Source organism: Akebia trifoliata, chromosome 3, assembly GCF_017979445.1.
Source record: "Akebia trifoliata isolate Shusen 1 chromosome 3, ASM1797944v1, whole genome shotgun sequence".
Classification (NCBI taxonomy): domain Eukaryota; kingdom Viridiplantae; phylum Streptophyta; class Magnoliopsida; order Ranunculales; family Lardizabalaceae; genus Akebia; species Akebia trifoliata.
In genome coordinates this window covers 22,097,217-22,241,395 of record NC_141377.1, presented here as the reverse complement: position 1 = coordinate 22,241,395, position 144,179 = coordinate 22,097,217, and the positions used below count along the sequence as shown (strand labels likewise).

At 35.9% G+C, this 144,179-nt stretch overlaps 2 protein-coding genes and 1 long non-coding RNA gene across 14 annotated transcripts; 1 reads left to right on the top strand and 2 right to left on the bottom strand.

The window, feature by feature from the left end:
* Positions 1-54,175: 54,175 nt before the first annotated feature.
* Positions 54,176-57,509, bottom strand: LOC147406146 (glycosyltransferase BC10-like). Its single transcript, XM_086432759.1, has 2 exons — positions 56,821-57,509; positions 54,176-54,987 (listed from the first exon to the last, which is right to left on the bottom strand). Exons 1-2 carry the CDS (start codon positions 57,370-57,372, stop codon positions 54,340-54,342), a joined length of 1,200 nt encoding a protein of 399 aa, XP_086288885.1. The 5' UTR covers positions 57,373-57,509; the 3' UTR covers positions 54,176-54,339.
* A 13,436-nt stretch (positions 57,510-70,945) lies between these two features.
* LOC147406144 (Metallo-hydrolase/oxidoreductase superfamily protein) lies at positions 70,946-128,263 on the bottom strand. Of its 11 annotated transcripts, none has more exons than XR_015176326.1 (14): positions 127,874-128,256; positions 127,627-127,774; positions 119,500-119,654; positions 118,914-119,096; positions 104,926-104,987; positions 99,737-99,834; positions 97,200-97,277; positions 95,892-95,977; positions 91,952-92,025; positions 88,962-89,007; positions 84,410-84,519; positions 82,355-82,529; positions 71,933-72,063; positions 71,198-71,336 (listed from the first exon to the last, which is right to left on the bottom strand). XR_015176326.1 is itself a non-coding variant. In XM_086434053.1 (14 exons), exons 1-14 carry the CDS (start codon positions 128,138-128,140, stop codon positions 81,134-81,136), a joined length of 1,800 nt encoding a protein of 599 aa, XP_086290179.1. In that variant the 5' UTR covers positions 128,141-128,259; the 3' UTR covers positions 81,008-81,133. The 11 variants fall into 11 exon arrangements, 10 of the variants coding, with proteins under 10 accessions (XP_086290186.1, XP_086290187.1, XP_086290179.1 ...); XM_086434053.1 differs by lacking the exons at positions 71,198-71,336; positions 71,933-72,063 and adding exons at positions 81,008-81,141; positions 81,255-81,564 and having other exon boundaries at positions 127,874-128,259; XM_086434060.1 differs by lacking the exon at positions 71,933-72,063 and having other exon boundaries at positions 70,946-71,336; positions 127,874-128,257.
* On the top strand, positions 93,488-99,888 carry LOC147406145 (uncharacterized). 2 transcript variants are annotated; one of them, XR_015176328.1, is made up of 2 exons: positions 93,488-93,625; positions 98,211-99,888. It is a non-coding gene; the product is annotated as an uncharacterized LOC147406145 (long non-coding RNA). The 2 variants fall into 2 exon arrangements; XR_015176327.1 differs by having other exon boundaries at positions 93,492-93,630.
* Positions 128,264-144,179: the final 15,916 nt, after the last annotated feature.

The following is a 144,179-nucleotide window of genomic DNA, read 5'->3' as shown; positions in this document are numbered from 1 at the left end:
CTAATCATCTTCGTCTATGCCTATCAGGCGTGCATGTGATTTCCAAAATAACACTCCACTCATATACGACCACCTTTACAATACACGTTCACCGTTAAAGATAAGAAAGGAATGGACCCGGATTCCAGTTGTGACTTCACTCTCATACGTGTCCCATTCCCATATCACGTATGAGCTTGGTGGTCCCTACCGTACATCCCAGGATAGTACATCCCCATGGATGATGTGACGCACTATCCCTTCAGGCATTCACAGACCCTTTAACAGCTCACAAAATAGCTACATATATATATATATATATATATATATATTTCCATTTAAAACAAATGAGAAATTAACATAACAGGGTTGAGAATGGATATCCAGTTCCTACCATGCAATTGTGGCCACCCGGCCTAAAATAAACAACAGTACTCGGAGCCTCTGTGCCAACATAAATTTAAATAAACATGCAACCCTTTCATTAATAACTTGAATATCCTTTCACCAACCTACATACAATATACAATGTAAAATGCAGACATCACCCCTCCGTATGATTCTGACATTTTACCGATTCATCCCTTTCCCATTCTACCGTGTTTTTACTTCTCAACTTTTCGAACAAAATATTTTTTTTCTAAGCTTGCAAAATCACTTTTATCATTCGATCGAAAACTATCCAATTTTTGTTAAAACGGGATCCCAATAACTATGCGAAGGCAAACTACCAAAATTGAGAAAATCTGATAAAATTTGGCAAAGTGTAGGAAACTCGATTTTTCAAAGTTATCGAAATTGAAAATGGGTTTTTTTAAATGAAGGCCCTTGACAACATGAGAAGAGCCATGTAGTTTTGTAACCTAATTCAAATAAATGCAAAAGATATCACGCGAATACTTAAAACATTCTCGTCGTGATGAAAATTTGTTTATTTTTTTTCCGCTTCGTTTGAAGGAGTTATGGGGGCCATAAGTAGTCGATTTGGTATGTTAAAAGCATGAGGAATCCAAAAATAATATTAGAAAAAAATTTCGGTCACTTTTTGGTTTTCATGGTAGCACTGTGAATAGTGCACGGTGGCACCGTCAAAATGCTGGAATTTCGCGAATTTTTCAATTGTTTTCATCTTTTTTTCTAGTTTTTCACTCTTTTTCAATTCTAATAACCCACCCACGAATTAAATATCTAAAATACGATAAAACACATCAAATATAACTATTTCTAGCATGAATTTTGAAGTAAATTAAGCGACATTCAATAAATTTAAAACATACAAAAGTTTCGAAAGATCTCTACATGTAATTTTTCGAAATCTACGATTATTAATAAGAATCGAGAGTCCCTTACTTGGTTATGATTGTTGGACACAATAAGCTAGCTTAGAAATGAAAGAGTGGCGGTCCGGAACATCGAATTTGGTGGAACTTGAATGTCAAACGAATCAGTTTGATTACAAAACCCTCAATAGAAGTGTTCTTCCCCTTTCTAATGACAAACAAAGACTCTTCTATGATTTGGATGAGGATCCAAGTGGATATAAACAAACCCACTTGCTGATTTTTATGGGAGAACAAGAGAAAGAAAGGAATTAAAGGTTAAACGGGTTGAAGGCGTGGAGTTCGTCGATGCCGACAACTTTCTCTCCTTCGTCGATGATCAAGTTGGGCTCGCTTGCGATAGATCTTGATGGGAAGGGTTGAAACCCTAGGATTAGAGAATGGGCTAATTCTTTGTGAGTTGGAGATGAGAAAATGAATAAAATAATAAGTTGGTTCTTTTTATAATAAAAGCTAAGGGCATTTTTGTATTTTTCCTTCGTTTACATTTTCGACAAAATCTTTACCATTCGAACTCGAAAATTGACATATGAGTACTTCATTTTGAATAATTTTTCGTTATGGACTTAACGGTGATGTCGTTTTTTCCTGATTCTCACTTTAACAAAATTTCATTATTTTGAGTCCCACTTAACGCGAAATTCGAGGATCTTATAACTTTTTCATCCGAACTCGAATTCGAACTTGCTTACAGTTCCTCAAAATATCACCATTTGGCTTCTTCGAGAAATGAGTTAAAAATCTGGGGTATTACAATTTGCATGCAAAGAATAGACTGAATCCCTGTGTTGTACGGGCCTGAAAGCTTTGTTGAAAACACGATTTTAAAACACCGAGTGGATTGAAGATTTTTTTGTTATTGTAGAAAGTAGCTATCCAAGCACGGGATTTAACAGGGTTGGCCTTATAATTCCTCGATCTCGTGGCATGAAGCTCGTTTGAGATCTCAGATTTGATAATGAATTTTATTCTATTTGAACAAATTGTGATTGAATGTAGCTAAAAAAAGATTTTTTTGATTTTTCTAACCGAGATATGTTCAAATAATAACAACTTTTTTGGAGGAACTAAGGTGCTTGTGATAATCCTTTAACAGGTCTACACGAAAAAATCTTTCAAATTAACCGTAACACTCTTTGATTGCAGTGGTTGAAAAAAAGAAAACATGATCCTCCCGAGCTTTGAATCTGACAGGGATGGAATTTTTTATAAATAAGATGGTTTCCCAGGCTAGGAGTTTGACAAGGATTAAACCGATTGTGAAAAGTGGAGATGAGATTTGCAATCTAAGTGTGTTTCGACAAATATTATTTAACATCTTTTGATTTGAGTGACGAGCCTGTGAAATCTAAAGGAGATCAAAAAAAAAAATTTGCTTGATTTTTTATTTTTTTGTTAAAAAGATTAAGAATATCATATAGTTTATACTCATGCGACAATGAGTAATACGTAGCTTAAGCTCTTACTGAAGAGCACCGGGTAGTTTAGGCTCATACTAGGGGCATCATACAGTTTAGGCTCTTGCTAAGGAGCATTAGGTAGTTTAGGCTTGTATTGGGGAGTATCATACAGTTTAGACTCTTGTTAAGGAGCAATACAGAGTTTAGGCTCTTATTAAGGAGCAAATGTTAAAAAATTGTTTATGCAAAATAGTTTTGAAAATTATTGACTTTAGGTAATTCGATATCTTGATATTCAAGGAATAAATTGAACTTTTCATCACAGGCCCAAAATACTAGTTTAGCATGATGCATGCAAAAAACTCTTTATTTTTTTGTTTGTTTTAAAGATCATCTTTTTAGTATGAGCAAAATGACTAGACGAGGAATCTGACATTGTTAAATACTAACCAAGGTGTGTCTGTCAAATAGATAGTAGTTTTCCTCAATTTTCTTTGAGGTCCTTTAGAGTCATCCCCACTATCGAATATCAACAAAATGATAGAAAATGATTGTATAGTGTTTGATGATGAGATAAAGGATTGTGTGATGATTAGTGATTAGTGGTAAACTTCAAAATTTGTCCGAGATATTTATAGATCGATGGTTACTCAGGCTTCAAACATTTTCGAGGTAGAGATGATTAGTGAATAAAGATGATCTTTTTTTTTCTATTTTTTGCCATTTATGCCCTTAATGCCAATTACGATTTTCACCAAGTCCGGTTCCATAATTTTTGCACATCGATGCCCTTTCAGCTTTCATCGTGCCTATGATATTTAATCTTGCCATAATTTGATTTTTTATTTCTTTTTCACAACGCCTTTGTAGGTTTTCACTATGCCCTTTCAAGTCACGATACACTTCTTGTAAACTCCTCTTAGATAGTTATTCCTTCATCGTCAACGAACATTTGTGGTAAAAGTATTCTTTTCAAACCATTTCTCGATTTGAGAGGACTTGATTTTAGGATGTAATGTGGATAGGGTAGAGGTTTGTAAATAAATGGTATAAGCTTGAATATGGAATTTGATATAATGGATAGGTTGAACCGAGGGTTTGCCTTTTATTATTATTATTATTTTTTTTTTTGTAAAAATAAAACTACATCTCATTTGTGTAAGTCAGAAAGAACTCATTTACGCACATTCAAAGCATCAAATGGGATGGTAGATTCAGAAGATGACTGTCCAAGCACGGGGTCTGACAGGGTTTAGTCTTTTTGAATTCCTTAATTTCGTGATATAGGACTCGTTTGAAATCTTGAATTTGATGAAATTAGATGATTAATGGAAAATGGCTATCCAAGCACGGGGTCTGACAGGGTTTGTCTTATTAATTATATTCATGGTGCGTAGCTCGTTTAAAATCTTGGGATTGATGGATTTTGGAATGGTTGATGCTTTTAACTATATTTCATTAAGTTTGATCCGAGTCACTTTGACCGAGATCTCTTTTTTTTTTTTTTCATTTTTTTTTTGCGATGATATTCTTCTTTTTTTTCAAAATTGCCCCAGTGTAAAGTGGCATGCCCCAGTTATAGGTAATTGAAGGATAATGAAGGCTCGAGTGAGTTGACTAGCGGTAGATATATTAGGATAGTAGAAGGAAGACCTCTCATCATTTCGAGATTTGATTTTTCAAGAACATATTTGGATGTCACTTAATGTTTGTCAACTTAAGAGATAATTTTTGCAGATTCGAATCCTTAATAATGGTTGATCCTTCGTAATTGGACTAGATCTTCTCCTTTCACAAGGATCGAACTATTTTGCTAGACTTTCATTGATCTGTTCTTCTTTTCAACATTCTTTTGACATTCTTCTTCATTTGTTCATCATCTTGAATATGCTTCCCAGGGATCTTTAGGATCATTCCTTTAGGCTTGTCCTTGAATCGACACATATATTCGTCATTTTCTTATTTGATAAGTCTTGTAAGAAAGATCTCCAAGGAATGACAAATTAGTACATCGTTGACATGAACTTCTTTCCAAGTTGCAAGGTCTATTTGAGAATTGAACATTAAAGTAGAAGTGGTTGGTGGAATCGGATTTGATGCTTTTAAAATGAAGGCTTTTAGTGGATGAATGTGATTTTGATCGACTTAGGCTAAGAAATATGGGATGTGCCCCAGTTTAAATAAAATGATTTTATTGTTTTGCCGTTCACACTTTATACTTATGCAGGCCAGGAGTAATCAAAATGGGTCAAAAAAGTATGACGATAATCTTTAGGTTTTTGAGTCATCTTCAGTCCTCTAGTCGAATTGAGTTTGACTCTTCAAAATTTGACAGGCCATTCATGTCATTTGTTTATTCCAAATTCTTTCTAGTCATGAAGCTCATAATTGAAAAATGTTTTTGATATATATTTTTTTTAAATATATATATTTTTTGTTTTCTTTAGGTAGGTAATAATAATTTTTTGTTGTTTTTTTTTTTTAAATGGATCCTCTAAATTAATACATTTCCTAAGGATGAAGGTCCGATAAATATTTCTAAGAACGGAATACTGTAGACACCCCATTTTTGCACTCTCCTGATTAATCAACTCGTCAACCCGATCGCAAAGGTTCCCAATGATGGATGTTTATTCCAATGCTTCATTTTGTTACCAGATATGTTTCAGAAATCCGGATGAGGTATCTCGAACTGACAAAACTTAGAAATCACGCTACGCTAGGTAAATACGACCCCAGAAACATAGAAATCATCATCTTGCAAACCAAAAAGAAGCTTCACGATAAAAATCACTAAAAATGACCAAATTACCAAAATACCCCTAACATTAAAATAACCCTAGAGCCTACATTACGCTTAGGAAAACCCATTCAAACACATAAAACAACAAATCGAAACCAAATAAATCATTTCACCAATTTTCACAAAATTCGACAAAATTACTAAAATACCCCTCATAAAATTCACGATCATTTCACACAAAAAATTTCATAAATGATAAAAATCAACTTTTTCATTGAATTCCTTACGAGAAACTGATTCCAAAACATCCTGGAACATTGAAAAACGACTTAAAACGTAAAAAATCCTCTCCGAGGGCAAAACGGTAATTTCACAATTTTAATAATTAAAAATTTTGAAATTAATAAATAAATCATTAAATAATGTAAAGTGAAACATTAATAAAATTAATTATAAAATTAAAACCAAAAAATTGATCAATCAGGCTTTCAAGATAAATTGTTGATGGTTCACAAGATATTTCTTTAAGGACCCCTCCATTTGGGGGTCCAAAGAATCAAAGATATAATAGAGGGGGGTTCTCCAAAAATTTAAAGTCAATCAAGAAAGACTAAAGTCAAGATATTAAAGTCAATCAAATAAGGCTAAAGTCAAAATTAAAGTCAATTAAGTAAGACTAGAGTCAAGTATTAACGTCAATCTCATAAGACTAAGGTCAAAACCCTAATCTAAACTAATCAAGTCAATCTCATAAGACTAAGGTCAAAACCCTAAATCAAAACCCTAATTTAAACTAATCAAGTCAATCTCATAAGACTAAAGTCAAAACCCTAAAACCCTAAAGACTAAGTCAAAACCCTAATTGAAACCCTAAAAGAAATCCTAATCAAACCCTAATGTTTCTAAAAACTTTATAAATAGGAGCCTCCACACCCTATTTTCGTATCAAAGAAAAAACCCTAGAAAAAGTAGGTGAAGAAGCCTCCACAACCTCCCCAAAACCCTAATTTTGGAGCCCCAACTCCTTCCCTAACGCCCCAACTCCTTCCCTAACACCCTTACTCCGATTTTAGCCTAAAAAACACCTAGAAACCTTTCAAAAACACCCCAAAAATCCACAACAAATTCAAAGCATCCAGATCCAAGAAGGAGATACCTTGCCTCGGAGATCAGAAATCAGATCCGGAGACAGAACAAAGTAAGGAGTACGGTACAAGGAGCTGTTTTCACCAGATCTGAGGGAATAGTACTTTTGCAGATCGAAGGTAAGGTTTTTCATTATTTTTTAATCTAGGTTTTGTCATTAGCGATGTAGTTATATTTGGAATAAGTAGAGACCGGCATTGGCCGGGTGGGGTTGGTGCCTAACACCTTCCAACCCCGTAACATGATCCCCGGATTCAGATTTTCTGTGGTAGATTAGTGTTTATCCATTTTAGAGTCAGTTTGGTTCCTAGACCATAATAACTAAGTGGCGACTCCCAAACCTCAAGGGTCAAAAGCGGATCCGCGCACCCCGCGGATCGAGGGCGCTTTCAAATACATTTTTTTTTTAAATTTTTGAATTTCTTTTTTGAATTTTTTTTAAAGATGGACATTCTAAATTAATAGCCTTCTTGAGGACGAATGTCCGATAAATATTTTCAAAAAGGACATGCATATATTTTGAAAATTTGAAATTTTTTGATTTTTTTAATTTTTTTACCTTCTGATTTTGTCTGAGTAGATCAGCATTCTCGTGCTTCAAAGTTTGTAAAATCAAAGATCAAGGCAATTCGAATCCCATTCTCGACCGATGAGCCACTTGCACTAAATTTGATAAGGTGCTCGTAGTGTGTCCCACCAAGTGAGTGTAAAATGTGTGCCCTAATGTCGAGATAAACGTGGTGTTCATCTTTTGTTCAATCATTACTGGCCTCACTTGTGAAGTTGACTTTTGTCATCTTTGAGCATACTTCTTCACTGTCTCTTTAGGTTTTTGTGTCATTTTTTTCATGTCCTTCTGATCCAATCCCACGTCTGTATTGAACTTATAGTTGTGCCAGAACATTTCAACCAGGTCTGGCCAGCCTTTGATGAATGTATGGTCCAGTCCCAAGAACCATTTACGGGCTAGCCCAGTTAGGCTTCTTTAAAACAACAGCACCAGTAATCTATCATCTTCCCTGTATTGGCACGTTGATTCGTAGTATAGTTTCAGATGTGAGATAAGACACTCTACCCCATTATACTTCTTGAATTTCGGGCATTTAAATTTTGTTGGTAGCTGCGCGTTGGGTTAAAAACAGAGGTCCTTGAACCTAGTTCCCCCTAAGGTGTTGGTGACCTTGATTCTCCTCATTTCTTCTTTGAGAGACTCAATTTGTTGTACCATCTTCTCGTCTATTGTGCTTTTGGCTTCCATGGCCCTATAATCACACTGGTCATCGTGAATGACCATAAGATGTGGTCGATTATGTGGAATGTATAGCAGGGGCCCTTGATGTCCCAGAATTGTGGGTGACAGGGTGGTCTATTGCCCTTGTGGTGGTTGCTCTAGGGGATCATGATTTCATCCCGATGCTTGGTGTTGTACTATCTAGGCTTGTATGAAACTGACATGGGCCAACACGGCTCGTAGCATCTTTTCTTGTCTCTTTGTAGTTTTTAACAATACAACTATTTTTTTGTCGATGTTTGTTGTCTCTACTACTATTGGTTGCAGTGCCTCAGAAGTACTCATTGTCGATGAAGATTAAAAAAAATACAGAGACTTCTGAAAGCGCCCTCGATCCGCGGGGTGCGCAGATCCACTTTTGACCCTTGAGGTTTGGGAGTCGCCACCTAGTTATTACGGTCTAGGAACCGATCAATGACTCTAAACAGATAAAGAACTAATCTAGAACAGAAAAAACTGAATTCGGGGATCATGTTACGGGGTTGGAAGGTGTTAGGCACCAACCCCGCCGGGCCAAAGCCGGTCTCTACTAATTTTCCAAATAAGTTACATTGCTAAAAAAAAAAAAACCTAAATAATAATAAAATAAAAAGTAAGAAGTTATACATTTTCGATAGCAAAGACTTTGTTCCCTCAGATCCGACAAAAATTGCTCCTTGTACCGTACTTCTTGTTTCGTTCTGTCTCTGAATTTGATTTTCGATCTCCGAGGCAAGGTATCTCTTCTTTCTTGGATCTGGATTCTTCGAGTTTGTTATGGATTTTGGGGTATTCTTGAAGGGCTTTTAGGTATTTTTAAGGCTAAAATCAAAGAAGGGATGTTAAGTAAGGAGTTGGGACTCCAAAACTAGGGTTTATGGGAGGCTAGGGGGGCTTTTAGACCTTCTTTTCTTAGGGTTTATGATTTGATACGAAAATAGGGTGTGAGGACCTCTATTTATAGATTTTTTTTAAGAGTTGATTTAGATAGCATTAGTGTTTGATTGTAATTCCTTTAGTTAGAGTTGTGTTTTAGTTAGACTTATTTTAGGTAGAGTTGTGTTTTAATTAGAATTATTTTAGGTGGAGTTGTATTTTAGTTAGAACTCTATTAGATAGAGTTATTATTTAATTAGAACTCTATTATGATTTTAACTTTTGGTCTTATTTGATTGACTTTTAGATTTTGACTTTAGTCTTATTTGATTGACTTTAAGATTTTGACTTCAGTCTTGCTTAATTGACTTTAATTTTGACTTTAGTCTCACTTGATTGACTTTAATACCTTGACCTTAGTCTTTCTTGATTGACTTTAATTTTTTGGAGAACCCTCCTCTATTATATCTTTAATTCTTTGGACCCCCAAATGGAGGGGTCCTTAAATAAATATCTTGCGAACCCTCAACAATTTTACTTGAGAGTCCGATTGATCGATTTTTTTAATTCAAAATTTTAAATTAATTTCATTAATGTTTCACTTTAATTATTTAATATTTTATTTATTAATTTCAAAAATTTTAATTATGAACATTGTGAAATTACCGTTTTACCCCCAAAGAGGACTTTTCACGTTTCAAATCGGTTTTTAATGTTCTAGAATGTTTTAGAATTGATTTTTCATAAGGAATTCAATGAAAATATTGGTTTGTGTCATTTATTAAGTTTTTTGTGTGAAATGATTGTGAACTTTATGAAGGGCATTTTCGTAATTTTGTCGAATTCTGTGAAAATTGGCGAAATGATTTATTTGGTTTCGATTTGTTGTTTTATGTGTTTAAATTAATTTTCTTAATCGTAATGTAGGCTCTAGGGTTGTTTTGATGTTAGGGGTATTTTGATAATTTGATCAATTTTTAGTGATTTTTATCGTGAAATTTCTTTTTGTTTGAAAAATGATGATTTCTATGTTTCTTGAGTCGTGTTTTCCTAGCGTAGCGTGGTTTCTACAGTTTTGTCAGTTCGAAATACCTCATCCGGATTTCTGAAACATATTATTTAATTTTTTTTAAATAATTACATCAGCATGAGACTGGTATCAACACAGAGTTGGCATTAACACAGTGTTGGCATCAGCACGGAGTTTGATTGTGCAATTTTTTAGATGATTTTATCGACACAGAGTTGGCATCAACAAAGAGTTGAATTGCATATTTTTAAAAAATAATTAAATTAGCATGAGGCTGGCATCAACACGGAGTTGGATTGTGCATTTTTTTAGATGATTTCATCAACACGGAGTTGGTATCAACACGTAGCTGGATTGCATATCTTTTAAAAATAATCACATCAGCATGAAACTGGCATCAACACGGAGTTGGAATAGTTTTGAAAAAGACGATTACATCAGCACGAAGCTAGCAAAGACATGGAGTTGGTAAAATATTTTGAAAAAGAAGATTACATCAACAAGGATCTAGCATCGACACGGAGTAGGTAAAACATTTTGAAAAAAAAATTACATTAGCATGGAGCTAGCATCAACACGGACTCGATAGTCGGTATAATATTTTGAAAAAAAAGATTACATAAGCACATAATTGGTATTGACACGGAGTCGATATAACATTTTGAAAAAGAAGATTATATCAGTGTAGACACCCCAATTTGAATGGCCCCATACTCGAAAGGGCCCCAAAATATCAATTTTCCAATAAGATTTGCCAACGGGTCTCGAAAGCCTGAATCACTAAAAATTAGCATTTTTATCCAATTAAAGGTCCCTATACCCCCCTAAGGGTCTAAGGGACCCACCAAAAGAACTTGATGTACCCCTACCTTCCCTACTCTTCACTGCTCCCCTCCCAAATTCGAAATTACCCCAAACCTACTCAAAGCCCACGAACCCTCAACTCACAAAAATGCATTTCTCACCTCATTCAATCTAACCTAAACTTAATCCAACCTCACCAAAACTCTAAAACATACCCACCCTCAAAAACTCATTCCAAAATAATCCTAACCAAACCCAAACAACTTACAACCTTCCTAAAACCGAAGCCCAATACACCAAAGCCCACAAATCATTATCCATATCAAACCTTACCCATAATCTATAACCCTAACCCACAAACCATTATCTATATCAACCAATTACCCTTTTTATCATTAAAAGGGACACATGTCATCACCCCATCTCACCTCACTCATCCAATTACGTACCACCATTACCTTTCTCTAACAATCCATCTACCCACATCATCTCTCTCTAAAAATCATCTCAACCCATACCCTTCCCTAATCTACCACATCATCCTTTCTCTAATGAAGTCATCTACTCCTATCTCAACCCATACCCTTCTCTAACTGAAAGCGTCCTCGATCCGCGGGGTGCGTGGATCCGCTTTTAACCCTTGAGGTTCGGGAGTCGCCACCTAGTTATTACGGTCTAGGAACCAAACTGACTCTAAAAAAGGTAAATATTACTAATCTACGAAAGAAAAAAAAAAGGTCCGGGGATCATGTTATGGGGTTGGAAAGTGTTAGGCACCAACCCCGCCCGAAAAATGCCGATCTCTACTAATTCCCAAATAACCTACATCGCAAAAAGACCTAAGTAATAATAAAAAAGTTAAGAAATCTATACCTTTCCGAAGACAATGTTCTCGTTCCCTCAGATCTGACAGAGTAACTCCTTGTACAGTATTCCTTATTTCGGTCTGTCTCCGAATCTGATTTTTGATCTCCGAGGCGAGGTATCCTTTCCTTAGATCTGGATTCTTCAGATTTGTTTCTGATTTTGGGGTGTTTTTGAAGGGTTTTTAGGTGTTTTTTAGGGTAAAATCGAAGTATGGGTGTTAGGTAAGGAGTTGGGACTTCAAAACTAGGGTTTATGGGAGGCTAGGGGGACTTTTTGACCTACTTCTCTTAGGGTTTATGATTTGATACGAAAATAGGGTGTAAGGACCCCTATTTATAGATTTTTTTAAGGGTTAATTTAGATAGAATTAGTGTTTAGTTAGAATTCTTTTAGTTAGAGTTGTATTTTAGTTAAAATTATTTTAGGTAGAGTTATATTTTAGTTAGAACTCTATTAAATAGAGTTATTATTTAATTAGAACTCTATTATTGTTTTGACTTTTGGTCTTATTTGATTGACTTTAAGATTTTGACTTTAGTCTTGACTTTAATATCTTGACTTTAGTCTTACTTAATTGACTTTAATTTTGACTTTAGTATTATTTGATTGACTTTAATATCTTGACTTTAGTCTTGCTTGATTGACTTTAATTTTTTGGAGAACCTCTCTCTATTATATCTTTAATTCTTTGGACCCCCAAATAGAGGGGTCCTTAAAGAAATATCTTGCGAACCCTCAACAATTTTGCCTAAGAGCCTGATTGATCAATTTTTTTAGTTCAAAATTTTAAATTAATTTCATTAATGTTTCACTTTAATTATTTAATATTTTATTTATTAATTTCGAAGTTATAAAAATTATGAAATTACCGTTTTGCCCCCGAAAAGGACTTTTCGCGTTTTAGGTCGATTTTTGATGTTCTAGGATGTTTTAGAAACAATTTTTCATAAGGAATTCAATGGTAATGTTGGTTTTTATCATTTATGAAATTTTTTGTGTGAAATGATCGTGAACTTTATGAAGGGCATTCTCGTAATTTTGTCAAATTCTGTTAAAATTGGCGAAATGATTTATTTGGTTTCGATTTGTTATTTTAGGTATTTGAATGGGTTTTCCTAAGCGTAATGTAGGCTATAGGGATATTTTGATGTTAGGGGTATTTTGGTAATTTGATCATTTTTTAGTGATTTTTATCGTGAAACTTCTTTTTGTCTGCAAGATGATGATTTCTAAGTTTTTGGGGTTATATTTTCCTAACGTAGCGTGATTTCTATAGTTTTGTCAATTCGAGATACCTCATCTGGATTTCTGAAACATTTCTGATAACAAAATAAAGCAATGGAAATAATATCCATCATTGGGAATCATTGCGATCGGGTTGACGAGTTGATTAATCAGGCGAGTGCAAAAATGGGGTGTCTATACTAACCTACACTCATCATTACTTACAAACCTATTTCTACAAACCAAACCCACACCCCTCGTCTCCAATCAAACACTCATTCTCTCCAATCAACTCATTTAATCACCTCACCTCTCCATCCTTTTTAACACATGCCATCATCTCCTTAACCTTCCCAAAATCCAATCAACCAATCCCTTACACAACCCATTCTCCTAACCTAAACACCTTACCTCTTCAACCCACCTAACACTCAATCAACAAACCATTCCCTTACACCCCCATTTTCTTAGACCAAACACTCATCATCTCACCTTACAAAATACTCCACCCAAATGGATTGGGTAGGATCAAGCCATTTGGATAAAAAATACCTATTTACCCTCATTACACAACTACCCTTATCTCAACTCTAAATTTCACACCCCCACCTTCAAATTCTATGCCATTCTCTACTCTACCATTACTTCACCCCATTATATCCCTAAAGTAATCTCCAAACACCTATAAATACCCATTTCCCCTTCCAAAATAGGTGACCTAAGTTTTACACAAAAAATCCTATACTCAACTCGATTCTCTACTCATCTCTTTTCTACTTCATCAATTTATATAAAAAAGTGTTAAATTCTCAAAAATTACTAAGGACTCAAGAAGACATAAAAGAAGAAGAAGAAAAGCTAAGACTTCAACGTGGGTCAAAAGGAACACACCCCCCTCTCTCTACCCTCTCCATATCCCTCTTCTACTATCCCCTTCCTCTTTTGAATTTTTTTACTAAAAAAATTCTAAGATGTAATTTTCTCCCTTCCCTATCTCCGGTAGATCGGACCTCTGTTCGGTTGAAAGCATAGGTGTTGTAATCACTTTCAAAACAAAACCGGTTTAATCCTTTAAATTATTTTGAGGCACTCGACATTCGGGTTCTTCTCGACTCATGAGAATGGACCCATAATCGAAGCCAACAGTTTTCAAAATATGTTATTTTCAAGGTTAATGCCCATTCGGATCATCTTCATCGATGATATGATCCTTATAAGCCAAAGCCGATAGTAAATCCCTACTTAGGATACAAGTTATCGACGCGTGGCACTTGTTTTATCTTTTATTTTCATCCAAAAATAATCGAGTTGAGTTGAGGTAACCACCACTTGGTAGGGAGAAAGGGGCGCCTAACACCTTCATTTTTCTCTAATTGAACCATTTATCCCGATCTCAAGATTGATTGGTACCTTATCCAAACGAAAGTCACTAAACATCATAAATGGTAATTTTTTTAAAAATGCACATCGAGTGACCATTCACACCCTCTTACAATATGAATGGTGGTGACTCCTTAGTAGAAGTGATCTTGAAAATTCAATAATCATGCATCTACAATCAGCATAGTCATTTGAGAAAAAAAGAATGACATCAGCATGGAGCTGTTACAGCACAGACCTGGTATCAACATAGAGTTGGTACAATTTTTGAAAAAAGAGGATTACATCAGCATGGAGTTGGCATCAACATAGAGTCGGTATGATTAAAAAAATGATTACATCAGCACGGAGCTGGTAAAACATTTTGAAAAAGAGAATTAAACTAGTATGGAACTGGCATCGATCTAGAGTCGGTATAATTTAAAAAATAATTACATCGGCAGGGAGCTAGTAAAACATTTTAAAAAAGAAGAATACATCAGCACAGAGCTAGCATCGACACCAAATCGATAAAATATTTTCAAAAAGAGAATTATATTAGTACAGAGTTGGCATCAACATGAAGTTGATATCATTTGAGAAAAAAAATTACATCAATGCGGAGCTAGCATCAATATGGAACTAGTACAATTTTTGAAAAAGATGATTACATCAGCACGGAACTAACATCGACACGGAGTCGGTATAATTTAGAAAATGATTGCATTAGCACAGATCTGGCATCAACACGAAATTGGTATAATTTTTGAAAAAGAGGATTACATCAATATAGAATTGGCATCGACACAGAGTCGGTATAACATTTTGTAAGAGTAGATTGCTGCAAACAAGTCGAGTTGGAAAAACACATTTTCTATTAGCTCCCAATCCAATTCTCTAAAATCGAGCTCAACTAGTTATATGCCCAGGGAAGTGGTGGTGCACAATGCTTTAGCAAGGACATTCTTAAATCACTCATTTTCTTGAATATATATAGTCTATCCCCCTCATATCAATAGGACACGATTGATCTTAGACACCGACTTTGATCAAGAATTGTAATTAATGCTTTAAATTTCTTTTTTCAAATCTAATTTGTTGGAAAAATAAATAGATTCATTTGAATTGATCTGTAGACACCCTATTTTTGCACTCACCTGATTAATCAACTCGTCAACCCAATTGCAACGGTTCCCAATGATAGATGATTATTCAAATGCTGTATTTTGTTGCTAGATATGTTTCAGAAATTCGGATGAGGTATCTCAAACTAACAAAACTATAGAAACCACACTACGCTAAGAAAATATAACCCCAAAAACATAGAAATCATCATTTCACAGACAAAAAAAAGTTTTACGGTAAAAATCACTAAAAAATGATCAAATTACCAAAATACTCCTAACAAAAAATATCCCTAGAGCTTACAGTACGCTTAGGAAAACCCTTTCAAGCGCATAAAACAACAAATAGAAATCAAATAAATCATTTCGCCAGTTTTCACAAAATTTGACAAAATTACGAAAGTGCCCCTCATAAAATTCGTGATCATTTCGCACAAAAAAATTCATAAATTACACAAATTAATATTTCCATCGAATTCCTTACGAAAAATTGATTCCAAAACATCCTAGAACATCGAAAATCGATTTAAAACGTAAAAAGTCTTCTCCGAGGGTAAAACGATAATTTCACAATTTTAATAATTAAAAATTCTGAAATTTAAAATATTAATTGATGTAAAGTGAAATTCTAATTAAAATTAAAGTCAATCAAGTAAGACTCAAGTCAAAATCCTAAAGTCAAGTCAATCAAGTGAGACTAAAAGTCAAAATCCTAAAATAATTCTAATTAAACTATAACTCTATTTAAAATAATTCTAATAAAATTATAACTCTATTTAAACAATTCTAATTAAATTATAACTCTATTTAAAATAATTCTAATTAAACTCTAACACTAATTCTATAATTATAATTAAACACTAACTTTATTTTAAAACAATTCTAATATAATATTAAATCTATCTAAAAAGCATCCAAAAATTCTATAAATAGGGGTCTCTACAACCTATTTTCGTAGGAAAAGGAAATTCCTAAAAAAAGTGGGTCAAGAAGTCTCTCCAACCTTCCCAAAACCCTAATTTTGAAGTCTTAACTCCTTACATAATATCCATACCCCAACTTTAGCTCAAAAAAACACCTAGAAACCCTTCAAAAACACCTAGAAATCTATAAACAAATTAGAAAAATTTAGATCTAAGAAGGAGGTACTTCGTCTTGGAGATCTGAAGTGAATCCGGCGACAAAACGAAGCAAGGAATATTAATCAAGGGATCTCTCCGCCAGATCTGAGGGAGAAAAACCATTACGTTCGTAAAGGTAAATATTTTTTATTTTTTTTTTTATTTTTTTTATTGTTTAGGTCTTTTTAGTAATGTAGTATTCTTGGAAAATAGTAGAGACTAGCGTTTGTCAGGCGGGGTTGGTGTCTAACACCTTCCAACCCCATAACGTGATCCCCGGACCCGTATTTTCTTTCATAGATTAGTGTTATTTGCCTTTTAGAGTCAATGTTCAGTTTCTAGACCGTAATAACTAGGTGGCGACTCTCAAACCTCAAAGGTCAAAAGTGGATCCGCACATCCCGCGGATTGAGGGCGCTTTCAGTGGCGACTCCACTAGGGATTATTGAGGATCAGATTTGAAAAGCCCCAAGTGTAGGATGCATGGCCAGTAGGACCTTTATTTTATTTTATTTTTAGTTATTTATTTATTTGTTTATTTTATTTTTATTCATCATTCTTTTTGGCTTAATTATGAATCATTTGTTTGGATTTCGAATACTTTGTTTTGTCACATTTTCATGGTTCAATCTAGGATCATTCAGAATGACACAAAATAATGCAGGATGTCAAGAGGATAATAGTGTGAAAAAAATGATTGTTGAACCATTCTCATTATTTGGTTTATTTTATATTTTTGGGTTGTATTATCTTTTCTTAGCATTATTTGGATTGATTTTGGGTATGTCATTTTGGAATATCGCTTTTTATGATTCAATCTAGGGTCATTTTGGGATGACCCTAAATAATGAAAGATTCAAATTGATATAAATTGAGGACGGAATGATGGTGGTTGGGATGAGAGTTATGATTTTTTTTTTTTTTTAAGAAAAAATCTTGGATGAATTTTTTTTAGTGCGTTACTAGCCATATGCGACGTGTTGTGAAAATAAATTATTTGTGAGTAATGCGTTAAGAAAAAAAAATTCCTTTTTTTTAATGTTGTTTGTGATGAGGAGAGAATTCCAAGAAAAAAAAATAAAAAAAAATCGTAAAAAAAAAAAAAAAATTTTACGCATGGTGTGCCATTAGCAGAAATCCGTTTATGCTATTTTTTATCTCCTTCCCCAATAGAAAAAAAACAAAAATCAGCAGAGAGAGAGAGAGAAAGATGTCTCTCTTGCTCTCTCTCTTTACAAGTTCCCCATTGTTTCTACAATAGATGTAAGACCGATTTCAAATCTTCATCCCCCTCTTAAATCGAATGAATCCTTCTTTGATTGATTTGCTGAAACTAAGAGATATATTGAGAACGAACTCGATCGATGTTGCCCAGCCTCAGATCCAAAGATGAAATTCATTTAAGATATGATTTTTTTTTAGTGTAGATCGTCCTCTCTGAATTTGAGAAGCTGCAGCGAGATTTTTTTGAAAATCGTTTACAACGAAATCATCAATTTCTTGTTTTTCATCTTGATCATGGAACGATGTTTCTCAAACTCTGAATTTAAGAAGCTGCAACACTCTTTTCTTGTCTTCCTTCTCTGTGTTGTCCCATTTCATTTCTTGTTTTTTTCTTCCTCTAATTTTGCCACTTTCTGGTTTCACTTTATCTTGATGGATGCATACGGTTCCCTGCTTCTCCTTATAGATCTGCGAAACTTAAAAAAAGTGTTATTGTTTTTGCTTTGGAAAGTTGAAAATGTATAGTGATTTCTGGTTGTCCCATCCCCCTGATTTAATTCAAGAAGCAGAAGTTGCTAAGAAAATAGCAAGAAATCTTTCTTGTGCTGGCCTCGTAATTATTCCATTTACTTTTGCTGATTCTGATGCATTGATTGATGAACCTCTCTTGTATTAAGATCTCTTTGAAACAGATCGAGTTTTAGACGAAATCACAATTAAGATTGTGGAAAGTTTGCAGAAAGATATATTTGGTGGGAAGCTCAAATTAGGAAGTGAGATAAAGAATGCTTTGAAGAAGTTTGTGCTTGATTTGTTGACTAACAAAGAAAATAAATAATAATGATTGTTTAGTGTGAATGGAGGCAGGAAAATGACTTTTCTATGAAAGCTTCCTTATAGACTAAAAAAAAAGGGAAAGGCTAGCATCAGCAACCCAGTGAGATTTAATTCTTACTAAGGATCTTTGAGCTCACCACGTGACACCCCAAACCAAGTTTCAATGCCACAGGCTCATGGAGGACGAAATTCTTAGTGATTTAAAAAAAAAAAAAAAAGGAGAATTTTTTTTATTGTAATTATGATGCATAGGTATTGTGTGTGCTGGTAACCATACTTTTAAAGAAAAAATAATTAAAAATCGAGAGTAGTGCGAGTGTTGCCGGTAAACAAATTTTGGGAATTGCTTTCCTCACAAAGTTAATAAGATTTAAAATCTTGCTAACAGTCTTTGACCTCATCAAGTGGCAATATAAGAAGAAAAGAGAATTCATAATTAACAACTATCATCAATTCAATATTCATTGAAACTTCGATTTGTTTTGGGTCATCCAAAGCGATCCTCGATTTGGACCATAATAATAATAATATAAAAAAACAAGTCTTTGTTCTAGTTCATTTTTTTTAATAAAAAAGTAGGGTGAATTTTTTTTAGGTGAGTCAACTTAGGTGAACTCATCCTCTATCACGAGAGGAGCTAATTGTATGCTACTTATTTGAGTGATTTTTACCATAATGTGTTGCTATAATACCTCAATTCTCAGTGTAATGAGTCGAATTGACTCATTTAAAGTTATTGGTTTCATATAATTTATTTGTTCTCATATATTCTCTCGATATGATATAATGATGCTCCATGTGATTTTTTTTTCAATGTTAGATGATGTTGAATATTATGAGGTGAGTTAACTCAATAAATTCACATTTGAATAGGTCACGTGCTACATTAGGGTGCATGGTTTCCTTTTGATACCCTATTGATGTGATCATATCCCTTGGATATATTGATTGATTGAACCATTGAGTCTAACATGTCGATTGCTTAATTCTAATTAATTGATTGGCTTGGATTGATTGATTGATTGATTTTAATTTCTTCTGATTTGCATGCTATGACTTTTGATAATCTTTTGATATTTGCATTTGTTATGATTATGGCCCATTGATGATCTGATCTGGCCCACGGGCCCATGTATCTGAAAAATGCCTCGGGCACACCTCACCCTGTTTTGCACACACCACTAACACTTTTACTGTTTTGCACACTTGCATGTCCCAATATAGCCAATGTGGTACTAGCACGTTTATTCCAGTCATGTACCTTTGGGTATATTAAACTGGGGCATCAGTACTGTCTGATCAGGTGATTCTGAAATGTATATCGATGCACCCAGGCTGGACCGACCTGAGCTTTTTTGACCTATTGTAAGCCGCATAGTCACATGTCTCGTTTGTCAACGTAGTACTAGTACTTGGTTGGTCCCCTCGTGGGATGCCAAACCATTTATGAAAGCTACAACTCTTGACTCGTACCCATAGGTATATAAAAGATAATATAAGTACATCAACTACATTTCTTGGTTAAAATCAGTGCCTAAGCGAGATCCCACTCTAATATTCTACGGTACTAGGTGGATAGACTACGTCTATTCTAGAAAAGAGGTGATTTAAGAGTGTCTTTACTCAAGCATCGCGCGCCACTTCTGATCTGAGGATTAAATTGACTGCTTTTGACTTCAAAGAAGTGGGTTGAAGTTTTAGATTATCACCTATACGGTATATCAAACCAAGTCACCACGTACCGTCTGATTGAGTACGCTCAAGAGGTATATAAGTGCACTTGGGCAAGGGTGGCCAGATAAATTGCATTACAAATAGTAAACCTAGAGTTTAAAAGCCTTCCTATAGGTCACGACCTAAACTGACTATGGGTGTTCCCGGGTCGCTATATTTAATCCAACCAACAGGTAAGTGGGTGGATTGATCCAGACTGTTCAAACTAAACCTACTATATCGGTCCGACCCAATCGGTGAAATACTGATCAATTGGAACCAATTAAATCAGTTGGCCCAATTAACAAATGGATCAAACTAATCAATACCAAATTAGTTGGACTAATTGGTTTCACTTTTAAAGATCCAGACTACTTTATATAGAAAAATTCGATCTTCGGATCAAATTAATTTGTCTGATCAAAAGTTCTCTCCCAATCAGGGGTAGACCCGTGACTAACCTTTTTCACCTTCTTGGTCACTATAGACTTACCGTGCAATTGGATTCAATGTTTTCCACTAGACTTGGGCTAATTTATATCAAATTTTTAATCATATGGTTAAGAATCAAACCTTCAGAATCGATGGTTAATCTTAGGTGCCCCTAAACGTTCTAAACCGTATATGTGCTACTTCGAGACCGTCAAAAGAGTCGTCATTTTAAAGTACTAATGTCAACTCCAAGTAGTTTAACCTCATACCATAGTATCAAGTCCATCTACCCAAAAGGACCTTATCGCTTTATACATAAGTGTCCATGAGTTTCCTTTTAGTTTTAGTTCAATTTTCGTCAGTCTTTAAATTCAATCGGTCAATTCCTTTATGTTAGGATTTATTAATTTTTAACTTTTAGTCAGGTTTGTCAATTTACGTCTTTTTATTCCAATAAAATAAAGAAGTATTCGATTATCATGTGTTCAATAATGATGTGAACATAAAATTTGACATGAGGAATGCCTCAAAGCTCACTAATCAAATTTGATAAATATTAGAATTAAAGAGTATACTAAAAAAGTGCAAATGGGTACTACATTATCCTTAGGGGAACATGAGAGGATAATAAACTTACTTGAGAAATTCAACAACGTTCTTGCATGGTCTCATGAGGATATATGGACAGATTGCACCAAAATAGACCAAGACATAAAGTCGAAGATAAACTTCAAAATCAAAGATTATTAATCAAGAATGATGTAGTTGAAACCATCGACAAAGGTGCTAAGACCCACAAAAAGGGATTCATCATATTTTCTCATTAGCAAAAGAATATGAGATTTCTTTCAAAGTTTGAAAAGGATTGAACGAGTCAACTTCAAATACAAAGAACTCAATCATACTCAATTTCGTAGAAGAAGACCGAAGATTACTCATTCTTAGAAGAAAACTGAAGTTATTCTTTCTTAAAAGAAAACCTTACTTGACAAAACAATCAAGACATCAAGTTCCTAAAACTTTGACCAAATCAAGTAGTATTTCACCAAAAGAGGCCTTTTTGGGTCGAACTATTTTCCTGTCATACCAAGAAAAAAATAACCTTCTTTAACGTCTCGCAGCCTTTAAAAAATCAATAGCCTATTCTTTCTAAATCATACCAACCAACCTTGGGAGGGAAATCTAGTATGAACTACGTTTTGACCTAATCCCAACAGAAAAAAAAAAATATATTTGGGGTACGTAGGCAACCTGAGAAGTTATTTCAGACCCGGTCATACAAAAAAAAATGTATTCTCTTAAAGAAAGTGTCATCCAAAAGGAAAATCCCTTATTGAAAGGTTCAAAAGAAGAGAATGCCAAACTAGGGACATTAGAAAAAAAAGAAAGGAATGCCAAACTAAGGGCATTAGAAAAAAAGAGTCAAAAGAATTTACAAAAAATAATGACAAAAAAAGAGAATATTAAACTTGGGGTATTTTGGGAAGTCGAGCCTTTTACTCTTTCTTTCTAAATCATATCCTAAGCCCACTTATTAAGTCCTCCTGAATGCTAATTGATTTTGTTAAGGTGTAAGGAACCAAGAAGATGTCGAGTTGAATATTCAAGATCATCAAGAAAATAGAGAAGTTCGCTAAGTTGAAAACCCATAAAGGTGACTTAAGCAAAATTTAGGGCATAACCATAAAAAAGAAATCCTGCTAGATTGAAACCTGATAGGTTGAAAATCTGAAACGGTGACCTAGGCAAAAATTAAGGCATCATCAAAAAAAGAAAAAAAAACCTACTAGGTTGAAAATCTGGAAAGACAACCTAAGCAAAAATTAAGACATCATCAAATGAAGGAAAAGTCCCATCAAGAAGAAAAATTCATAAGGAAACTTATGCAGAAATGCAAAACCATTCAGGCCATAACATTCGTTTTTCAGCCAAGATCTCATATCCGACGAAGACAAGGTTGAAGTCAAAAAAATCAGAAGTCATCTTGAACTTTGTAAGATCTTCAAGAGTATGTTTACTTGTTCAAGTGTTCGCTAATGGAAGATGCAGAATTATCAACCACTTTGAAGAAAAAGACATTCTATTATAATATTTATCAAGATTTTCTAAGTCCAGCTCAAGAATTTTTCAAAAGAAATTCGAAAGAAAATGATTAATCATTTTATTGCACATATGATAATCTTAAGAGTCTTAAATTTAAGGAAATGCCAATTCTTCTATCTGTCATACATCAAAGTCCATATTTTTCAAGCGTAATCCATTCCATCAGTCTCGTAGTCAAGTTCCAGTTAAAGCCAACTTTTGAAACTAGAGGCATTTTTTAAAGTAATTTAATTTCAAAGTTTTGTTCTTAATCATATGATAAAAAGGAAAATCTTACTTAAAAGTCTGATGAAGTCCAATGATAATTATGAATCCAAATGCATGATAAGCCAATAAAGGCCCGATCTTTCAAACTTTAAGCTCGATTTTGAATCATAGAATGAATTAATATGATTGTTTAAGTTCCTATAAATCTAAGCCCGAGAAACGTGGCTTAATAAGCTCGAATCCGAGAAACGAGACTCCAACTTTTTTAAATCATAGAATGAATTAATAGGATTGTTTAAGTTCCTATAAATCTAAGCCCGAGAAACGTGGCTTAATAAGTTCGAGTTCGAGAAATGAGACTCTAACTTTTTTTGAATCATAGAATGAATTAATAGGATTGTTTAAGTTCCTATAAATCTAAGTCTGAGAAACGTGACTTAGTAAGTTCGAGTTCGAGAATTGATGAGTGTCTCCAAACACTCAATTATACGCATATTTTCTAGATTTTTATTTGATTTTTGTACCTATTTCTCCATATTAAGGTAATAATCATGATAAGCCTCAAAACACAATATTGCATGTTAATTAGGCTTAATTATATATAAATAAATTCATTTACTAGATAAATATAATTACGTGTATTTCTTGTACAAGAAATCAACATTTTGAAATCAAAATCTCAAGGCAAAAGCATTTGGGCCCACTTTGGAATGCCTAATCCTTAACTCATATTCTTCTCTTTTATCTTTTTGTGCAAAGAAAAGTGGATGCTACTTTTAGACTCGTCTACACACATTTTTCTCTATAAATAGAGCCTCCATCTCTAGAGAAAGGGTCCCTTCTTTGTTCTCTTATCCAAGACTCCTTTAATCTAAGGCTCTTAGCCTATTCTCTTATTTTTTATATTTTTATCTTCTACTTATTTTCTTTTGGTTAATAGTCTTGTAAGAAATAGAAAAAGAAGAAGTTGAAAATTTCTTCATGAAATGAAGAAAAATTCTTTGATCTCTCATCTTCCCTCTCTTGCAATGACATTAGGCTAAGTTTCCCTCCATTGAAGAATGAAAAAGCCTAGAGCAAGTTCTTGTGTTATTTCTAATTTCATGCCTTTCTTTTATTTAAAATGCTTATGAGTTCTCTTTAAGTTTTTTGCATCTTTTATTCTTAATATAGATACTTTATGCTTAGATTAGATCAAGATAAAGTATGCTTAAACTAGATGTAGCTACGTGGTTTTCGTCGTTATGACGGCCACAACTACTAAATATCGGAGTCACCACCATTCAAATTGAAAAGGGGTGTGAATGGTCACCCGGTGTGTACCTATCGAAAAATTGCCATTTTTTTGGCGTTAGTGACTCGCAACGGATAGGGTTGATCAAACCTAGAGGTTCGGGCAAGCGGCTAGATTGGAGAAAAGGGAAGGTGTTAGGCACCCCTTTCTCCCCGCCACGTGGCGGTAACCTCAAATAACTCGGTCATTGTGATTTTTAAAAGAAAGTGAAAAGTGTGCCACATGGGTACATTTGTTCCCTAAGTAGGGATTTAATTTTGGCTTGATCATAGGATCATCTCATCAATGGAGATGATCCTTGTAGATCCAAGCCTTGGGGTCCATTCATGCTCAACTGATTTAAAATAAAATGAAAAGAGGGGGATGATAGAAGAGGGAAGAGGAGAGGGTAGAGAGAGGAAAAGGGGGGGGATGTTGATTGGTCCCACCTTGTACTCTTGGACTTCTTCTTCTTCTTTTTCTTCTTCTTCTTCTTTGAATTCTCTTTAGTCCTTGGTGAGTTGAGAGTGAAGTTATTTTTTCTTAGAGTGTGTTATGAGAGAGTAGTGAGGAGGAGTAGATAGAGTAGATTTTTTTCTTATGGAGACTTGGTGTCACCATTTTTGGGATGAGAGGAGAGGTATTTATAGGTGTTTGGAGGGGGTTTGGGGGTATAATGGGGTTAAAATGTGAGAGAAGGGGTAATGACATAGGATTGAGGAGTGAAAGGTGTGAAATTTGAGGTGAAATGGAGGGTAAATATGTAATGAGTGAGAATGAGTGAGGTGTAGATCCAAATAGGTTGGATCCTACCCAAATCCATTTGGGTAGAGTGTTTGGTGGGTTGACATGAGTGATGGTTGGTGGTGGAGTGGGGGTGTAAGGGGGTGGTTTAGAGAATGAGTGTTAGGTTGGTTGATGAGGTGAGGTGTGTAGATTTAGGAGAATGGGTTGTGTAAGAGGTTGTTAAGTTGGTTTTTGGGAGGAGAAAGGAGATGATGCCATGTGGCAATCATGATGAGGGGGTGAGGTGATGAGATTGGTTGATTGGTTGATGGGGGTTGTTTGATTAGAGAGAGAGAAATGGGTTAGTTGATTGATGATGAAGGAAGTATGGGTTGAGTTGATTTTATTGGAGTGTTTTAAGGAAGATGATGGGTAGAGGTATGGGTGATGATGTGGGTGGTTGATGATGTTAGAGGATGGGGATAGGTTAGGTTAGGGTAGGGTATGGGTTGAGGTGATTTTGGAGAGAGGTGAGATGGGTTAGATGAGTTTGTTTAGAGCATGATGATGGGAGTGGGTGATTGGATGAGGGAGGTGAAGGATGGTGATGACAAGTGTCATCTTTTGATGTTGAGGGGTTGATTGGTTGATGTGGGTAATGGTTGATGGGTATGGGTCGGATAGTGAATTGGGTATGGATAGTGGTTTATGGGCTTTTAATGTGTTGGACTTGGGTTTAGAAGGGTTGTGGGTTGTTTTGGATTGGATATCGGATTTGGAGATGGAACGGTGAAGGTTGGATGAAGGGGTAGGCATCCCAAGTCTCACATTTTATTATTTTGATTTTTTTTTGTTTGAAATCATTGATTTAATCACAAATGTCGCGTGTTGGCGAATCGGGCTTTTGGACCCGTTGGGGAATTTATCGATTTTCGTATGTAAGCGCGGGGCGATGATGTTGAACAGCTATAGGATGGGCCACGACCCTTTTTTCCGGGTCCTCGAGACCACGGGGTGGTCTTAGGGGTGTTGATTTAACCGTAGTTTCCACTTTTGATGTTTTGGGCTTTAGTGGCCCGTTGGCCCCCTTTTGTTGGGAAATCGGTATTTCGCATGGAGTGAGGTAGATGGGAGTGTGCCGAACCCTTTTGGTGAGCCTACTAACCCATTGAGAGGTGTTAGGGCTTGGGTTTCGGTGACAATATCATTTTTCGATGATTCGAGCCATTGAGGCCCGTGGGTCGAATTTATCGAAACATTATTATTTTTGGGCCCCTTCGAGTGAGGGCCCGTTCAAATTGAGGTGTCTACACTAGATAATTGGTAGTAGGAAGTTTTCAAAGAATTCTACTTTGTTTATATTCCCTCATTTTATTTTATTTGCAAAACTTTTCGATCTTGGGAGCTAAAACCAAGCCCTTACGATTAAGTTATAAAAAGGCTAAAGACTAGGAATTGCTCATCAACATGTTGTAGGTAGATCCACCTCCAATGGTGCTTTAATTTAATTAGGTTACTTGTTTTTAATTTCATGTACTTTAGTTCATTTTCTAACAATTTTACATCTTCTTATAAGTTCAAAAATACAAAGAAAAATAGTTTTAATTCCTTTTAGTTAATTTAAATTTTATCCTTTTAGCTTAACTCTACTTCGCCTTTCTCTTGGGTTCGATCCTCTACTTGTCCCACAAGTAAGGTAAAAGTAAGATTATTATTAACTCCGGTGAGAAGAACAACGATAGTCGCATCAGAATTTTGACGCCGCTGCCGGGGAAAGGTAAAAGTAGTAGTGGTAAGTTTTGATTTAAAATTCATTTTTTTCATTTTTATTTTATTTTATTTTTTCTTTTGATTTTTTTCTATAAGTTCAAGTGTTCTTGAGGTTTTAAGAGAGAAGAAAGAAGAAAAAAAATATTGAAAAAAAAAATTCATTCCCGTTTGTTTTTTCACCCTTGACAATAGAACTTAAATTGCCTGTAACTTTCTACTCCGATCTCCGATTTACTTTTATAATATCGATTTGGGGTAAAACAAAATTTTTTTATAAAATGTGACAAAGTTAGTAAGATTTTGGTTAGTCAGATTCTGTTTTTAAGTCCGTTTACTATCATTTCTGCTAACATTTATGTTTTGCTTCTTGTAAGTGAACATTTTTTTCTTCTTTTCTTTCAATTTCCTTTAATCTTTAGTTAGGTTTATTTATTTATTTTTTTAGAAATACTTGTATAAGATTCTTTGTAATATTTTTAATTATCCAAGAAGGCTTGGATTGTAATAGACTAAGGAAGGATGACGGGTGGACAATACCGTCACGGCTCCTTAGTTTCGTACACCAAAATTGGAGTTGGTGGCCTAAGTCGACTCAAACCGTCTTTACCCCGTCTAGCACGGGAGGTAATTCCGAAACACCTATGCCTCTCTTTGCTAGTGGGTTACTCCTTGCCTTTGTATGTTATTTTTCTAATTTGCACACACTTGCAATAGTTAATTAAGTAGTAAAGAACACCCCTCTCCTAGGGATGGCATGATAAGATAAGGAAGTCATTACCAATTCATTGCCCTAATTAGGATAATCAACTCACTAGTCATCTAATCAAATTAATTAAAATTAATTAGACTTGACTATAAGGCCCACGAGCTCAATAGGAGAAATTTCGCTTCAAGTTGTGTCGATTGCGCTTCTTGGTCATCTTTTGTATTTAGTAAGATTTTTCCCTTTGAGGGGATAGACTCAGTCTATTCAAGAAAGAAAGGTGATTTAAGAGTGCCCTTGCTTATGCATTGTGCGCCACCTCCGATCTGGAGATCCGAATGATTCAAACTTGATTTCATAGAACTGAGTTGGAAGGTTAATTGTGATTTTTACCCAGTTAGGAGCTGTCTAGCTTTAGGCAACCTATTTAGGTCCAGTCTTTTCTTTTTGTGATTGTTTGATCGACTGTGTGATTTGCATGCTTAGTAGACATTCACAAAATAACGTTTTAGAAACATTTGATCCTGAGATCGAACGTACCATTAGTAGGATACGCAAAACACTATCAATAGTTATGATGAACGATCGAGAGTGAACTCTTAATGAGTTCTTCGCTCCAGCTTCTGCATCTCCTCCTACATGCATTGTGTTACCATTGAACAATGCACCTCAGTTTGAAATTAGGGCTGCCACCATCAATATGCTCCCTAAGTTTCACGGTTTAGAGCGTGAACAACCTTATACCCATCTCAATTGATTCTTGACTATATGTCAAACTTTTAGAAATCAGAATCTAGATGAGGAGAGTATCAAGCTTATTCTATTCCCGTTATCCCTAGAAGACCACACAGCTGCGTGGTTGAACTTCCTAACACCAAATTCCATATCTACCTGGGATATTCTATCCAAGAAATTTATGGCCAAATTATTCTCCGTGGCCAAAACTGAGAAAATGAAAGACTCCATTAGAAATTTTAGAGCCCGTTCTGATGATGAATTTTTCCAAGCTTGGGAAAGATTCAATGATTTATTGGTCAAGTGCCCACACCATGGCATTGACAAAATACAGTTGGTGCAAAGTTTTTATAGAGGATTAACAATGAATCAATGTACCTTAGTCGAGTCAATACATAAAGGTCAGTTCATGAACCAGATTCGTAACCAAGCGTACGATTTCCTCGTAGAGTTAGCCGAAAGTGCTCAAAATTTGAGCATTAATCAGGAAGAATTTGATAGAGACGATCCAATTAGGAAGACAGGCATGTATGAGATGAAGGCAGACCCTGATCTCAAAAATGTCATGTCTAGTCTAGTGAGTGGGATGAACAATCTATCAAAGAAGTTAGATGCCTTTACCATCTCAGCATCCAAACCTCACCTAGACCCTCGTACAATTTCATAAGTGACTGTTGAACCGAGTTCTTTGTGCATCATATGCGACGGCAACGACCATTTGATCGAGTGTTATCCTACCTTGCCTCAAATCAAAGTTGAACAAGCAAATGTGATTAATGGCTATAGTGCTTTTAGGAAGCCAACTCCGAACTCTTTTAATCAAACGTATCACCCAAATAATAGGTTACATCTTAATTTCTCATACAGACAGAACGAACCTATTCAATCTAGTGGTCCGTCAGGTTACAATAGGAATTTTCCTAGGCAATCTAGTTCTTCCACAAATCAAGTCATTGTTCCTCAAGTCCTTTATCAACCTCATTAATTTACAGATTGTAGTGCCATCATACAAGATCACATGACCAATTACCAACAGCTTGCCCAACAACAGTCGTTCTTAGAATCAATGATTGCCGAGTTGATGAGACAGCAACAACAGTTCATCCAAACTCAACAACAAACCCATCAAAATCAAACTCAGATTAACCAGGTCACTGTGCAATCCATAGCTAAAATAGAAGTTCAGTTGGGGTAGTTAGCTCTCTTCTTGAGTGAGAGAGAGAAATGTCAATTTCCTAGTCAGACTGTCCCTAACCCTAGGGGCCAACCTTTGATTCCAAACGGATCAAAAGGTCAATACGAAGTAGGAAGCCATTCTGGAGCTCCCAAAGACTCAATCCAAGCTATCCACACCTTGCATTTCTGGAAAGAAGGTAGACAACAAGGTCCAACCTATTAACAAGGGATAAAAAGTCCTAGAAAAGGGCAAAGTTCAGAAAGAAGTCATAAAGTCTCCAAAAGAGAAGGAGAAAGATTTGAAAAATCCTACCATCATTTTATCGATTCCAAAAGCTCCATTTCCCCATCGTCTTAGAGATTCTAAAAAAGGTAAGCAGTTTGAGGGTGTCTTAGAAGTCTTCCAAAATGTGCATATCAATATCCCATTCCTAAATGCCATTAAGCAGATACCTTCTTATGTGAAATTCCTAAAGGATTTGACCACAGCTAAAAGGAAAACACCGTTTCCTAGGGAAGCCATCATGGCAGCCCAAGCTTCGTCGCTCATTCAACAAATGATTGCACCAAAATTTAAGGATCCTGGATGTCTAACAATTTCCATTCATATTAGAAATCAAGTGGTCAAAAAATGTCTCTTAGACTTAGGGACCAGTGTGAACCTTTTACCATATTCAGTTTATAAACAATTAGGTTTGGGGGTTTTGAAATCCACCGATATCACATTGAGTCTAGCCGATAGGTCCATAAAAATTCCAAAGGATATAGTTGAGGATATGATAGTTAAAGTCAAATTTTTTTATTTTCCTATTAACTTTGTTGCCTTAGATACAGAGCTAGTCATCAATTCAAATAGTTATATTCCTATCATCTTAAGACGTCCATTCTTAGCCACGTCTAACGCAGTCATTCGTTGTAGAAACTGGATTATGACTTTAGCATTTGGGGATATGAAAGTGAAACTGAACGTCTTCCATAATTTCCAAGGAATTGATGCAGATGATGGTATGGAGGAAGTAAACATGATAGATACGCTAGTCAATCAAATATATCAAGAGTTAGGGTACTCTAATCCCCTAACGAAATGTTTGGCTTACTTTGGCCTTGATTTGGATGTAGAAGAGTGTATAAGCGAAGTCAATACTTTGCTCGAATCTGTTCCACTCTTAGATTCTATATTGTGGCACGCAAAAGCTGAAAGTCTTCCTGTGCGCACATCCAATTTTGTTCTTTCCCATGTCAAGCCTCCAAAATTAGAACTCAAATCGCTTCCAGAGACCTTGAGATATGTATTTCTTGGTAAGAATCAAACCTTGCTCGTGGTTATTTCCTCTCACCTCAATGAAGTTCAAGAGAGAAAGTTGTTAGAAGTATTAAGAGAACATTAAGAAGCTATTAGTTGGAGCATAGCTGACATCAATGAAATTAGTCCATCTGTGGTGATGTACCACATTCGTTTAGAGGATTTTGCTAAACCTTCCTTAGAACCTCAGAGACGGCTAAATCCTGTCATGAAAGACGTAGTTCGGATGGAAGTAATGAAATTGCTAGATACAGGTATTATCTATCCTATTTCTGATAGTCATTGGGTGAGTCCTATACAAGTAGTTCCTAAGAAGTCTGGTATCACTGTGGTAGTGAACCAAGACAATGAATTAATCCCCACTCGAGTCCAAAATGATGGAGAGTGTGTATTAATTATAGGAAACTCAACTCGATGACTCATAAGGATCATTTCTCCTTACCTTTCATTGATCAAATGTTAGAGCGTCTGGCAGGACAATCTTACTATTACTTATTAGATGGTTATTCCGGGTACAACCAGATACCCGTTGCTCCAATCGATCAAGAGAAAACAACTTTCACCTGTCCTTTCGAAACTTTTGCGTATCGTCGCATGCCTTTTGGATTGTGCAATGCATCTGCTACTTTTCAACGGTACATGATGAGTATATTTTTCGACATGCTAGAAAGATATCTCGAAGTATTCATAGACGATATTTCAGTTTTCGGACCAAGTTTTGAGGAATGTCTCCATTACTTGACTTTGGTCCTTGTACGTTGCAAAAAGGTCAATCTAGTCCTCACTTGGGAAAATGCCATTTCATGATAACATCAGAGATTGTGCTAGGGCACATTGTTTCTGTTAAGGGGATTAAGGTAGATAAGGCAAAGGTAGGTCTAATCCAAAAATCATCACCTCCTAAAACGGTCAAAGAAATTAGGTCATTCCTAGGCCATGCAGGTTTCTATCGTAGATTCATTAAAGATTTCGAAACAATCTCGAAGCCTTTATGTGAGCTATTGGGAAAGGATGTTCCTTTCGACTTTTTAGAGTTATGTCTCTCTCCATTCAACAAGCTCAAGTTCGAGTTAACCTCGGCACCCATTATTCAACCTCCAAACTGGAGCATTCCATTCGAAGTTATGTGCGACGCTTCAAATTATGCAATAGGCGTTGTTTTGGGTCAGCAAATCGAAAAACAACCTCATGTTATCCAATATGCTAGTAAAACCCTTAACAATGCTCAACTTAACTACTCTACAACAGAGAAGAAAATGTTAGCAGTGGTTTATGTCATTGAAAAGTTTCACCCCTACCTTATATGATCTAAAGTCATGATCTACACAGACCACGCAGCATTGAAGTACCTTCTATCAAAGAAAGATGCTAAAGCAAGGTTAATCCGTTGGATTCTACTTCTAGAAGAGTTTGATCTCGAGATCCGAGACAAAAAAGGGACAAAAAATGTCATAGCTAATCACTTGTCTAGGATAGTTAACAAGCCATCCGAGGAGTCCTTACCCATCTCTGAATCCTTTTCTGATGAGCAACTTATGCAAATCTCTCAAGCCAATGCTCCATGGTATGCGGATATTGTCAACTACCTAGTTACATGTCAATTTCCAATCGAAATGACTAGCCAAGAGAAACTTCATCTTTTATCGAAAATAAAATGGTATTTTTGGGATGAGCCATACTTATTTAAGTATTATCCCGATCAAATCATTAGACGTTGTATTCCAACCTGTGAGCAAGTAAATATCCTAGAATTTTGCCAAAATCATGCTTGCGGAGGGCACTTCAGTGGTAAAAAGACCGCTATGAAAATCTTACAATGCTGTTTTTTCTGGCCTAGTATTTTTCGTGATGCCCACGAGTTTAGCAAATCTTGTGAAAGATGTCAAGATTAGGAAAAATCTCCAAGAGAAATGAAATGCCTCAAAATCTTATCCTGATCATCGAAATTTTTTATGTGTGGGGTATAGACTTCATGGGACCCTTTCCTATCTCCCAAGGTTACCAATACATCCTAGTTGCCATTGACTATGTGTCAAAATGGGTCGAAGCTGTGGCATGTAGAACTAATGATCATAAGGTTATGATAAAATTCATCAAGAAGACAATTTTTTCAAGATTCGGTACTCCACAAGCTATCATAAGTGATGGTGGCTCGCATTTTTGCAACAAAATCTTTGCTGTATTAATGAAGAAATACCTCATAATGCATAAGGTTGTCACACCTTACCACCTACAAACAAGTGGGCAAGTGGAGATTTCTAACAGGGAAATAAAGACTATCTTAGAAAAAACAGTCAATCCTTCAAGGAAAGATTGGTCTTTGAGATTGAGTGATTCACTCTGGACCTATAGGACCGCATTCAAGACACCCATAGAGATGTCTCCTTACCGGTTAGCGTTTTGCAAGGCATGTCATCGCCCTGTAGAACTAGAGCATCGTGCATATTGGGCGATCAAGCACCTCAACTTTGATTTTGATAAAGCCTGTGAGAAGCGAAAGTTACAACTGGACGAGTTAGAAGAGATTAGAAATGACTCGTATGATTGTACCAAAAGGTACAAAAAGCGTACCAAATTCTTTCACAATAGGGGCACATTCTTAAGAGGAATTTCATTCCTAATCAAAGAGTTTTGTTATATGATAACAGACTCCACCTTTTTCCAAGAAAACTTAAGTCTCGATGAACTGGCCCATTTATTATCCAAACAGTTTACCCCCATGGTGCTGTTGAAGTCCTTAATCCTAAGGACGGATCCACTTTCAAAGTGAATGGCCAACGTCTCAAACCTTTTCTCGAGTATGTTCCGCAGGAGGAAGTTCTTTTCCTCGATGACCCCGTCTATCAAAATTAACTATATTTTCGTCTAACTAAAGACGTTAAACTTAGCGCTTCTGGGAGGCAACCCACACATTTCAGGGGACATTGTATTAAATATCAACAGGACTGTAAGGTCTTTCTCAGGTGCTATCTAACCCACTTCATTTCATTTTGTCAATTTCAATTTTACCTATGCATATATATGTTGAAATATTGAGGACAATATAATGTTTAAGTTTGGGGGTGTATGGGTCGGATTTCCACTTATTATTTTCTTCTTTAAAAAAAAATATTTTTTGGTTGGCAACTTTGTTGTATTTTGTTCAAAATCTTAGCTTGTATCTTAAGCACTTAGTTAAAAATATTTAATCAGTCTTTTATTGGAAGCTATGATCTGGAGTCCCCATTTGTGTTTCTCTTAGGCAAAAATTATAGCAAAGTTATCTTTTGGTTTATAGTCACTTCTAATAAGGTTATCAAGAGTCTAAATTGTATTAAGAGAGCTTGTTACCTTCTTTCTACCTAGAGTTTAAGGAAAAACTAGGTTTGATGAACTTTGACTTCCTTGTTCAATTGGTTGGCTGATTAGAAGAAAAACAGAACCGGATTATATACACCTTGTATAGCAACTATTGAATTAGACTGGGTACCTTGAAAAGGACTGCCTACTTTTCTTAGAAAAAGAGTGAAGAAGTAATAGAAAAAAAGAGACCTTTCAAAAAAAAATTAAAGATCCAAAAGTTTATGTAAAGTTTTAGTAGGGTGAAAGCCATCAAGTGTAAAAATGTGAATATACTGGAATATCACAGATAAAGTCCCTTAGAAATATTAAAGTGAATATCCACACTTCTCACTACCCCAGACAGGATGCTAAGTTTAGAATTAAACCCTAAGTTACTCTAGCTATTCTTGAGTAGTAAGAAGGTTGAAACTCATTCTAGGAAATCGAATCTCTTAAATTTCTGAGTTAGAATCACTATCGTTCAAAGGTCAATTTAAGTCTAACTTTTGTCGTAGAGAAATAAGGGTTGGAACTCTATATCAAGCAGTACTTCTAATTGATTGACAAAAAAAAAAAAAAGACTTGTGCTTTTCAATATAAATTTTGATTTTGATTATTTTTACTTCAAAGTTGTTTTCAAAATTTTGTGGGTATATTTTCTGCAAACCCTCACGAGTTAAACTAGTCGACTAGGGGTAACCTAATGGTTCAAGGGCTTGCTATATTCGCTAAATGCAGTCGAGGTGCCTGTCAAAGTGGCAGTTTTATTTTCTAGGGATTAGAAAAAGGTAAGTTTAGGGTGTGATGAGTGTCTCCAAACACTTAATTATACACACATTTTTTGGATTTTTATTTGATTTTTGTACCTATTTCTCCATATTAAGGTAATAATTATGATAAACCTTAAAACACAATGTTGCATATTAATTAGGCTTAATTATATATAAATAAATTCATTTATTAGATAAATATAATTACGTGTGTTTCTTGTACAGGAAATCAACATTTTGGAATCAAAATCTCAAGGCAAAAGCATTTGGGCCCACTTTGGAATGCCCTAATCCTTAATTCATATTCTCCTCTTTTATCTTTTTGTGTAAAGAAAAGTGGAGGCTACTTTTAGACTCTTCTACATACATTTTTCTCTATAAATAGAGCCTCCATTTCTAGAGAGAGGGTCCCCTCTTGGTTCTCTTATCCAAGACTCCTTTAATCTAAAGTTCTTAGCCTATTCTCTTATTTTTTGTATTTTTATCTTCTAGTTATTTTCTTTTGGTTAAATAGTCTTGTAAGAAATAATAGAAGAAGAAGTTGTAAGTTTTTCCATGAAATGAAGAAAAGTTCTTTGATCTCTTATCTTCCCTCTCTTGCAATGACATTAGGCAAAGTTCCCCTCCATTGGAGAGTGAAAAAGCCTAGAGCAAGTTCTTGTGTTATTTCTAATTTTATGCATTTCTTTTATTTAAAATGCCTATGAGTTCTCTTTAAGTTTCTTGTACCTTTTATTCTTAATATAGATACTCTATGCTTAGATTAGATAAAGATAAAGTATGCTTAAACTAGATAATTGGTAGTAGGAAGTTTTCAAAGAATTCTACTTTGTTTATGTTTTCTCATTTCATTTTATTTGTAAAACTTTCTGATCTAAGGAGCTAACACCAAGCCCTTACGATTGAGTTATAAAAAGGCTAAAGACTAGGAATTGCTCATCAACATGTCTTAGGTTGATCCACCTCCAATGGTGCTTTAATTTCATTAGTTTACTTGCTTTTAATTTCATTTACTTTAATTCATTTTCTAGAAATTTTACATATTCTTATAAGTTCAAAAATACAAAGAAAAATAGTTTTAATTCCTTGTAGTTAATTTAAATTTTATCCTCTTAGCTTAACTCTACTCCGCCTTTCTCTTGGGTTCGATCCCCTACTTACCCCACAAGTAAGGTAAAAGTAAGATTATTATTAACTTCGGTGAGAAGAACAACGATAGTCTCATCAAGAAATGAGACTCAAACTTTTTTTGAATCATAGAATGAATTAATAGGATTGTTTAAGTTCCTATAAATCTAAGCCCGAGAAACATGGCTTAGTAAATTCGAGTCCGAGAAACGAGACTCCAAATTTTTTTGAATCATAGAATGAATTAATAGGATTATTTAAGTTCCTATAAATCTAAGCTCGAGAAACGTGGCTTAGTAAGTTCGAGTCCGAAAAACGAGACTCCAACTTTTTTTGAATCATAGAATGAATTAACAGGATTGTTTAAGTTCCTGTAAACCTTAGCCCGAGAAACGTGGCTTAGTAAGTTCGAGTCCGAGAAACGAGACTCCAACTTTTTTTTAATCATAGAATGAATTAACAGGATTGTTTAAGTTCCTATAAACTTTAACCCGAGAAGCGTGGCTCTAATAAATCGAGTCCAATAAACGAGACTCAAAATTTTTCGAACTCTAAAAAAGAATTTAAAATAGGATTTAACGAAGTTCCTATAATGTTATGACTCCAATTATCTCATTGTTCAACCTTGTCATGATTGCTTTCGTTGCATAAGCACATTTCAATTTTGAATCATTATTGTCAGTGAGAGAAGATTTCTAGGACCTGACACATTTTTACTCAATAAGCATCACACCATTGTACATACGTGCACTTTTGCATTAGTCAGGGAGAATTTTTTTAAATTCGAGGATCTGATATTGTCAATGAGAGTTCTAGCTCGAGGACCTGACAAAGTCGTTCGGGGAGAGTTTTACCCTCAAAGATCTAAACATCCCAACGAATTGTTAAATTAGGTTGTAAAATGATCTGTCACTAGCTTTGGCATTCGGATATCACACTATCTACCAAAAGAGATTTACTATCTAGTTTGCTTCAACCCTCTGCCAAAGAGGGCATCTGTAGACATCCCATTTTTGCACTCACCTGATTAATCAACTCGTCAACCCGATTGCAACGGTTCCCAATGATGGATGATTATTCCAATGCTGTATTTTGTTGTTAGATATGTTTCAGAAATTCAGATGAGGTATCTCAAACTAACAAAATTATAGAAACCACGCTACGCTAAGAAAATATAACCCCAAAAACATAGAAATCATCATTTCACAGACAAAAAAAAGTTTTACGGTAAAAATCACTAAAAAATGACAAAATTATCAAAATACCTCTAACATCAAAATATCCCTAGAAACTACAGTACGCTTAGAAAAATCCTTGCAACGCATAAAACAACAAATCGAATCCAAATAAATCATTTTGCCAGTTTTCACAAAATTTGATAAAATTACGAAAATACCCCTCATAAAATTAACGATCATTTCGCACAAAAAAATTCATAAATTACACAAACTAATATTCCCATCGAATTCCTTATGAAAAATCTATTCCAAAACATCCTGAAACATCGAAACTGATTTAAAACGCAAAAAGTCCTCTCCGAGAGCAAAACGATAATTTCACAATTTTAATAATTAAAAATTCTGAAATTTAAAACATTAATTGATGTAAAGTGAAATGCTAATTAAAATTAAAGTCAATCAAGTAAGACTCAAGTCAAAATCCTAAAGTCAAGTCAATCAAGTGAGACTAAAACTCAAAACCCTAAAACAATTCTAAGTAAACTATAACTCTATTTAAAACAATTCTAATAAAACTATAACTCTATTTAAACAATTCTAATTAAACTATAACTCTATTTAAAATAATTCTAATTAAACTATAACACTAATTTTATAATTCTAATTAAACACTAATTCTATTTAAAACAATTCTAATCTAATACTAACTCTATATAAAAAGCATCTAAAAAATTCTATAAATAGGAGTCTCTACAACCTATTTTCGTAGGAAAAGGAAAATCCTAGAAAACTAGGTCAAGAAGCCTCCCCAACCTTCCCAAAATCCTAATTTTGAAGCCCTAACTCCTTACCTAATATCTATACCCCAACTTTAGCTCAAAAAATACCTAGAAACCCTTCAAAAATACCTAGAAATCCATAAACAAATCATAAAAATTCAGATCTAAGAAGGAGGTACTTCGTCTTGGAGATCTGAAGTGAATCCGATGACAGAACGAAGTAAGAAATATTAATCAAGGGATCTTTCCACCAGATCTGAGGGAGCAAAACCGTTGTGTTTGTAAAGATAAATATTTTTTATTTTTTTATTTTTTATTTATTGTTTAGATCTTTTTGGCAATGTAGTATTCTTGGGAAATAGTAAAGACCACTGTTTGTTGGACGGGGTTGGTGCTTAACATCTTCCAACCAACGTGATCCCTGGACCCGTTTTTTTTTTTCGTTGATTAGTGTTATTTACCTTTTAGAGTCAATGTTCGGTTCCTAAACCGTAATAACTAGGTGGCGACTCCCAAACCTCAAAGGTCAAAAGCGGATTCGCACATCCCGCGGATTGAAGGCGCTTTCATGATCACCCGATTGTTGATCTTGGATTGATCACATATGGATCATGATTCAAAATAGATGTGGGTCATGGACCCCATTTGAGTTGGATACGGGTCGTAGACCCTGTTTGGATTAGATATGGGTTGTAAACCCAATTTGAAATGCGTATAGGTTGTGACCCAAATTGGAATTGGATATGGGTTGTTGACCCAATTTGAAGTGGGTATGGGTCGTGGACCCAACTTAAAATGGATATGGGTCGTGGACCCATTTTGAAGTAGATACGGATTGTGGATCCGATTTGAAATGGATATGAGTCTTGGACCAAACTTGGAATTGGATATGGGTCGTGTACCCAATTCGAGATGGATATGGATCGTGGACCTAACTTGAAATGGATATGGGTCGTGGACCCATATTGGAAGTGGATATGGGTCATGGACCCATTTTGAAGTGGATATGGGTCGTGGACCCAATTTGGAGTATATTTGGGTCGTAGATCCATTTCGGATTGGATATGGGTCATGAACCCCAACTTTAAATAGATATGGGTTGTGGATCTATATTCGAAGTGGATATAATGATATGATTCCTTCTGGAAACTCCTCTTTGATGATCTCTTCTAGGAATCGAAAGAAACACAAGTTGTATAGAAACAAAAGATGATGTTGATCGGATTAGAACCTTAAGGAAGCTATGTCCTTAAAACCCCAACCTTGAGACGTCACAAAGGATGATCACTCCTTTGATAAGTCGAAGATTCATGCCCTCCTTCAAGAACTCGAACAAGAACTCATAAAGATCTCATAAAGAATTCAAATTAGAACACATAAAACTGTAGACACCCCAATTTGCACAAACCCACTAAGAAAATCTGAATTTTCTCGAATTGATTTCAATTTAGAACTCGAGCCTCTCAACGGGCCCGCATTGCCACTTCGTAACATTATTCATGTATACATGCATCATCTCATATTATTTTTGCATACCCATACCTTGTCCCTAATCCAAGCCAATTCTACTTACTTCCATGATCCGATCCGAACCTATATCCATTCTCCAACCTAACCCAAGTCCAAAACCCAAGTCCATATTCTAAGCCCAAACCCAAATCCATATCCTTAATCTAACACCAAGCTCATTCTCTCACATCCCTTCAAAAGATGACACATGTTGATCTCTCATAAGCCTCCAATACCCAATGCATCATCTAATTGGAGAGTCAAGTCCCCCTTTGTGAAAATTCAAGAATGCCCTTCCCAAAAAGGTTAGTCAAACCAAAAAGATACTTTGGTCTTTGGTAATAATCCATAAAAGTGAGAGAACTTCCCATTATGCCCTCAAAAGGTGGGAATCTTCAAGTACATACATGGAGTCCTCCCATTAGTTCATTTCAAAATTATACTTCCACCCTTGCTTTATGATTAATTTACAAATAAATCAAAGCCTACTTTTCACCTACCACTTCACCTTTACACATGTCATTTTCCTATTCACCCCACCCTCCCAAAAGTATTTTTGTTCTCACATTGGTCCATTTCACAAAATATACTTCCACCCTTGCTTTATGTGTTATTTATAAATGAACCAAGGTTTACTTTTTACCTACCACTCCACATTTATACATGTCACTCCCTTATTCACCCTCCCAAAAGTACTTTTGTTCTCTCACCTCTATTTACCAAAAAACCAAAGATCAAAGAATGCTTTTAGGGTTTCTTCACAAATGTGATCTTTGCCCTCATACAAATGAAAATCGAAAAAGAAATAACCTAAACCTTATGTTCATTCTCATTATTTTTAGAGTTGGACCACTTTATCCCCAAAAGTTCTCCAAAAATTCTATAAATACCCTCATTTTCTAATAACAATTCATGTTATCAAGCCCCCATCTCTCAACTTAAAACTCTACCAAAATCTCTACTCATCTCTCATCTCTCAACCTTCAACTATCTCATCTCTCAACCTTCAACTCTCTCAACCCTCAACTACATCCTTCAACTCTCAAGTTCATATTTCAAGCTCAAGTTCATTCAAGACTTCCAAGGGGACAAGGTGGGTATAGTAGTTGTTATTTATTTTTTTTAACTTGCATCTTCTTCTTCTACCTCTCTTTTTTTTTTTAGAAACCTTTAAGATGTGATGGAAAACCCTCCTTCATTTCAAGTAGATTGAACCTCAACCTTGAGCATGGAATGCTTGAGGCGGTTTGGTCGAAAGGATGGAGGTTGAAGCCCTTCTTTACCCACTTTTATCTCATGCATCATAATGTACACCATTCACATACACCACACATGCTTGGCAATGATGAAGAATTGAGTAGCTCTCTTGATGGGGCTAAAACACTAAGTTTCTAGCTAAGCATGCATGCATTAAGGTTTTGAATCTAAAGGGAACTCCATTCATGGAACTTCTCTAAAATCCTAAACCAACATTACAATTCATGTAAAAATGTGATGACTTTATGGAATATCCTCTCCTATAGGATATTCCTCATGTCTATACAAACATTAAATCCTCTTTCAAAAGGGGTACATACACACTATGTGCACCCACCCACTTCATGCATCCCATGCATTTTACTTGTTATGCTAATCTTTTTTCAAAAATGGCCAAATCTAAAGGTAACCACCTTAGGTGGAGAGAATGGGGTGCCTAACACCTTCCCTATTCTCTAACCGAATCCCCTTACCTAGATTTTAGGTAGACCATACCTTTTTCAAGAGTGAGAGTCACTACAATGCCATGAAAAATAAATTTTAAAAGAATCGATTCGGGTGCCCATTCACACCTATTTCCAAAAAAGAATGGTGGCGACTCCACACAACGTAACATTGAGGTTCAAAGATGAACATTCTCATGTCTACAAAAACAAAAAAAAGTTCTTGAAGAAACTTCAATTCTCATAAAATGTAAATTATCAATTATGTCTCAATTACAAGATGAGGTGCCCTTTTATAGACAAATTAGATTAAGATTGGTTCTAATTAGACCTTGGAAAAATAAAGAAAGTCTAATTAGTCCTTAGGAAATAAAGAAATTAAAACTAAGAACAATTAGAACATAAAAATTCCCAATTAACCCTTACATCCAAATTGATCTCTTGCATAAAAAGATAGTTGACCATCCTTGATGAAACTTTGATATCTCCGAAGTTAGTCTTAGAATCTTCTAGAATGGCCTCTTTGTATTGTACTTCCACAATCAAGCCTTGCAATGCCTCTTCCATCCTCTTTGTCCTTACCCTAGTCATCAGACCGCCAATTCCTTGTAATGGTTCTTAAGAAGACTTGAAACATCAACTTGAGTTATTGGGTCAGCAACTCGATCTCCATTATTCTCTCCTCTCCGAAAAGATTCGTCCTCAAATCACCTATATTAAACAAGGATAAATCAACAACATTAAAAGTTGCACCAACATTACCATAATCACTTGGCAAATCGAGTTTGTAGGCGTTATCATTGATTCGTTCCAAGACTTGAAATGGACCATCTCCTCGAGATTGCAATTTTGATTTTCTTTGGGTAGGAAACCGCTTTTTACGCAAGTGCACCCAAACCCAATCTCCAGGGTGGAAAATAACTTTCAAGTGGTCCTTATTGGCTTGCTTAGCATATTGCTCATTCTTCCTATCAATGTTGGCACAAACTTTGGCATGTAAATCTTTCACAAAATCTGTCTTTTTCTTACCATCAAGATTAGCATGTTCATTAGTAGGCAAAGGTAAAATATCCATAGGCGTTAAAGGATTAAAACCATAAAAAATCTCAAATGGAGAGAATGAAGTAGTTGAATGAATAGTCCTATTATATGCGAACTCAATATGTGGTAAACACTTCTCCCATTGTTTTTAATTTTTTTTGTATGATAACACGCAACAAAGTAGTAAGTGTCCTATTAACTACTTCAGTTTGGCCATTTGTTTGATGATGTGCAACAGTAGAAAATAGAAGTTTAGTTCCTAATTTACTCCATAAAGTACACCAAAAATAACTTAGGAACTTAACATCTCTGTCACTAACAATTGACTTAGGTGGCCCATGCAATCGAACTACCTCTTTAAAGAACAAATCAGCAATATGTGTTGCATCGTTGGTTTTAGTACATGCAATAAAATGGACCATCTTACTAAACTTATCAATAACAAATAATATACTATCTTTACCATTTTGAGTCCTTGGCAATCCTAAAATAAAATCCATAGAAATATCAATCCAAGGCTGATTAAGTACAGACAAAGGGGAATACAAGCCATGTGGTCGAATTTTAGACTTTGCTTGCCTACATGTAATGCACTTATCACAAACAGATTGCACATCATACTTTATATGGGGCCAATAAAAATGCTCACGTAAGATATCTAAAGTTTTTAGGACACCAAAGTGACCCCTTAAACCTCTCCCATGACTTTCCCTTACAAGTAACTCACGAACAAAACAATTAGGCACGCACAATTTATCTTTCTTGAAAAGAAATCCTTCATGCCTATAAAAGTCACCAATCGCACACTTAGCACATGCATTCCATACTTGGCTGAAATTAGAATCATTGGCATACAAATCTTTAATCAATTCAAGTCCAAGTAGTTTAGTTTGCAATGAAGTAAGTAATACATACCTTCTTGACAATGCATCAGCCACAACATTTTCCTTCCCACGTTTATATTTAATTACATAAGGAAATGTTTCTATAAACTCCAATCATTTAGCATGTCTTTTATTAAGCTTACCTTGGGTCTTCAAGAATTTCAAGCTATAATGATTAGAATGAATGATAAATTCCCTCGGCCATAAATAATGTTGCCATGTTCGAAGAGTTCTCACTAATGCATAAAGCTCTTTGTCATAAGTAGGATAATTCAATGTTGCCCCACTTAGTTTTTCACTAAAATGAGCTATTGGTTTAGAATTTTGCATCAAAACAGCTCCTACTCCAATCTCGGATGCATCACACTCTATTTCAAAAGCTTTATCAAAGTTAGGTAAACACAACAAAGGTGCATTAGTTAACTTATCTTTCAAAGTTTGGAAAGCCTGATCATGCACATTAACCCAATTAAAAATAACATTCTTTTTAACAAGTTCATTCAAAGGTGCAACAATAGAACTAAAATCCTTAACAAACCTTCGATAAAAACTTGCTAAACCATGAAAACTTCTTACCTCGTTCGCATTCTTAGGTGTAAGCCAATCATTTATTGCCTTTACCTTTTCCTCATCAACACTAATTCCCTGCGAACTAACAACAAATCCAAGAAACACAACAGATTCCATACAAAATGCGCATTTCTTAAGATTAACATATAATTGGTGTTCTCTTAACACACTAAACATAGGATGCAAATGCTTCACATGGTCATCAACATTTTTGCTATAGACTAAAATATCATCAAAGTACGCAAGACATGGTTCATTAATCTCATTAATGTACTAGGTGTGTTAGTTAAACCAAAGGGCATTGCTAACCATTCATACAACCCATATCTAGTTTTAAATGCAGTTTTCCATTCATCTCCCTCTTTCATGCAAATTTGATAATATCCATTCTTTAAATTAATTTTAGAAAATAAATGAGAGCCATGCAATTCATCAAACATATCATCTAACCTAGGGATAGGATGCCTATATTTTACCGTTATCTTATTAATAGCTCGACAATCCATACACTTGTGCCATGTTCCATCTTTCTTTGGTACTAAGAGAATAGGAACTGAACATGGGTTGAGACTCTCCCTTACAAATCCCTTCTGCAACAGTTCATCCATTTGTCTTTGTATTTCCTTTGTTTCCTTTGGATTAGCTCTATAAGCAGGTCTATTTGGTATAGCAGAACTAGGTATGAAGTTTATTTGGTACTCAATTCCTCTTAAAGGAGGTAAACCATGTTGAATCTCCTCAGGAAAGAAATTCTCAAAATCCTATAATAAAGACACAACAACACTAGGCAAAGATGAGTTAAGATCGTCAGTGGAAAGAAAAACATCTTTGTACATAAGAACTAGAACTTGTGGCATTGCTATCATTACACTTTTAACATTATGTTTTTCAGCAAGTACACTTAGTACTTTATTCTTCTCTCCATGTTGTTCACCTTACTCTTCTTTTTGCTCACACCTTTGTTTCTCTCTCATTTTGTACTCACTTGCTATCCTGACCTGGTCCTCATAAGCTTGCAAAGGTTTGAGAGGGGCCAATACAATTTTTCGATTGTTCATTACAAAAGAATAATGGTTTTTATACCCATCATGCGACACTCTCCTATCAAATTACCATGGTCTACCGAGCAATATATGACCAACATGGATCGATGTCACATCACAAAGAACCTCATCCACATACTTGCTTATTGAGAAAGGAACCCGAACTTGCTTGTTTACTTTCACTTCTCCACAAAGATCGCGTTGTTTTTGAATTCGTTGTGAAACAACAAGAAGATAATATTCCAGAAAGAAACCCAACAATAAAAGTCGTTGTTTTCTGAATTTCCAGCAAGAAAAAAAAAGCAACAAGAAAAATTGTGATTCAATAAGAAATCCCAGGAATAAATGTTTTTTTTTTCTGAATTTCTAGCAAGAACAAAACAGCAAGAAATATTTTCGAGTTCAATAGCTAGTTATATTCTAATGATTGCAGCAACATCAATGGCGGAAAAAAAAAACATAGCAACGCCTATGGTGATGAACACAACAATGTTAATGGACAAGAATACAGCAAGAACGGTGACTATACTCTCTCAAGAAACGTTTATGTTCAACACATATTAGGTATGAATTTGACGAAGAATTTACAGCAACTTTGACAATGGAATTGATGATTTAATTTTATTAAAACAACGTAATCTCCAACAAATGATTTACTATCAAGAATTTAAAAATCGTTGTGATAACAAGAAATCCAGCAAGTTGTTTGCTGATTTATATTATATCGCCCAAAAGATTGAACAACATATATAGTTTTTGAACAATAAAAAAATATATAACAGCAACAAAGAATGTTTCTCTTCAATCAAGAATGGGTTTTGAAATCTAAAAACCTGGTTTATCCAGCCATCCTTGGTTTTGAATTGGAATGAATGTTTGTTGGGAAGCAAGATCTACCCCCGTTATTCTCCAATTCGAATGTCGCGCGAACCAAATCTTCGAAGAATTCCTTCAATAATGATCTATTTTCCAGCAATCTTGGTGCTCTGATACAAAATGATATGATTCCTCTTGGAAACTCCTCTTGATGATCTCTTCTAGGAATCTTTTAATTCGAAGGAAACACAAGTTGTGTAGAAACAAAAAATGATGTTGATCGGATTAGAACCTTAAGGAAGCTATGTCCTTAAAATCCTAACCTTGAGATACCACAAAGGATGATCATTCCTTTGATAAGTCGAAGATTCATGCCCTCCTTCAAGAACTCGAAGAAAAACTCAAAAAGAACTCATAAAGATCTTATAAAGAACTCAAACTAGAACACATGAAACAAAACAAAGTTCTTGAAGAAACTTCAATTCTCATAAAATGTAAATTGTCAATTCTGTCTCAATTACAAGATGAGGTGTCATTTTATAGACAAATTAGATCAAGATTGGTTCTAATTAGTCCTTGAAAAAATAAAAAAAGTCTAATTTTTCCTTAGGAAATAAAGAAATCAAAACTAAGAACAATTAGAACATAAAAATTCCCAATTAACCCTTGCATCCAAATTGATCTCTTGCATAAAAAGATAGTTGACCATCCTTGATGAAACTTTGATATCTCCGAAGTTAGCCTTAAAATCTTCTAGAATGGCCTCTTTGTATTGTACTTCCACAATCAAGCCTTGCAATGCCTCTTCCATCCTCTTTGTCCTTGCCCTAGTCATCGAACCGCCAATTCCTTGCAATGGTTCTTGAGAAGACTTGAAACATCAACTTGAGTAATTGGGTCAGCAACTCGATCTCCATTATTCACCCCCTCTTCGAAAAGATTCGTCATCGAATCACCTACATTAAACAAGGATAAATCAGCAACATTAAAAGTTGCACTAACATTACCATAATCACTTGGCAAATCGAGTTTGCAGGCGTTATCATTGATTCGTTCCAAGACTTGAAATGGACCATCTCCTCGTGGCTGTAATTTTGATTTCCTTTGGGTAGGAAACCGCTCTTTACGCAAGTGCACCCAAACCCAATCTCCAGGGTGGAAAATAACTTTCAAGTGATCCTTATTGGCTTGCTTAGCATATTGCTCATTCTTCCTGTCAATGTTGGCTCGAACTTTGGCATGTAAATCTTTAACAAAATCTGTCTTTTTCTTACCATCAAGATTAGCATGTTCATTAGTAGGCAAAGGTAAAAGATCCACAGGCGTTAAAGGATTAAAACCATAAACAATTTTAAATAGAGAAAATGAAGTAGTTGAATTAATCGACCACAACATTTTCCTTCCCACGTTTATATTTAATTACATAAGAAAATATTTCTATAAACTCCAACCATTTAGCATGTCTTTTATTAAGCTTACCTTGGGTCTTCAGGAATTTCAAGCTCTCATGATCAGAATGAATGATAAATTCCCTCGACCATAAATAATGTTGCCATGTTCGAAGAGTTCTCACTAATGCATAAAGCTCTTTGTCATAAGTAGGATAATTCAATGCTGCCCCACTTAGCTTTTCACTAAAATAAGCTATTAGTTTAGAATCCTGCATCAAAATAACTCCTACTCCAATCCCGGATGCATTACACTCTATTTCAAAAGCTTTATCAAAGTTAGACAAACACAACAAAGGTGCATTAGTTAACTTATCTTTCAAAGTTTGGAAAGCCTGATCATGCACATTAACCCAATTAAAAACAACATTCTTTTTAACAAGTTCATTCATAGGTGCAGCAATAGAACTAAAATTCTTAACAAACCTTCAATAAAAACTTGTTAAACCATGGAAACTTCTTACCTCGTTCACAGACTCAATTTGGATCGTAAATTGACACTTAGGATAGTCGAAATCCTATTTAAAATGATGACGAGTGGTAGGCCTTAAACTTAATTACAAAAATGACCCATTTAAGCATTTTGAAGCATTAAAATTCAAAACAAAAATAAATTTCAGAACCAAAGTTGTCAAAAACTGATATCAAGAACGAAATGAGCAATTTTTTTAATTCGTATTTCATGCACGAATTATGATATTTTATACCTATCCATACTTCAAACACGGACCAGTACTACTTTTTGACTAAATTTTTTTTGAAGTTTGTTAGTCAAAACTATAGGCACATTGCCTCTGATTTTTTGTTTTCAGCCAATAAAAAAGATACATTTTTTTTGTTTTTGTTTTTGATGATATGCATGACTAAAAAACTTAGTTTCCCTTTTACTTAGGGGAATAAGTAAAGAAAAAAAAAAAGCACACCTAAGCCTATACAACTTGCCTTCATGGGCTTACAACTTGGGTTTTGAGATATCGAAAATAAATACAACTCGCGATTAGGGGTCGATGCATTTATTTAGAACATATGTCCTAGCACATCTAGTTGGACATATGCATGTGGTTAATAGGTGAGTTGTGGTTATTCGATCTTCAAACCTCGATGCATACTGGAGTATACATGTCGTTAGTTGGGGATTGGACTTGATGTGTTCATCCCCAACACTTGAAATTACAATCTCAAGTCGTAGAACTACTAGGCATCGAGGCTAGATATATTGAGGGTGGGGTGGCTTGTGTAATGGGCTATGCTCGCAAGTGCTCGTGCATTCTTTTTTTTTCATCGACCCCCTTACAAGTATATAATGAAGAAAGCATGTAAATAAATATTACAACATGAGCATATGTAAATAAAAAATACAAACAACAAATCACGTAAGCAAACAAAATAAAATCTTTTTTTTTGTTCTTTTTTCAAAGATGATCGAGTTAACACGAGGGTTGAACCTAGGTCCCCAATACAATCGCCAACTGTAAATGCATGATTTTTTATTTTCAAATGTCACTTCTACGAAGGTTTGGAGTCGCCACTATTTATATTTATAAAAGGGTGTGAATGGTCACCCGATGTATTTTTTTTTGAAAAAGTACTATTTTTGGTGTTTAGTGACTCTTGTTTGGATAATGTACCATTCAACCAAAGATTGGGGTAAGCAATTCGATTGGAGAAAAGGGAAGATGTTAGGCATCCTTTTCTCCCCACCAAGTGGTAGTAACCTCAAAGAACTCGGTCATTTTGGATAAAAACGTAAATAAAATAAAAATGCTACGTGTTGATGACTTGTGCCCTAAGTAGGGATTTATTTTTGGCTCGATTATAGGATCATCCAATTGAAGGAGATGATCCTTATAAATGCTTAGCCTTGAGAACTACATTTGTTTTTGAAAAATATTGGATAAGATTATGGGTCCATTCTCATAAGTTGAGAAGAACCTGAATATCGGTTGCTACAAAATAATTTAAAAAATTAAAACAGTTTTATTTTGAAAGTGGTTACAACCCTTATACTTTCAATCGAACCGAAGTTCGATCTACCGGAGATAGGGAAGGGGGAACATTACACCTTAGAAGCTTTCTAAAATAAAATAAAAGAATGAGAGGGGGCATTAGAAGAGGGTGATGGAAAAGGGAGAGAAGGGGATATGCAATGCTTATGCTTGAACCCAACTTGAGGCTTGAGCTTTCCATTTTCTTATTGTCTTCTTTTTCTTCTTCTTCTTAGGTTCTTTGTAGAATTGTGAGAGTAGATTTTTTTAGAGTTGATGAAGTGAGGGAAGTAGAAGAGAATTGAGAGAATTCTTTTTTTTTTTTTTTTTTTTTAGACTTAGACTTGGTACCTCATTTTGGAAGGTGGGGGGGTGGGAGGGTATTTATAAGTGTTGGGGATTGTTTTTGAGTATATGATGGGGTGAAAAGGTAGAAAAATAGATAATGGCATTAGGTTTAAAGGTGATGGGTATGAAATTTTAGGTAGAGATGAGGGTATTTGTGGAAAGGAGGCAAATGGATAGTTTTTTATCCAAATGATTTGGATCCTACCTAATCCATTTGGGTGGAGTATTTGGTGAGGTGAGGTGATAGAGGATTTGGTTGAAAGAATGGGGTAAGTATTAGTTGGGATGAGGAGGTGAGGTGTTTAGTTAGAAGAATGGGTTGTGTAAGGGACTAGTTGATTGAATTTTGAAAAGGTTAAGGAGATGATGACATGTGTCAAAAAGAGATAGGGAGTGAAGTGATTAGATGAGTTGATTGGAGAGAATGAGTATTTGATTGGAGAGGAGGGATGGGGGTTTGATTCGTGGAGATGGATTTATAAGTGATGATGAGGCCTGATTAGAGAAGGGTATGGGTTGAGATGGAGGTAGATGAATTTTTAGATGGAGGTGATGTGGGTAGGTTAAGGAAGGGTATGAGTTGAGATGATTTTTAGAGAGAGGTGATGAGGGTAGATGGTTTGTTAGAGAAAGGTGATGGAGGTAAGTAGTGGGATGAGGAATGTGAGTTGAGGTGATGACATGTGTCCCATTTGGTGATCAAAGGGAGATTGGTTGATATGAATAATGGTTTGTGGGCTAGAGGTATGGGTGTGGATGTGGATTTGGCATGGATAGTAATTTGTGAGCTTTGGTGTGTAGGGCTTGGGTTTTTGGAAGGTTATAAGTTATTTGGGATTGGGTAGAGTTTATTTTAGGATGGGGCTTAATGGTTGATGGTTTTTAAGGTTTGAGTAATATGGAATTAGATTTAGGTTAGGATAGATAAGGTGAGAAATGAATTTTTTGTGAGTTGAGCGTTCATGGGCTTTAAACAGGTTTGGGGTAATTCGATTTCAAGAGTGGAGCAGTGAAAGGTAGGGAATGTGGGGTATGTCAAGTCTTTATTGTGGGTCCCTTAGACCTTTAAGGGTTTTAGGAGCCCTCAAATCGATAAAAATGTCATGTTTAGGCGATTTGGGCTTTTTAGGCTCGTTGGTGAATTTTATTAGAAAATCTTATTTTTTAAGTCTTTTTGAGTGGGACCCATTCAAATTGGGGTGTCTATAAAACCAATGTGAGGGAATTATTAATAGGTTAACAGAAGAATAAGAAGGTAAAATAATAGGATTTCTTAAGGAAAAAGTCATTGAGGAGAGGGATTAGGGGGTCATTTCCCTTAAGCAAATTCGAGCACACATGGGCTTGTAATTGCCCAACAGAATTGGCATTGGGTAAACCATTGCCTAAAAAAAATTATGCTTAGTCGAAAGTGACTCCCATACTGTGCAAACGTAACTTAACTGTGGGTCACCTTCATACAATGTAAAAATTACCTTGGCCATAGGTAAAGTTTGACCAAACCAACAAAATGACTTGACCTAGAGTCACCTACGATCAGGCTTAGAATCAAATTGAATAATGACCTTTGGGCCTTGTGGCTACTCTAATGTTGGGCTTTAAAGTTTCAATGAGAATTACCTTGGATCAAGCCTATTTTTGGAATGTCTTTAGTGCTATTGGACTCGACCTAGGCAAAAATGGGGTGTCTACCACATGCATGTCACCAATAATATTCTTTCACAACTTTCACTATATCTTTTAAATATTATACATCTAAATCACTAGTCAATATCTCTTAAGTATCATATTACGTCGAATAATCAATCTCAAAATCATCATGAATTTTTATTTTTAATTGATTAGTTGACTAATCATCAAATCATCAAACCGTAAAATATATTGATTTCAAAAATCATTTCGTACTTTATCCATTCCTTTGTTTCGAATCAAACAATTAACTATTTATTTACCAACCAAAAAGTTATGTCTTACTTCATCAATTACTCAGCTTCACATCAAAGATCAAGACTTTTCCTAACTATAAAAATCTTTTCTTTTATATTTATTAAAATCTTTCATATCTTGATTTTTCTTCAATTTATCATTCATATTTCATCAAGAGTCCAATCCATTCTTTCATTCAAAATGCGTCTAGGCGACTAAATCATTTCTTATATTCTTTTCTTTTTTTATTGTAATTAAATTTCTAATTACCTAATTCTTCATACAAATACTATTAACTTATAAAATAATAATATTCAAGACAATACATACACAAGAAACTTTTATCTTTTAATAAAATTTAACATTTACTACCCATACTTTTATGATATCTAAATTTGGAGGTATATTTTAAAGATTTTTAATCTTGTCTGTCCCATTAAATCCTATAATAGGAGACTGTCGCATAGTTTTCATGATTCTAGGGCAAATCATAGACATACTATGATCGTATGACTCAATCACAGTATCATACATTTTGATCATATCTCCGTCTAAACTCTAACAGGCCTCTAGACTCAAAAGCTCTTGTCTCATATGAAACTAATATTGGGCTCTGATATCACTCTGTGGTATCAATTAGATCTTTAAAACAAAGTATGTTTATGTCCCATATGGAACTAATTTTGTGTTCTGATACCCATGATTTTATGCTAGAATTTAAAGCACTAAAAATACTATCAAAAAATGATAATAACATAAATAGGTAACAAAATGATAAAATTATAATATTTCAACGGAAAAAGAATAATTTATAACCAAAGAATATTAGAGTGCGAAAATTAAACATCAATTATAATCTATGATTCACTTACAATACTCCAAAAACACAATCTCAATAAAATAATATGAATAACTAAACCCTAAAAACATCCTCAAACAGATGGGGGCTACAACTTATCAGTATAAAGAATCCTAAGTATATCCTCAAATTAGCTCTTCAAAAACCGACTCATCACTAGATGACATATGTGAAATGGTAAAAGATATGGTGAGTTACCTAACAGGTAAACAATTATTTCAAACTAACAGTCCCTGAAATATAAGGGTAAAATCATTCTAAAACATTTGAAGCATATGCAAATTTTTCGTTGTAAATAATAGAAAAATGTATAATCATTGTAAAAATATAAATAATTGTAGATTTTGTTATAACATTATTTTCAAAATAAAAAAATCGAAAAATACCAATCATTTACAAAAATGATCAAATTACTAGTTTTACTATCAAAATATAATATCATCCTTAAAAAATTCATGAACCATTTTTGTAACTTAGTGTAAACAATGCTAGAAATTGAAATTGATCATTTTATCAACTTATAAATATTTTAATTTTAAATCTGCATAACATTGTTAATAGTACTGTAGATATTTGATGATTCAAAACTTTTTAGAGTTCTTATCTTATCTATTTGGGTTTTGGAGTCTCCACCATTCAAAGAGTTTAGATGTGAATGAACACCACTAAAATAGATTTTGAAATTCATTTTTGACTTGTAGTGACTCACTTTCAGTGGTAAGGGTATAGGTCTACTTAAAAAACTAAGTAATGAGGTCCAGTTGAGGGACAATGAAGGTGGTATGCACCTTATCTCCCCTATCCATTGATGGTTATCAAAATGACTACAAATTGAATATTAAAACTATTTTTTTGGGTTTTTGAAAATATAAGAAATGATAAAAGTTAAGAAACTAAAGAGTTATAGTCTAATTTTGTAAAATGGACAAAAAGAAATGATAAGCAAGCCCCTACTAGAAGTAGGTGCTTGCTTGATATTTTTTATGTTTGATGAGAATTCACTTGAATTTCATCATTGGAAGTCCCAAAGTTTTAAATCTAGCTTATGTACTCCCTTGAGAGACTTTCTCTATTGGTTTGACTCATATGAAATATTCATGAGTTTAACAAAATCATGATAGGATCAATACCTTATGTATCAAATGTTATCCGTGTGAGGATAATCTTTTTGTTGGCTCTAAAGGTTGGATATAGGTCCATAGGAACCTACATCCTTGCTTGTAGACTCTTTAGGTGTAAGTGTGTATATGAGAGTATATGTATGTAATGGACTTAATAAGAAAAGATTGCCTCCAAAGATGATTTACTCTCTATCTCTATTACCATCAAGAAAACAAAATAAAAAATAATTATTCAATGAATTTAAATTGTATGGAAAGTAAAGACAACTAATCTAGGAATTTAAATTTCATGGAAGTAAATAAGCAAAGTAGTAGCATCGACATGATGGGTATTTCAACTCTCCGATCTTCGACGACCGACAAAACATGACATGACTCAAGATTTGGATCTTCACTGCGTTTAACATGTATGTTCTTAAAATCCTAATAGTTTCTTGTCAAGGATGCCCTCCAAAATTCTAAGTGGCACTCTTTTGGGCTCATCAAGAATGATCAGCCCACTCCTTTTATGGGGCGATGCATGGATTGAAATTTGCTTCACCAGTGACAGAGTAAACCTTCTCTTTGCTTTGTGGCTTCTCTTCTTATTCAGTAGTGTAACCTTCTCAGTTTTGCTTTTGGAAGTAGCAAAAACAAGATCACAAAAAAACAATCACAAATATACATATGGAAATGTTCGGCACCCTATCATTTGTCCTACATGTTTTGTCCAACATGGGTTATAAGTTTTAGAATGGACTGATTGTTGGTGGAGATGATATACTTTAAGATTGCACATTCAAATGCGCAGAAGAATAATTTTCCTTGAAAAATAAAATTTAGGCATACGATTACCATTTCCCTACAATCCAATGCAATTGCGGAGAATTGATTCTCAAGGGAATATAAATATCTCATGAAATGGTCACGTGGGGATGAGTTCCTTGATTGATTGATTACATCTAGGAAAATGTCAAAAAAGACAGTTGATTTTTTTCCTTTAGGGGTGAGAATGTCGGTAATAATAAGAGAATAAAATTTGAAGTTGGGAAAGTCATTCTCCCAGGGATGGGGGTGCGAAAACATTTTCCTACAAAGGAGAAGAATCGCTTTATCTGGAATTCGTTTTCTAGCCAAAATGTTCAATCAAACGCCTGAAAATCACAATTTCCAAGAAAAATCTTTTTGTACCCATTTTCTATATGCAATCATGCCAACCCGAGGTCCCAAACCACCAACTCACAAATTACAATCTATTTTCTTCATAGAAACTTAGGGGTGTCCGTTGAGCCAACTCAATGTGAACGAGTGTGCGTGTGTTATGTAGGGAATATGCCCCTCTGAAATCATGAATGAATCATATTAATTACAAGGAGATACACACAACCACACGGAATTCTTCGACTTGAGATTATAAAAAAATAAATAAACAAAAGGCTAAAATCGATTCTAAGGATTAAAACCCAACAACAATGGAGCTATCCGCAATAGTTGCTCTAGAGTGTTGGGTAAAAATTTCCTAGCGAAAAGAAAACATATTGTGGTGGTAGCATTGCCATTATATGTACAATTAGAGCCATATCGTATATTATTCAGAAACTCATCAGTAATATCAACCCATCCAAATTTCCTAGGGTGTGGACCACCCCTTGACCAATCAACCCATGTAACGCTCCTATTCGAATTCAGCTCAGGGGAGATCATGTTAATAAGCGTCGGAAAATAATGTTCGTCCATGTAACATGGAGGTTTGCAATAATCTTGAAAGACTGGGAAATATTTGCTGTCCGATATTATTTCCAAGGCAAGCTTGCGGTGGACCTCGAACCATTGTGACCCTTTGCGCCAGTCCGATATAGTTATTATGGGCCACATTTGTTTGTTGTATCGGCCACGGCCCACCTTCCTTGGGTCATCGAATGAGCCTAAGAAGCTTTGGTTGGAATTGATGAGGTAGTTGTAGACTGTGGTGAAGTTGAATAGAGGAATGCAACTTTCCGAGAGTAAAACAAATCTTTCGTTCGAGAAATCGAGGAGAGAATTGGCTAAAAGGCGTCTTTCTGCATCGATCATTGATGCACTTCCCCATTCTACAGGCTGCATAAAAAATGAATAAGTTGATTTTCATCATCCATAATTACTATTGGAGCTCGATAATTGGGACTTGTTAGACCCATTGATCATGTGGAACCCATTCGTCATAGTCATCCATTCTAATAGGATTAACTAACTTTATTGAAATAATGGAAATTATTTGGTTCATAATTGTTTCATTTCTCTTTTCACGAATTTAGTTTGAAAAGTTATCTTTTGAAAATTGGAAATTTCTAGCTTGAGATGGGCAAAAGGCACAAGTTCAATTTCTAAGGATCAGTTTGCGTTTTCTAGGGATCCTGTGGTTAAAATCTCTAGGAATATTCTCCATCTCAGCTGTAAATATGATGTTGTCATTTGAGGCTAGCGAGCTACACGAAAACAGTGCTACAAAGGATCCGCTTCCCAAATGAATAGGTAAAAAGAGAAATACAAGTTTTCTAAGGATCAATTTTCCTTGAAAATCCTTAGAAAAATTAAAAGAAAATAATGTTAATTATGAGAAGGTTAATTTCTAGAATCAAATAAATTTATCGACATCAATAATCTATTCTGAGGTGCATAATAATTATTGGTTTGGAATTTTCTACTCAACCATGTTTCAAATTAATGACTTAGGCCCTCCTTGGTACACAACAAATCATTTGCAAATGCAATTGATTTGCTATGAGAATGTTTGTGATGAAAATTTACTATTGCTTGGCAGCCATCGGGAAATTTCTTGCGATATTATTTTTTTATGTTTGGTTGATAATCTAATATTTGAAATGCAAAATAAGTTTTAAAGTGATTTATTGTTGAGATAAAATGTGAAAATAACTTTAACTTCTTTGATCTCATCAAAGAAATTATTTAAATTACAAAAGTATCCTCAATACTTGCTACATTAAAATACATATGATTTTACAAAAAATATCCCTATAACTACATATTGCAATTACAAAATATCTATCATTAAAAAAGCTATTCAAGCTACAAAAACACTTTCAATACTTGCTACACTAACATGTATATGAATTTACAAAATTTCCCCCATGACGAGGGATATTTTTGTAAAAACATTGATGACGGGTACTTTTGTAATTTTCATATACAAGTAAATCTATCTTTGATGAGATTTATTTTTTAAAATTTACATGCATGTTATTGTAACAAGTACTGATGATTACTTTTGTAATTTTAAAATTTCTTTGATGAGAGATATTTTTTTAATTTCAATATGTAAATGAATGTATCTTTGATGAGGGTATTTTTTAAAATTTATGTGTATATTGCAATAACATTTTAAAATGGAGGGTACTTTTGTAATTTCATTTTTTTTTTTTTTGTATGGGATATTTTAGTAATTTTGACATACATAGGCTCAAGTCGAATAATTTTGCAAATGATTTGCAATATTTTTGTGCCTCAAATCATTTGTGCTGAAATTTCTCTTTAAGAATTTAGGTGTTATATGCAAATCATTTGCACTGTGTAACCAAGCACCCATATTTGCAAATAATTTGCAGCATACTACGCTAAAGAGAAACATATATGGGAAAGCTGGATTTGAGCCCATAACCACAAAGTTGAGTCTAAGCCCTAAAAAAATTTACATTGTTTTTTTATTCTATCATAATTTATCTCCACTCAAAAGACTTTTTTCTAATAGGAAAATTCTGGCATCCAACGTTTGAGGTGGGAAGATATTCCTTGGGGATACTTCATTTATTCTGATCCCTAGGAAATCAAATTTTCTTAGAAAAATCCTTCAAAAAAATGGCCCATCAGATACAACGGGTCAGATCAATGATACATATAAAGTGATGAAATTAACAAACTAAGCAAGAAACTCACCTTGCTTGGGATCCTTCGACCATAAAAAATGGAATTTTCAGTTAAAGTCTCATTGAAAGAAGGATGAGGATGCACGTAAATTGAATAAAGCTCTTCATAACCTTTGAAGAACTTCTCCCATAGAGGAGCCAATGGCAATGGTCCTTTTGTTAAGAACATGAATGCAACCTTAGGGACATGCTTATAAGGGAAACCTTCAATCTTTGGAGACATAGATGCCCTCCAAAACAACTCAAAGTCATCCATATTGTGCATCAAAGATGGATGATATTCTTTAAATGCTATTCTACTACTTCCATTTGATGGAAAAGATAATGATGAAGATGGTGACAGCGGCACTAGTCGTGGTGGTGGTGGTGATTGTGGCAGTGAGGGAGTTGTAAATGTTGTTGTGGTTTGTAAACTAAAATAGAAATTTTTGAGATAGAAACTAGATATGATTCCAAGGGTTAAACCAATAATGAAGAAAAGTAAATGGATGACAAAGTTTAGTTGTAAATGGGTATTGAAGAGCTTGGCAATGGAGGGAAGTGAATGTTGTTCTTTCTTCATTTTCTACGTAGTTAGAGAGAAGAAGAAAGATGAAAGCTGTTCAAAGAGTAGTTGAACTTGAAAGAGTCTAAATAGTTTGAAACTTAATTTGAAAGGAGAAGCTAGAGAGAGGACACGAGATCATTGCTTTAGTTACTAAAGCCACATGAAAAGGCTTATAACGTAAGTTAAGAAAGTTTGCATGTGCTCGGGTGGACTTTTTTTCCACAAATTATGGATAGATGTACATTTATATATATACTTTTTTTTTTTTTTGGGTTCTATATGCGAGATGATTTCATCCCAAACGCACATATGTTGTATCGAGATACACATCAACTAATTAGACCTACAAACCTTAAAAAAAAAAGGATATTTATAGAAGGGGCCCTACCTAGCTATAATGGTTTTGGTCAATGATCAAACCCCATAACCATCTTTGGGGAATATGGATGGCGACTGAACGCTGAAGGTCAAAAGAAATTAATGAGATATAATAAAAGATTGAAGGAATTCAAAGGAAATCCGAAAAGGTCATACAAAAATCCCAAGAGATCCATACTTAATTGCTAAAAAGTACCAACATGACATTTCATGATTAGGGATGTAAATAATGAGAGAACTTATTCAATGTCAAACCCTTTCCTTACAAACATAGTAAGATTTTGAACTTTACTAAGGGACCTTTTGCTTAGATAGATTATCACATCAGAAATCCATAACCACAGCCCTCTAAGTTTCATCCCTAAATTCAAATCCCCCCCTCCCCTCCACCTTAAAAAAGTAAAAATAAATAAATAAATAAATAAATTCTTTTGAACTAGATCTAAGGTCTTGAAAATGAAAGGCTATCGAACTTCCACATAACTCCAAACTTAAAAGGGAATTTCAATGGCCGAAAAGAAAAATTAAAATTTTTTTCCTTCAAATGCATAGAATAGCATCAGATCATGTTTCTGCATGTCAAGAGGTGAGCCCAAGAACTCTTAATTACATCCTTACTTAGTAAGGCAAGGGCACTCTCATTCATTTCTCTTTATGAAGGTTTAAATATTACATAACTCATTCTCTGATTGGAACTTCAAAGTTCTTTGGCAAGCAATCCTTTGCTTAAGACTTCAAGGAGATTGCAAAAATTCTTAACCTAATAGTTTTGAAAAATATAGGTTTCCTCCCCAAATATTTAGTGTTATCCAAGAAGTACAATAATAATAATAATAAGTATTGTCACAAACTATTGGATCGAGGTCTAAAATCAATTAGTGGTATACAAGGAGTAGGGTTGCAACCTGGGTGGGTTGAAGGGTAAACCCAAGCTCAACCCAAGTAGTAGAACCTTCAACCCGACCATTGGGCCTCTAAGCTCACAACCCGAGCTTGGTCTTGTAAAATGGGGTTGAGTCTAAGTTAGGTAATTTTGGTCTGTTTTGTCGAATTGGGTGAGTTGGGCTCGTTGTATAACACTAATTTCGTTTTGAGTAGCAAATAAATTTTATATTAAAAAAATAGTACAACAACAAAAACTGAACTACTAGTAAATAAAATTACAAACCACCTTCAAATCCATCATTGAGAGAATATTTAGACAAACCATACTAAATGAAAGTTCACATTAATATTTACTAATTGTCGACAAGTCATAATAATGAGATGGAATAAAAAAATTAAATAAAAAGTCTATAACTAATATAGAAATATATAGCATCGGGTTCAGATTGACTCGGGTTGCTTGTACCCTCAACCAGAGTTCAACCCCAATTGAAATAGGGTTGAGATATTCTAACCCAGGCTCATCGCATCTTCTACATAATTCGGCCCAGGCTCTCTCATCAGTCATGTTGAGCCCGGGTTGAGTTTGGATCAGCCCGCCCAAGTCGCAGCCTTAATAAGAAGTCTTGGATGTGAAGTTGACATAACACATTTTTCGAAAAATCTTTCCTTCCCCAGTTGTGTTATAATTTGTTGAGTTCATATCATCTAGTTTATTATAGGTTTATTATAGGTTGATAAGATACTTGTCTACTGACTAGATCCATACACTAAGAGAGAGGGCATACGATTTGGTACAATTTGATTTTCACAAAAGAGAAGCCTCCATTCCCCATGTGTGGTCTTTGAAAGTGATATGGATTTATCAATAGGTAATGATTGAAGGCAAATGTATGAGAGATTCACCCAACAAAGCTAAAACTTTGTGGATTTATTTACAGACTTAATTTTCAAAGCATTATCAACAAAAACCACCTTCAGCATAGGAATGTAAGGGTTCTCATCAGGAGGAGCGATAGAGGAGAAGGGGGTAGTCTGATTGGTTTCAATCATTTTGCCATGTTTAGACTATGTTTCCAACTGCTTGTTTAACTCAGGCATCTTTTCGTACATCCATGCAAAAACATCCATATTTATCTTAATAGAAACATCAATTCTTCCCATGGTTTCAAAACTTGTCCGAGACCAAGATGTATTATCCGAGTTGTCTCAGTATTAGGCATAAATGAGATGGATGCACAAGTCAATTTTTACAACAAGATTTAATACCCCACGTTTTTTTCCAAATTTTTGGACTAGACATCTCAAACGTATTAGAAAACTTGTTCGAGACGACTCAATATCTGGCATGGATGAGAGACTAGAGGTGAAACCGAGTTTTAAAACCATGATTCTTCCATCTCTTCATTAGACAACCTTGCTTTTATGAAGGTAGGGCATTCGTTCCCACTATTTTCTAGATTAATCATTTCTAATTTTTAAACCTCCTTTGTCATCTCCTCTTCGAATTGAGACACTGCATTGGTTACGATTTCTACCAAAGCTGCATACTCTTGGGCGTCAACCATGCCCAACCTTTCGGGGGGGAGCGGGAGAACTTCTTCGTTCTCCTAGGTAACTGTGGTAATCGGTACATCAAGACCCACGTAGGCCCGGATCCAGGTGGGATCCAACTTAAGTGCTCTTGAAACTCGTGGCAGAATAGGATCTTGACCAGTTTTTTACTTTGCCAATTAAAGTAGAGAAGGCCCATGTAGGTGCGGATCCAGGTGGCATCGACATTAGTGCTTTTATTACTTATGTTAGAGTTGGGCCCCGACCAGCTTCTTACTTTGTCAATTAAGGTAAAAAAGGCCCACGTAGGCCCAGATTCATGTGGGATCCCTCTCCAGTGCTAATTCCTACGCATAAATTAATAGCAATCAACAAATATTATTTATTGATAATACCTTTTCAGATTACATGCATTCCACGATCTAGATAGCTCTTGATCGGACATCATTATCAAGTAATAGATTTGACCTACCTTTGCTACTCTATATGGCCATTTCCAGTTAGCGCCCAACTTGCCACTATTTTGCTCTTCAGTATTCTGGAATACCCTACACAACATTAAATCTCCTTCGTTAAGTTGCCTTTGGCAGATTTTCTTGTTGAAGTAGCTTTGCAACTTCTTGTGATAATGCTCTAGCATTGCCAATGTTGCCTCTCACTTCTCTTCCAACAAATCCAGTTCCACAATCCTCTATTTGTAGTTCTAGTCGATCTGTACTATCCTGGATCTTACCGTAGGGAAGCTATTTTCTGTAGGGATCACTACCTCTATGCCATAGGGCATGGAGAATGATGATATCCCTGTGGAGGTTCTGGTAGTTGTTCGGTATGCCCATAACACACTATATAAGACTGTTGTCTATCTTCCTTTCACTTCTCCCAACCTCTTCTTTAGAGTGTTTATTAGCACCTTATTGGTAACTTCAGCTTGTCCGTTGCCCTATGAGTATTGCGGCGTGGAAAATAATTGTATTATCCTGTGCTCTTTGCAAAAATCTCTGATCTGGTCATCCATAAATTGTCTCTAATTATCTAAGACTATTGTGTGTGGCAAGCCGAATCTGCAGATGATGTTCTCCTATAAGAACTTCTAGACTTTCTGCTGGCGTATTTTGACCAGAGGGAGTGCTTTCGCCCACTTGGTGAAATAATCTATCACCACTAGCAGGAAAGTCAGAGTACCTGGTGCCCTAGGCAGTGGGCTTATTAAATTAATTCCCCGTTGTGCAAACAGCCAAGGGCTAAAGAGCTGACAAGGGAATTAATCTGCATTACCGACTACCGAATTATCTTTTTGTGTCTTTGGCAACTGTCACAGTACTTGACGTGTAGTGCTGCGTCTTTCTATAGGTAAGGTCAAAAATACCCTTGAGAGAGTACTTTATGGGCCAATGACTTCGCCCCCCCGAGTGGTTTCCACAATCCCCTTCATGGATCTTGCTCAACACATTCTTTACCTCCTTTGGTGCTAAGCAACACATGAGTGGCCCTCCAACATACTTCCTATACAAAATTCCGTTTAGGAAAGTGTACTCCTTTACTTTGCTCTTGACTCATTTGGCTTCCTTGGGATCACTGGGCAGCTCCCCTCACTATAGGAAGGTTAGGATTGGGTTCATCTACTCTTGGTCTCTTATCACTGCGACCACGCTGATCGATTCCGATTCGTCTATCGTAGGACGCTCCTAGTAACCTAGTGGCAATTTTCTCTTGTCCCACCCTGCTAGCATCAAGGCTATGTAGGCTAAGGCATCCGCATGCCTGTTGTCTGTTCGAGGTATGTGCTCTACTTTGATCTCTTCGACTCGAAGCATGGCAAACTTGATTTTCTCCAAGTAAAGTTACATTCTGGGTTCTCGTGCTTCGAACGTTCCGTTGACGTGATTGACTACTAACTGTGAGTCACTATAGACTGTAGCCTAAATTACCCCCAAACCTGCTCAATAATTGAGGTCGAGTAGCATTGCCTCATATTCCGCTTAATTGTTCGACGCCCTAAATCCCAGTCTAATCGTCTTTTCTATCCTGAATCCATCTGGAGTAATTAACACCATTCCTGTAATGTTTAAAAAAAAAATGTTGACTAAGTCAACTAAAGTTGACTCAAGTCAAGTCAACTATGGTTGACTCGAGTCAAGTCAAGTCAATTATTGTTGACTAGTCAAACAACTTTGACTAAGTCAAATTGACTAAGATATTTTAAGAAATTCTAAAAGAATTAGAATTTTGTAATATCTAGATATTTAAAATATCTTGATATTTTTAAAAAAAATATCAAATAAAGATATTAGCTGATTTTTTTAGTTGTTTCATTTTCTTTACACAAAGAAAGAAGAGAAAAGAAAGAAAGAAGAAGAGAGAAGAAAGAAAGAGAGAGAAAGAAAGAAGAAAGGAAAAGAAATAAGGTAGGCCCTTGCAACTATTTATAATAGTTTTAGCAAAAATATATATGTATAATGCTGATTTTATAGTTGTAAAAATTGGATTTGTTTTGTTTTTAAAAATAATTTTGATTTAGAAATTTTAAAGTTAAAATTGTTTTGTAAATTTTTTTAACAACATGCATATTATTTATACATATTTATATTAGTGTTTTTATGATTTTAAAGCATGCTAGTATTTGGTATTTTCTTTAAAGGAATTCTTACATGTTTGTGATTGATTTATACATGTTTTATACGTAATATACATGCTAAAAATAAAATACAGCAACTATGAAAGTTGCTGTTATTTTTGTATTAAATTGACACCATGATTGTTGGATAGAATAAAAAAAAATGGTTGCTTTATACGTACGTTATACGTGTTTATACGTACGTTATACGTATTTATACGTATTAAATATAAATACAGCAACTATAAAAGTTGCTGTTTTTATATAATATATTACTATGTTTACTTTAGTTTCATGCTAAAAAAATATTTGTTAATTTATACGTATTTTATAAGTACTTAATACGTATTTTATACGTATTTTGTACTTGTCAAAAAGAAAATACAGCAACTATATAAGTTGCTATTTTTTTTTTACACAATACATATTTTGTTCACATTTTTGTAAATATACATGATTTTTGAATAAGTTAAACTGGTGGACAGTTTACTTTAATCATTTTAGTGATGGATTTCCAAGAAATGTTTCTAATTAAAAATTGGGTAGAAAAGTAATTTATTAAAATAAATATGAGAACGAGTTCTCAATTGAATGTCGTGCTTTTAAAATATCCAGTTAGTGAGATGCTTCGGCGTATGCCGTATAAGACACGAAAAGGAGAGAAAATATGAAGTGATGCTTCAGTCATAGACTGTGTAAGACACGAATGAGTGAAATGCTTCGACTAAGGGTCGTGTAAGACACGAAAGAAAGAAAAAGAAAAGAGAGATAAGACTGTACATTTAAGAGTGGACTGGGTATTTAAAACACGTGTATGTTTTATTTTTCATTACGTTTTGAAAAGAAAATAAATACTTATATGTAGTATTTTAGTGATTTATTAAAGAGATTGTGAAAACCTATAAAGAATAACATGTTGTGATATTTCCGGAATGACGTGTTATTCTAGGATAACAGTTGCGTTGTTTGAGTTCTTATGTATTATGGGATGCATAAGAACACAACATCACAACAGGAATCCGGGAGTTTCTTTTCTATCTTTAATAGAGAACAAGATGTAGATAGTTGTATGATTGATAGAGAATATCGAGGATCACATGCACGCCAGATTGGCATAGATGAAGATGGCTAGTTAATGATCATTAATAGTTTAGAGTAGTCAAGAAAGAATGACCTACTTGATTTGGCCCGTTTCTTAAGGCCTTGGTCAACGGCCAACCTGAGCCGGAAAACAGTTACCCAAATTATGGCAGAGGCTGGCCATAGAATCAGGAACTAACGGTGGGTTCCACACTGGTGAAGTATAGGAATAATCGTATTTTGACTGAGATGTTCACATCAGTCGTGACCCTCAACTCTCTATTATAGTACTCTATTATTTGATGTTATATTATGAACAATTGTTTTCTTCAGATTTTTAAGTGTTTTAATTTCCTACTAAGTTTTATGACATCGGTGTTCAATTATTTTTAATTGTGTTGAATATCAAATATGTATGATTTATGAATTCTTAGAATGTTTAAACTGCATATAGGATGCTGTTATTTAGAATTGTAAGATTCCCCTATTGGGTAACTCCCCTGTTACTCACCCCTACGACATCACAAATTTCAGGCGCACCTGATTTAGGTGATCCTTCCGAGGAGACTCAGTGCCAGGGCCTTATAGATGATCAGTCCAAGCTTCCAGGAGTGGAGCATGGGTATTACTAGTAATAAGTCTTAAACTAGAGTTAGGTTTAAGTCTTTAGCTATCGTTTTTGGTTATGTAATTATGAACACCATAGTATGACATTACTGTTTATTATATATATGTCAAGTGTTTCTGATGTTTGAGGATACGTGTTTGTTCTGTTGAGCAATGATCAGGTATGACATATAGTTATATTATTTGTCATTTAAGTTTATGTATTGATTATCATGACATGGGTTTTATATCATGCCTCGGAATTCAACTTGGGAATCATGGGGATTCGGGTTGAATTTTTGGGGCGTGACAATTCCTATCCTTGACCCTTTCAGGTTCGACGATCTATCCATGTAAACTTTCTACCTAGGATTGTTGTGTGCTTCTTGCCCTTCTTCAATATATTCCAATTCTTCTACTAATAGATTTGTCTTTTCCTCTACCGAGAAATCTACTACTGCTTGGTCTTTCAGTGAAACTCTAGACTTATACTCGAGTCCAAACTCCGTTAGCTGTACAACTCATTTTGCCATTCTGCCCGATCCCTCCGTCTTTCTTAAGATAAACTTCAAAGGGTACTCTGCAATGACCTGTACTCGGTGCGCCTGAAAATACAGTCATAGGCATAACGTTGTGTAGACTAGTGCTAACCCCATTTTCTTAAGCCTAGAGTAACATGTTTCTACATTAGGAAAGGTTTTGCTCAAGAAGTAGACGGGTTGTTCTGCTGCTATTCCAACTCTGACCAAGACTGAATTGAGTGGGTATTCTGAAATGGCTAAGTACAACCCCAATTCTTTTCCCACCTCTGGCTTGGAGAGGATAGGGGGGTTTGCTTAGGTACTTCTTCAGTTCTACGAAGGCTTGCTTACATTTTTCCGTCCACTTGAACCCGGTACTTTTTCGTAACAATTGGTACAATGGTCTGCATTTATCCGAAGACCTGGATATGAACCAATTGAGGGTTGTTACTCTTCTCGTCAATTTCTAAACTTGTTTCTACGTTTTTGAGGAGGGTATCTCTAGCTGTGCTTTGATCTGATCTGGGTTGGCTTCTATACCTCTCTTTGTAACCAAGTAGCCTAAAAACTTCCCTAAAGTTAATGCGATAGCGCACTTCTCCGGATTGAGCTTCATCCCAACTTTTCTTACTTGAGAAAAAACTTCTTCTAGATCAGCAGCATAGTCTTCTTTCCTCTTACTTTTCTCCAGTAGATCATCGATGTAGACATCTGCAGTTTTTCCTAACAGATCCCTAAAGAGTTCTGTTACTAGCCTTTGATAGGTAGCCTTTGCATTCTTCACCCAAAAGGAATAACTCTATAGCAATAGAGCCCATGCTCAGTAATGAAGGTTGCCTTCTCTTGATTTGTCGGACTGAGCTGTATCTGATTGTAGCAAGAATAGCCATCCACGAAAGACAATCTCTCGTGGTCCGACGTCGCATCTACCAACTGATTTATCTTTAGCATAAGAAAACTATCATTGGGACATGCCTTGCTCAAGTTTGTAAAGTCAATACAAACTCTAACTTTCCCATTCTTTTTTGGTACTACCACGATATTTGCTATCCATTCAGGAAACTGCACCTCCTTGATGAAGCTTGCTCTGATTAGCCAGTTTACCTCTTCGTTCACTGCTTCTTTGAACCGATGTGCTAATCTCCTTGGCTTCTATTATACTAGTTTGTAAGTTGATTCCACATTCAAGTGGTGGTAGATCACCTCTGGGCTGATTCTTAACATCTCTTTTATGGATTAAGCAAAGATGTCCCGATTCCTCTTTAGAAAAATTTTCAGTCTTTTCAATTCCTCTTATACCAGTTTTACACCTATTCCTATCTGTCTGCCTCCTCCCATGTCCACCATCTAGACACTCTTTAGGCACGGGGGTTCTCCAAACTCACTTTCCCTCCCACTGCAATTGCTATTGTTGGCCCTTAGTTTCGAGGGGCTCTTCCCTACCTAGTATGCATATTTGGGCTACTATTTGATCACCTCGCACGTCCCATATCCCTTGCAACGTTGGGAACTGCAAAACCTGATATACTCTTTCAAGTTGATCCCATTAATCTATTGAGTTGGGTTCCAAGTCAGTGTACCAATCGAACGCATTTCAATAAAGGAAGCGAACAAATTGTTTCACCATAAAGTCGTTGAAAATACCAACATTGTTGCAAGTTTCGACGAAATGGGCAATGTGTTATTTTGAGTTGTCTTTTCCCTTGAACCATTGGAATTTTGACAGTTGAGATCTTGTCAGAAGATGTATTTGTTCAATGCATTGAGTATAGGGTTTGGATTAGACCAATAAGGATTGTGGCATGCCCCCATACTGAGCGCAAATGATGACAGTGATCATTGCTTGCAGTTGTTGAACAAAAAACGAGGGGAAAAATCCTTGTGGTTGGTTTCACGTAGCATTTTGTGAGCCAGAATAGATTCTTTGTGGCTCTTCTTTGTGCAGAGGTATGTACGTTTTGGGCATGAATCTTGGAGGATGTGAGGGTCCAACACTTGATTTATTCTTTTTTTTCCTTCTATTCCAAACGGCTGAGTAAGGTGGCAATTTGAATGTCCTTTTCTTCCATTATCTTTGTCAACTTATTGATGGTGTCTATTAACTGGGCTACTTGTTCTTCCATTGTTAGTACTTTAGTTGTTATCACTACTCTTGATGGAAGTGTGAGTCTGCAACAGGGAAGTAGTTGATAGAGATCTAGACGAACATTTGCTTGACTTCGAATTGGATCCAGAATCTAATGAGTCATCTTCCACAACGTCTACCCACAATGTCTTCGTTGTGAGTGTCATTTTTATGGCACACTTTTTGGAATGATGCTCAAAAAGCTCAACCAGTTTGGAACCACTAGTTTTCATCATTGTTCGTGTTATAGGATGATTGCGATTGATAATCTGAGTAGATTCAAAGTTGGGGGGAAAAGATTTTCTTCCCTTTCTCAGTAGTAGCAAATGCGATAACATTGGTGTTGCAAGATGCCATTGATGTTGTTATTGATGTTTTTGCAGTTGACTCAAAAATGAGAGAAGCTGAGATTGTCCCACCGGATGAGCTAGAAATTTGTCGACAACGAATTTCATAAATCTACCTCGAGATTCATGATACAAGAACACAAATAATTTTATTGATTTTGATAAAATGAAGATACAGATCTCAGTGTTTTCTTCTAATTAATAGTCAAGTACAAAAATAAAGATGACGTATATAACTTTATTTTCTCTGAGCTTCGTGTGTGATTAGCTAAAAAGGTTACTTTTACAGTAGGTATGTTTGTACTTGATTTTCTTAGAGGCTTCTGTAGATTTTCTTCTTTCTAGACTTTGTGTTTTATCGACAAAGAATGATTTCTTAACTTTCGGAGAAGGGCTTTAGGCTTGATTTTCTCTTTAATCGAAGTCCGAGTCTCTGAAGAGCTTTGTTTTATCTTTAAAATAGGGCTTTAAAACTTCTTCTTCTTTAGAAGGAGAGCTTTTGTCTTCTGAGAGAAAGTGATCTCTAACCCTCTTCAAACGAGGGAGGCTTTGGTATATACATACTTAAAGTTAATTTAGCTTTTCTAATTATACCCCGACTTAAAGAGTTTTGACTTATTTATCTAAAATGTTAAAGAGTTTTGATTGGTTTATGGACTGTTGGTGGGCTAAACACATTTATTTGGGTTTAGGACCTAAGGCTTGATGTGGATCACCTGAATTGGACCATGGACTCCATCTCTAAAAACCCCAAACGCAATTTATAGGAGGTTTGTCTTCAATCAATGGGCTCTATTTGCATGTGTGAGCCCCATTTATGACTTTTAGGGATTTTCTTATGATTTGTGAAAGATGTAGGGACCAATTTAAAATTTTGATGCCTACAGTTTCAAAACCTACAACTTTGTAAAATATATGGTTCTGAAACGACCAAGTCTTTCTTGAAAAATTACTAAACCAACAATAATTTATATGGACATAGTCGAGGAATAAGAAATTTTTTTTTTTAAAAGAGTGCAATATTTTTTTTAAATTATTTTGGGAGTCTAATCATCCAAATGGAGTGCAAAGGGAAAATTTTAAGTGATGGAGTGTGTGTAGTGTGCAACTAATCAGTCTGTAAAATTATTTGATTATATTATTTACATGTCGAAAGAAATTTCATAAAGAATATATGAACCTATCAACTAGTAACGATTAGTCCATTTGATGCTTAAAAGTTTAAATTATATTTATTATTGAAAAGAAAATATTCAATATAATATATAACTTTCCTAGATCCGAATTCGACTCAAACAAATTGGTTTGAAGGAGTCCAGTATCAATTATCAAATCAACTGAAAGATCTATCAAATTTTGAGTCGACTCAATAATAAGGTTTTAAACAACAAAAAAAAAAAAAATCTATGATTACGTGCAGTTGAGTGAATTTTGAGTGGCTATTCTGGAGTCAATTTATCTTTGATTCTATAAACAAAGATTCAAAGTAAACACCGGCAACTTGGTTTAAATCTAGGCAAGCTGGCAAACTTAAAAATTCTTCCTTATACAACTAAGTGTATGACTTTCAAACAGACAAATTTTTTTTTTATCTCGATTATTGTGGGTATCCCCACCCTTCGGATGAGACTAATCCCACGGTCGCACCCACCACCCCATCAAAAAGTCCTACACATAACTTGTTGAGCTGAGTTGAGGGTCAAATAGACCCTAAAGGGTGGCCCCAAGGACTGGAGATTATCAAGGCACAGCTCGCCACTAGGCCATAGATAGTAATTCTTCGAATAAATTGTGAATTATAACCGAATTTTTCGAAAGATACACATAACAATTTAAACTTCCATCTCACTCAATTCTTATTAAAAATTCTCGACTTTTTGAATTCTTCGAATCATTCACGATTTATTCTTTTCTTGAATTAAAAAAAAATCAAAATATTTTCTGCAAAGAGGGTTAAAAACACTAGTTAACCCATATTTTTATAATAAAATATTTTTATTTCAATATTGCTTGATAGTATTTTCATTATTCTCTCTTTACATTTAAAGATTTCATCATTAAATAATCACTAATTGGTGAATATTATTGCACTAATTATTATTTGTTAGGCCACCCCTTTGGGGTTCAAACAGACAAATGCTTAACGTTACTGATTGCTTCCAAAGTCGAACACATCAAGTCACCCACAAGGGGTTTGGTCCATATTTTTAAAACTCATGAATTGATTAAAATACTCAGCAAAGTCAGATTGAAAATGCAATGAATCAGGTCAAAACTTTGACCGAGTTATTTGGTTATAAACTAATTTTAAATAATTATAAAATTAATATACTTTTATTGGACTCATCCGAATACACTTGTGAGTTTTCAAGTTGCGTCGACTTATGGGACATTTCTTGAGTTGTATAACTATTGCATTATAGCAGAAATAAAAGAAATTGGGGGTGAGGACCAGCCAAGTTCGAGATTGAAATTATATCCAAGGAAATATGTTTGGAAAAGTTATTAAGAAATGGAATCAAGTACAAATTAAGTAGATGCACCCATATGAGTTAACTTCAGGTTTTGGAAAGTATAATTTAATTCTAAGTCATTTAGAGCCTTTGTAAGTCATTATATCATATGGGGGATCTCTTGGGACAATAGACTTAGAGTACACTTGAAGTGATTGGGAAATTGATACTATAAGTATTCTTCTTGACAAATCAAAACCTATTTCTTCAGCTACCCGGCCAGATCCAGTGTTTAAAAAATAAAAAGGAAAATATTTTCCTCCATAATAATTTCAAAGCCCCATTCCCACCAAATAGCTTATTATATCATTTGATGAGTAGATAGGAAAATCTCATTGAGGGTTCGCCTTTATATTTATTATTGTTTTCTTACTTTCTTTATTAATCCTCCCAAGTCCCACCACTAGAAAGCTTGATCTTTGTACTTGGTTCCTTTTTAATAAAATTCTATATTTTTATCAATAAAAAAAATATTGTTGCATTGTCCCTCCAAGAAAAGTAATTAATTGTATATAAAGAGACCGACTAGTTAGTTACATATCACCCATTACCGATTGTATCCCAGCTTATTTTATTTTATTTTTTTAATTTTCATTCTATCCCTACATGTTACACCCTATGAAGGAATTTTACACAAATACTGAAAACAAATAAACTCATCATTAAGGCCGATATAATCCCAATTAGAAGAAATATTCAAATTGAAGAACCTAAGAGAGCCAAAAAAGAACTCAAAAGAACTTGAATCGGGACAATGAAAGCATGCATGAACTCTCTCAATAACAAAAGACTTGATTTTGGACATAGTGGAATAGAAGAACAAGATTTGTTTAGCAAATCCCAAATCTTTGGTATAAGGCTTTTTTTTTATTGTTGTGGAAATTTTAGTAATGTTTTTTCAGACTTGTTTCTTGAACATTAACCATAATTAAATAAATAAATGACGTCAATTAAAGGCAAAAAAAGAAAAAGAAAAAAAAAAGATCTTATACACCTTTTCCCACAATATTCACCCAATTTACCATTTCTAGTACTCAATTTTTTTTTTCCCACAAGTCCATTCTTCCAAAATAAAAATAAAAATAATAGAAATTAGAAAATGATTATTAATATAGCGATCTGAAATTATGTTATTCATGCAATTCTAAATTTTTTTCACAAGTTCTCTTATTTGGAAATGAACTATCGTTTAAAAGCATACCACGTAGCCAAGCCCACCACTGCAGTAGCTGTAAGCAGTTCTATGGTTTTTAGATTCTGATTCTGTGATTTAAGAGCAGTTCTTAAGTACACAAACATCCATCGGGACAGAAAATGCAGTCTGAAAGTTGTCTGAATATTTTGCACAGAAAATTCCTGCATAGAGAGAGCAATGCAAGAAAGTTTAGAACTACCGCGATAAAATTAATGACTGAAGCTTCAAGTAAGTTTTTGTACTTTGAAAATGGAATACCTTGCGTATGGACAATATTTAAAATCTCATTAGGTTTCTACCTTTGCTTTGATTTTTAAAAAAACCTAAACATCGGATTTAAATCAATAAAAATTACTTTTTACAGGAAGTTATTTTTAAGCATTTAAAATAAAAAATTAAAATAACACACTTTTGACATAAATAGGCATTAGAATATTTGGAACATTAACCTTTTTCTTTTTTTTTTCGCCAAGTATTCTGAAACATAACCTTGACACACAGAATTTGATGTAAAAATAATGTTGAAGAAGTCATTTTTATTCAATTAAATGTATCTAAAATTAATGCTTAATCTAGGTATTGAAACATTACATTTGATATATTTCCTTATTTTCAGAAACATTCAAATTTCAGTTTTCCTAAGAAACTCTAAGAATTTACACGAAATTGCTCATTAATAAATAGATTCATGATCAAAATTAAGTCAGGCAGACCAAAGATCAGTTTCTAGAGAAAATGAAGGGCTAGTGTTCCTAACCTAAAAGAGGATTATGTGGATTGAGGGTGGTGGGTGGGCACACCGAGTGGCTCTCCTCATTTGGGCTCACGACTACCGACCTTGCCAAAGAATGCAACAAAGCTGCTATTGAAATTGTCTAAGGAAAAGCCCTGCATAGTCCATAAATTGTTTTGAACCTTGGCTTAGTACAGAGAATGTCAGTAATGCATGTTTTTGCAAAATATTCATGTCCTCACTTATCCAAAACAATTTGTACATTATGGGAGATAAAAATGTTCGCATTTTATTTGATTGTAACATAGGGCCTAAATCATTCTTCATTGCGTACAATAACCCACAGAGTATAATATAAAACCTCAGCAGAGATTAGATAAATAGGCAACCTCAAATCTTTGGAATAGCGCTTTGATGATGATGATGAGGATAAATGAAAGAAAATATTTCCACATCTCCAAGTAGTCAACTAGAATAATTATGTAACTCATGATACGAATTCATTGCAGTAAGAGACAAAGAATGTTGATCACTGACAATCCTTTTTGCAGCAAATCTCATTTGTTTCACCAGCAGACCAAATAAATATAACTGGATTGACATTTTCTTTGAGACGAGTAAACAAGGAATGCACAACTCCAATGAGGAACAAAGATCAACAAGGCCCATGGCATTTCTTAGGGAAAAGATAAATTTCTGTAATTTTTGAGTTGGAGATGGACTGGATTAATCAAACTTGAATGCAAATATGTCTCCAATGCCTGTAAACCTTTTATTATTTTAGTCATTATGTTCATCCAAGTGTATTTGCATCCTTCCAAATAAGTACTATTGTAAGGTTGGGCATTCTGGATTTCATTATTGCAGTTCTCTGAACAATAGTGGTCCAACTGTTTGGCCACCTCATCGTCTCCCCATGTGGAAAATTTCAGCTTGACATCCTCCACCAAATGGAAATGGAAAGCATAATCATTTACCTTTTCTCCTATTTAATAATTTTGAAAACTTCAATGGAGACAATTCATATGGGAAAAGTGGATTGCATGCACATGAACATGTATGTCTGATCATTCTTCTTCTTATCCAGAGCATTAAATTTCGACATATTTCAACGAAATATACAGAAATATTTCCATTTCCACAAGTTCTGATACGAAACTTAACTGACAATTTCTTTTTGTATATATTTCTGTGGAAATCACTATTCATTTCATGAAATATTTCAATGAATAGTGAATTTCGACTGAAATATCAAATTTTAGGTATAGAAATGCAATATTTTGGTGGAAATATTTCGAAAAACGGCAAACTTTGACCGAAATATTCTTTTTATTTTTTAAATTAGAATTTTTTTAGAAAGAACTTGTAACTTACATATAGTATTTTGTATTTAGTAATAAAATATTGCATATAACATTCATCCGTTAGTATAAAGGAATTATGATTAGTTAGTTATCTATTTCATCTTATTTTAATGTATTCTAAGTATATTAGTACATCTATATAAACACACACACAATCGGCATTTTTTAATTAATTGGATAGATTAGCAATTTATTCATACTTATTCAATAACACATGAATGCAATACTTAATAGTTTCTTCATTTCAATGTTGTACATATTAAGTTGTATGTAGTTAACACAACATATTATTCTTAATTACATGTAAAATGTTATTATTTTTCATTGTCGGACTCTCTATACTTGCACGTTTATATACAAAAATGTTGTTGTTCTTCATTTTCACAATCCATATGATTGTTTATTGTATTTTGTTGACTTAATGAGTGTGTTTTAATGCCTATTTTATCATTTTCTACAGGGTCAATGAACATTTATTCAATATTTCTATCAATTCCATCATTTCCAAATATTGTTTTAATTTCCACACTAATCAAAATATTTTAATTTCCAAACTAACCGAAATGACACCAAAATCGAAATTTAATACCTTATTCTTATCAAAGACTCGTGGGCCGTCTGATTTATTTGATTAACACTAGACTAGATTTGACTTTTGTGGTTAGTGTGGTCAGTCAGTTCATGTATGCTCTGCGTGCTTCTCATATTGATGTTGTTTATTGCATTCTTCGCTACTTGAAGTCGTGTCTTGGCTGTGTTCTTTTTTATTCATCCACTGTTTAACCTCATTTGTCTTGCTTCACTGACGTTGATTATGCTGTTTCTATTACGGATAAAAGATCTAAATCTAATTTCTGTACTTTCCATGACGGTAACTTGATTTTATGGAAAAACAAGAAACAAAGTGTGGTTTCTCACTGTTCTACTGAAGCTGGGTACTGAACTATGGCCCTTGGCAGTGTGAGCTTATTTGGCTTCAAGCATTGTTGACAGAGCTAGGATTTCCTATTTTTGATTTCTCCAATCTATTCTGTGTTGACAAGTCGGATATTTATGCTTGTTTATGACTCTGTCGTTCATGAGAGAACTAAACATATAGAAATTGATATTTACTTTCTCAAAGAGAAAGTTTGATCTAGTGCAATTTAGACAATATTCGTATCTTCTTCAGACCAACTTGCCGACATGTTTATGAAGTCTGTTAGTCCTTCTATTACTAACTTTCACCTTGTCAAGCTTGGCTTAGTTGATATATTTGCACCAGCTTGAGGGGGAGTATTGGGAAATATGTCTTTTTTCTTTATTTTTTTGTTCTTCTTTATGTAAGGGCATATGCCCATTCACTTTTTATCCTTTTAGTATGAATATCCTGGCAAGTTCTCATTGAGACTTGACTATTATTCTTTCATAATTCTTCTAATGGAAAGAGTTGAAAATAGGAGAACAGAAAAGTTGTTTATTACTAAGCCCTAATTAGGCTTTTAAAGGAGATTACATGGTCTAGTAAGTGAAAAGACTAAAAAGGACAAATAATCTGTAAAATAATAAAATAAGAGTTATTCAACACTCTCCCTCAAGTTAGTGCGTGGATATCGGCAACGCCCAACTTGGACAAGACACCTTCAAAGGCGGCTTTGCTGACACCTTTAGTAAGAATATCAGCAAGTTGCTGCGATGTAGGAACAAAGGGAGTACAAATCTGTCCAGAAACAATCTTCTCTCTAATGAAATGTCGATCAATTTCAATATGCTTCGTTCTATCGTGCTGAACCGGATTTGCCGCTATATTAATAGTTGACTTATTATCACGATATAGTGAGAAAGGGGTTGTCACTGGAAGACACAAATCAGCTAGTAAGGTTTTGAGCCACAATAACTCACATACTCCAAGTGCCATAGCTCGGTATTCTGACTCAGCACTGGACCGAGAAACCACATCCTGCTTCTTACTACGCCAAGTGACCAAGTTGCCACCAACCTTAGTACAATACCCAGAAGTAGAACGCCTATCAGTCACTGAACCAGCATAATCTGCATCTGTCCATGCCTCAACACGAAAATGACCATGATTACTGAACAAAATACCTTGACCAGGACATCCCTTAAGATATCTAAGAATACGATAAACTGCAGTAAGATGAAATGTTCGAGGCGAGTGCATAAATTGACTTACAACACTAACAGCATAAGCAATGTCTGGGCGAGTCATAGACAAATAGATCAATTTTCCCACAAGTCGCTGATATTGCCCAATATCCGACACACATTCCCCCTCAGAATCAACTAACCTGTGATTCTGCTCAATAGGAGTATCAGCGGGACAAGAACCAAGCTGCCCTGAGTCACTGAGTAAATCAAGGACATACTTTTGCTGAGAAATAAATATACCGGACTGAGACCGCGCAACCTCAATACCCAGAAAATAGCGAAGATGCCCAAGGTCCTTAATCTCAAATTGACGGCCTAAGCAAGTTTTTACCTCAGAAATGCCATGATCATCATTTCCAGTAATAACAATATCATCAACATAAACAATCAGAGTGACAGTTTTACCCTAAGAGTGACGTAAGAAAAGGGTGTGATCGGCAGAACTCTGATGGAAACCAAACTGATGCATGGCCTTAGTAAAGCGCTCAGACCATGCGCGAGGAGACTGCTTCAAGCCATAAAGAGAACGGCGAAGACGACAGGCATGTGTAGGAGAAGCAAAGGTAAGAAACCTAGGAGGTTGGACCATATAAACCTCTTCTTGAAGATCACCATTGAGAAATGCATTCTTGACATCTGACTGGTAGAGAGGCCAGCCTCTAATAGCGGCAATAGAAAGAAGAACGCGAATGGTGGTCATTTTGGCAACCGGAGCAAAAGTCTCCTGATAATCAACCCCATAAGTCTGAGCATAACCTTTGGCCACCAAACGGGCCTTATACCGAGCAATAGAACCATCCAGATTATGCTTAAGTGTGAAAATCCAGCGACATCCCACAGCTTTCCTTCCAGGCGGGAGAGGAATAATTTCCCAAGTCTGAGTCTTTTTAAGAGCATTCAACTCATCAATCATAGTTGTACGCCACTCAGGATGGGCAATAGCATCTGCAACAGTTAAAGGAAGAGAAACAGCGGAAACAGAGGCAAGAAAACTCCGATAGGAGGGTGAGAGTGCAGAATCAGATACAAAATTAGAAATAGGATAAGTACAAATACGCTTACCCTTACGAGTGGCAATAAGACGATCATCACAAGAAACAGAAGGAAGCGGATCTGAAGGCAAGGAGGCGAGCTGGTCTGACAGAGAAGTGATGGTAGTATCGCGTGGACGCCGAGAGTAAACCTGCAGAGGAGGGGGTGACAAACTAACAAAAGGTGGAAAGGGAGGAACTGGTAAAGGAAGAGGAAAGGAAACAAGGAAGGGATCATCCGGGGAGTCTAGGGGAAACCATTCAAAGTGAGTGCCAACGGACCCATTATAATATGGGGTATGCTCAAAGAAGAAAACATCTCGAGAAATGAAACGTCGTCGAGAGGGAGGATGGTAACACCGGTAACCTTTCTGGGTAGAGGAATAACCCAAAAAAATACATTTTACAGCCTTAGGATCAAGTTTAGTACGGGTTTGGTCAAGAATTTGAACAAAACATACGCACCCAAACACACGCGGAGAAAGGGGAAACAGGGGACGATCCGGACAGAGTCGAGAAAGGGGCGTGGCAAACTGAAGAACCCGGGAGGGGGTTCGATTAATAAGGTAAACAGTAGTAAGAACTGCATCGGCCCAATAAGACGGTGGCACGTTCATACCAATAGAGATGGCACGAGCTAACTTTAGAATATGACGATTTTTCCTTTCTGAACGACCATTCTGTTGAGGGGTCTTAACATTGGACCTTTGATGCTCAATGCCAGAATCTAAACAAAGTTTTAAGACCTCACTATAGGTGTACTCAGTACCATGATCAGAACGAAAGGTCTTGATGGTACGACCAAATTGGGTATGAACCATAGCAAGAAACTGTTTAAAAATCCCAAAAACTTCACTCTTGTGTTTCATAAGATAGACCCAAATGGTACGACTGTGATCATCAATGAATAAGACAAAATAACGAAAACCAAGAGTAGATGTGACCGGGGAAGGACCCCACACATCAAAATGAACTCGGTCAAATATATCAGGCGCAGTAGTATTCATACTAACAGGATAAGAAGAACGCACATGTTTAGCTAATTGACAAGTTTCACAAGAAAAATCAAGTAAATTGTTATTATTAAACAAAGTAGGGAACATGTGTTTCAAATATCCAAAAGAAATGTGGCCTAAGCGTAAGTGCCAACTCATTACAAGATCTTTATTAGATTGACTACTACTACTAATCTGGGAAGCAGAATGGGTGCTAGGTAAATCGGGTACGTCCAAAAGATACAGTCCATTCACTTCACGTCCAGTGCCAATCGTCCTGCTCGACCCCAGATCTTGAAAGACACAATGAGAGGGATAAAAAATTACATTGCAATTCAAATTTTTGGTAATGCTACTAACAGATATAAGATTAGTAGTGAGTTGAGTAACATGTAGTATATTAGTCAAGGATAAAGAAGATGTAATAGGAACATGACCTTGACCAGCTATAGAAGACAAAGAACCATCAGCAAGACGAACCTTGCGATGACCAGAACAAACACTATAAGTATTAAATAGGGAGGACGTACCGGTCATGTTATCAGAGGCACCAAAATCAATGATCCATGGTGAGGAAGTGGTGGAAACACTATGTACAGATGCAACAGTACCTGAGTGAGCGAATGTAGAGACTGGCTGAGATGAGGTCTCCATCTGATTGAAGAATTTCCTGAACTTGTCAAGCTCAGCCTGGGAAAGAGATACCAAGTCTAATGAGGATGTACTAACTGAGGGAGGTGCTATATCAGTAGTCAACTGAGAAGCTGCATGAGCTGAAGGTCGTTGAGACTGTTGACATTGCTGATTCGGACGACCATGAAGTGCATAACATCGAGCCTTCACATGACCCAACTTTCCACAATGATCACACTTATGTCGTTGACGGGTAGGCATAGACCCACTGGAGGATTGCGGTGAAGATAGACGAGTAAGCATAGCGGAGTGATCCCCAGAAGGATGAGGTAAGACAGCAGCGCGACGACTCTCATCAGCCAAGACATATGAATATGCGGTCTGTAGGGACGGAAATGGATCCATATCCAATAAATGAACTCTCGCATACTCAAACTCATCCCGGAGACCAGCTAGAAACTGAAAAACCCGGTTCTTATCCAGAATCGACGAATATAATGTCTCATCAAGAGGATCCTTCCAGGCATAAGACGAGGAATAGAAGGTCAGCTCTTCCCACCTAGCACGTAGCTGTGATATGTAGGTGGTAACTGAAGAGTCTCCTTGTGAAAGACGAGAAATCTCACGCTCCAAGTTGAAAATCCTGACATTGTTCTGACGTTGCGAGTAAATGCTCTTTGCGGAATCCCATATCTGTTTTGCTGTTGAGGAAAACATAAAACCAGCCGCAATGTGTGGTTGCATAGAAGTGACCAGCCAAGAATGGACCATAGAATCATTAGCAAACCAATGTGAGTAAGAACTATCCGTCTGTGCAGGTTGTTTGTCCGCTCCTGTGAGGTAACCAATTTTCCCTTTTCCACCAATGAACATTTCAACTGACCGTGCCCAAAGGAGATAATTCGGACCATCTAATTTTACTGTAGTAATTTGAATACCTGGAAAGTTGTTCGAGTGAGAAGGAGGACCACTCGATCCATTACTATTACCAGTGATCGAGGAAGAAGAAGTCTCAGATGCCATTAACGAGTCTGTGTACTTTGGTTTGAAAGGAGTTCGAAGAGGACAAGGGAACAACTTTCAATAAATAAATAAAAAATGCAGCCCCCAAATACTACTGTAACCGTCAATCAACCCTCAAAAAATTATTGTGAATATAGGCTCCGAACAGCCCCTGTGCTGTGAGTACAGGCTTCAAACAGCCCCTATATGACTGCAGCCTTCAAGCAAACCTATGATAGGATCACAACAGCCCCTGTATTGTGAAACCAGGCTTCAAACAGCCTCTATGCTAGTTGCAGCTTGCAAACAAACACCCCTGTGGTGATCGTAGATACCAAACAGCATCAATATGTTAGTCGCAGACTCTAAATAGCACCCTTGTGGTGATCGCAGAGACCAAACAGCAACCCTATGCTGATTGCAGACCAAAACAGCAACCCTATGCTGATCACAGAGACCAAATCAGCAACCCTATGCTGATTGCAGACCAAAAACAGCAACCCTATGCTGATCGCAGACCAAGACAGCAACCCTATGCTAATCGCAGCCTCTAAATCCCACCCTTGTGGTGATCGCAGGTACCAAATAGCAGTCCTGCTGTGGTGATAAACTCCATACGATGCAAACAATAGGTGTGGGTTCCAAATAATACCCCTGCTATAGTTGCAGGTTCCAAAAAATAGCAGCCCTGCTGCGAGTTTCTGTTGCAAACAACCTAAAAACTGTTGCCGCAAGCCGCTAGAGCCATTGATTGGTCTAAGAACAGCAACCTTGTTGTTGCTATAAAGCTTCAATGAGGTTTAATGACCCTATCGCATGTTGCGATTAGGGATGGAGTAAAACAACCCCCGTAGGGGTGATGATTTAGACTAGACCGAGAGGTTGTGAGGTGGATTTAAGAGAGGGGTTGTGCGATGGGGTTGTAACAAGAAGAAAGGAGAGGAGATGGAGGTAGGCTCTGATACCAAGTTGAAAATAGGAGAACAGAAAAGTTGTTTATCACTAAGCCCTAATTAGGCTTTTAAAGGAGATTACATGGTCTAATAAGTGAAAAGACTAAAAAGGACAAATAATCTGTAAAATAATAAAATAAGAATTATTCAACAGAAAGCAAATTCCTCTTCTCATAATGTTATCCAATCTCATTAACTTATTGTATATAGCTAAATGTGCAAAAAATGAATGTTTATTAAGTCTATATCTATGCCAAATGATATGGCACCATTGACACTAGGGTACTCTTCTTTAATTTTCTCCAAGCCGATGTGAAAGAGAATTTACTTGGAGAGTTAAGGACCAAATAACTTCATTCGGATCATCAAATAATGGAGGGACATTAGCTATAACATTCTAGACTTGTCCCATTTGTTCCGTATATGGCTACAACAAAGAAATTCTAGAATTATGAAAAAACATCCGCAACCCAAGCTTGAAGATGACTTTCAAATTGATGAACGACACTATGTCCAAACCAATCAAACAAAGACTTGTTCCCAAACCACAAATCAGTCTATAGAACATAGTATTTGCCCCTTTACAAACCAGGTATTGAATATAGATGATTTCATCGTTTTTCCAAACCATGGAGCATCTATCCAATTTTGGGAAATCCATATGTTTTGTAGATAACCATACCTTGATAAGATCCAGTTCCACCACAAGTAATAGGTGTTGTTCAATAGTATCAAAAAAAGTAGAAGCATACCAGCTTTATTCCAAACTTTAATAAGTGCCAACCCTCTTGAAAATTTGCAAACTCTATTCCAACTATTGGATGAAATGAATGGTCAACAGCTGAACCTTTCCATAAAAAATTTGTAAAAATGATCTCAATTTTCTGGATGACTTTGCTTGGAAGTATAAACACTGAGGACCAGAAAATCTGAGAAATTTAACACCATCGGAATCAGCTCCAACCTTGCGGCATATGATAAAAGGGTAGATTTTCATCCTCCAAGTTTCTTTCTTATCCGATCATTAACGTTTGTCATAAACTTATTGACATTCGCTAGAAAATAGAGGTAATCTAAGGCATCTCACCGGCAGACTCCATTAGTAAACTGCAAAATATTTGATATCGCTTAAATATTATTGCATGACATATTATGAAATATATGAATTTTTGAAGTGTTGGCCTAAAGACCTGAACAAGCAAAACAATCATCCAACAGACCTCCAATACCCTGAGCCAATTCCACAGAGCTATCAACAATTATTAGAAAGTCATTTCTTCTACTTCTTCTTGGTTGGCCAAAGCCTATGATTAATTGTGACACTGCCCTTTTTACTTCTTCATGTTCTTCTTTTGTTATCATCACTTCTTCTTCCTCCTCTACCGATTGCACTTCATGCGTATGACCACGACATCGAGAGAAGATGCTAGCGAATGTGATTAACAGCAACGCCAATAGAATAGGAGCAAAGAATGATGATGTGGGCTTATGGAGATTGCAAAGAGTCTTTCCATAGGTGCAAATAGTAGGCTTAAGATAGGGATTTGACAAATTAAAACAATTAGGTGTTTTTCATTGCAATTGACAACTTATAGTCTGCAAGTATTCGGTTTCTAGTATACAAAAACATATATTTCTAACTTTTCTACATTCTCTTAAGTAATAATAAGTAATTGTTCTTGGATACCCTGTGCCAATGTGTATCAAAAGACTATAGATCTTCATTTTCAGACTCCATATGGTTGTTTATTGTACTTTAATCACATACTATTGGATTTTTCACGTTTATTTTATAACTTCTTACACTGTAAATGAATATTTCTTCAATATTTCTATCATTTCCACATGTTCCATCATTTTCTATGAAAATTGTATTAATTACCATATTGATAAAAATATTTATATTTCCAAGCTGACAGAAATAAATATATAGAGAAACCAGAATTTGATATCTTGGATGAAGTTAATTGAATTAAAGAGAAGTTAATTAGGATAGCTTAAAAATAGCCATGTTTAAAATAATACCAATTCCTACAAAATTTTCAATAGTTCTCCATACAATCTAAAGTTGGTTTCCCTTTATATATATATAAGTAATAAGTCAACTACAAGCTTAATTTTACCTGCATGATTGAAATCTAGTTAACATACCAAAATTGAGAATACATATTTGTGCCTATATTTTTAACTGAGTGCATAGATCTATATGGTGAAACTGAAAATCAAGTGGCAATTACCCATAATTCAATAATATATGAGCATGTGGTATGTCGAAAAATGTCATGAAAGATACTCTTGCATTAAAACTAAAGGACGTTACCTTTGGGAGCTTGTCTTCTTGGGCTAGATGCTCAACATGAAGCCTCACATTTGATGAAGCAGCAATCCAAAAACTGGGATTGACATCAGAATATGTCTTTGCAACTATGTCAAACAATGTCTCCGCTCCATTTTCTATGGCTTTCAAGATGGAGGATTCCCTATTTCTCCGGTTCCTGAAAATAAGAACAATATTAATTGTGTTTTCTACTTACTATGGTTAATTAAATGCGAGTGCATAATGAAAAAAAAGAACCGTGAACGAGCCATCAATGGTTAACCTAGGCCAGGAACAATGCACTTGGATTCTAATCGAAGCTCAAGACATGTCTAAAACTTCAAGCCCAAGTCTGTCCTGCTTGACAAGTGCTAAGTAGGGCCAGTCCAAGGGCCCTAGTCGTAAAACCAATGTATCTTCAATGAAACTAGTGAGTGAAAACAATGAGTTAAGACCATATAAAAATTAAATGAATTCCCTATTAAGTAAAAAAATACCTTTTTCCCCATTTTCCTTCTTTTATATATGATGATGATCGAGAGTGGTCCATAGGATTAGGTGTGATACAAGAGAGAGAGAGAGAGAGAGAGAGAGAGAGAGATTTTAACCTTTTAATCTTTATTAGTAAATGTGTGACAAACAAAGAAAAGAGCATTGAACCAATTACTTTCCGGCAAAATTAAGTTTTAATCAGAAAGGAGTTTGAAAAGGTTTGGACACCTCTACAAGTTCCACATTAGAAAATCAAATATATATTAGGTAGCAATACATAATGGAAAACCTTAATAGTTAATCATATTATACTTTAGTGGTAACATTGATTTAGCCTGAACTGCCCAATCTGGACCAAATGGTGGTCTCATAACTGAGGCCCAAACTGAGTACGCAGGCAAAAATGACGAGCAAAGCCCATCCCATTAGCTGGTTGCACCAAAATCCCATTGGTATGGTCTGCCCTTCTGACAGCCCTGAAGGTGCACGACCTTGAAAGAATGAAAACAAGATCTTCCAATTTCTTAAACAACATAGAAGCGAGTGGATTGGCCAGCCTTGAGTAATTTAATCTTCCAACAAAATTTCTTCACTTCACCGTCTGTTTTCTTTGAATAAACAGGAAAAAAAGAGAGAGAGGGAGACCGAAGCTACAGATATAAAATAAAAATGCAATTGCAGGCATGGTTTTAAGACTAGTTATTTTGTCTCATCTCGCCCCCAGCGATACTGAGATGACTTGTCCAATTCATCTCGTCTCAAGCAAGATAAACCCCTTAACTCAGTTTACAATTATTTACTAATAAATATTTACATGAAAATAATTATAAAAAAATTTCATAAATTAAGGTTGATTAGAAGATTATTAGTCACAAGATCATATTTTCATTTACAATAAAATTTAAATTATTAAAAAAACCATTATTTTAATAACAAATACAAAAAACCGATTGATTAGGCTGAGTTTTCTTGACTCGACTGAGATTTTCAAAATATCACTTTAAGAGTCATCTCAATTTTCGAATGAGACATTGTGTGAGATGATTCACATTGAATATCTCACTCGTTCTTGACTGATACCGAGATGACTCAGGCGAGTCATCTCAGTCTTGTACAAGATTTGAACCCATGATTACATCATGCCTATATATCTACCTGTAAGTCTTTCTGTTAGATAGTTGCATATATGCTAGTCCCACTTCCAAAGAAAGCAAGTTAATTATATTATTCAGAGATGGAAATTCAGGATTCAAATCAATTTATAGAAGCATGCATCCTTGTAGGCACACCCCACCTCAATTGTAGTAGCAGAAGCCCACCAAACAAACATAAAAATGCATAATTTATGGATAAATGTTTACATTTTTAGTCTTAAGGCAAGTCTTGCTGTATTGAAAAAACAAAAACATCTTGACCGATACACCATAGACCAAAACTTTGATCCATGGGACAATTCTCTGATTGAGAAAAATAATTGATAACGAAGACCTCAAAATGAGAAATATAAAATGGGCTCAGTAAATATCCAAAAAGGAGGGGAAGAAAAGAGAAAGTTGCAAGTCATACTTGAGATACCCACAGAGCATGTGCTTTGGCCAAAGATTAACTCTCCCATGCATAGGGATTAAAACATGTGGCGAAAGATCCAGAAAGTTATAAGTTGTTTGGAAGTACTCCTGCATGAACGATTGAACATTTCATATTCCTAGAATATAATTAGAAGAATAAACTAACTGCATGTCAAAGTATAATTTTTGAAGACAAACAAATTCTATGCAATCGATTAAGTAATGTAGAAGATGGTTAACGCTAATCATGTCGGAATTTTATAATACTACCCTTTCTAGATTGTTTGTAGTAAATCGTTCAAAATAAATAAATAGATCATTGGTAGTAGACTAGGGCTCAAAACGGGGATTGGGACGGATATGTGTATACCCATATCCATATCCGAATTGTTTATCCAGGTCCAAATCTGGATCCGATTCCGACTCAGATCCTACTAGGTCAAACCCTATCCAAATTTTTTGCTTTCATTAAACCCATATCCGGATCTAACCGAATTAATTGATTCGGGACAAATAATTTCAAACCATTTCAAAGAAATTTATTAAAAATGTGGCTTAAATGTGACTGGACCATTACACCCAACACTTATTTGTTGATGAAAGATGGTCTAAAAAATATAACACACAAATACAAAGTAATATATAATTTGGATACAGGAGGATATAGGGATGGATCCATATCTGACCCGTATTCTACTTGGGTCAAGGCACATCAGCCCATATCCGACCCGTATTTTAATTCGAATATACTTGAAGGAACCAAACCCGCCAAAATCAGATTCGGATTACTCAGATTTTGGATAAAATCCGACCCATTTTAAGCCCTATAGTAGACTAGTCAGATAATATTTGTCCATGCACCTTTATCTTGTTGGTCCTTTAATGACCTATGTGAGATTGCTACTTGTCGGGATGATTCAAGTCAGTTTGATAGCTCACCTGAGTAATTGGAACATATGCATTATGGAGATTGTCAAACGTGAGAGAGCTCAACACATATCAATGTGTGCGAGGTACTAAAGTTAGCAGAGATGTTAGGGTCACTCACAAAAATTTTGTGTGCAAAGAGTGTTAAACACATTATTTTTGCTAGGTGAGTTGTTAGCATAAGAAGGGGTTCAAGGGGCTTGAACATACGATCTTGGGAACAACCTCCACAAGGTTTTACCACTTAGCTAAGTGGTCTTTCTTAGACTGTTAAAAACATCAAGAAATCAACCTAGAAAATAAGGCCTAACAAAGGCTATAGAGAGTGTAAAATAAGGGCTTGAGAAGGATAAAAGATACGAGAAGAAGAGATGAAAATAGAGAAAAAAACGAAGGAGTTGAAAACTAACTCCAACCCTAGGAAGTGGCTCACATATATATATTTATCATAAAACATTTTAAAAAATTTGAAAGGATAAGACTACCCCTACGACTAATCATAGTCACCAAGTTGGAATAGGGTTTAAAACTGCAGGGGAAAACTTTAGAAAAGATAGGAAAGAAATGAGAAAAAAAAAAAAAAAGGAAAAAAATGATAAATATATTTATTTATTGATAAGTTAAATTGTATTAATGGGAGGATAAGAAATTCTCAAAGAGAAACAAAACAGAAAAAACAAAAAAAAGCAAAAGGCAAAAACTAAAGCAAAAGCCAAAGCCAAGTGACTACTCCTTAGTTACAATTTCCCATCTAAATACAAAGCCTTCAAAAAACAAATCCCTAAATTCTTTGAACTGCTTGCACCAAAAGAACAACAAACCGAGGATGATGAAAATTATCTCTTGCGAATTGCTTTCCCCTCAAATGTGCACATATTCCTCTCTTTCCATAAACCCCAAGAAATAGCAAAGGGTGTTAAATTCCATAGAATCTTCAACCTACCAAAAAGAAAAGAAGCCCCCCAACCAAACAAGTATAAGAAGTGAAACGAAACCTCAGAAGCCGTTTTGCAATGAATAAAAATATGCTCAGTCTACTCCCCACTAGATTTACACAAACAACAATAATCAACCAACACAAAACCTTTTCGCTAAAGGAGATCGATCGTGGGAAGCCGATTTAAAGCCGCCAGCCACAAAAGGAAAGGCACTTTTGTGGGCACCTTAGAAGACCAAATAATTAGAAAGGAGAACACACCTCTTGATTACCTTGAATTAAAGAGTAGAAATGCTTAACAGAAAAATGGTCATCGCTACTACCTTTCCAAATCTGGCAATCCGCCCTATCCAACGAAGGAGTCGTGGATGCTAGCAAGTCAAGGATAGAGATTGTATCTTCAATTTCCCAATCGTTTAGTCTTCTTCTTAAACCAAGGTCCCAAGACTCACCCCTCTCATTTTGAACCAAGAAAACAAAGACAAACATTCTTTTTCTCGTGCACATGGAGTACAAGCCTGGGTACAGAAGATGCAAAGGAGGCTCACTACACCACCGATTTTCCCAAAAAAGAATACAATCTCCTCTCCCCAACTCATAGCCAACATGTTCCCCTATCACCCCTCCCAAACTGAAAATCCCTTTCCAAAGACCACAACCAAAAGGAGTTCTACTCGGCAAGATATTCCAACCTAACAGGTCTTCTCCAAACTTAACTACAATGATTTTCTTCCAAGCGCCAAACCCATTTCCCCAACAACGCTTTATTCGATCAAAGTCTAAATAAAACAAATAAAGTAGATATAATGATAATAATTTTGATATATCAAATCTATCATTTATAGCAATTATCATGTTTGGGTAAGCAAAACATTTATCTATCCATCACAAAATGAGAAATACATAATACAAACACGACGGTGTAATCGCGATAAGTGTGTTGAGGAACACGCCGATATAACCACCTTGTACATTCCAAATTAATATCCAATACTTAACCTCTAGTGTCAAATCTCATCGTTCTTATTTGATTTTGTGGTTGGTCTAACATATCACATTTCAGACAACCATTTATCCAGCTCAGCCTAACCATTGACTAAGGACCCAACACTTGAACGAATTACATTGGTCACTCGTTTGACGACTACAGACCCTTAGTGATCACTAACAAGCCCAGGAGAGACTCCTCACGTCTAAGTTTATGAGACAATGTAATGTGAACCTCAAGTGATAGCCTAGATTGACTTGTTGCTTCCTAAAATATTGTAATAGATCATTCTTTCTAGGTTTTCCACGGTCATTTTCTTGTTAACAAAAACATTTTTGTTTTGTACACATACATATATATATATATATGTCTATTAAACTACTATTAACCTCTAGCTGAAAGTAACATCATTTCCATCCATATTTCTGTCCATCTATCATGTCTCATGTGGCTTTGCCATTAATCAGTCAAGAACATCCTCTCTTTATCCATCAATCAATCCATTAGTTAAACATTTATCTTCTTTGTAATACCTATCAAAATGTTGAGTGTTGTGTTATCCGCCCCAGTTCGACTCGTAACCCTTTTATATTTATAGTTGCGCCTTCCCCATCAAATCGGTCTTTTGGGGTAAATGGTTGTCAACATGGTATCAGAGCACTAGATTTGTATAGATCAAGGGTTCAAGCCTCCTCGAAGGAATTTTTAACCCTTATGAGTGAGGGGGATTATTGAGTATTGTGATATCTGCCTCCGCTCCCGAGTGTCACGTGCTCTCATACCGTGCCCTAGTTTGACCCGTGACCCTCATATATTCATAGTAACCCTTTCCCCACCAGATCGGTTGGGGTAAATGGTTGTCAACATGGTATTAGAGCACTAGGTTTATATAGGTCACGGGAGTTGACAACCATTTACCCCAAAAGATTGAACTGATGGGAAAAACACAACTATGAATATAAGAGGGTCACGGATCGAATTGGGGAACGATACATGAGCACGTGAGACCCGGAACCAGAGGTGAATAACACAACACTCAACAACGAGTTCGAGTCTCCTCAAGGGAATTCTTTTACCTTTACGAGGGAGTGTTGTGTTATTTGCCTCCACTCCCGAGTTTCACGTGCTCACGTATGGTTGTTTACCACGAACAATCCGGGAGCTCTTTGATTTGTGGTTGTTTTGGGGTAATCTCTTTCGCTGTTCAAAGCGAATCTTGTAGAGACTATTGCCATTTGTTGTTTGTTGGGGTCTATGGAAGAAAAGAAATAATCAGACTTTTGAAGGAAAGGAGTTATCTTTTGAAGAGCTCAATTTTAATGTGTCAGGGTTACTCTTTTTTTGGGGCAAGGCTTTTAAAGAGTTTGAGGACATTTCCTATGAAGATTTTTTTGTTCAATGGGATCTTGTTTGTAATTTTGGAGATTAATTGTTCCTTTTGTAGTTTTCTTTTGTTTTATTCCTTTTTTTATAAGCTTTGTAATTATGGGACATCTCGTCCCCTTTTCTAATAAAATTTCAACTTATATAAAAAAAAGGTAATCAAATGAAAATAATGACACTAGCAAGAACAAAAATCCAAGAAATCACATAAATAGAACCTGTATAACAAAACAATATAATGGTTCCCCTGTAGGCCACATTAAGAGAGGGACGTTCTTGGTACAAAATATCATAAGATTTTGAATAAATTCTTACCTTCATATTCCCACCAGAAGTAATGTCCAGTACAGCGCTTCCTTGTCTGAAACAAAACCATTCAAACAATTTTAACAAAAATTAGTTTCCCTAGAAGAAATGATAATAGAAAAACACGACTAATGGCAACCTAGAATAATTTCCCTTAAATGCAAATAAGGGAAAAAAATAGTCAGCATGTTTTTCTCTCAATCATCAAATTCAAAATTTTAAATATCCTCTAGAAGCTATTCCACAACTTAATGATACTTGTTAGAACCATCTACCTAATCATAAAATCAACTCATTCCTGATGCTCTGTTTTCATATTAAATTCTTAAATTCAGAAAAATCAATTTCATCAATAAAAAAATTGCCAATCATACCACATAAATAAACATGTGATTACAAATCTGATATCTTGCTATAACTTATGTCACTCATCAGCATCCTCCAATTCTTGCCCCAACTATTTAAGGTTGCCTACATGAATGATTGTTCCACCAATCTACTTTATCAAGAGCCAGAACCTCCATTAACATGCACACCGTCAAGTGGCTTCCATTATACATGACAATACCAACTCAATCACGCATCCCTTATTTTATCACCTACAAGAGCTACCCCTAGTTAACATTAAAGCCTTTATTTCTAATCATGTGGCCCACCACTCCTAAATCTCAACATCCTCAGTTTTCTTTCTCCTCCCTCTTTCTGATAAGTAGAGGGTTCAATTAATATCAATAAAGAGAACAATATTAGAACAACAATCTCACTCTTTTGTGGTTGAGGAGACCAACCCATGAAGAAAAGATTGAAATAAATAGAAAAAAGACAAATAGTGACTGTCCATAAACAGCACTACACCCCCCAAAATAACTCCTGACATGCAAAATTTAAACCCCCCACCAAATATCCCAAAACCACAGACCCAAGTTAAACACTTAATCATCAAAGAAGGCCCCTTCGACTTCTTCATGGAACTTGCCGCAATAGGAAAGACTATCTTTTAAGATAGGAATAATTCCTGAAAGGACTTCTTCTGCCCATCAAATGCTATTTTGTTGAGTTCCTTCTAGATGCTCCAATAACTGCAAATGGTAACTTACTTCAGAGGGTCACTCCTATAGCAGAAAATGCATTGCATGGACAGCTGAAAAAAAAGGCTAGATATGGAGGGAAGGTTAAAACACATGGTTCAAAGTTCCATTCCATTTCAAGATGTTTTGGTGGAACTTTCCGATTTTTTGACATACTAGAAAAAAAAATATTAGGAAATTTCAAATGTCTCAGAATGTTTACGTATGTTTTAGAAAGTATTGTGAAGCGCATTGTTATGTATAAAGAAATATTACACTAAAATTCGAATGTTTCAAAATGTTCCATAATTTTTCGGAATGTTTCCCAACACATATTGAAACATATCAAATGCAATGTTTTGATGCTAAATAAATAATTTTGCAACTTCTAAGATTCATTTAGTCAAATAAAAAGACATGCATAATATTATCCATGCATCAAATACAATGTCTGGAGGTCCCTATGTTTGTTGTGGAATGTTTCGAAGCATTTCGAATGCATATTGATGTGAAGAATTGAGATTTTTAAAATTTTAAATTTTACTTTAAAGACATGAAACTATATTTATTTATGAATAACTACTACAATTTAATCATTTAAAGTGAATGTTTCAGAACATTCTGAATGCTTTAGAATAGTTCAGTTTTGTTTCAGTTTGGTTTTCGAAAAACCAGAACAACAAAACAATATGAGATTTTAAATCGTAGTCCAACATTATATATATACGAAAGATAGAGGAAGTGTGACAACATAACACACAATCCCTGTTATTCTATTTCTCCGTTCGTTTATTCTCCAAAACGATAGACCCAGTTTTATCTTTTCTACTAAAATCAACATTGATGGATCATTATCTTTTCAAGGTGGAGGTTTCAGCTTCCTAGGCAGGGATTACAACAGTAAATTCCTTCTTGTTAGTTGGAGCAGTTGTATTGATGATGATATTGTCAAAACTGAGTTGAAAGCAATTCTAGAAGCCTTAAAATATGCAAATTCAAGGAGCCTAAATCATGTTACCATTAGTTCGGACTTGTCATATTCTATAAAGTGCATTCAAGGAGAGATCAGTCCCTCATGGAAATATACTCACCTTGTGAATATAATATTAAGGAGGCCCCATACGTTTTTCTGAACATTCTTTTAAAGGTTGAAAACACATTATGCTGGAAACCGTGAACTTTTCTGGTTCTTTACTTTTGTAGTTCACAGAATCGCACATGAGAGTAAACTTCAATATGGCAAACAGAGAACTGAGCTAGTAGCATTCAGTTGAAGTTATCAATATACATTTAATACCAAGACCATTTCACCACCACTTTGGTAAGATTAGATAAAGCTACGAAATCATTATGGGTGTTAGTGGATTGAATCGACTTGGTGATCCAACTCCAATAATATCAAGGTCTAGTTAGAGGAATTATGCCCAATGAGTCAAGTCTGGATCTATGATAATGACCCAATAAGAGAAAAGCTCGGTTCTAGATTTACCTAGCTCCGTTCTGATATTAGATGTACATCGGTTATGCATATGTATCTGTTTTATTTGACCAAAATCTTTGAAATTTTACACTTGAAGAGTGCTACAAGTCAAATGGAACAGTATAAGATATTTTTCTCAAGAATCTATAGGCCCCCCCCCCCCCCCCCCCGCGTGCTTATTCATTTTCAACACATAGTCTGAACTTAAATCCAAAAAGGGCTTCTGAAAATTTGTCATAAATATCTATAAGGACGAAAGATTCCCTTGGAAGTAATTATGTGAGAGTCTTCTGCAATTCATGAAAGTAATCACTGAGAACGTAGGAATCCGAAACTTACACAATGAATACTACATACATTTATTTGGCTCATGCATTCAGAGTTTTTCTTTACCAATTATGTATACTGATTTCATTTAATAGCTGTAATTTCTGTATTGAGGAGAATCTTACCCAACACAATGATCCCCTACAATCAACGAGTGAGTACTGACATGAAGTAGAGCCATATGACCATCTGTATGCCCCTGAATTTGGTAGTTTGTTAAGTCAGATAATTGAGTAAAGCAGAACAATGCATAACTTCTTAATTATGGTCTTTGTAGAAAGAAAATAAATTATATGGGAGGAAGATGCACCAAAAACAAAAAAGGTAGAAAATGAGCCATAAGAGTGTTTTGGCTAGTTGCCATGCACATATGTTTGATCAAGAACCTGTTTCACATGATATATAATTACATATCTACCCACATCATTACATAGAGCATACGTAAAGCATTAATTATGCATATAGTTATTTACTATAAATGACATAATGTTGCATATGCATTTAAAAATTAACCCATTTAATTGTCTAACATAGTAAAATAATAATTATTACATAACATGTCTACACAATGGGGGGATTCACTGCAAATATTAGTTTATAACTACAAAAGAAGGCATCAGTTGACAAACGGCACAATCCCAAGTCTATTATTGATGATCCCAAAATGCTTATGTTACAGTCTACAAGTTTTTTTTTACTGTAGAATAAAACCTTAAGATAAGAATATATAAGATGTAGAATCCACAGGTACTATAAAGTTGAAATAGAAGTCTTCCTACTTTATTTTCGATTCTAACCCGTCTATCAAGAAGTCATCAAGAAAAATAGGATGAAAAAGACACTACTATCTAAAAATGCCATTGAGTTGGTACAATGCCTGGATCTAAGTATTGAAGCAAAAAAGTGAACAAGAGTGAAGCTCATTCGGGTTGACCAAAAAAATTTTGAGTTGAAGAAGATTTGGCTAAGGAATAGAAAAGTCATCATAGTGGTAGAAAGATGTAAATGAGGAGTCTCATCGTTAGTGTTGAAGGAGGAATGTATGTAGTTGTGTAAGGCGCCGGAGAGAGCAAAGTCAACTACAAAGGTAAAACCTCTGAGGTCCAAGAGTGTTGTCGAAGGTAGAATTCTCTTATCAGAATCCATAATTATTTGGCAAAAGGATGGGTGAATCCTTTAATGATCCCAGAAGGAGAAGAAAATAAGGGTTGTAGAAAGCCTCATGTTACAAGGGTATTCTGGGTAATTGTGGTAATTAGTCCATATTCCTGATAGATATATAACATAATAAAGGGAGAGAGGGTGTACTCTCTCACAACTCACTTTTTCCAAATCTTCTTCTTTTTCTACAAACCTTAACCCTGAAAGACTAAAACAACAATAAACAACTTGGTGTCAGAGCTATTTTTGGATCCCAAACATCATCAAAATCATCTAGAGAAAGAGAGAGGGTCACAGGGAGGATAACCCACTGCCACGTCTGATGATGTCAGCATGTACGATTGGTGACGTCATCTGACACGTTATCGAAACACAACTTTGATGAATGATTTTGAAAGGTATTGATTTTAGGGAATTTTTGGGACTGGTTTCAAGTGATTTGGAGCAGATTTGAGCGAGTTATGAAGGTTTTGGTGAAAAATAGAAAAAAATGTCGAAAATTCCAGATCTGAAGTTTTTTCGCCCTCAGATCCATTCGGCTAGCTTTTTCTGTAGTTTATCACAAGAGGGTAGGTCATTTTTTGTAATAAAGATTATGGAAGTGGCCTTGCACGATTTGAATCAAGATTGAAGACTCGGTGAGGTGCTCTTCAACCTATATTTGATGATTTTAGGTTGCATTTTTGCTATTTTACTATTTGTTTTCGCAATTTTTCATATATTATTGCTGTAAAACTATGATAAATAATTGTTTGAGTACTAGTGGAGCTTTAACAATGTCTTTTGAGATCATGGTTTTAAAACTCGATTTCGCGTCTCATCTCGTCCAGGCCCGATACTGAGTCGTCTCGGACGAATTTTCTGATACGTTTGAGACGTCTTGTGAGATAAATAAAAAAAGTGAACTTGAGTCCTAAATCTCAGTCAAAATATGACTTTGTGAGTTGGTATCATTCAGCTCCGATACCGAGTTAACTCGAGCGATACGTCTCGGTCTCGGACGAGTTTAAAAACCATGTTTGAGATTGGAATTGTTGAATAACTCTATTTTATTAGCTTTTTTGAGTTTTTTTTCCTTTTTAGTCTTTTCCACTTATTAGACTATGTAATCCCTTTAAAGCCTAATTAGGACCGACTAATTAATCACTTTTTCAGTTCTCTCAATTTAATTTGGTATTAGATCCTACCTCCATCGCCCTCCTTCTTGCTATAAACCCCATCGTCCCCCTCCTCTCTTAAATCCATCTTCAACACCACTCGTCTTCGATTAAAACATCAACAATCGAAGGCTACCCGATTAACCTACACTTCCCCAACAAAAACTTTCAAAACAAGGGCACTTAAGGTTAAGAAGTAATTTCTTCTAATTTAGTCTTCCTTATTTCAAAACAGAGCCCAATCAATCAAAAGCCACCCAATTAACCCGCATTTCCCCAGCAAAGACCTTCAACAATCTTTAGAGTCATGTTATTATGTGGCCAAATTACCTAGTAAAGGCATGATTCTCCACAAATTTTGCCTCTATCCCCAATGGCCCACTCACCAATGAAGAAAAAAAAGGAACTTATATTTCTTGGGAGGACCACTGAGACACCAAAAAATGAAAATGAGAAATTCTTCCCTTCCTAAAAAATCATACCAAATAGAAAATTATTGATACCCACCTCTGGAGCTTGAAACATGACAGAACAAGGTGGTTAAAGTGGGTGGGTTTTAGTTGAACAAAGCGAGGATTTGGGTTTTAGTTACATGGAAGATTAAGAGGGGGTTTATGATTTTTGCAGACGGCTTTCATGTCAAAGTGGGTCTGGCAGTGAAGGAGTTGAAGGAGGTAGGAAAAGAGGAAGTATAGCAACCAAAAAGAGATGTGACTATTGAAGAGGTGGTGTTTGGGCAAGGTTATCTAGTGGAGGTGCTGAAGAAGAACCAAGCCAGAGGGAAAGAGTTGGATGGAATATGGAATAAGGATATAGAAACAAGAACCAATCCAACGAAAAGGCAGAATAAATTGGATCAATAAGTAATTCCAATCCTAGACCTCCCTAAAAAAAACGGAGTCCCCGTAAATCTTTCATTTCAACCTGGATCCTTATTGTTCTCTTAAGCTCATTAATTGAAGCTAAGTCATTACTAGAGAAACCAATGTCATCCACATAACCAAAACACAGACAATACTTAATGTCGACCACCTTATAAACATGGAATGACACAATTGACTCCTTTATTACCGGCTCTTTCAACTGCTTTGTTGCACCTTTATTTATTCATTGAAAGTTTGCTAGGAAGCATGTGGTTTCATTTTCTCATTGTTTGGCACTTCATGGGTTCTTCCAAGACATATAAGGAATATTTTCTCTTCAAGATCGATTGAGCCTATGTTAGGGGAAGGCTTTTTGAAAGATTATTTTAGGAAAGTAGAAATAGTTGAACTTCACAAAATCTAAGCAGATCATTTTTGGGTGTGGAGCTATTGGGATCTTTTTTTATACATTGGGCATTCATTTTAATAGATATTCGAGAGATCAAGTTAAATAGACTTCCAAACTAGAAATCCCTGGGAAACTCAGCCCCCATATTCAAATTGGTTATCTCTGCTTCTTTTTTAGCTTTTTCTGCTTTGCCTTTCTTGACAAATGTTTTCTTATATATGTAATCTTCCTTAATATTAAATATTGTCCATATTAAATAAAACAACTCTATGATGGATTTTTTCCCCTTCTCCAGATCTTTATTTATAAAGAGTCTCTCTCATTTTCACCCAATTAAAATGTCAACCAACCCCTAGCAGAAAGAACATTACCATTTTAACTAATGTGAAAAAGATAAACCCCTTAAATATGCATCTTTGAATGTGAGGTCTTTAGGAAAAACTAATGCAAGAGATTAAAGAGGAAAATGTGATACCGGAGCAAAAATGACATTCAATCGCTGACCACCAATGCAAATCTTTTCAGCTCCTGAAACTGCTGTATATCCAAGAGACCAATCATCTGCAGCAATAAAGCACGAGTAATTATGTTAATTGGTATAAGTTGTGTTACTTTGATGAAGGTGATCTTGCTTTCTTCTTTTGGTTTGTCAGTTGGAATCATGACTTGTGAGATACTCCCTCCATCTTTATATCCAAAAGAGATCAAACAAGTAGAATGAATTTTAACCAAATCTTCAAAGTAGTGCCAATCATAAAAACTTTGCATGATTGCCAAAATCTAACAAGCATTCTACAAAGCAGAGAAGAGAACCCCACACCCCACACCACCCTCTATTTTTTTTTTCTTCTACAAACAATAATTTTTACATCTTTTAATGCATGGAAACCTGATTGAATAAGTCCATTTGAGTTCATGACATCATCAGGCATGCCATTGACATCAATGACCATATAATCATGGTTTAAGTTTCGTACTATTTTGAAATGTTTCCACCAAGATATTCCAATTCTAGTGGAGACCAAAACAAAACATTGACCCTGAAATATAAAATATTTCAAATTTTATCAGAATGTCTGGGCCGAGAAAGTCTCAGTTTTTCTTCTGACGGGACATTGCTTTGAGAAGAGATATTGAATCTTGTGTGCTATAAACAATGGAGATTTGAAGCAGAGTCAGGAATAATGTATCGATGTTGGAATATTTACAAAAAAATAAAATAAAAATTGAAGTTAAATGAATGTTTCACAAGTATGGAATAAAAATTCCTGACTTCAAGCCAACCAATTATTCTAACATTAGTGGATGTATTTTGATTTGGGATCCCATTACTATATGATCCATTTCAAAATTATATTTCACTCAATAGTCAAACCAAATAAATTTGTTCCATGCTTAGGTGCTCTATACCCATTTTTATAGGACGGGCTTTCACCTTTACTATGCACATATAAGAATAGTCCATAAAAATTTCTTTTTCCTGACGAAGTATAGTTTAAAATGTGTTTTGTACCTCAAACGATTAAAAGAATAAATAAAAAACTCGACTATTTCAAAAAAATTTGTGTTTTTTGTGTTTCAAACATGCTTTTCTAAAATAATAATAATAATAATTGCATGCTTTCAGATTTAATGTTTCTTTTGTTTGCATTGTGGACATGCTATCAACTTTTTAGAAGCCCAAAATTCTAATGAATGGTGCTTCAGCTCTAACCTCCACACGAATTGAAAACTCAAAAAGCTAATCTTCAGTCATATGCTCAGAAAATCAAAAGACTATCACCTTTTCCAATACGACGCATGGTATTTTTGTGTGCTAAGAGAATAGCATCAGGATTGCATTTTTGGATAACTGAAAGACCTGAAATCAAGCAATTGAACTATCATTGCTCATAAAGAAGACAAATTTTACAACGTAAAGTAATAAACATGCAACTCCATGGCTAAACATGACAAAATGAGGATAAGTACATAGAGAAAAATATTAGACTGCAGATTATGAGACTCGGTAATATAATAGGTCATATCATTGAAAAGTGTATGAAAACAAGTATTTTGCCTAGATTTTACCAGCAAAACCTTTTACCTCAGGTTCATCAACGAAATGAAGAAATTGTTAGTCTTTATCATTTGGATTCTAGTGCTCATAATAACTAAATGACTGGAGATAGCTTGCAATGAGTCCCTGTTGTAATATGCTTACACTGCAAGCATGTGTCAAATTGCCAACAAGAACATGACACGTGGTTGCTGCATCTGGTCACCAATGCAACATAATTCACTACTGCAAGTATGACCTAGTCTCATGCCACAAATCTCTAAATTCTCCTAGGTCAAATGAACGTGTGTAAGTTAACAAGAGGAAGAGACAAAAACAGAATTACCCATATTGTGTCTTTGAGTAGGTCCTCAAAAATGCTGTATGAAGAAATGGGCGTGGTTTGTGATCGACGGGGATTAGATTTTATTTAACTTGGGAACCCAAAAAACCTTTGATAATCTGAAAGGAATTGAAGGAGGAAGAGTCAGACAAATATGATGCAAACCCCCCTCCCATATATGTAGTCACCTCCCCTATCAGAACAAAGAATCTTAATATTTGTTTTGACTTGCATTGCTCTCATTTTGTCAAAGATCTTGAAAGTAGAAAACATCTTCTTTGCTTTGAGAAGATATACCCATGTAATATAAGAAAAATTGTCTACGTAAATAACAAAATATTGATAGCCATGGTAGACCCCAAACATCAGAAAGCACAATGGGCAATCCTCAGTCCGTTCTCTTTATTGTGCAGGCTTGTGGGATGCTCATGCTTCTTTTCCACATTGCATTGTTTGGGGAGGCAAAATCCCTTTTAAGGTTTCTGTGTTCACTTGGCTAGCTACTCTTGGGGGAGACTCCCAACCTCGGATCAGTTAATTCGGAGGGGTTTCATTTCTCCGAGCTTCTGTTGTTTGTGCAAAAGAGATGGGGGAACAACTGATCACATTCTTCTCCATTGTTCGGTAGCAAGAGAGGTTTGGAACCATTTCCTTTCTTTGTTTGGAGTGGTGGGTTGTTTTCCCTCGTCTCTGCACATGATTTTTTATTTGTGGCTGCAGGCGGGTGCTTTCTTCAAGAACTCCAAGCGAACTCTTTAGGGGATCCTTCCCTTTGCGATCTGTTGGTCCATTTGGAAGGAGAGGAACAATAGCATTTTTGAAGGAAAGTAAGTGTCGACTCCAGATCTTATTATTTATGTTCTGGCAGTGTTGCTTTTTTTCTCCCAAAGTCAATAAGGCGTTTAAAGGTATCTTTTTTGAGGACTTTCTTGTAAGGTGGGATAGAGTCTGTAATCTTTGTGAGAATTAGCTTTTATTTGGGGTGGTTTTTATGGTCTGTTTGTCCTTTGAAAGGTCAGTCATCTCGGCCATCACTTCTTTTTCTTAATAAAATTATCTTTACCTATCAAAAAAAAAAAAATTATATATATTTTCACACGAAGGATAGGAAGATCTACAATGTTTAGCAAGTTCAGACACTTAAAATAGAAAAGTTGCACTACTAAACAAGCGGGGAAAAGTTTGTTTCATCAACAAAAAAGAGGGATGTCTAGCTTTTATGCCAAAGCATCACATCACCAAAAACACCACTACTACTCCCATAACATGACTGATGTATCTGCAACACTACTGAAGACCTATCTAGCATATACAAGCTGCCCCTCCTCATGACCTGTCCAATTGCCCTCTTCATCACCAAATCCTAAAACCAGTGGGAAAAAATGACACTATAGGTCACAGATGTGGTGATACTTCTAATAGAAAGAAGATTAGTAGCATCTTTGGAATATGTAGGATGGATGGATGAGACAAAGAAGTTGTCATAGTAACACTAACCTTCCCCGATCTTGAATTTATATGCATAAGAGGACCTAAGAGAACCAAGTAATGAATTATCTCTTATACCTCTAGGAACCGGGTTCGTTCTAGAGTTCCCAAATTCAAATTAAGCATACCGACAAACCAAGAACATGGATCCAGCTAATTGAAGAGAGAAACAAACTGACATGAGAAAGACGGTTAACTCTGTTACACAAGCACCCAAAAAAAAAGAAAGATGGAGAAACATGATAAGAAGAAATTAGAAGACTTAGAACTCCTCTCTTGATTTTACACGATTACGAAAAATAAAGAAACTACAAAGTCTATCCATTAATAGATGACCAATATACAGTTTAAAATAAAATGTCTAAGCAAACAAAAAAATAGAGGAAACAGAAATGAAAAATAAAGAAACTAAAATATGAGTTCTATTTGCAGTGCTTCCTGAAACACATACCATCAACATGATCATGGTGGTGATGTGTTACAAATACCACTAACTTTCTGGGCAAAGCAGCAACAATTTCCCTAAGCTGATCACACAAACAGCAACAACTGAATGAAAGGAACAATATTGATTTAGTAAACAAGCAAAAAAAAAAAAAAAAATTGTGCCCAAAAGATTTTATCCAAATTCAGGGATAGATAATTCAAGTTCTATCCGATATTAATCAAGTAAGAAAGCACCCAAACCTAAGACTCAAAAAATTTTAAGGTGTTTTCCTGCTGTGTGAGTGACTCCAACTTAGATACATAACCAAGTGCAGGTGAGGGATGGCACTGAATGATCAGAAAACGATTCTGACAAGATCTGGGATAGGATTTCACTAGTTGGAACGTTCAGATATCACAGGGTCGCATTTTCACGGAGTACAACTTGGATTCCAGTTACATTGCATTGCAAAAAGGAAATTATAGTTGCTCGCTCGTCGCAATTCTCCATGGACACGGTTTCCTCCAGGAACCTTCTTGTGAACTCCCACAATGATTCTCTCAACTTCAGGCAGAGGTTGAACAATGAGTTTCCATCTGCACTTGCATATTGTGGAGACCATATTTGTCCCACTTTGTGATAAGGACACTTGTCCCGAAAAATTGAGTGGGTATACTGCTAAGTACTGAGCCGAACATACAAGCATCACAGAATCATCCATGATCGTGACAAGCATCTATCAAGACTGAGCTTAGTACCTGATTGGAACGAAGAACGGTCAGAATGAGAGAGAATTTCACCCCAACCTACCCAATTATTCATCAGCACAGTATAAACCGAGCATTGAAGATAAGCATTTTCCACATTCCTTCAAAGTATCGTAGACCAAGGAAGCGACACTGGTTTTCCTGTACCGATATGGTCCGAGCAGAGGTGCAAATCAATTCTTAGATCGGTAAATTTGCGAGCTCGATCTCAAAGCTTCAAAACCAATATGAAGAAACATTTATGGCGATCTAGGCTCTCGCATGAGCCAAATCTCTCATTTAATGTGATATCTACAAATACTTATCAAAACAGAGGTGAGTGGGACATTCCTTGACTCACCCACTCCCAAACAGTGAAATCATACCAACTCAACATTTAATGCTCTAAAACACTACTTATCTCACCCAATTGGATGCATTAATGAGGTTTGGGGGTGCAACCCCTAAGAAAAGTCAGCAACCACCATCCAACAATTATCCTGTGTGGCATCCAACCTGTATCAGCCATGTGGTGACACCTGTTCTGAGGTTTTAGCTAGAAAACCCTTACTCAAAGGCTAAGAAGGGGCTCGAAAAATTTATTTACATGCATCTAAGAAAGGATCATTCTAAAAATCCATTGTTCATCATCTTGCTCACTCTTAAATCCTTATCTTCTTCACATTTACATTATTTTACTGACTTAAATCTTTGGAGGATTGTTAGCAGGCACCACACCAGGGCCTCATCTTTCTTACCTTCTTTCCATCTACCATCCAAAGCCAAAGAAAAATTGAAGAGGAGTCCTTGATCAAGACCGAAGTCAACATCAAGAAAACATATTCATCTCGAGGAGTGGAAGCCTAAGAAAGCCTCCACACATATGTAGTGTGAAACAATGGTAGTATTGCAATCATCAAAATAACTGACAGATGACAATGACAACCAATGGAATCAGGGCAGCACTCCTTCCTACAAAATCAATGAAAGAGCTAACACATCAACTAACTGTTTCCTTCCCATGAGGCTAAGGTTTGCCAATAGTGGAGCGAGTGCTCAACAGAATCTTTAGTCCAGTTGAAAGGTGTAAAGCTTGGGAAAACAAACTTCTTGGAAGGCACAGCTGACAGAATTTCTAAAACAAATGGCGAATGATGCACGCCATACATGGCGATGACAACAAGTTGATCTACGGTTCCCACAATGGCTCCATAGGTCCAACCCAAGAACCAATAAAGTCTTGTATTTTCTCTAATAGGAGTGCAGATCCTACCATTAGATCCCTACCAACGTGAGAGACCTTTTCTCAAGGTAACTCACGGTTATTTGTTGGTGCAGCTAGCTCCTCCAGAATGCTCTCTCACATTGCGCCTCCAGCTATTGATGCAAACAAGTGTTTTCCAAAATCACCTCCAGTGGCTATCAATATGCTCTTCTTTGTTGTTTCATATCCTCCCTCATGATCTCAATCTCCTGCTACAAAAAGTCAATTGGAGGTTTGGGTCTATCTAATATTGTCTCGCTATCTAATTTTTTGTCCCAACATGCTTTGAGATCTATACAGCAGTGCCTATCACCCCAAAACTGATGGGCAAACAGAGGTAGTGAATCGAAGTTTGGGAAACTTGTGGCGTTATCTTGCAAAGGATAATATCCGATAATGGGATTTGACTCTTGCAGAAGCCGATTTTGCTTATAATAGTTCAGTGAATAGGTCCACAGGGAAGATCCATTTCGATATCATGTATGGGTGGAGTCTAACTCAAGTTGTTGACCTTTTGGACGTCCCAAATCAATCATTTGTTAGTGACAATGCCATTGCATATGTTGAAAATCTTAAGGACATCCAACATTAGGCTTGTTAAAATTTGATGTCGATGAACCAAAGATATAAGGAAGCAAACGATCAACCTAGTAGGTACAAAGAATATCAGGTTAGGGATTGGGTCATGGTATTTCTCTGAAAGACAGCCCACAAGTTCGGAGAGAATGCTTATGAAGTTGAACATCCTAGTAATCTTGACATATCTCCCATATCTGATGTGGTTGATCCCTACAATTATCATGGTGATATTGGGCCTGACAGACACAACTGGTAATGATCATGGTGATGTTGAACTTCATATGAGGATTTCCCAAGGCACTACAAGGTAATGATTCTATATCGTATTTCTCTGAAAGACAGCCCACAAGTTCGGAGAGAATGCTTATGACATTGAACATCCTAGTAATCTTGACATATCTCCCATATCTGATCTGGTTGATCCCTACAATTATCATGGTGATATTGGGCCTGACAGACACAACTGGTAATGATCATGGTGATGTTGAACTTCATATGAGGATTTCCCAAGGCACTACAAGGTAATGATTCGTATCCTACCAGGGAGATTTCCAAGGAGAAAGTTTAAAAGTTGCACTCTAGAAAGTTTGACCGTACATGATTGTGAATAAAATCAGCTCCAATGCTTATGTTCTAAGGGTTTATTTGCTGTTTTTTTTTTTTTAATGGGAAAATCAGAAATTACGAGCCATTATTTAGTAGGTTTAGTAGCCTATTAATGAATTAGACGAATTTTAGGGATATATGTTTTCTTATTTTTTTAGGTTATTTTGAGGCTTACTTGTTTTAGAAGGTATTTGAAGTTTATAAGAAGAGTTTTGGTTGAATTAGAAATTATAATTTTTGGAAAATTTCTAATTTAGGAAAGTTACTATTTCAGTTAAATTACCTTATAGTATAAGATAGAGTCAAATTAGAAGTCCTTTAGATTGTAGCAACTAATCTTTTCTATTTAAACAATGTAACAAATTGTTTTAGGGAGACTACAAATGAATAAAAAAATTAAAGAAGTTTCTGTTTTTCTTACTTGAATGTTAAGGCATTGAACTTGGTAATGCCATGTAAATCATTAGTGTGATTCCAAGGTAAATTTATCTTTTCTCCATAATTATGTTTACCCTTTACAAATTAACCCTTTAGATCAGAATCTTTCACATTTTTAAACTTTCAATCTTCTTCTTCACGTAATTATCCCTTACCCTGCTCTTCCTAAAGTAGAACTGGCCAAGAATCGATAAAACCTAGGTTGTCCAACATCAGTTTTTCAATTTATTACTGTTAGGAAAATAATCAGGGTAGTTTTGTAATTTTCATTTGCAGAAAATCTAGCAACTAAAAGCCCATGTAGCAATTTTTAATTAAGGGCAGATTAGTCTTTCTTCAAAAGCTAATCTATTAGGGCATGTTAAAGAAGAATTATCAAGTCTCTATGTGAGAGCTTAGCACGAATTTATATTAATAAAAGAGTCAAAAGATAAAAATGCCTTACATGTAAGAAATAAATAAAAGCTATTACTAGAAAACAACTAAGACTAAAATAACAATTAGATTATTTCCAATACTCCCCCTCAAGCTAGGAAAAATATATCAACTAAACCCAACTTGACAACATGAGAATTAGTGATAGAAAGACCAATAGACTTCGTAAGTATGTTGGCAAGTTAATCTAAAGAAGGTACGAAGATTGTCTGAAGATCACCAGATCGAACTTTTTCCCTGAAAGTGAATATCAACCTCCATATGCTTAGTTATTTCGTGAAGAACTGAATCAGAAGCAAGCATGATAGCAGACTTGTTGTCACAGAATAAAGTAGGAAATCCCAATTCTATCAACAAAAATCGAAGTCAAATTAGCTCACATGTGCCAAGGGCCATAACACGATACTCAGCTTCAACAGAAGAACGAGAAATCACATTTTGTTTCTTACTTTTCCACAAGATAAGACTATCACTATAAAAAGTACAGAAACCAAAGGTAGATCTCTTATCTGTGAGAGAACCAGCATAATCAACATCTGTAAAACAAGATAAATACGGCTGAGTAGTGGAAAAATACAAAAGCCCAAGATTAGGACACGACTTCAAGTAGCGAAGAATACGATAAACGGCATCAAGATGAAAAGTATGCGAAGTGTGCATAAACTAATTGACCACACTAACCGCAAAAGACAAGTTTGGCCTAGTATTAGTCAAATAAATTAGACGACCTACAAATCTCTGATAAGAAGAAGAATCCGATAAAAGATCACCAGAGTTAGCATGAAGATGATGATTTTCCTCCATAGGGGAGGAAGCAGGACGACAACCAAGCATCCCAGTGTCTTGAAGAAGATCCAATGTGTATTTACGCTAATATAACAAAATAGCATAACGAGAGCGGGCTACTTCTATCCCCAAGAAGTACTTGAGCGGACCCAAGTCCTTAATCTCAAAAACACGACCCAATAACATCTTAACTGTGTCAATCCACGGTACATAATCACCAGTGACAATAATATCATCCACATAAACCAAGACAATAGTACAACGACCATCCTCGACGAACAAAGGATGTATGATTTAAGTGGCATATAAAAAACTTCATAGATAAAATAATCTTAAAAAAACGCTGAAACCAGACTCACCGACACTGCTGCAGGCCATATAGAGATTTAAGAAGGTAGCATACCTTCCCAGGATACTCCCCCTGAAGACGAAACCCAAGAAGAGGGTCCATATAAATAACCTCAATCAAATCACCATTCAAAAAGTCATTCTTTACATTAAGTTGATGAAGTGGTCAAGAATAACATAGTTAAAAATAAGATAACAGTAAAAAGTGTTTCATTACTAAGCCCTAATTAGGCTTTAAGAGTATTACATGATTTAATAAGTGAAAAGACTAAAAAGGACAAAAGATCTGTAAAACTAATAAAATAAGAGTTATTCAACACTCCCCCTTTTCTCTCTAATGAAATGCCGATCAACTTCAATATGCTTCGTTCTGTCATGCTGAACTGGATTTGGCGTTATGTTAATAACTGACTTATTGTCACAATATAGTGAAAAGAGGAATGTCACTGGAATACACAAATCAACTAGAAAGATCTTGAGCCACAACAACTCACACACTCCAAGTGCCATAGCTTGGTATTCTGACTCAGCACTAGAGCGAAAAACCACATCCTGATTTTTATTGTGCCAAATGACCAAGTTACAACCAACCTTAGTACAATACCCAGAAGTAGACCGTCTATCAGTTACTGAGCCAGCATAATCTGCATCTGCCCATGCCTCAATGCGAAGATGACCATGATTACTGAACAGGATACCTCGACCAGGACATCCCTTAAGGTATCTAAGAATACAATAGGCAGCAGTAAGATGAGATGTTCGAGGCGAGTGCATAAACTGACTTACAACACTAACAGCATAGGCAATATCAGGACGAGTCATAGACAAGTAGATCAGTTTTCCCACAAGACGTTGATACTGACCAATATCCTCCAAACACTTCCCCTCAGAATCAGCCAACCTGTGATTCTGCTCAATAGGAGTATCAGCAGGACGAGAACCAAGTTGACCAGAGTCACTGAGTAAATCAAGAACATACTTACGCTGAAAAATAAATATACCGAATTGAGACCTCACAACCTCAATACCCATAAAATAAGCGAAGATGCCCAAGATCCTTAATCTCAAATTGACGTCCTAAGTAAGTTCTGACCTCGACAATGCCAGCATCATCATCTCTAGTAAGAACAATATCGTCTACATAAACAATCAGAGCGACAGTTTTACCCTGGGAGTGACGTAAGAAAATAGTGTGATCAGTAGAACTCTGGTGGAAACCAAACTGATACATGGCCTTAGTAAAGCGTTCAGACCATGCACAAGGAGACTACTTAAATCCATAAAGAGAACGACGAAGATGACAGACATGGGTAGGAGAAGTAGATGTGAGAAACCCAGGAGGTTGGACCATATAGACTTCTTCCTGAAGATCACCATTGAGAAATGCATTCTTGACATCTAACTGAAAAAGAGGCCACCCTCTGATAGCAGCAAAAGAAAAGAGAACACGAATGGTGGTCATCTTAGCAACGAGGGCAAATGTCTCTTGATAATCAATCCCATAAGTCTGAGCATAACCCTTGACCACCAACCGGGCCTTATAACGAGCAATAGAGCCATCCGGGTTGTGTTTCAGAGTGAAAACCCAGCGACATCCCACAGCCTTCCTACCAGGTGAAAGAGGTACAAGTTCCCAAGTCTGAGTCTTTTCAAGAGCATTCAACTCATCAATCATAGCTGCTCACTACTTAGGATGGGTAATAGTATCTGCAACAGTAGTAGGAGGAGAAACAGCGGAAACAGTCGCAAGAAAACTCCGATAGGAGGGTGAGAGGGCGGAATCAGATATATAATTAGAAATGGGATAAGTACAAGTGCGCTTACCCTTACGAATGGCAATAGGTCGATCATCACAGGAGACAGGAGGCGGAGCTGGAGGCGAACTGGTTTGGCATAAGAGGGATGGTAGTATTGCGAAGACACCGAGAGGGCGGACTCAGATATATAATTAGAAATGGGATAAGTACAAGTGCGCTTACCCTTACGAATGGCAATAGGTCGATCATCACAGGAGACAGGAGGCGGAGCTGGAGGCGAGCTGGTTTGGCATAAGAGGGATGGTAGTATTGCGAAGACGCTGAGAGTAAACCTGCAGAGGAGGAAGTGATGAACTGACAGGGGATGGAGAAGGAGGAACAGGTATGGGAAGAGGAAGAAAAATATGAGAGGGATCATCAGGTGAATCTAGAGGAAACCACTCAGATTGAATGCCAACAGACCCATTGTAGTAAGAGGTATGCTCAAAAAAGGAAACATCCCGAGAAATGAATCGTCGTCGAGAAGAGGGTGATAACAACGGTATCCTTTCTAGGTACAGGAATAACCCAAAAAGATACATTTGACGGCCTTAGGATCAAGTTTTGTAAGAATTTGGTCAAGAATTTGAGCAAAGCAAACACACCCAAATACACGCGGAGGAAGTGGAAACAAGAGACGATCTGGGTAAGGCTGAAAGAGAGGCGTGACAAACTGAAGAACCCGAGAGGGGGTCCGATTAATAAGGTAAACCACAGTAAGAAATGCATCGGCCCAATAGGATTGAGGCACATTCATGCCGATAGAAAGGGCACAGGCTAACTCTAGAATATGACGATTTTTTCTTTCTGATCTACTATTCTGCTGAGGAGTCTTAACATTGGACATTTGATGCTCAATGCCAGATTCTAAACAAAGTTTCAAGACCTCGCTGTAGGTGTACTCAGTACCATGATCAGAACGGAAGGTCTTGACGGTACGACCAAACTGGGTACGAACCATAACAAGAAATTGCTTAAAAATCCCAAAAACTTTACTCTTGTATTTCATAAGATAGACCCAAATGGTACGACTGTGGTCATCAATGAACAAGACAAAATAACGAAAGCCAAGAGTTGATGTGACAGGGGAAGGACCCCACACATCATAATGGATTAGGTCAAACATAGCAAGTGCAGTAGTATTCATACTAATAGGATAAGAAGAACGCACATGTTTAGCTAATTGGCAAGTTTCACAAGAAAAATTAAACAAATTGCTATTATTAAATAAAGCAGGGAACATGTGTTTCAAATATCCAAAAGAAATATGGCCTAAGCGTAAGTGCCAACGTATTACAAGAGCCTTATTAGACTGACTACTACTACTAATCTGGGAAGCAGAATGGGTGCTAGGTAAACAAGGTACGTCCAAGATATACAATCCATTCACTTCATGTCCAGTGCCAATCATCCTCTTCGACTCCAGATCCTGAAAGACACAATGAGAGGGATAAAAAATTACACTGCAATTCAAATTTTTTGTAATGCTACTAACAGATATAAGATTAGTAGTGAGTTGAGGAACATGCAATGTGTTAACAGGAAAATGACCTTGACCAGCTATAGAAGACAAAGAACCATCGGCCAGGCAAACCTTGCGATAACTAGAACAAACACTATAGGTTTTGAAAAAAGAGAAAGTACCGGTCATGTTATCGGAGGCACCAGAATCAATGATCCATGGTGAGGAAGTGGTGAAAACACTGTGTGCAGATGCAAAAGTACCTGAGTGAGCGAAAATAGAGACCGGCTGAGATGAAGTCTCCATCTGATTGAAGAATTTTCTGAACTTGTCAAACTCAACCTGAGATAGAGATACCGAATCCAATGAGAATGTAGTAGCTGAAGGAGGTGCTGAATCAGTAGTCAGCTGAGAGACTAAATGAGCTGAAGATCGTTGAGACTGTTGACGTTGCTGATTAGGACAACCATGAAATGCATAACAACAAGCCTTCACGTGACCCAACTTCCCACAATGATCACACTTATGTCGCTGACGGGTAAGCAGAGACCCACTAGGAGGCTGTGGAGAAGGTAGGCGAGCAAACATAGCAGAGTAGTCTCCCGAAGAATGAGATAAGATAGCTCGCGACGACTTTCATCAGCGCAAGACATAAAAATACGCAGTCTGTAGAGACGGAAAGGGATTCATACCCAATAAGTGAACTCTCGCATACTCAAACTTCTCTCGTAGACCGGCTAAAAACTGAAAAACTTGATTCTTATCCTGGCGTAGGACGAGGAATAAAAGGTCAACTCTTCCCACCGAGCACGTAGTTGTGATATATAGGTGGTAACTGAAGAATCACCTTGCGAAAGACGGGAAATCTCATGCTCTAAGTTAAAGATCCGGACATTGTTTTGACTTTGCGAGTAAATGCTCTTTGCAGAGTCCCATATCTGTTTTGCGGTCGAGGAGAACATGAACCCAGCCACAATGTGTGGTTGCATAGATGTAACCAGCCAAGACCGGACTATAGAATTATTAGCAAACCAGTAGGAGTAAGAAGTGTCGGTCTGTGCAGGTTGTTTGTCTACTCCCATGAGGTAACCGATCTTTCCTTTTCCACCATTGAACATTTCAACCGATCGTGCCCAAAGAGGATAATTAGGACCATCTAATTTCACGATGGTAATCTGAATTCCTGGAAAGTCAGTTGATTGAGAAGAAAGACCACTCGAGCCATTACTATTACCGGTGATCGAGGAAGTGGACGTCTCAGAAGCCATTAAAATAAATAAATAAATAATCTATGTACTTTGGTTTGAAGAGAGTTCAAAGAAAACAAAGGGATGACTCTCAACAACACCCTTGCTGTGAGTACATGCTCCAAACAGCCCTTGTGCTGATCGCAGCCCTCCAAACAGATCAAAGAAGCACCCTGTGTTGATCGCAGGCCTTAGACGAGCCTCTAAACAGATCCAAACAACACCCTTGTTGTGAGTACAGGCTTCAAACAAATCCAAAACAACACCTTTGCTGTGAGTACAGGCTTCAAAACAGCCTCTGTGTTGATCGCAAGTTGTAGACGAGTCTCCAAACAAATCCAAACAGCACTTCTGCTGTTTTCGTTGAATCCAAACAGCCCTTTGTTGTTGTCATTGGGTTCAAACAGCACCTCTGTTGTTGTCGTTGAACCCAACAGCACCTCTGCTATTGTCGTGGAGTCCAAAACAGCCCTCTGCTATTGTCGTTGAGCCCAAACAGCACCTCTGCTATTGTCATTGGGTTCAAACAGCACCTCTGTTGTTATCGTTGAGTCCAAACAGCAGCCCTGCTGTGATCGCAAACCTCAAACGATGGCCTTATTGTGGTCGATGACTCTAAACAGCAACCCTGATGTGTTCGTGGGTTCCAAACAGCAACTCTGATGTGTTCGTTAGTTCCAAACGAATCTAGAACCTGTTGCCGAAAGCCTCTAGAGCCATCAGTTTGCCTAAGAACAACAACCCTGTTGTTGTCGCAAGATTTCAATGAGTTTTAACGACCTATCGCATATTGCAATTAGGGATGGAACAAAAACAACCCCCATAGGGATGATTATTTACACTGAACCTAGAGGTTGAGGTAGATTAATGAGAGGGGTTGTGTGATGAGGTCGTAGCAAGGAGGAAGGAGAGGAGATGGAACTTGGCTCTGATACCAAGTTAAAAATAAGAAAACAGTAACAAGTATTTCATTACTAAGCCCTAATTAGGCTTTAAGAGTATTACATAGTCTAATAAGTGAAAAGACTTAAAAGGACAAAAGATCTGTAAAACTAATAAAATAAGAGTTATTCAACAAACATGCTGCTAAAGAAATAGGTCGAACGGTGGAAAGTTTGGCAACCAGAGCAAACGTGGCACCAAAATCTTTTCCAAGAGTCTGTGTAAACCTCTTAGTAACGAAACGTGCCTTATACCGATCAATAGTAGTCCCATCGGTGAGATATTTCACAATGAAAACTCATTTACAACCAACGGTCCGCTCCCCAAATGGAAGGATAATAAACTCGCAGGTATTATTTTTTTGCAAAGCATCCATCTCAGTAGTCATAGCTCTAATCCACTGAAGGTCTCCCAAAACCTCTGATATAGACCAAGGAACACAAATAGAATCAGGGACTGCAAAGCAGGCATAATAAGAGGAAGAAATAGGAAACAAACTAGATAATGGGATTATCAGTCACACACCCCCGTTTACCTTTGCAAATGATAATAGACAAGTGAGAGTCAAAAATAAAAGGGATAAAGACAGATATATGTGTAGAAGTAAGAGAAGATATATCTGAATCCAAAGAGGAGGTTGGCAAAGGTGGAGGAGGGCGAGGGCGATGAGTGTAAACCTTAAGCACTGGCAAAGATGGAAAAAAAAAACTAGAGAAGACAACACTATAGGAGACGGGTCCTACAGAGTAAATGTGGTACTAAAGTAGGGAACATTTTCAAAGAAAGTAACATCAAGAGAATGTATGACATGGTGAGAAACTAGATCATAACACCGATACCAATTTGACATAGAGGAGTAACCCAAGAAAACACAACGAATGGTTTTGTCATCCAATTTGGTGTGATTGGGAGTTCTGTCCTAAACAAAGCACGTGCACCTAAAGATTTGAGGTGTAATAGGGAAAAGTATACTATCATATCGAAGGACATGAAGAGGCACTTGTCCCTTTAAGGTCTAAATCGGAATGCGGTTAATAAGAAAAGCTGCAGTGAGGACTGTCATATTCCAATATGCCTTAAGAACATGCATTTTTCAAAGAATACACCAAACAATATTCATGAGGTGGCGATTTTTACATTCTATCACCCCATTCTGCTCAAGGGTATACGAACAAATCAATTGGTAAAGCATACCATGCTTATGAAAATGAGAGTGAATCCAATCAAATATATATCCCCCCTCCATTATCAAACCAAAGAGATTTAACAGTGACATTGTATTGAGTTTAAATCATTTTAAGAAAATTAACAAAAATAAGAAGCACCTCAGAATGAGAACGCATCAGAAAAACCCAAGCACAGCAAGAATAGTCATTAATAAATATAACATAATATCTATGACCATGAAAAGCAGTAATAGGGGAAGGTCCCCACACATTAGAATGAACTAAATCAAATATTGCATTAAATCGATGCATACGAGGAATATAAAAAGTACGTGTGTTTAGAAAATTCACACATAAAGCACTGAAATTTATGTCCACTACAAGTAGTTTTTAAAATAGGAAATAAAGAGCATAAGTGTTGAAAATTAGCATGTCCTAAGCGAGCATACCATAAATCTAGAGTCTGAAACGAAACTGTGTCTCTTACAAAAAGGAAGCACAGAAACTAGAATAACAGTAAGCTAAGATCCAAACAAGTACAGCCCATCCCTCTCATACCTCTTACCAAAAATCCTCCTCGAAATCAGATCCTAAAAAATACAGTGAGTAGGAAAAAAGGCAACTGAGCAATTTAGAGATTTAGTAATACTACTCACAAACAAAAAATTAGGAGATAGGTAAGGAATATGAAACACAGAGTCTAGTGAAATTCTAGAAGATAAGGAGAAGATATCCTTATTGTGAATAGGTGTAAAGAATCCATCAGCAAAGCGAACCTCCTTATGAGTGATAGGAAAAATAGAAGAAGTAAAATGCCTAGACTCACTAGTCATGTGATCAGAGGAACCAGAATCAATAACCCATGCCAGAGGAGCAAAACCAGGCTGAGTAACATGAAAAACAGAAGATATAGCTGAAGGTGTAGTAACTGAGACCACAGTCGAAGAGGAGTGGGTGTGGGCATGAATCTAATCCTGGAAAATAGTGGCAATCTGAGTCTATAACTGTTGCAAGTCAATCATGCCAAGTGAAGAACGATGATCAGTGAGAGGAATAGATGATGAATCTTCTATAGCGGCACGAAGAGCAGATTGTCCCAAAGATGGAGTGGAAGAAGATCATGGTATTAGATGAGGATGAAGCTGAAAACAACGAGCCTTCTCATGGCCCGTCTTCCCACAATGATTGCAAGTAAGGTCACTCCCTTTACCACGACCACGGCTACCACGGTCACAAATCCTTGATCCAAAGGTACGAGAATTGAAAAAACTCAAGTTGACAGTTAAGGCCCTCTGATCTGTAACTGGAGTAGAAAAAATGTCGAGGACCTGAGTCTGAGAAGGAGCAATATGACAACGATGCTCATCATTGTCAATGATCGCAAATACCTCAAATAAAGAAGGTAAATGAGTGGTGTTGAGGATCTGTGTCTGAAGTGCCTCAAACTTAGGTCTAAGAAAATGGTAGGTCTGATGTCGACAATCCTCTTAATCACATAATCGACTACTTCTGAAGACAACTCAGCCATATTCTCATAATGAGAAAGTTCCTCCCAACATGATTGAAAAAATATAAAGTAATTGCTACACTCTTAGTCCCTTGGATAGCTTCGGCAATGTCTCGATAAAGCTCATAAATCCTTGAGTCATTCTTGGCATGTGCATATGTCTGAGTAAGTACTGACCACAAAGATGAGACAATCTCATAGTACATGAACATGGTATAAATACGCTGTTCCATGGAGTTGAATAGCCACCCAAGGATAATGCAGTTGTCGATCTCCTATGATTCAAATTTGGGATTAATAAGGAGTGGCGTAGTAACGATGTTAGAGAACCATCCAGATTTCCCTCTACTACCTAGATAAAGTTGCACAGATCGAGATCATAACAGAAAGTTCCAACCATCGAAAAGAATAGTGGTGGTAATACGTTGGGCTGAAGAATTAGACCCAAGAATTGTGGCGAAAGTCTTATTGCTTGTTCTGAAGTCATTGTTTTGGTTTGAAGGGAGGTCTCGCGAGCACTAAAGAGCAAAAAACAGCCTCAAATAGTAACAGGGGGGGTGAAACTCTATGAGATAGCCCAACCAAATAATAATATAGGGGGTGAAACTCTATCACACAACCAAGCCAAACCCGATTGTGAGACAGCAATAGTGCTCAAAAACAATTGAAACAACAGCCTAGCAGCCCAATCGCAGCAGTACAACCAGACCTAACATAGCAGCCAGTTCTTATCGCACCCACACAAAAATAAATAAATAAATCACAGTGGTGCTACCAGTCCTTATCGCAGTCACACAAAGCAAATCGCAGTAGTGCTGCCAGTCCAAATCGCAGCCACACAAAGCAAATCGCAGTAGTGTTGCCAATCCAAATCGCAGCCACACAAAGCAAATAGCAACAGTGCTGCCAATCCAAATCGCAGCCTAGATGAACCAGAAAATTTATAATAAAAAAAAAAAAAGCATACAAAAGAAGGGGGGGCAGCCACACTAGCCAGCCCTAAGCTCTAGCACAAGGCAGTTATGGTTGCACAAACAAAAAAAAGGAGAGGGGCAGTCACACCAACCAGTCCTAACCTATCGCAGTAAACAACAACCTTGTCGCAACACAGCACAGCCACAATACAGTGATGTATCAAACCAACAGTGACACAATTCTGTCCCATAGATCCATCGCAAAACAGTCACACAGCCCTACTGTAATGACTTGAAATCTTAAAATGTATCTCAAGGAAGGAATTTTATATCCGTGCATTGATTTAAAAGTATAGATTCTTAAATTTTAATATTTGAGGAAAATAAACTTCACCAATAGAATTAGAAGGATCGAGAAACATACTTTAGCCTGTAAGCACGCCTAAATCTGAAGTCGATTGAAAAAGCTATCAAATCCTCGAGTTTCGCATTAGATATTTTCCCAATAGGTAAACGACACCTTAGAGACGTAATTTGACGAAACCGATCATACCATTAGATTCGTGTCGAAAAATCACCCAAAATAGAGTATAAGTTTGTCCAATTTGGCATTCGGGAAAAACAATTCCCAAAATGACAAGTATGTCCCAACTTAAGTGATATAAATATCTAAATTCTATTAGAAAAATCAGATTTTTCTTATTCTCCTCTCCAAACAAATCTCAACCCTTTTCCTTCAATATTTGAAACTCAGATCTACACTAAACTAGAACGATCCGAGCTTAGGCGCAAGAAGGAAAGTTGTTCCTCTCGCCGAGGGTTACGCGTGGACGCAAAGAAATCCGATTTTCGCCGGAAGAAAATTTTAGAGATTGGCCGGAGGCGATTTTAAAGTTCGTTCAACCGTTGAAATTAGCTTGAGGTAGGTTGCCTTCCCTTCTACCTTCTAGTTATGCGATAATTTCATAGAAAATACATATGATTGTTGATAAATCGATTATTTCATTAAGTTTATACATATTTGAACGATTTGAATCATGTTTACATGCTTATTTATGATTGGTTTTAGTTCATTTGATGTAATATAAGCATTTCATAGTTAATATGATATTTGGATCGAGTTTGGTCGAGTTTCGACGAAAAATCAGCAATTCGAAAAAGTATCCGAATGTTGAGTTTGGTTCTAATTTGTTTTGTGTTGCTTCCATATAGTATGTATACCCATTTCCTACATTTATTTCATTAAAACTAATTAAGTATTACTTTAAGTTCTTTAATAAATAAATAAATAGTTCGTTTTCAATTTCGACTTTGAAAAAAATTATTTTTCAACACTTAGTTAAATTTTCATAGATTTTCAGCTTATGGTTTTATCTTTGTTTTCGAGTCTCTCGACTCAACCAAAACATCGAATGGAATTGGTTGATGCTCTATGGATTTCGAATTTCTTTAAAAGTAAAATTACTTTGATAGATATGTAGGAAATTAGATGATAGATTGATCGATTTAATCGATGGATGGATAGAGAGAACGTATGTTCTCGACTGATTGATGGGACAGTGCCTCCAGTTCTACGTAGTGGCCATGCCACGTAAAACGTGATAGATAGATAGAGGGATGAGATGGTTGATGGATGGATATGACAGATAACTGTCACTGGAGGGCACTACCAGATTTTGTTTGTATTTTCGATTAAAAGAAATGATATATTGTATACAAAATAAATTATTTTGTTTACCAGTAAAGATTTGTAGAAAACCCATAAAGAGTGACGCGTTGCTATGTATCCGGAAGCGGCGAGTCAATCTAGGATAACACTAGATGTCATATGCTCTTCGGTAGTATGGGATACCTTAGAGCATATTACAGCTTATGAAATCCGGGAATTTCTCCTACTTATTTCCTGGGAACGTTGTGTGTAAAGGCGGTCTCTGTATAGTGTAGAGCTAGGCGGGGTTCACATGCATTGCCTCTTGATAGGCTTCGACGCGAGGGGTCTCCTGGGCTAGTTAGTGATCACTATTAGTCTGTAGTCGTCAAACGGTCGACCTCACCGTTAGTTGAACTCAGTATTGGGTTCTTGGTCAACGGCCAGTCTGAGCCGGATAAATGGTCATCCAACCGTGGTATGCTAGACCGGCCACAAAATCAGATTATAACGATGGGATTCCACATCGGAGGTTAAGTTTGGAATATCGTATTGCCATAGCCGAGGCGGTTATATCGGCGTGTTCCTCTGCTCTCTTATCGATTACACCGCCGTGTTCTTATTATGTATCTTTTTCTTATTTTGTAATGATTGATAGATGTTTTCATTTAAAAGATGCATATGTTACTTTAAATGATTGAAAATGATAGATTGAAAGTTATTATAACTGTTTACTGAGTATGCTTAGACATTTATCGTATGTTACATTATGAAAACTTGCATTATTAAATTGTTCTGATGATTACTCGTGCATGTATGACTCGCTGTTAGAACGGCGTTCATCCTGCTGAGTAACATTCCCCTGTTACTCACCCTATCCTTCCCCTTTCAGATTATTCAACTTTTGAAGAACCGTTCTTTGAGGAGGTCCTCGAGGAGGATCAGATTGATGTCTTGCCGCCGCCATGTCTTTGAGGACTAGTAAAGGATCTTAGCGGTTTTTGGTTGTAGATAAGAAACATGGTAGTTTAGAAATTTTTGTAACCTGATGAATTATGAGATTAAAGATCTTGACTTATGTCAGTGTTTGTCGATTTCTTCTGTTTACTCTAGACTCTCGTATAGATGTTAGTTAAATGTTTATTCCGCTGCGTGTATTTTCTTTTCATAAGTATTATTATTTATGAATGTTCTGTTAGATTGTGTGATTGATTACCTCATACCTCGAGATTCTAACCGATGAATCATAGGGATTCGTGTTGGGATTTCGGGGGGTGACACCTACGATCACAGAAACACCCTATTGTGACATGTGATGGAAGGATTCCAGACCAAAAAAGAATTGAAAAAGGAAACCCCCAAAGGGAGAGAGACTAATGAAAGCTTCTCCTAGGTCGTGTGGTCTCAAGGATCAAATAGGGGCCGTAAAAGAGAAGAGAAGAGAAGAGGGTGGTTTGAGGTGAGTCTCCAAGAGTCCAAAGATGAGAAGAGGGAGAACCCAAATAGGGGCTGTCGAAGGATCTTCCTTGGCTTTGATACCAAGAAGAATTAGAAAAGAAGAATTGTCAAGTCTCAATGTGAGAGCTTGGCAAGAATTTATATTAATAAAAGAGTCAAAAGACAAAAATGCCCTTACATATAAGAAATAAATATAAACTATTACTAGAAAACAACTATGACTAAAATAACAACTAGATTATTTCCAATTCGGGTATGATCTATTAGGGTTTGTTTTATTTTATAAAGACAATTTTGTGAAAAACAAAATGAAGAAAACCCTTCCTATAGGTCCATTTGCTTGTTAATCATTGAAGTGTAAAGCTTCAAACTCTAGGTGTGACGCTTAGATTTCTTTTAGAGTGATCATATTTGACTTTCCTGCTATTGTACTTAATTATTCTATATTCTATCCTGATTTTTCTGTTGCAACTTGGGTTATTTAAGAATCTTCCTGGATGATCTGTGATTTCATAAATTTAACCCTAATGTTGTTATTCATTTCTCCATATTCTACCTCACTAAATGGGTTTTAGTTCATTATTAATCAGTAATTGTTTCAGATCCAGATTAGCTTTACCTAATTCGCATGCCTGTAATTACATTCACTTAAGGGTTTGCCTTGTTTTCAAGCCTTTTTTGCACTTGTGCCTAAATCTATATTCTCTGTATTCTACCTCACTAAACAGGTTTTAATTCATTTTTTTACACTAATTGTTTCAGGTCCAGATTTCCTCATATTTAATCTTATTTCGAGCAACTTACTTTTCATTATGCATCAAGAGCTTTGCAAGAAAGTTGGTGATCTTTTGGACAAGGGGTTGACTTGTGAAAGGCTAAGTCCATATGTCGTACAAGCACAATTGCCACCCAAGAAGAATGTCTAATGATGCATGTCCATACACAATAGAGACATCAAGAATGTCATCAAGTATGGGTTTTGTATTCCACAACTTGATGATATGCTCGAGCCTCAAAGAGATGATAGATACATGTGCCTTCAACCAGATAGTCTTCGAAGTAGGTATAATTGAATTAGAATCGGAGCCAAGGACATGTTGAAGATTGCATTTAAGACCAAGGATGAGTTGTGCATGTGCTCTTATGAATGGGTGAGTGAAGTATCCATGTTGGCCACATGCTAGAGTTCAGTACTCCACATCTTTCTAGTACAACACTTCCAAATATTAATCTATTTTTCTTTCCTTATTCCAAGATATTGATTAGAATTATCATAGATTATGAGTTATATCCTTTCTGACTGAAATTTTATTTGTCGCAAATATAACCCACAAAGCATTATCCCAATGATTTGGGTTGTAGCAAATAGAACATCAAGTATATTACTTTGCAAAAAAAGAAATATGCATATTTGTTTTCTTCTCTATATGTACATGATACAGATCATAAGATAGCCAATCAAATAATCCACAATTATCCTATTACCATATAAAAAAAATTACTTGGTTCTAAATTTATTTGGATTAACTCAAACAGACATACACATACTGAAATTCTCAAATATGCCACAACAGACACATTGTATGCTTTTGCTAAATCGATACATAATTTTGATCATCCATATAGAATTTTATTAAGATATCAATACGAATCCAATGGTAACTAGTTTTTAATATCACTTCAATAGTTGCATTATAAGTGAAATATGAGCTCACTGTCCTAGATAAAATGAATGGAATAATGAAAATTTAATTCAAACCAAAAATCTTGTCAATTTCCCCATGTTAATGTCTCACACAAAATGCCACACATCATTATATCAAGTGCAAAATCTCAATACCCAAAGCGATCTTGCATACCTCCGCATGACATTCAGACCAGCATCCTGGATCCATTATTAGTGCATCTCCATAAGCAACAAAACTTGAATCTCCATAACCATCAGTAATATTATTAGGTGCAATTACAACCAAGTTTGTTGTATGAAAAGGCTTTGCAGTTCTACTTCTCATAGGCACAATAGTGACACCTGGTGGGTACTCCTGAAAAGATTAACATATATATAATTATAGTATCAGAAAGCAAGTATGAGATTATTGAAAACAGTATCAGAGCTTGGTGAGCATCTAATTCCAATTTGAAAGTACTTAAATATCCCATAAGTGATTATTGAACTCAGGAAGCAGAGGTCCTGAGTTCGAATCACTTCACCCCTTGTTGGCCACCACCCTGGTGCTTCAAAAGGCCAAGTACACAAGGCACGTGCTGGAAGTGGTGACGGACGTGTCCATGGAATTAGTCAGACAGCCTGGATACCCATGTATCCACAAAAAAAAATTTGTTTTAACAATTAACAGCCACTCAATAGCATATTCTACCGCATATAGAATTTAGTATTTTTATTTACCTATAAACATAACAACATTAATTAGAACGATAGCAAACCTGATAGCACAAAACAGATGGAATTTTGCACCTTCCAGATTGTGCAGGATCAGTTAGAAGGCCAGCAACTACCAAAGGTCCAACACGATCACTGCTTGGTTTCACTTCCAAAAGCAAATTTAGGCAGCTTTGGATGGACATCCACTTCAATATCTCTGCAATGCATCTTTCCAGCATTAGCTGCATCTTGCTTCAAAAGATGGCAGGATAAAAAATAAAAATAAACCATAAAAAAAGGTGGAAGAATATCCAAAACTAAAAGGAAAACAAAATAGCCTGTAAGTAACAAACCTAGAGGAGGTAATTATCAGAACTGATCATGGGGCCAGTAGAATATTAATATTCCTCTAAAATAAATACATACATATATATAGGGTGACATTCGGCAGCCAACGTTGTCCTATACAGCTTAAAAGTTTTGAATTGAGCTGATTTTTTGTGAGGATGATCTCTATGGTGAGGAGATCATCCTCACAAAAAATCAGCCCAATCTGAAACTTCTAAGTCCATCAAAACTGGTTTACAAATTTTTGGTAAAAAATCGACGGTCCACAATTTCTAAACCATTTTTTATGGGGTTAGAAGTATCAGATTGGGCTGATTTTGTGTGAGGATCATCTTCTCACCATAGAGATCATCCTCACAAAAAATCAGCCGAATCCGAAACTTTTAAGCCATATAAAACAAATGTGTTGGCTCCATGTTGTCTCCCTAACGTTGGCTGTCTATATATATATATATATACACACACATATATAAAGGAATGTATGATCAACTACAAGTTCTTTAACAGACTAACAAAAAAAAAACATTAATTAGTTTATTTGAAAGAAAAAAAAAAGTTTTCCCATTGATATAGAACCTTTAGGGGAAATGTTAGGAAAATATAGTCAAATTTTTCTTAGAATAATATCAAATACAAATATGGAAAATGCCATGGGCCTGTATTTTGCATCTAAATTACAATGGCTGGTTTAAACACATCTGCTTCTAAAGGAACACAAAGCTTATAATCAACCAGAATAAGGCATTGCAGAGGCTTGGTGTCTTGGATGGTTTTGGTTTCATGATGGGTTTGTATGTGACTTGGCATAACCTATGGGTTTAACTTGGCCCAAGACTTGGCATCCTTGACATATCAGAGTTTGGAAGATGGCCTCCCAGATGGATTGTTTATTCTAAGACTTAAAACCAGAGGTGGGATTTTATTTTGGTGCAGGATGGCATCTTGAACATGTTTGGAAAAAATATGGATTTTATTTTGGAAAAAATTGGTTTTGTCAAGGTGAGTAATTCTCATAGAAAATTGGATTCATCTGCTGGAAGTACATATATTTGATCCATGTGTTAGCAGATATCAGTCGTTCTTTCCATTTTACTTAGAACTTACGATAACCTCCTCATTTGATAGAATCAATTTCATAACCATAAACTACTTCAATGCTTCTGTGTTCTTCTTTGGAAGTGATGGAACTTGTATCTCTTGCTCATCTGCATTTTCTTCTTCATCATGTCCAAAGGAAATAAATTTGCTACATAGACTATGGGGCTGAAATAGACAACTACTGGAATATCAATTTAGTAGGCGATCACTACTCATCCCATCAAAAACAAATGCAAGTGATTTTCGGGAGTGAATCTCATCTTTCCTTCCTTTCATTCAACATGTATTCGATGTGCATCTATTTGCTCTTTTCAAACTTGTTACTTTCAGACGCCTTCTGAACATCCTCTTGGTTATCTCAAATGTGTTGAGTAAAATCTTCCACATCTTCACTCTTCCAGCTGGATATTGGTAAAGAAATTAAGTCAACCAGATGTCATGGCTTAACTCCACAAGCAATCTCGATTAGTGTTCTGATAGAACAATTAACAGTACCATTATAGTCAAACTCTGCTTGTAAAAGTATCAAATACCAACTAGGACTACACTTCTTGGCTAAGCATCGCATAAGATTACCCAAACTTTTTGTTAATAATGTCTGTCTAACCATCCCTTTGCAGAAGATAAGCTCTAGAGAACAACTTGTTCCCATTTTTACCATCAAAGTCTTCCAAATGTAACTAGAGAACTTGATACCTCGATCTAAAAGATAAGCTCTAGAGAACATCAACTTGTTCCCATTTTTACCATTAAAGTCTTCCAAATGTAACTAGAAAACTTGATACCTCAATCTAAAACAAGTATTATTTTTTTTGGAAGAGGGATGAGTAGAAAAACTAGAAAAACAAGACTTGAAATGAACACATCCGACAAAATCCATGAGTAGCTCGAATCAAGGATAAACTTAAAGATATCTGAGGAAAAAGATGCACTGAGAGGATCCTTCATGATAAGTTTCAGTGGTAGAACTGCTGAGCTGGCAACGACCAAGGAGATGGCTGACTGCACCAAAGGAACTGAATGTGAAGAAGGGGAACTGAACAAGAAGGATGGAACTGAACAAGAAGAAGGGGAAATCACTCATTCAGATCCTCGGGGTACCTATAAGTCTTGGGCTTCAGTTGTGGGAGGGAGCAAAACTCACCTATACAAAACCAGAAAAAATTGATGGCAAGATGTTTGTAAAATGTCTTGAAACAGTTGTAGCTAAGGGAGCTGCGTTCTGTGAGAGCTGTGTTGTAGGCCATTTCCTCAATGCTAAAGTCCCTTTCACAGTGGTAAAGAATAATGTGGAAAGGCTTTGGAAAGTAAAAGGTGGCATGGAAGTCTACTCAGACAACAATAGACTGTTCTTTAAGTTCGAGGACCTCGAAGATAAGTTTAGAGTCCTGGAAAATGGCCCATGGTTTGTTGGAGGGAAGCTGCTGATTACCAAGCCTTGGAATAAACTGATTGAGTTGGATAAAAGGGAGGCAGCTAAACTCCCTGTTTGGATTAAGCTTTACAAATTACCCAAACAATTTTGGACGGTAGAAGGTCTCAGATGTGTTGCAAGCACAGTAGGGAATCATCTCTACTTGGATATAGCTACAGAGGAGAAGAAACACTTTTCCTATGCTCGTGTATGAGTGGAAATATCAGCAGAAGATGACCTCCCAAAGTCTATCTTCAGGGATATGGGTGAAGGATCTGAAGCTGAGGTTAAAGTTGAATATGACTGGAGGCCACCTAGGTGTATGGGGTGTTGTACATTTGGGTATGCTACTTCTAAGTGCCCCATTGCTCATAGAACCAAGCCAATGTGGGCAGCCAAAACAGTGAGTGGGGAGGGTCCAATTATTACACCCCCTGAAGAGCAAACTAACAAAGAATGGAAAATGGCTAGATTGAGGAAAGGGAAGAACCCAGAAGCTAACACTCTTATTCAAGCTAGTGATGCCAGACTAGAAGATATACAGGTCCCAACTATTAGCTCCCCTCTAGAGCCTCATGATGCTGAGTTACCAAATGAGAGTACTGATAAAGAGCCAACAATAAGCAATGCGAGTCAAGAGCCTACTCCCCCACCACCCCACCCCCCAAAGAATAACACCAGCCTGATGAAGAACAATACAAACAGCAATGCGAAAAAAGGGTCGAAGAACAAGGGGAAGAAAAACAAAGGGAACCCAAGTCCTAACAGATTTGAGACTCTAACTAATCTTCCTACTCAGGACTCAAATGTTGAAACCCCTCTAGGAAAAGGTTGGTTAGTTGATGAAAAAGGTAAGAAGGATAAAGCAAGACCTCCTACAACTTCTATCAAAGAACTTTTGGCTAAAACCAAGGGCCGCTGCAGCTCAGGAAGCAATGGACTATTTTTATCAAGAGGATATTTCTGATCTAAAGGCTTTAAGATGCAGATTCACTTGGTGCAATAACCAAGGGCCTGGCAGAATTGTTTCAAAGCTGGACAGAGTATTGGTTAATCCCCTTTGGATCAATATTTTCAATGAATAAGAGGCTGTCTTCAAGACTAATGGCATCTCTGATCATTATCCTATGGTGATTACCACTTCTAGACCTTCTGAAGAAATGAAAAGACCTTTCAAGTTCTTTAACCATTGGCTTGATGATCATATGTTCTTGTAAACCGTGTCCAATGCCTGGAGCTTACCTGTTAGAGCTAGTCCTATGCTGAAAGTTATTCTAAAGCTGAAGAATGTTAAGAATGCCCTCAAAGATTGGAGCAAAGCTAGATTCAGAAATATTCATAAAGAGGTGAACAAGGCTAGAGAAAAGCTTGAAAACATCCAAGCTGCTTCAAAGTGATCCAACCAACCCTCATCTAATCATCCAAGAGAGGGATGATCTTGAAGAGTTCTCTTGTAAGGCCAGAGCAGAGGAAGCCTCTCTTAGGCAGAAAGCTAGAGAGCAGTGGCTGAATCTTGGAGATTTTAATTCTAAATTCTTTCATCAATCTGTGAAAGCCAAAAGACAAATGAATAGAATCCAGAATCTAACTCTTGAAGATGGCGAAGTCATTTCTAATCTAAATGATATTGATGAGGAAGTGGTAAATTACTTCAAGAACTCTTTAGGTAAAACCCATCATGCAAACAACGGCAACCTTGGGCTGGACTTCTCAAAACAAATCAATGTGCAGCAAGCTCAAAGTCTGGAGGCAGAGGTGAGGAAAGATGAGATTACAGATGCGTTATTCTCTATGAATGGGGATAAAGCTCCTGGCCCGGATGGTTTCATTGCCTATTTTTTTCAGAAATGTTGGAATATAGTGGGGCCCGAGGTCATTCTTGCTATTGGGAACTTCTTCAGAAAGGGGAGACTCGTTAAGGAAGTTAACTCGACAACACTAACTCTTATTCCTAAGATCAACATGCCTAACAGCCTAGGGGACTATAGACCCATTGCTCGCTGCAATGTTCTATACAAATGCATTTTCAAGATTCTTGCAAATAGATTGAAGGGTGTCCTTAACAACCTTATAAGGGCCCAAAAGCGATTGCCAAGATAGACCTCCAAAAGGCTTATGACAACGTGAAGTGGACAGCAATTGAAGCAGTGATGAACAAATTTAACGTCCTTTCCAGATTTACAGAGTGGGTTATGGAATGTGTCTCTACCATTAGGTATTCTATATCGGATAGGGAGACCCCATCTCTCCTTACATTTTTGTTATGATCATGGAAGCTTTTTCTGCTAAACTGGAAAAAAATGTTCAATCTGGTCTTTTCAGCCTTCATAGCAGATGTAAGAATCCTTCTATCTCTCATTTATGATTTGCTGACGACTTGTTGGTGTTCTTCAAAGGTAATATTAGTTCAACAGTTGCCTTCTAAGATATATTGGACTTTTTCTTGGAGTTTACTGGCTTTTAAGCAAATGAAACAAAGAGCAAATTGTTCTTCTCGAATGTGCCTCATTCTCTTAAGGAAGCTATCTCAATTAAGATGGGGTGGAGAGAAGGAAGCCTTCCTATTAATAACCTAGGAATCCCTCTCACCCTACAAAGCTTAATATTTGTGATTGTGAGCCTTTAATCGATAAAATTAATCTTAAAATTTGTTCTTGGAAAGGTAATTTGCTTTCTTATGCAGGCAGATTGGAGCTGATCAAAACCACTATTAGTAACATGAGCATTTTTTGGGCATTCAATTTTTTATTACCGAAGAAAATCATCAACCAAGTCTGTGTGAGATTTCTGTGGGCTGGCACAACCACAAGAGCTAAACATCATGCGATTAGCTGGAGCAGAATTTATAAGCCAAAGGAGAAGGGGGGCCTAGGAGTTAGAAATTTGGAAACTTGGAATGGAGCTGCGACCTCAAGGCATCTATGGACCCTAGCGGTAGACAAAGAGAACCTATGGGCACAATGGATGCATGCAAATAAGCTTAAAGGAAAGTACTTATGGACTTCCACAGCAACTACATGAGTTTCCCGGGTATGGAGAAAACTTTTTAAAGGTAGGAAAGAGATGCTAAATGCCTTCAAATATATTATAGGAAATGGGTCTAACACAAATCTATGGCATGACCCATAGACCTCGAATGGGATCTTGTTCGACAACTTCCCAATAGAGCTAACTCATGACTCAAGGATTAATGCGAAGGCTAAGGTGAGAGTTGTTATTAGGAATCGAGAATGGGTGATGCCCCAATCAGGATTAAGGGCTCTAAACTCAGTTTAGCATAAGATCACTCAGATGGAGAGGGTGGAGACTGAAGAGGATAGGGTTGTGTGAACTGCTGATTCCACTAGGACTTTCACCACCTCTTCGGCATATTTTTTTCTTTGTCAGGAAGCTAACAACAAGGATTGGGCCAAGATTGTGTGGAGCAACAAAGTGGTCCCCAAGTATCGTTTTATCTCCTGGATATGCTTTAGTGGCAGCCTTAAAACCCAAGACTGGTTAGTCAGGAGAGGTAAACTTAATCAGTCCTATTGTGTGTTTTGTCGCACAAATGAAGAAAATAGAGACCATCTTTTCTGCTCATGTCCCTTCACCAAACAAATATGGATCAACGTTCTCAAAAGATCCCTCACTACAAGAGCTCCTTCCTCGTGGGAATCCGATATTGAGTGGATCACAAGAAATTGGAAGGGTAATGACCTGGTCATTGAGGTCAAAAGAAGCAGCTTTTGTACATTCATCTACCAAGTATGGACAAAAAGATGCCGTAGAATTTTCCAGAATGAATACTTGCCAGCTACTTAGATCAAAAAGCTGATCACTAATGATATTTGATTGAGATTCTCTTACTTAAGGCTAAAGGTTGAAGACATGCCTTATTCTAGACAGTTTTTTGACTCTTGGGCGATTAATGTGACATTCTACGACAAGGAGTGTATTAGGTGCTAGTGGACAAAACCTCCTTGGAGATGGCACGCTCTTAATACGGATGGATCTCTTAGATGACTCTATGGGGGCCAAGAGGCCATTATAAGGGATGATCAAGGATCACCTCTAACAACTCATGCAAGCTGCATTATGGGAAACAATGTTCTAATGCATAAACTTCAGGCTATTAAAGAATGGTTGAAGTTGGCTATCTCCTTACAAATTAACAAATTGTGTGTGGAATCTGATTCTAAGCTTGCTGTCCAATTTATCTCGGGTCAAGTTGTTATGCCTTGGAACGCAAGGAGGATGATCAATTCTATCAAGGAGCTCTCAAGGTCATTTCAAGAGGTCAAATTCTCGTTCATCTATAAAGAAATAAACAAGGCTGCAGATTTATTGGCATCGTGATTTAGATTCTTTCAAAGTTCAACTTTGTCTTCTTCTGAGTTCCCAACTCAGTTGCGCTCCAATGTTAATCAAGATGCCGTGGGGAAATCGTTGTGAGATTGTAACTTTCTTTTGTCCACTAGGGGTCCGCTAAATACCCCCCATTACCTTCCCAAAAAAAAAAATGTATTTTTGGAAGCCCATGCAATTGAACAATTTCTTAGAAGAAAAATCCATAACGTGTGACGCATCATACTTCCTCTTGCATCGAATCAAATTTCATCTTCAAAAAAAATAATCAACCACCAGGAAGATAGAATCCTATTCTATGTGTTTTGTGTGATCCAATGATGACAAATAAAAGGTGAAAATATGGAAACAAATAAAACTTTTGATCAAATTACATAGTCAAAGCTTTAAAAATATTTATGGACCTGGATAAATTTATTATTTAAGTTTTTACACAGATAGATAAATTTATCCAGCTACTTAAATATTTTTTAAAATGTATCCACTTACCTAACTTTTGGAAAACTTTGAGTCGTCCTAAAATGACGATGCAGGACACTGTATTCAACACTGAGTTGACATGGAGGTGTGCACATACCGTAGATGCTTTTTAATCGTATCTCGAGGAAAAGCATCTATGGTTCCATGCACACCTCCACTTCAGCTCAGTGTTTGAATGCAGTGTCCTGTGCAATCACTTTAGAATTTTCCAAACTTTTATCGAAGTATCTAAAACACCCATGACATCATGCCCAAGTCATCCCAAGATGGATTAGCAGTAGGAAGAAGACTATACAAGCTTATGTTCTGCCCATGAATGTCCCTTTGGTTTCATTTTCATTACAGTTGTTGTCGGCTTTAATGTGGAGACCCATGAGGGTTATAGTTCATCATTTTTTTTTTTTTTTCAAAAATGCTTCTAATTTCTCAATAAACAAAGTAAGATATATCTTTCCACTGTCATCACAGTATTAAATAGAAGAAATTGTGTTCAAATGTAAACCTTGAAGATTTCCATCATCACATCTCAACTTCCCAGATATGAACACTGTTCCAACAGGAGGCCCTGGTCCAAATTGCGCTTCTTCTACGAATTTCAAGAATACGCAATTTCCATCAATCAGTTTCTCGACACCTACTTGTGATAAAACCTACCAATCCATCGAAAAAACAACAAATACGATTTAAAAAAACAAATTAAAGAGGGAATTCGATTTTAGTAGCATTCCAGTTCAAGTGCAGAATTGTACCTTTTCAAGAGCAGAATCGACATCAAATTTTCTCAAATTAAACTTTTCTGAACAAGATTCTGCTCCTTCTACGACAATTTTGGACTGAGAGACTCCTTCTTCCAAGGGGTTAAATGACGTCCAAGGCAAGTCCCAGAGATCGGAATCAACGTAAGAATCGTACTCTTCGGTACCTAATTTTGGAGGAGGAGATTGTCTTAAAAGGAGAAATTCTTCTTCGTTGGAAGAGCTCTTGATGATCAGTGCGAGTTTGTGGTGAATCGCCATGGAAATCGAAGCGAGAAGATTGCGTTTGTCTGAGGTTTATGTCATTTGATATGAGTCGTTTGTGTTGGTTATATACTGATCTCTCGAGTCCGGCAGATGCTTTTTTCTTGGCCAATTGGTAGTTTTATAACTTATCCTATAATTAATAAATTAGCGTAGACAGGGACATCTCATGCTGACAGTTGGCATGAGGAGAGAGATACAAGTAGCACTGTTGGTAGAATCTTAATAGCAACTTACATGCAGGAATCTCTTCTTAAGAAGCATTTTTTTTTTTTTTCATGTTAATCCAAAAGTATTTCTTCTTACAACCTTGGATTCATCAAGATCTAGATCCTAAGGTGCATTATATGAACTAAATTTGATCATATGTAAAAATTAAGAAAAAGAGATCTTAGAGATGCAGAAAATCTTCAAGATGAAACATCTAATCCGATCTAAAAAAATTTGATCCAAAAAAGGCCCTACCAATTTGACATCGGTCTTATCCTTGTGACTGGAGATTTGACCCTTACATAGTGGTTGAACCCCTATCGTAGGAATAGGAGGTTTGGCCCCTAGTTTCTCTTCTTGTAGTTCGCCTGATACTCACTTTTCTCCTATATTGCTTGATTCTCCCTATCCTTCTTTCTTTGTGAGGTTCAACCCATATTTTCTCTTCTCTGTGCTTCATCCTCTTACTCTCCCGACCTCTCCCCTTCACCATTTCACTTAGCCCTTACCATCATTCCTCCCTTAGGTGCTTCTCTTTTCCCTACCCTAAAGACATCAAATAAACTCTTTTCAACCATACTCTCTCTTATGATATCATTCGACGAATATAAGTACATCAATAGAACATCAATTGGTGATTACAAAAAGAGTGGCATCGACCAAGTCAACTTGAAATAAGAGTCCACGTTAAAGAAGACCACCCAAATGGCAATCTTTAATGTAATTAAAGGGATTACATACCAATTCACCATAGCGCTAATAGGATAACATAAACTTAGCCTGAAGGTATTACAACAGTATAACTTGACTAAGTCAACTCAGAAAATTAAGTTGCCCTTGAGGTGGGATAGTTACATAATTAATGTCACTAAACAAATAGATCATGGAGTAGTGGATGCGCATTTACACTTAAAAGTTAATGATCTTGCAACTCAGAAGTTACTTACTTTATCTTTGAAGACCCTTTGATGGGCATTACATTAGTATCTTTGCAAATTAAGCAATTGAAGAAGATGATTAGAGAATCAGAGAATCAGAGATATTACAATTCATCGAAGAAAACAACATTACAATTATCGGCGAAGACGACATTAATTGTGACTCAAGGAGTTTGCAACCTAAAAAAATTCACTTTTTGGCATCGTCTGTGAGAAAGGATCATAAAGACCCAATGTTCTTATTGGTAAAATCTAAATATCAATCCTGCCATTCTCCTATTGACACTCACTTGCAATCCCATTCTTCTTTTACTACCTTCAAAACCATGGCCAACACCTCCAATCTACCAATAACTCAAGCAGGGGTTCTTCGAATTTTGTAGAAGCAACTTCAATGTATGAAGAATGACACAACGCAATGACAACCTTGAGTCAAAAAACAAAATTCAAGTTGTAAACTCATATCAATGGGATGAAATCAAAGCATATTCAAAGCGCAACCGAGATATCTATTCGAGAAAATGTTCGTCCTCTTGAGAATAACATTCCCAATATTAATGTTTCTTAGCATGAGAATAGGGATTTCTACAAGTCAAGTCCCAAATAATAAACGAACTGGAAAAATACAATCAAAGGAAACTACTGGGAATGCCCTGATGACTTTTGAAAGAGAAAAGTCAATAGAGCAACTTGCTTACTTGGCAATTAGAGATCTAAAAGATTCCCCTTTCATTATTCCCATCATATTAGAAGAAATGATGAGAAAATACTCCATACCAAAATTCAATCTCTACAATGGATCCATTGATTTGATGCAGCATTTGTATCACTACCGAAAGGTCATAACATTACAAAAAGGAAGGGATGGTCTTCTTCGCTAATTATTTCCGTCAAGTCTCCATGGAACAACACTCACGTGGTTCCATCGAATTGTGACAAAGTCAATTGATAGTATCTCAAACCTTTGTAATGAATTTCTTGGTGTAGTTCATGTGTAGTAAGAGTCATCAGAATGATGTCAACTCTTTGTTCAACCTCAAAAAGAAAGTTGGAGAATCTATAAAGGATTACAGTCAATGCTTCCAGGAGAGACTAATTTAGATTGACAATTGTGATGACCTCACAACTGTATTATTCTATCATAAGTGTTTACCAAGAAACTCAACGATCCATGAATCATTGGTGAAGTACAAACCAGAAAAGATAGAAGACCTTCTTGTTCCTTTTTTTTTTTGTGATTAAACCCATCTATGGTGTGGAAACCATGGGAGTTGTAGGGTATTTCTTCCCTTCTTCTGGGACCATCTAAGCAACAAATCGAGAGATAAAAGAAAGGGAGATAGTGGCAAAGTTCTTCCCATTGTTCCTATTACAAGGATAATGGATCAATGATCTAACCTCACAAGTAATAGAGCGATTCCTTGGTTCTTTCCTTAAAAGTTCAAGATGAACTTGTTGGTGGCATTTCCATGGTTTTAATTCCATTTTCTATTTTAGATTAGAACTTACCAAGTAAGAAGGAGATGAAGGAAGAAGAGATCCAATTAAAAGTTCCAAGTATTCTTGAAAAATAAATTTGGTATAGTTTTGCCTTACAAAATTTCTTTTTTCTGTTTGATCCTCCCCTATTTATAGGCTCACAAGGGAGGTCTAAGTACAAGAAATTACAAAAAGACCAAAAAAACATCAAATTATTAACTCTGGGCAAAACAATCACTCTATCCTTAAAGCAATCAAGGTAGCATTTTCCTCTCCTTTTTTTCTGAACCCAAAATATTGTCACTTGCATTTTCACCTTTCAAAACTCTCTTGGCATCCACAACTCTCAGAGATTTCAACGTGACCCTCATTTTGTAGTAATCATCTCATGCCATTTTCATGTACGAAATGTCTATGTGTTTATCATAGTGATGTTAGAAGGAAAATCGTGCTTTAAAAAACTATAGTCAAAGGGATTCAAGGTTTACAGGTTTGAATAAGGTAAGGATATGGCGTATCTATGGTGAGAAAAAGACAAAAGGAGAAAGGAAAAAAGGATGGATTTAAGGTTAAAAGTAGGAAAAAGTTGAGAATTAGGGTGCTCATGGCTAGGGTCGAGTTCACCAAAGGGTGGTAGAGAGATGGAAAGAAGGTTAGGAAAGAAAAAAAAACAATGTGATCCTAGTGAAAAAAGGAAGAAAAAAACGTTAGGAGAGAGAAGACCAAAACAACGTGGGTTGAAGGTGAACCAAAGAGTCCAAGAAGGTGAAAAAATGGTTGTCCTTAGACTATTCAATAAAATACCCCACAGAGCAATCATTCTCTCTCTATTAGAGCGAATGTGATTGCTCTTTAAAGCGATTGTGATCACTTTTGGAGAGCAATTGCGATCACTTTCCTCAGACTTGGGCAAAATTATGTGTGTTGGGAGAATGATCACTGACCTCTCTTGCCGTACTTAACAAATTCAACCCTTGAAAACTATGTACCCACTTCTGAATCTTTCAGGCCACTCTGAATCTTGAACATTCTCATTTCATGAATCAATGTAGCTAATTGGGATTCTAAGGTCACTCAAAAACTATAAATCCCAAAGTTCATCACCTTAGGAAACCAATGACCTTCACCTATAGGAAACTTAGGTAATTCTTAGTTGAATCCAAATGCATCATGAACTCATACTCTGCATAATATTTCTCTATAATATACTTGGTTTGATTGCGTTGTATTTCATGCAGAGTAATGGCAAGGACTAACATGGGTCAAACTAAAAAAATTATTTCAACATCTTAACAACCAACAAATTAAGAACCACAACCAACCACTCAACAAGTTCCAGTAATTGTGCCACAACCAAAAATATGTCCACCAGACCTAGATAAGTATGTGTTGGAAATCATAAAGGACAATAATGGGAGTCACCCATCTTTCATATAATAAGAGAAGAAAGTCTTCAACCAGCCAGACTCAGACAAGGGGCCAAAGTTGAACAAATCACACAGAAGCAAATCTAGTACAACCAAGCCACAAAAGACAAGAATGTGACCCTAAAATTTCAATACCTCTCAGTTTGTGAGTCATCACAATGGACAGACTGGCCCAAGAGGGTAATTAGTAACAAAAAAATGAACAATAGGTTGAGGCAGCTAGGACTATTGGTTGTAGTAGAAATAAGTGTGCATGAAGTCTATCGTAATAGTTCTCTGTTATTTGCCTTAATTGAAATTTGGAATCCTAACACACACGTTCATCACTGCTCGAAATAAGTTTACTTTCATGGTAGAAGACGTGGTAAGATTGGTAAGACTTCTTATGGGGACAGAATTGGCTCATTTGCTTGACCAATAGTTGGACTTGATTGAAGAGGCTTTAGGGGATGAAACACATGCTAATCACAATAGCCAACTAGGGAAAAATATTCTTCAAGAGCTACCGAAAGAAGTACAATTACTACTACTACTAAGAAACATATTTTATTGCATTTCCTTAGTGTGTTCATTTGTCCATGGGCCTCAGAGTGGTATGTCAACAACACAATCTTTGTGATAGTGGCCCAAAAATTGGTTGGAAAAGATGCGTGTCTGACGATTTTGATGGTTGCTACAACTATATCAAGCTCTGGATGACTACCACCAGAACAAGAAAAGGGGTCTGAAAGATGAAAGTAAAGTAGAGTGTAGAAAGCGCATACGTACCATTGTTAAGTGCCTAAAAATATGTATTCTCCCATTGTTTTATATAGTACTTAATCGTAATTTCTAACATAAGAGCTATGATTTTTCATAAAATCATGCATAATAGCTAATTCATCATAAGTTATATTTTACTCACTAAATTACATGTATTTTCATAAATTTCGAGGGTTTAATTATATGTATATTTCTTATAGGTAAAATATATGAAATTTGAAGAATAAAATAGTGGAAAAACTACAAAAGTCAAAAATCAAAGGCTAAAGTCAAAGTGAAAGAATGTTTCAAGAGATTCGATGGTTCTGGATTGACAAGATCAAGTTCAAAATCTATCACATCATACTATTTTGCCCATAACTTTTGATTTATTGAAATAAGGTGAGATTTTAGGGTTAGAAAATTGATTCAGAGGAGAACACATTAATATTTCACGTAACAAAATTAATTCAGACTTTTAATTAATAAAAAATACGTAACAAGTCAAATATTTCAAATCTTTCATGTTTCACCATTTTGGATGTAACTTTTATCTTGATTATCAAAATGAGGTAAGGTTAGTGGGGTTAGAACTCTAATTGTGTGGGAAAGATAATATGTTTCACGTAGAAGATCCAATTTAGACACAAAAAAAAAGGTAAAAAATTATTGTCAAAATAACCTTAGGTTTTGTCTATAAAAAGACGTTAACTCTCTAAGTTCTTGGGTTCTCTCATATCTCTTTCCCATCTACTATTTTTTTTATTTTAAGTTTTAATTATAATTTTTTTATAAATTGAAAGATAAGTATTTGTTCAAGATTTATTTTAGAGATCAATAAAATTTGAAATATCAGTCACCCAATCCCCAGTGTAACGACCACACCTGTCAATCTAAAGTAGGTTTTATTGATCTATGAAATAAATCTTGAATAAATACTTGTCTTTCAATTTACAAAAATTAATAATTAAAATCTTAAATAGAAAAGAGAATAAAGAACTCAAAAAAAACTTAAAGAGTTAATACTTTTTTAAGAAAAAAAAAAAACTAAAATTGCTTTGACAACTCGTTTTCATCATTTTTTGTCTAAATTGGATCTTCTACATGAAAAAAAAAAAATTCCCTCTCAATTAGAGTTTAACCCGATTGATCTTGCCTCATTTTGCTAATCGAATCAAAAGTTATGTCTAAAATGGTGAAATGTGATAGTTTTGGAATCTCTGACTTGTTACATATTTTTTATTAATTCAAAGTTCGAAGTAGTTTTATTTTATGAAATACGAATTTTTTCTCCTCTAATTCAAATTCTTAACCCTAAAATATCACCTTATTTCGATCAGTGAATAAAAAAATTATGGGTAAAACGGTATGACATGGAAGATTCAAAATTTGATCCTATCGAGAATCATCAAATCTCTTAGACCATACTTTGACTTTGACTTTGACTTTGATAGTTTTCTCACACTTTGATTATTCAATTCCTATCTACTTTGCTTGTAAGAAATTGATAGATAATTAAAGCTTCAAAATTCATGAAAATAAATGTAATTTAGTCAATAAAATATAATTTATGATGAATTAACTATTATGCATGATTTTATGAAGAAATCATTGACTTTTATGTTAAATATTATGGTTAAGTGTTTTATAAAATCTAGGTTTTGTAAATGTGGGCTAATCAATGATTCAAAGCCATAGCCCCAACACTAGCCAAAGATATTTTTTTCGTAAACCATATACAAGGACTATTGCTACAGGATTGAGAATCTAAAGCTAATGAGAATTGGAAAGAATTATAGTGTTTTTTGCAAGAAATCCCAATTGACTTGGGGACCATATGTGGTGAATGAGTATAGAGGAAAGTGACATTTTAAGCTAGGAAAGAAGATAAGGAGGAAACACTACAAATGACTGTACATTTACCAATTTATTGCCCCTAAGTACCAGATAGGGATGCCAGCATATGCCCCTGAAGGTACAAATGTGAGAAATGTATGACTCAATGATAAATATTATATATAGCCCACACAAAGTGTCCATGTAATTCAACTACGATTAATAAATCCCTTATATATGGCCTAAAATCTATTATGCCCGGACCACATTCATCAAGGCACAAATTTTTTACATCTCTAAGATAAAAAGAAACATGTGGATTGTCGGGGATGACAGATAAGGATAGACGATAACAGACTATGATATGTACTTTGTTGAGCACATGAAAAAGAGATGTGCCCTTCATTATCAACTTATCGTCGACATCACCAGATCCAAAAGGGATTGTTCATGTGCGAACAAGGAACCTATCCACAAAAAATAGCTATCAGAAGGTCGATTCTTCGATACAAATACCATAATGGATAAGGGAGTTTATGCACTTGTGGCGGGCAGGCCAAGAGAGAATGAAATATTTCGAGAACCAATAGACATGGAAGATGGAGACTTTGAAGTGCAAGAGAGAAGAGCTCGGGAAAAAGATTTGAAAAAATAACAAAGAGGACTTAACATAGAAAATATCGTGGTGAAAGAACCTATAAAGGTAGAACCTCCTAAGAAGGCTAGAAAAAAAAGGCCAATATAACCAAAGCAAACAAACAACAAACAACGAAAGAGCTAAAGTTAAAGAAAAAGAAAGTAAAGTGGCTAGAAAATTACAGCTTATGGATGAAGAAGTTAATGAACGTATGCAACTGAGTAATAAAATCCCTAAATATAAAGTATAATAAATGTGAAAAGCAAAAGTTTAGACTAATGTTGTTCTAAACTCTTGTTACTGAAATTGCATGCTTTGTACCGTGTCTAATCTTAAAGGGGGGTGAATAAGATAATTTAAAATTCTCTTTTTAATCCTTTGTTTTCTAAGTGTATGTAGACACCCCATTTTTGCACTCGCCTGATTAATCAACTCGTCAACTCGATTGCAACGATTCCCAATGATGAATGTTTTTTCCAATGCTCTATTTGGTTACCAGATGTGTTTCAAGAATTCAGATAAGGTATCTCAAACTAATAAAATTGTAGAAATCACGCTATGCTAGGAAAATATAACCTCAAAACATAGAAATCATCATATTGTAGACAAAAGAAGCTTTACGATAAAAATCACTAAAAAATGATCAAATTATTAAAATACCCATAACCTCAAAACAACCCTAAGGCCTACAGTACGCTTAGGAAAATCCTTTCAAACACATAAAACAACAAATCTAAACCAAATAAACCACTTCGCCAATTTTCACAAAATTTAATAAAATTATGAAAATGCCCCTCATAAAGTTCATGGCCATTTCATACAAAATTTTTTATAAATGACAAAAACCAATATTCCCATTGAATTCCTTACGAAAAATCGATTCCAAAACATCCTGAAAGATTAAAAAATGACTTAAAACGCAAAAAGTCATTTCTGAGGGCAAAATGCTAATTTTATCATTTTAATAATTAAAAATTCTGAAATTAATAATTAAAATATTAATTAATGTAAAGTGAAATCTTAATTAAAATTCAAGTCAATCAAGTGAGACTTAAGTCAAAATCCTAATAGAATTCTAATTAAACATTAACTCTATTTAAAACAATTCTAATTAAACAATAACTCTATTTAAAAGAATTTTAATCAAACACTAAGTTTATTTAAAATAATTTTAATTAAATACTAACTCTTAAATTCTAAATAAACACTAACTCTATTTAAAAAGCATCTAAAAAATCTACAAATAAGGGTCCCTACATCCTATTTTCGTATCAAAAAATAAACCTTAGAAAAAGTAGGTCAAAAAGCTCCCTTAACCTCCCCAAAACCCTAATTTTGAAGTCCTAACTCCTTACCTAACATCCATACCCCAACTTTAACTCAAAAAAAATACCTATAAGCTCTTCAAAAACATTCAAAAATCCATAAAAAAAAATAAATAAATAAAATTCAGATCTAAGAAGAAAGTACATCGTCTTAGAGATCTGAAACGAATCCAGTAACAGAACAAAACAAAAAATATTAATCAAGGGATCTCTCTGCTATATCTGAGGGAACCAAAATCGTTGCATTCGTAAAGGTAAATATTTTTTATTTTTTTTATTATTTATGCCTTTTTAACAATGTAGTTTTATTTGAGAATTAGTAGAGACTGGTGTTTGTCGGGCGGGGTTGGTGCCTAACACCTTCCAACCCCGTAACGTGATCCCAAGACCCATATTTTTCTTTCATAGATTAATATTATTTTTCTTTTAAAGTCAGTGTTCGATTCCTAGACCGTAATAACTAAGTGGCGACTTCCAAACCTCAAAGGTCAAAAGCGGATCCGCTCACCCCGCGGGTCGAGGGCGTTTTCAGTCTGTCAAGTGAGATGTTCTACTCAACTAAATCTATTAATTAAGTCCCAAAGTAAACAAGGTCTCTATATTATATCAAATAAATCAATGCACTTGAAAATACAAAAAATTAAGTTATGTCATTCATGACAAGGCATTCATGTTACCATTTAAGAGCATTCATGAAAATTAAAGCATAGGCATAAGTGGAAATAGAAACACAAGATTTACAGTAGTTTGACAACTTGCCTACATCCACTCCCAAGAAGACTTACTCTAGGTTCTTGGTGTTCACTATCCAAAAGAGATTTTATATTCACCTCAAACCTTAGACGGAAATTTTTTCCTAAGCTAAATTTCAAAACCTTCTTGACTTAAGAGAGGCAATACCTCACTGAATGAGCCGAGTTTTATGCTTAGGTAATTCATAACCTTGATATTTAGCAAGAGTCCTAAACTCAAGCAAGTGTTTGTCTTTTTATAAGGTCAAACCAAGAAAATACTTTAGAAAGTTTTGCAAAATAAAACAAAAACTTACAATGACACACTCAACATTTAGATCTTTCAATCTTGGATCTTGAGCTCTTTATGTCCTTGGCTTTTTCACTTCTTCCAACTTCTTTAGTACTTTGCTCCAATATATGATCCAAGTATATACAAAGTAAAAAATGATGGATGAAGTGGGATGAAACAAGGAGGGACATGGGGTTGAAGGTTGATTCAACTAAAATCATAGTCTCCTATGGTTTGGGAAAGCTCTAAGATGTGGGGAAAGCTTGGAAACACAATTCTCAAGGTTTGATCAAGCCCAGTTGAAGCCAATGCTTCAAAATATATAGAAAAATGTTGGGCAACAACTATCTGTCGGTGGTACTTACAAGATGTTAGTGTCACTGACAGAGTTACTCAAAAAATAACATTCAAAATTCTAGCATTTTCTCAGTATCGGTGGCATTGACAAAAGATATAAAAACTACCCACATGGGTTGTATTCTGTCGGTGACAAGGGGTGAAATCGATAGTGCTGTCGACAAATATTAAATCAACATTTTTGATTGATTTTGATCAGACTTGGGGCACTCAATATATATTTAAAAAATAAACTTTACTTGATTGAATTAAATGGTGGGTGACCAAAACTACATGAGGGATGGTCTAATCACCTAGTTGGATTATGTACACACATGGTTGTTTTTTTTTCGTGTCTGAACATGTGTATCGATTCCAAAGTCTTCAATGTCTTCAAATTATAATTCACTCCGACATACAATTGAGTCTCGAGATTGACAAAAAGATGGAACTTACAATTACTCAACTAACAATACTAGTAGGGAAGACCCAAATATTAGGTTATTTAAATAGATTAGTTAAAAAAAATAAGATATCAATGTCCTTTGGCTACAATAGCTTATGTAGTATAGGGTAATTCCCCATATCAATGTCCTTTGGTTACAGCAATGACAACTAATTTTATTAAGTTGGACATAACATATGAAGATTTGTTAGCAATTATATTTATTGTTATATCAAATTTATGCACTTTATTAGTGTTTTACATCAATGAACCTATTATGCAACAACTAACACAACAAACTTTGAGGTAATCGAAGTGTACATTTTCTTGATATTGTAACATTTTTTTGTACAATATTATTTATACTTATTGAAGTTTAATTTGTACAAGGTCATCCGTGGGAAATAGGCAACAACACCAATTCAAATTAATGTACAAGAAATACTAAACATTGTACATAAAGAGTTGATTAGACCTATAACTATTGAATTCGAAGTAGGAAATATGTTATTAAACTTAGGGTATGTTTGGTAACACTTCTGAAGTTTAAAGTTTGAAGTCTAAAGTCTGTTTTCTGAAATCTGAAACCTTATTCTAGAAAAGTTGTTTGTTTATGATTTTTAAAAATTTCTGATTACAAATAGAATTTTAAAACATAAGTGTCATTTTGATAATATAACCCTTTTCTAATTCTAATAAATTGTTAACCGAAAAACATAACATGTTATGCATAGTAAAATCATCCACACATTTAATTTCGATTTCTAATAAATCAAACACCCCAAAAATATTATTTTCAATTTGAATTCATATACTTGAAAAATTATATTCCAATAAGGTAATACTCAAACAATAAATAATCATTCATTTTTTAGTTGAAAAATATAGGGTTTTAGGTTTATATAAAAATATAGGATTTTTAAACATGAAACGAGAGAAATGGGAGAAACCTTGACAACACAGTTGTAGAGGAAGGAGAGGTATAAAAGAAATGAGAAGTAAAAAAATTAAAAATAAGGATTTTAGGATTCATATAAAGAAAAGATAAGTGATAGAAATTAGGATTTTGAGGAGGGTATCTTAAGAATAAAATAAAAATCAGATTTCAGAAGTTTCATCATGCATCTTTCCATCACTGGTTCAAAACTTCTGAATTTTGATTTTAAATTCTGTTGAACTAAAACAAACGGAAATAAAGCTTCTAAAGTCTGAATTTTAAAGGTAGACCACCTTCATTCAGACTTCAAAAGTGTTACCAAACATATACTTACTTTTAAATATTTATATATGTTTGTATTTTTATATCCTAATGTTGCTCTGAATTTAGTAGAAGGTCGAGGATGTTGATCTAAACTGGCATCTTGTTCAACTGCTCCACTATATTATGCTCACTTTGTCGAATGAGTTTGAGAAGATCAGCTGCTTCTTTATCGGTTACTCTACTCTCCTTCTTCTCTAGCTCCTTCGGTAGTATTTATTCCTTTTCCACAAGCTTTCCTTTTTTCTTTTTCTTTTCTTCTTTCTTCTTCCTCTTTCTATTTCTTTTGTTTCTTTTCTGGTACTTTGTGACACCTCCTTGATCTGGTCATATGACTAATGTTTGTGACCATAGCCTCTTTTGGCTTCTCAATCCCTACGGATGTCACAATTATCGTCTCATAACTCCATGGGACAGTTTGATTTGAGCGATACAAAAATGGTTTAGGGGATATAATGGTCATGGGTTGAGGATTTGGTTTTAGTTAGATGATAAAAGGTAGTAAATTGGGCTTGCTAGTTGATGTGGTGATATCAGGGATTTGTGGGCTAGTATGGGATAAGATGAGATGTGGCTGGGAGGAAAAGCTTAAAGTTTGAGAAGTTGGTGCAATGCAGGGTATGATAAGAGATGGTTGAGAGGAAGAATCAGAAGTTGGTATGGTGCAAGGTATAACGAGAGGTGGTCAAAAGGAAGAACTTGCAGTTGGTAATGTGTAGGGTATGATGAATGGTGGTCATGAAGGATTTGAAGTTTGATAGTTAGAGTGAACGGTGAGATTGGCCATTTTGACTAGGAGTTGGGATGGTGATTGATTTGTTACGTCTTCAGGTATAACATTGATGTCTGAGGATGCGGGTTCATTCCTCAGGTTGACTCTAATCTTAGAGCCATGGGTGCTATTAGGATTGAAGGGTCGAAGCTTGGTTCGTCTTTCTCTACAGCATTTACTATGGGTCAATTACCTTCCTCGTTATGTGTCAGTAGGGGATTTTGATTGATATTCTGTTGAGGTACTTGTTGATCAGATTTTGAACTTGGTGCTTAAGCTACCAACATTCGTCAATGGCATGCCCCGGTGCACTCATATGAAACTCACATAATTGATTTGGATTGTACCTTGATCCCTTTATCGCTTCCAGGTTTGGCTACCTCTTGGTGAGATATTCTCCCCTAAATAGTATTGGGAGTAGTTCTGATAGAGTCATAAGAAGGAGGATAAAGACTTGAGGAACCCTGTTGGATCTGTATTGTTCGACTTGATGATTCTGGACGAACTGTGGGTCCCGACCAAACACTGGGTTCTGGCCTAACTGAAATGCCTGTGGAATAGGTACCACTTGAGGTGGGTTAACCCTGAAAGGGACCTGAGGTATTGGTGGCCTCTGGTTCACTGTTGGTGTTGGGATGAAGAATGGTCAGACAAGTTGCAGACTGTTAACTTGTGCTTCTTCCTTCTTATTGTTCAGAACTACTGGCTTCCGTTGGGTGGGCCCTCTTGTCGGTGTCCCTAGATTGGACAAGTCGTAGATTAAACATGATAGGATACCGTCTTCTACCCGATCTGCCACTTGGACCAATGATGAGAAGCTCGCAGTTGTATGACCGACCAGATGCATATAGAATGAGTGGACCAGGGTTGAAATGAATATGGTATTCATCTCTTGTTTTGTCATTGGCGGCTTCTCTTTGGAGGCCAATTCACGCCATCTTTGTGCGTACTCTTTCACACTTTCCTTTGGCTTCCGAGTCATCTTGGCTATGTCATTTTTGTCCAATCCCATATCCGTATTGAACCAGTATTCCTCCGAGAAAATCGTAGTCAGATCTTGCCAGTTCTTAATCGGAAAATGATCTAATTGAGAGAATCATGAGAGGGTTGCCCCTGTTAGACTTCTTTCGAAGAGCTGAACCAACAACCTGTCATCGTCACCAAACTAGCACATAGATCCATAATAGAGCTTCAAGTGGGACAGAGGGCACTCGATGCCGTTATACTTCTCGAAATCGGGACACTTGAATTTAGGCGATAGTGGTGCATTTGGGTATAGGCAGAGATCTCTAAATCCCATTTCGCTAGCGGAATCCTTTTCCTTCATTTTTCTAATCTCCTTTTTCACTACCTCAAGTTTGTTGGCAAGTTTCTCCTCTGTGGTGCTCCTTACTTCGTCTGCCCTAAACTCACATACTTCTTCTTGAACCACTTCATGTCGTTGCGGATTGCAATGGATGTGAATTGGTGGTCCTTAATTGGCGGGAACCATGGGTGGCAAGGTATTCTTGTTAGCGGTGGCTGTTGTTGTGGTTGTTCGAGTATAGCCTGATGTTGTACAGCTTGAATGATGGTTGGATTTGCCACTAGTAGATCTAGAATCTTGCCATGTTTTTCGAATGCCTTTACTACTATATCTAGCTTCGAGGTGAGATCTGCTATTACTTCTGTCACTGTCAATTGAGGTTGCTCTAAAGTGTTCATGATCGGTTGCGAGCGTAAAAAATATGGAGGATTGTCAGGTAGCAAATACTTCTTTTTAGGTCGTTTGGCCATTTGTGGACAAGAGGTTAGGCGTTAATAAATCATTTACATAATGAAAATGCATGATTTATTAGGTCAGATTGGATTAATTGGTAAAGTTGCATTAATAATTTTCTAAATTTGATTGGGGTTGGATTTTTTGTCAGTACCGAGTTGGGATTCGTTGGTACGGAGCCAAATATTAATCAACACGAAGTTGGGATTTGTCAGCATGGAGCTGGAGGTTTATCGACACAGAGCTAGAGGTTTGTCAACACGGAGCTAGAGGTTTATCAGCGCGGAGTTGGAGGTTTGTCAGCACAGAGTTGGAGGTTTATCGACACGGAGCCGGAGGTTTGTCAGCACAGAGCTGGAGACATAGAATCGGAGGTTTGTCGACTAGAGCCGGAGGTTTGTTAATACAGAGTTGGAGGTTTATCGGCACGGAGCCGTAGGTTTGTCAACACGGAGCTGTAGGCTTGTCGACATGGAACCGAAGGTTTATCGGCACGGAACCGGAGGTTTGTCAGCACGAAACTAGGGGTTTGTCAATATGGAGCTGGAGGTTTGTCGGCATAGAGCTAGAGGTTTATCGGCACGGAATCGGAGGTTTGTCAGCACGGAGCTGGGGGTTTGTCAGTACGGAGTCGAAAAAACATTTTGTAAAGGTAGATTACTGCGAGCGAATTGAGTTGGCAAAACAACATTTTGTTAGCCCCCCATTCAATTCTCTGAAATCAAGATCGGCCAATCAAATCACCAAGAAAGAGGTGGCACACAATGTTTTAGCAAAGGTATTTTTAAGTCACCTCGTTTTCTTGAATAGACATAATCTATTCCCATTGTATTCACAAGGTAAGATCGTTCTTAGGCATCGACTTTGATCAAGAATTACAATTGGTGCTTTAAAATTTTTTTTTATTTATTTTTTTAAAATCTAATTTGTTGAAAAATAATTGGATTTATTTGAATTGATCGATCGATTGTTTATTTTGACGGTTCACACATAGATCATAGACATGGTTGAGATTAAATGATAGATCTGATTTGGGTTGGGTACTGGTTGTGGACCCAACTCGAAATGGATATGGGTCGTGGACCCATTTGGAAGTGAATATAGGTCATGGACCCAGTTGAAGTGGATCTTGAAACGACTATGAGTCGTGGATCTATTTGAAATGGATATAGGTCAACAACCCATTTGGAAGTGGATGTGTCGTGGACCCATTTTGGTGTGGATATGGGTCATGGATCCATTTAAAAGTTGATTTGGGTCGTGGACCCATCTGAAGAAGATATGAGTCATGGACCCAGTTGAAGTGGATTTTGAAACGGATATGGATCATGGACCCATTTAAAATGGATATGGGTCGTGGATCCATTTTGGTGTGGATATGGGTCGTAGACCCATTTGGAAGTGGATTTGGGCCGTGGACCCATTTGAAACAAATATGGATCATGAACTCAATTTGGAGTAGTTGTGGGTTATGGACTCGATTTAAGTTGATCCTCTGTAATGGATGATGGCAAGGTTGATGTGTGTCACGTTGGGTCAGGATCAATTTCGATAGGTAGAGTATAGGTGAACTTTGTTTAAATCAAACATAAAGTGGTGAGGGGTGGGCCCTAAGTTTAACGATAAAAATGGTTTATTTAATTATTTTTAAGCCTTAAAACTTAAAAGAAAAATAAAGTCCAAGAGAAAATTTGTCAAGACTGATTTAATGGACGAAATGAGTAAAAATAATTTTTTATTTTTTTTAGGGTTCGATTATAATGTGCAGACCATAGGGCTTTTGTACTTGTCCACGCTTTAAAAACGGACCAGAACCTTAATTTAAAAAAAAAATTGGGCGTATTGCCACT

What these genes read in the sequence shown, in the direction of transcription:
- LOC147406146 (XM_086432759.1), bottom strand. Translation starts at nt 57,372, where the DNA reads ATGAAGAAAGAACAACATTCACTTCCCTCCATTGCCAAGCTCTTCAAT. An exon ending in GTCGAAGGATCCCAAGCAAG is followed by an intron (nt 54,988 to 56,820) that starts GTGAGTTTCTTG and finishes TTTTTTATGCAG; the next exon opens with CCTGTAGAATGGGGAAGTGC.
- LOC147406144 (XM_086434052.1), bottom strand. Translation starts at nt 128,140, where the DNA reads ATGGCGATTCACCACAAACTCGCACTGATCATCAAGAGCTCTTCCAAC. An exon ending in TGATGATGGAAATCTTCAAG is followed by an intron (nt 119,655 to 127,626) that starts GTTTACATTTGA and finishes GATGCATTGCAG; the next exon opens with AGATATTGAAGTGGATGTCC. An exon ending in GTAGGGGATCATTGTGTTGG is followed by an intron (nt 89,008 to 91,951) that starts GTAAGATTCTCC and finishes GTTTTGTTTCAG; the next exon opens with ACAAGGAAGCGCTGTACTGG.